We start from the raw sequence: 144,179 nt of genomic DNA on the forward strand, positions 1-144,179 counted from the left end.
CTGCATGGCTGGATGGAAAGAATCCATCCTGAGGAGCTGTGTGGAGGGGAGAGGGAGTGAGATTGATTGATGCTGGGTGGCAGGTATTTTATGTCCTGTGTTGCTATTTATGTCTCTACACCTACACTCCAGAGACACACACAAATGCTGGCTGACACAGAATTTCAAAAGCATTTTCATGGAAGCATTTGTGCAGTTAAACTGTCCCCTCTCTAGTTCACATGCCAAGGCTGGATGAGCTGTGCAGCTGACAGGACCCTGGCCACCTCTCCCCTCCACCCACTGTTGCTACCTGAGGAGGCAGAGATGAAAGCAGCTCTGTCTTCTAAAGGCCCGTCCTCCTGGGCACAGTATGTGTGAGGGGCAGGAACGAGGACAGGGCATGGGGCACAGGGCTGGCTATTTACTTGAGGACAATTGTTTGTCCTTCTTAGCCTTTGCTTCAGTGACAGAATCAAGTGTGAGCCGTCAACATAAGAAGCATGGAACAAGTCCATTCTAAAGCCATCACGTGGGGCTGAGCAAACCAGACCCCTGTGCTGCCTCAGGAGGGGTGGGGGGTAGATGCTCACTCCAGTTTGAGGTGTTGAAGCTTGCGCAGTGACAGCAGCCAGCACAGTACATCAGAGCCAGAGTGGGAGAGCAGGACACTGTGGTGTGGGAAAGTGGGGGGGGGGGGGCTGCAGGGGCCCAACTGGAGCCTGAGCAGGGAAGGGAGGGTGCCCTGTGGGCAACTGCCTGGCATAGGGTGTTGGAGCCCAGCACCAGGTGACAGAAGCATCTGCAGGGGCAGGAGGTGCTGACAATGGGAGGTTGTTTACACACAAGGGATTGATCCAGTACATAAACACATGCAGAATAACAGGAGCCAGAGTTTCATGCTCTGATAAATGAGGCACAAGCATGGGAATGCGAAAGCTATACACTGTGATGCTGGATTAGAAGTGGAGAAGTATGATAAATGGACTCATACTGACAATATGTGCAGATAGATGTAAAAATGCATGTTCAATAAGTATGTATGTACACACACACACACACACACACACACACACACACACACACACATTCTTTCTTCTGAGATAGCCTAGGAGCATCTGCACCCTGCAGTCAGGAAGCACACTTAGCCCCGAGTCCTCATTTCTAAATGCCACTGTCCACTAAATGGAATCAAGGCTTGGAGAGAAGGCTGGTCCTGGAACAGAGGTGTGGAAAGTATGAAGTGAGCCTGAAACATCCATGCCAGAATATGAGAACACTCACAGGAAGTGAAGAAATCATGTCAAAGGAACTTAGAAACCAGCTTGAAGATGCTCCAGTGGCCAAATCAGGGAAAATTTGAGAATCAAAGTAAGTACTGATAATAATAAATACAGTCTATTGAATAAAATTGAAAATGAATGACGAGGAATGAAATAGTAGTATTTACATGGTTTTGAAGTACCTGTCCCAGAAAATCTTACTGACTACAAAGGGGGAAAGATGTTTCAGGCTCACTTCATAGGGGCATGGATGTTTCAGGCTCACTTCATACTTTCCAACTTGACCATGAGAAAGCCTAGCAGACATTGCCTGAACTACATGGTCAAAGTCAATGCTGTCAGGAACCAGGAAACCCAAACTGCATGCCAGTGCACAGGGAGAACCAGTGTGGGACTGCTGTTCCCGCAGGTGCATCACCGAGGAAGAGCCACACTCACACAGCCCAAACTGAGGGGCATCCACAGAACACGGCCTGTGGTCGAAGGCTACCAAATGGTGGATAGTCTGTCCCAGCCTGGAGGAAAGAGAGACTCGTTGACAAGTGCCCGGAATTGAATTCCTTTGCTGTGTGTATGATGGAAACAACTGGCAGGATGTGATGAGGATCTGAGTACTAGATAACGACAAGATATTCACGTTACTCTCTTGATTTCAATGGCTTCCCTGTGTTTATATAAACAAATGCCCGTGTTTGTAGCCATGTCCATTCATGTGTTCAGGGATGATTGGGCACCATGTCACAACTTACTCGCAAATAGCTAAAAACCCACAGTTGTATTTGTCAATTGGAATGTTTTACAGGCTACAAGAAAGAAGAGGAAAAGGAAGGGGAGGGGAATTTTAAGGAGTTATAGGAGTCTGAGGCAGGGAAGGGAGGTGGGGACCATGAAGTGTGAATCAGAAGGGGTGGTCAGGGGCTGAGCAGTTCTTTTCCTGGCAAGTCTCAGCATCAGACCTCTCTCCTCCTGAAGTTCAGGGATCTATCTGCTTCTGTGAGTTCCTCTCACCCCACACTCTGCTACCAACATTGCAGCACAGTGGTCCTCTGTTAGCCAGAGCAGGGAGGTGAGCCTGGAGGCTACAGTTCCAGACTCCAAGACCCAGAGGCAATAGAGACAGGTGAAGAGTAAGAGGCTGGGCAGACATTCAATGGGCAGGAATCCCTGTGCATGTAAAGCCTGGGCAGAGTGGGGGATTCTTAAATGTTCCTTGAAGGCCCCTCAGAGCCCAGAGTTGAGACTCAATAACTCTGACAGGAAATCCGCCTTTACATCTATTTTCATTTTCATTTCCAGAATTGGCAGGCACTCAGAATTGATGGGCTTCCACATCAACTTTAGGAAAGAGTACTGGAGTGAGAGGTGAAGTCAAAGGCTCTGCCCCACATCTCCTGTCCTCAATCTCCACATCTGTTAAATGGGAAACCACCTGTCCTACTTCACAGACCTGGGGAAAGGGAGGTCAGATGAAAACACACAGGTGTTTTCCCTTGCAGAGAAAACCCACCGATTTCTTTTGCCATCTTTAGTAGGCCAGTGGGGAGGTCACCTCGCGTCACTTCTATCCAGCTCAAGTACTTCCCTGAAGGGTGTACAGAAAAGATCCGGCCCTAAGTGAACCAAGACAGGTTGAATGACAAACTCTAGATCTCGGGTACTGAATGGCAAGCCCTAAGTCATTTTATCTGAGCAACACTTCCTCTATCCAGGCTGGAAAGAGGCCTCTGGATGCTGGCTCTGCTCATGGCCCCACAGGTGTTGCTCACCCACCACCCCTAACCTTTTTCACTAGCAGTCACCTATCTGTGCTTCTTCACTCCCTCACCTCCTTGTTCACCCAGCTCAGATTTCAAGGCTCATTATTCTAACTCTGGTTCCTCCCTCCCTCTGTGTGTCCTCCCAGCAGGGCCCCCACCCAGGCAGCTGTCCCCTCCACTGCACCAAGGCTGCTGAGCACAGTAGGAGCATTGAGCTCAATGCATAATTATGTCTATACACCTCTAACAAGGCTGCTGGCCCCCAGCCATCCCCACTAGCCACGGTGTTAGCTTTCCCTCCCTGCCTTCTCTAAAAGACCATTCTATTTTTTCTCATCTCCCAAAACACTTACACTCTCCCACCAATGACTTTCTCATTCTTCATTGACAAAATAGAAGCAACAAAGCAAAGGTTTCCCATCATTGCCCCAGTTCCATTTGAACCCACATCTTTCACCCCTTTCCCTCTGTTACTGTGGTTAAACTGTCTCTACTCCAAGAGAAAGGTCAACCCTCCAACTGTGCTTTGCACCACAGGCCCTCTTACCTTCTCAAGGTCTTTGCTCCTAAATTTACCTTTTCCTGTGTCTGCAATTTTGTTCTTCCTCTCTACTGGACCATTGAATCATACACATGTTTTCGTATCTCCTGTCCTTAAAAAAAAAACAACTCACTTCTCTGATTCACTTGTAAATGTTGACATGGGAGCTCAGGGAACTCATGTCACTCTCTGCCACCCAAACAAGGAAGTAAAAGCCCCCTCCATTCATGGGGAAACACATAGAGGTATGTCTTACTGTTGTCCAAGTTGTTGGCCTTAATGATCTTCTCTGAGTAGTCAGAAATACTGGAGCATTCAATCTAGAAAGGCACAGAACAAAGGAGCAACACATAAAAAATAAGACAGCACCAAGTTAAGGGACAGAGAAGCTGAGACTACAGGGGTGCAATAATGTGCCCACAGCTGCCACTGCTAATCTGTGGCAGATTAAAATCTACAGTGCAGCCCTCCTACCTTGTGGGGTGCCTTTGCTGCCAGGCTGGAGCCCACCCTCTACTTCACCATGGAGGCCTGTGTCTAATTTGGGAGATTTTGGAAGAGCTGGCAGACCTCATTCTCTGGACCAGGGAAGCGTTGGATGAGTTGGCACAGCCACTATCCCCCCGAGAGAGGATGTAGGACCGACCAGAGGTGCTGTGAGCCTCCTTCAACATTATCTTCCTACCACACCCTAAGGTATTTGAGGGAGTAGTTGGTAGTTGACCATCAGCTGAGAGAAGACCATTGTGGGAGCACAGGAGAGGGTCAATGGTGCTGGAAACAGAGGGGAAGCTGCCCAAGAGCTATTCTCACCTCTTTAGCTGGCTCTCCACAGAGACCAGACTGTGCTAAATCCAGGGCACCTCACCTTCACACTCAGGCCCCACCACAAACTGCTCCAGTGCCTTGAGCATTTGCATAGGGCCACTGAGGGTTGCTGGCAGCCTCCTCAAAGCCTGAGGTAAGATGAGGGTACCTACAGGGTCAAAAGAGGGAAACTCTGGTAGAGGAGGCAGACTCTAGCCAAGGCTCAGATCCCAGAGGACCAGCCTTTCCTGGGCTACCAGGCTCCTGCAAGACTGCTTCTCTCCTCTTCTTTCCCTTGCCATGTTTTCATCCTGAGCTTAACCTTGGAGAATGGGACCTGGAACCAGAATGCCTGGATTTATATGTGGCTTCTGCCGCTTTCTAACTACATCTTGGTTTCCTCATTAAGTCACAAGTCCTGCTCATATGGTCAATGTGAGGATGAAACACACATGGGACACATGAGGTTGCACTCAGATTCTTTCCATCTTTTCTTACCTCTACATTTACCTTTTCCCTTCTTTGTTCTTTACTCTCTCTTCATTTCCCCCATTTTCATTTGTTTTCTAGTTTCTTTTCTTTCTCCTTTTTATTAGTCCCTCTCCCAGTCCTTTCGCTTTTCTCTGAGTCTTTTCATCCTTCTGTCTCTCTCTCCATTTCTTTCATGTCTGTCTCCCAATTTCACTGTCTCCAACTGCTGTCTCTGTCAATTTCCTCTCTCCCTTCCTATCTCTCTCCCTCTCACCTTTCTCTTTCCTGCCATCCCAGCTCCCCTACTAGAGAAGAGCTGTGGGTGGAAAGGGGAGCCTGGAACAGGAGAAACTGAACTGTGAAATGAGCCAGACTGAAAGGAGCCTGGCTAACTGTGGTGGAGCTGGTTATATTGATAAAAGAGCTGTTAAAGCAGAAGAGTGGGAGGCAGCCAGGTTGGGACCCATCATCATAGCTGGAAGGCACCTTAGTCGGAGCCCCTGCCAACTTGGAAGCCCCAGTGACTTGAAAGGTGGTGACAGGTGGCCCAGCCTCTCCCTGGGCAGCTCTCTGCTCCCATGTGCCTAGCAGAGACTGGGGCTGAATTGGCGCCTCACTGTTAGCACTGCGAGGAAGGCGCTCTGGGTCAGCATGCAGTCTCACCGCTCTGCGGCTGGTGTGAGCTCCTTGGAAGTGCAGTCTGCATTGGTCAGGAGGCCTCCACCCTGGTGAGCAGGGCCTTGTCAAGGGAAGCCAGAAGGTGGAAAGGGCAGCACCTATGATGATGACAGAACTTGACCTTGGGCATCAGATTGGCCCCATACCCTAACCACATGCCTCAGCTGAGTGCATTACAGCTTTTCTGGTTAAGGTTTCCAGAATACCCTCTACAGCTAAGGCCCAAGTGCTTTCCGGGTGAGGCATGAAGAAGGAATTTGGTCCCTGCTAAAGGGGGGTGGCCAAGGGGATTTGGAGGGTCCTAGTCAACCCAGGAGCCTGGGGTTCTTGGGATAGGTTCTCATGACCCAGCGAAATGACAGAGAATTAGGCCCCACTGAAACCTGCCCAGGAGCCTCTGCAAAGGGGCTGCCTGTACATATTCTATGAGTTTTTTATTGTAATTTGAGTTTTGATCAATATTAATTCCAAATTTCCACTTGTAGAGCCGCTGCATTTTTTCAATGGCAGCCAGCAGCACAGATCTCTCTTTTTCACAGAGGAATGCTGGGAGGTTCCCAGATGGTCAGCCTCCACCTCTGGCCAGAGAGGCTTCAGCAGCCAGAATTTAAATCTACCAAGTTGCCCTTTAAAGGACAAAGCAGAGGGTCTTCTTGTTGTTATCTCCTAGGGCCATATCCCGACTATCCTAATAAACACTGAGCATCTGTCCTATGCTGGTTCTGTTCTTGGCTCCTTACATATCTGTTAAACTTTTCATGCCTCATAATGACCTCATGGGCAAGACACTATTTTCATGTCCATTTCATACATTGGGGAAACTGAGGTACAGAGCCTTGAATTGCCCACGATCACACATCTCATGAGCCTTCCACAGAGATTCAGGCCAGAACTCACACGTGTAATCATGCTGCACTGCTTTTCAAGCATTGTGAGGCACTGATGACACCGGAATGGTTTCTGAAAAGTCAAAAATCTTTTGCAAATGTTAGCAATCACCAGGACAAGAGGCCAGGAGTGATGCCAGGGAGCCATGGAGACTGTCCTGAGGGGCACACTTGATTTTTTTCTTTGAGTGTGTGACCTCAGCAGAGGGGTGGATCAGGGTTTGTACTACTAGGAAGGGCCGGAGAAGGTAAGGGGCAGGGCCAGCTCTGCTGAAGCCACCGAGAGGGACTGGGGGGGAAGAGGTGGGGAGATGGGTGGCTCACCCCAAATACCTTCTTGGCCCCTGCTTTGGCAGCAAATATGGACAGGATCCCAGTACCGCTCCCGACATCCAGCACCACTTTGTCCTTGAACATGTGCTTGTTGTGGTACATGAAGTTCCAGTAAGTGAGCGTCCACACCTCGACCTTCAGCATTTCCTGTATGGAAGGAAAGAAAAGTCAGTGTCAATGCATTCAAGTTACTTGGGAGTACGCCAGGGTCACGGGCCCCAGGACTGTCCAGCCAAATTCTTCAAGGATCTTCATGATGTCATTAGGCAAGCCACAGAAGAGTACTGTGGGGCAGCTAGACCAATATTCCTTTTTCTACCGTTATTTAAGTGTTTTGTGGTAAGAAAGAAACTAGATTACTCATTACAGCTGCCTCCAGCCCAAGGAGAACATGATTAACCTGTGCATGGCGATGGAGCAGGGGTCTTCGTCTATTCAAGGTACCAGCAAACACTCTAAGTCATCACTAATAGTCCTGGAATCTTTTGGTATAATTTTAGTATAGTTTTTAGTATAACTTGCATACAATAAAAAGCACAGGTTTTAAAAGTATAACTAAGTGTAAGAGTTTTTAGAAATGCACACCATAAGTAAGATACAGAACTTTTCCATCACCCCAGAAAAGTCTTTCATGCCTTTTTGCAATTAATCCTCACTCCCACTCCAGACAATCAATGATCTAATTTCTATCACCAAAGCTTCCTTCTGCCTGATTTAGAACTTCATATAAATTGAATCATACAATATGTACACTTTTGTATGTTTCTTCTGCTCAAAGATTTTGATATTCATTTATTTTCTTGCATGTATACAAGGTTTATTTCTTTTTTCTTGTTACCGTGGTTCTCATTCTTATTCTTGTTCCTGTTCTTGTTGTTGGCTGGTATTCCATTGTATGACCATATCCATTCACTTGTTGATGGGTATTTGGATTGTTATGAATAAAGCATTATTGAGGATGCATGTCTCTATTTCCTTTGAGTAAATACATAGAAGTGAGGTTTTGGGTCTTAGGGTAGGCATTTAATTATATTTAAAATTGCCTAGCATTTTTTTAAAATAGTTGTGCCATTTCATGATCCCACCAGCAATATATGAGAATTCAAGTTGCTTTACATGCTGACCAATTAGACTTATTGGTTTTTTGTTTTTAATGTTAGTTATTATAGTGCAGTGATTTTCAACCTTTTTCATCTCATGGAACACATAATTACTAATACATAATTCTGTGGAACACCAAAAGTACATTTTTTGTTGATCTTACAAAAAAAATAGGTATAACTTTGATTCATTAACACTGGACAGATATTGTTGTGTTGGCTCTTGAAATTTTTTTGTTTGACAATCTAAGGGAACAGAGTTCAGTTATTGAATATTTTAAAAATTCTTGTAGCAGCACACCAGTTGAAAATTGCTGTTATGGTGGATATAAACTAATATCTCATTGAGGTATTAATTGCATTTCCATGATGGCTATTAATATAGATAATTTTTCATGTGTTTATGGGCTATTCATATATACCTTCTTTTGTGAATTGTCTTTTTTTTTTTCTTGAGCTATTTGCTTTTCCTTATTGAATTATAGAAGTTTATATATTCTGGAAATGAATCCTTTGTCAGATGTACATATTGTGAATGTCTTCTCCAAATCCGTGATTTGCCTTTTCAGTTTCTTAATGTTGTCATTTGAAAAGCAGTTTTTAATTTTGATAAAGACCATTTTTTTTTTTTTTAGTTTTTTCTTTCATGATTAGAATTTTTTGTGCCCTTCCTATTCTTTGTCTACCCCAAGGTTACAAAGATATTCTCTTTTGCTTTCTTCCAGAAGTTTTATAGTTAAGGCTTTTACTTTTAGGCTATAATTCATGTCAAATTAATTTTATATGTAGTGTAATTATGGGATGTGAGTTCATTTGCTTCATACAAGTAGATGGCTCGAGCATCAGGCTTCATTTTCCCCAAAGGATTACATAGGGAGATCCTTTGGAACAATCCTTTCTTTGTTTCAATTGTGTTACCACCTTTGTAAAAATCAATGACTGTATATGTGTGTCTTCTCTGATTTGTTCCATTATACCAGTTTAACACTCACTTGATCACCACAGATTTATATTAACTTTGAAATAAAGTAATGTCAGTTCTCCAACTTAGGTATTCATTGACATGATTATTTTGGCTTTTCTAGAACTTCAGCATTTTCATATACATTTTAGAAGCAGTTGGTTGGAACTGCACTGACTCCTATAGAGCAATTTGGGAAAGATTGATATCTTAGGAATATTAAGTCTTTCAATCCAAGAACACAAATACAACTCTTCATTTATTTTGGTCTTGTTTAATTTCTCTTGGCAATATTTTATAGATTTCAGTATAGAGGGCTTGTATTTTTAAAGTAAACTTATTCTTAACTATTTTTGGCATTATATATGACATATTTTAATTTTTACTTTCCAATTTTTAGTATATATATTGGCCTTGTATTTTGCAGCTTTGCTCCTTCACATATTAATTCTAGTAGAATATTTTGGTAGATTCATTAGTTTTTCTATGTAAAAACATCTTGTCATTTGCAAATAAAGACAATTTCACTTCTTTCATCCTATCTTTCTTTCATCCTATCTGTATGCCTTTTATCTCTTTCTACTTCTTTTTTAATTTTTTTTACCCAAATCTGTCTTTATTAAAGTGAACAAATCATCAGAGTGCTACCCAAACTCAGTGAGCAATGCTGAATATGCTCCCCTTGCCCACCTTCAACCAGGCCAATGCTGGCTCCTATCTGGCCCAGCAACCCACAGTCAGAAGCTCAGCTCTGCGATGTCACGCAGCACAGACGCTGCACATTTCAGTGCTTTTAGTGAACTGGTGTCTTCAGCAAACTTTTTCTGAGCAGCAAGGAACAAGAATTGTTTTCAGAAATCTTAGAATTGGATATAAACATTGGCAATAGATACAATCAATAAATATCATACAATTTTCCAAATGAACAAGACGCCCCAATACGAGTTCTTTTCCTGAAGACACTCCTACACTCTGACCAGAGAGCCTGTCTCAATCCTCCAACCACACAAGGTCTCAAATGCCCGCATGTGGGGGTCGGGCCATGTACAGAGGGGGGTGTGGTGAGAGGGCAGAAAGCAAAGTAAATCACTTTTAATGGATACTGAAGAACTTCAAATAAAAGGAATCCTGTCACATGCACTTCCCTCATTGGCAGCCTCAGGGACAGTGGTGACCACAGTGGCCATGCGCTGGACCCGGTGTGTGGGTCCATTCCATCTTGTCCTTTATTTCTTGTTCTTTCCCCTTGCTATGTTGGGAAAGGGACACACGCACTTTATGTGTCCATTGCTATATTGCACTGGCAAGGATGGCCATTCAATAATATGCTAGGCATCCTTCTTTTGTTCAGTGATATACAAATGTCATCATTAAGTATAATTTCAGCTGTGGCCTCTCCATAAATGTATTTTACCAGACTGAAACATTATCTTCTACACTTGAAGATATGAACTTGGCCAAAAGGCCAAGAAGTATGACAAGTTATCTTCTATTTCTAATTTTTTGAGAGTTTTTTTTTTTATCATAAATTGGGGTTTAATGAATTTTATCATATACTTTTTCTACATTTATTAATATGATTACCACTTCTCTTCTTTATTGTGTTAATGTGGTGAACTCGAAAAATTGGTTTCAAATGTTCCATCAACTCTTTGTCATGATGAATTACCTTCTTAAATATTGCTGGGCTTTATTTACTAATATTTTGTTGCAGATTTTTGGATCTGTATTTATGAGAGATATAGAATCATAAATTTCTCTTATCTTCTCTGATTAGTATGCTGAGCTAATCACACAAGTTAGGAAGTGTTATCTGTTTATACATTTTCTGAAAAAGTTTGGGTGAAATCGATGTTTTCCTTTTTTAAATGTCTGTATAATTCACAGATTCGGCAGGTGGTTGCCTTTTCCTTGTGTCTTCACATGGCAGAGAGAAGAGTGAGACAGCAAGCCTTCAAGTCTCTTTTAAGAAAGGCACTTATCCCATTCATGAGGGCTGACCCTCATGCCCTAGTTACCTCCCAGAGGCCACACCTCCTAATATTACCACATTGGGGGTTAGGATTTTGACATATGAAACCTGAGGGGACATGCTCAGTTCATTGCATTGTTTTCATTATCATTCCATTTGGAACATTTTCTAACTTCTTGTTATTTCTTCCTGACCATGTTCTCAGTGCTGTTTAACTTCCAAATATTTGGAGATTTTCTAGATAATTTATTGTTTCTGGTTTCTAATTTAATTCTATTATGGAAAAACTAGGGGCCCAGTGCATGAATTCATGCACCTTGAAAGAAACTGTGGGCCACAAGGTTGTAGTGGCACCTTGTGCCTCTGCCTGGCCCCTCCTACTGCAGCCTCTGTGCCTCTGCCTGGCCCCTCCTACTGCAGCCTCTGGTCCCCTGTCTGCCTGCAGTCCTGCTCCCACTGCCGCTGCTCCCATGTGCTGATTGTGCTGACCCCTCTCACACCCGCTGACAGTGTGGACCAATTGGGGCCAACACCAGCAGTGGGTGCCGGTGCTATCAGCAGGTGCAAATGGCAAATGCTGCCCCAATCACCCCTCAGGAGTAACGGAAGGGGGGAAGCTGGGGGGGGGGGGGGGGGAGAGAAGCCCTCAGGGATGATCAGGGCCAGCAGCCACCACTTGCACCTGCTGACAGCGCCAGGTGATCAGGGCCGGCACAGGGCACCAGCAGCAGGTGCAAGCAGTGGCTCCAGTGCCAGCAGCAGGTGCGAGCAGGGCTGGTGCTGGTAGCAAGTGTGAGTGCCGGGCTGGGCCTGGTGTGTGGAAGCAAAGAATTTTCAGGAACCACCAAAGCCTCACCCTGATGATAGCAACCTGTGCCCTACATTGGTCTGGCACCCCCACTCACCTGCTGCACCATCCTGCCATGGCTGATGCCCACCATGTTCCACACGTGCTCCCTGGTAGTCAGTGCACGTCATAGCAACCAATTGTTCAGTTGTTTGATTGTTCCGCTGCTTGGACTATTTACATATTAGGGTTTTATAGAGAGATACACTGTGCATAATTTCAACCTTTTGAAATTCATTGAGATTTGTTTACAGCCCAGCATATGATCTATCTTACTGAATATTTCAATCTGCACTCTAAAAATATGCGCATTCTATAGATTGGTGGTGCAATGATCTAGAAATGCCAATTAGGTTAGGTTATTTGACCATGTCAAAAGATTGTTCAAATTTTCTCCAGCCTTACTGATTTTTTGTACATTTGTTCTATCAATTACCAATAAATTAGCATTAAAACAAATCTTTATTTATGGTTGGGGACTTGTATTTTTCTCCATCTAGTTCTGTAGATTTTACTTCTTGTTTTTAAGCTCTATGCACACATGTTCAGTGGCTTTGTAACATGTCACCTTGGCCACCTGAACTACATTTCACAGAATTCTCTTTCCATTATCTTTCCAGTTAGGTGGGGGTACAAGAGAGACTCCTGTGAGACTTAAAAGGCAAAAAGGAAGCAGGAACCATTTTATAGTACACATATGTCATTGGCAGAAGCACAATTGTTCTGCCTTCAAAATCAGCTTCTCTGACTCCTGGGCCAGGTGTGTAATTCCGTGGTGAAACACCCCAGGCTCTATAGGTCACCAAGGTCAAAGGCAACGGAAGAATACTTGTTTCATCCTGTTGAAGGGTTCAATCTTGTGCTTATGGGTTCTAGCTGCTCCTGATCTTCCCTTATTTTATATCTAAATTTCTATTCTAGCTACCTGTTCTGAAGACTTCAATCTCCAACATCAGACATGGATATATATATATATTCCTACTGGATGTGCTTCCATTGTTGAACCCTGACTGATATAGAGTTTGGTGCCAATGATAGCTCCAAAGGAACAGAACCTGAAGTTGTATTCTCTGAATCAGTTCTGAGTTTTAAAGGCACTAATAGCTCTACTGCCATTGGTAAAGGGGGCACTGGTAGTCACTAGCATAAAATGGCAAAGAAGTTACTCAAATTTAACATGAGTTACCTGTAATAAAGTATCTATAGAAGACAAAACTGAGTGGCCAAGCATTTGCTACCTTAGCACATTTTGGTCAAAACACTGAATAATGTAATGGGGTGGGTTAGTTGGATGATTACTACTAACTTTGCTAGAAAATTTGGAGAAAACAAATCATGAGCACAGGGATTTAAAACTTCCAGTTCAGGGTCTGAATATAGCACCTAAAAGAGTCTATAAGTTCTCAGGGCAGGGGAAGAAGGGTGGCATTTCCTGTAGGTGCAGGGCTAAGATTTCTGCAAACCAAATCTGAAGTCTAATCCTGAAAATGCCTGAATTACAACACATATTGAATTTTCATCCCTGCAGGACCTTTTTGTTAAAGTTGAGGCACCTTTGGGAAGAAATAGGATCTTGAATATTGGAATTGGAACATATGGTTAAATTCTAAAGAAGCTGGACCTAAATGTCAAAGTTTTCTTTGCCAGTAGAAGCATCTTTTACCCCTGCCTGAGGGAGTTTTCTTTTTCTGAAGAAATACATTGGCCTCCCTTGAGGTACCTGCTAGCAAGGTACTGCTGATTTCTAGGACCTACCCTCACCAACCTTATTGGCTGCTATCCCTACAACTAGATTAAACTCCAAGCAGTCCCAAAAAGTATAGAGTGACTCATTGGGAGGTATGATACACATGAAAAGAAATACATGATATTTTTTATTTATATAGACTGAAAACTAGGTAATATATATGGAAATATATTTTATTTTTTGTTAATCTTCAACCAAGGATATTTTTTCTATTGATTTTTAGAGAGAGTGGAAGCCCAGGAGGAAGGAGAGAGAGAGAGAAACAGTGATGTGAGAGAGACACATCAATTGGTTACTTCCTGCACGTGCCCAACTGGGATAGGGAATCAAACCTGCAAAGCAGGTTTGTGGCCCTTGACCTGGTATTGAACATGTGACCCTTCTGTGCATGGGCCAAGACTCTAACTACTGAACAAAAGTGGTCAGGGTTAGAAATGTATATTAAGAGTGTGTGATCAACATGAAAGGAAAATAAAAGTGGATGGGCCAAGTTTATTGATATAGGACCACTAACCAGAGATTCTGGGTTCACCATTTTAGCTTCAGAGGTTTGAAATGCTTCTAACTATTGGTTTGGTTGGTTGACTGAAACATGGACCCAACGTTAGCCTACACTAAATGAAAATGAAATGTCAGAACTTTCTCAGTATGCCAAAGAGGGAGGTACCCAAAGGATCAGGGAGATCAGAACATTTGTGTGCAGTTATCATGTGGGACCTACTCACCAAGACCAGATAGCACACCTTCCACCACAGCTGTGTGAAATGAACTTGTGAGAGGAGGCCAGCATCCTTGAAGAGCTCTGTAGAGGCTCTTCTCTATAAGTCAGAAATTGCAGGAGGAATTTCTACCACTAAACTGAGATCCCTGAATACTATGGGAATAACATCAAACTGAGATCCTGACATAGTGGGGGCTAAAATGCAGCAGCATTTAATCACCAAAGATGAGGTGGGCACGGTTACTATGAAGGACATGAGAGCCAAAGATTTTCAGAATAGTATGAATTGCAAAGATCTTTGATGTTTACTACTTGATTGCAGTATTTCAGAAAAGAAATAAAAAGGAATCATACTAAATTCTTGCTTAATATGTTTAAGCAGAAAAGTTATACTAGTCGATCTGGTGAGCAGAAGTCTGGTTTGAATCACCAGAGTCAGTCCTCAGTGATTCCTAACTTGATTATAGAACCCCCTGAATGAAGGAAAAGCCATGTCCTCTGAAGGAAAATCCTGTTGTATTGCCAAGAACTGAGGCTGTTAATCATTTTCCAGAAGGCTTGCAGCCATTTATTAGGATGATAACATTGGAGAAAAAAAGACAGATTTTTGAGGATTACTGGACACTGGCTCTGAACTGACACTAGTTCCATGAGGCCCATCAGTCCAGGAGATGAATTCCTGGAGACCCACATCCCCATTCAGTATGTCTATTTGGCCAATGCAGAAGACAGAGATGGATCTTAGAGAATGACTAGGGATTATCATAAACATAATCAGGTGGTAATTTCAGTTGTTTCAGATGTGGCCTCATCGCTTGAGCAAGCTGTTTTTTATCACTCTTTGAAATTTATCCATCTATACTTTTTCCAATATTTTTTCTTCCCTATTATTTTTCTTCTCTGGAACTCATATGTTTTACCATTTGATTCTGTCCCACAAATCACTGAGCTTGTTGTCAATTTTTTTTTTTCTCTTTATGCATGATTTCTACCGGTCTCTCCTTAAGTTCATAGATCTTTTCTTCCTATGTATCCCATTTGCTATTATTCTCATACAATAAATATCTAGTTTAGATCTTGTACTTTTGTTGTAGAATTTAATCTATTATATACATCTTTTCTTGGAGATATTTTAAAAATAATATTTATTATAGTAATTTTAAATTGTTTTTCTGACCATTCTAAGGCGTTGGCTGTTTATATGTCTGTTCCTATTGACTAATTTTCCTCTTGATTATGGATCAAATTCTCCTGTTTCTTTACATCTTACAATAACTATTTTATACTGTAGGTAATGTGTAAGGACACTACCAGCTGTTAGTTTTTATTGTTGTTACTTTTTATTTTGTAAAAAGTACTGTCTTTTCTTTTGTTAGGCAACTAGAGTGATGGGCTTCTCAGTTCAATCCAATCAGGAATTGAGCAAGTTTGGGATGGGTTTGTAGCTTTAATCCTTCTGTTAGGAAATTTAATCACAGAGACTAAAAAATCTTGTACTATTTGCTTTTCAGCCAAGCCACTAACTACTTCCTGTGCTGCCGAAGAGCTCATATATTTGATCATACTAAAATCTGAGCATGGAAGGGTTTACTTATGTTGAGTTTACTTTTGGCTTTAACTTATTTGAAAGTGAGCTCAAACCCTTCCCTCCCAAAGATGTCTGGGATCAAACATTCTAAGACTTCTAGACATCAAAACTGCAAGACTTCACTGTGCAAGACTACAGACTGCAGATGGTTTCCCCAGAACCAGGCACAAGGCATGGTGCATAACCCATGCTCTATAAATACAATAGCATATAGTGGAGCCAGAATTCCTACATTCAAATCACAGCTCTAATACTTTTGAGTTCTCTGATACAGAACATCATGCAGACTCTGTATCTCAATTTCCCCATCTGAAATATGGGGTTATAAGAGCGCCTACTTCATAAGGTTGCTGTGATAGTTAAATAAATGTAATAAGCTTTACATAAGTGTTAGCTCTGGCCTTTTGTGATGACAAGCCTCTTCATCCATGCAAAGAAATTGTTAGAGGTGAGCAGAGAATGGAAAAAAAATAAAAGCAAATATTTCAGAAATCTCTCACTCACAGTTATGGTTAAAAGTCCTCACAGCTTTTCCTGATGGAATTAGATACCTCTAATTACAATAATACCTCTGCAGATCCTACTGTTGCTGAAGCAAAGCTGCCCAAGTGCCTCCTCCCCTTTAATTCATTGCCTTTTGTCTCTTCTTTGGTCCCTTCTTCCCTTCCTTAGGCTTCAGGCCACAGGAGTTAGGTCCAAAGATGCAAGTTTTTAGAGAAGGAAAGTTGTGACTTAGCAAATCTTCCTCCACTTAGCCTGTCCAAAGTAAAGGCTCTCCCTCCTCCACCCCTGCTTTAATCATCCCTGGGAGAGAATGACCCAAAGAGGTCTCAGACATTTAAGATCAGGCTACTCTGGTGAGAACAATTCCCAGCTCCAGCTCTGGATGACTTTGTCTCCCAGCTTTCTTGCCTGTTAAACATGTGAGAGCACATTGACTAATTGCTGAGAAATGAGGTCTTGAAGAATGTTTCAAAAGAAACTGCCATCAGCAGAGGATTGGATAAAAAAACTATGGTACATCTACACAATGGAATACTATGCTGCCATAAAAAGAAGGAATTCTCATCATTTGCAGCAACCTAGATAGAACTAGAGAACATTATGCTGAGTGAAATAAGCCAGCCAATGAAAGAGAAATACCACATGACCTCACTCATTTATGGATGATAAAGAACATTATAAACTGATGAACCAAAAGACGGATATAAAGACAGTAAAGCAACAAGCAGACTGTCAAATTACAGCTGGGAGGGTAGGGATATCTGGGGGAGATAAGAGATCAACTGAAGGACTTGTATACATGCATATAAGTACAACCAATGGACACAAAACTCTGGGAGGGAGGGTATGTATGGGACGGGGGTGGGGGGCAATGTTAAAATATGTGCACAGATAATAATTTAATAAAAACATTAAAAAAAAAAGAAGAAGAAGAAAGAAAGAAACTGCAGCAAGCTTGTCAAAAGAACTGAGCTGGCCAGGAGTGGGACGGGCGCCCAGGGTGCAACACAGTCCACTGGCAGGCAGCTGAGGCACCACGCCCAGCACCTATCAAAGATGCTGAGAATTCAGAGCGGGGCTGCGGGAGGTCACAGAGTGGGCCCTCTCCACTCTGAGCAGAGGCCTCAATTGGCAGACACCTGTCTCTTCTGTTCCTGATTAAGATTCCATTCTTCTCAAAGAGGCTCTGTGATGGAAGGCCACAGGGTCCTCTCCCTCATCCCACCTCTGAAGGTTGAGTATGGAGTCCTCTCTGGATGGAGTCATGAGATGGAAGAACAGAAGTGTCCAGACCACCTCCTGCTGTGTTCTCTAGACCCCAACAGTGTCCTTCCCCAAACCCAGCACTTCTTCTCTGTATTTGCCAACTCATCAAACCCAAGCACCATGTTTCCTAAACACTCAATGATCACTATTAATCAGCAAGCTGGTGTTGCTGCTGCATGCCCTGTGAGCATCTTGTTAATGATGGGAGAAGACTGCCAAACGGCCAGCTCGGCTTCGGATGGTGAGATATGGGTCTTGCCCAGACTGAGGAGGCAAAGGCATTGCTGTGAGCTGTCTGCTGCAGAACTGAGATCTCTGGCATTTGATAACAAAAATGAGCAGGCCCTCTCTCCACGAAGAACAATGTAAAGAGTCCATCCACTCATTTCCTACCAGAGGCCAAAAACAGGGTGAAGAGAAAGCTTCAACTAGGAAGGAAGGCCAACTAGCCACCCCTGCATTACCGACCTTTGTGTTTCCCTGAGGCCAGGATCCAGAGATGGCCAGCAGCAGCAGGAGAAACTTAAGTTAGATGATCAGAAGTACTTTCTCATGTGAAGGATTGCTAACTATTCTAGGGTAGGTTACTAAGAAAAGACATGTTACTATGACCTGTAGATCCCTTACTCCAACTTAATTAGCTCAGTCAACACTATGTTTATATATGTTCATGTTCAATTTTGATTTTTCTATCTATACATAAAATTGAGGAGGCATACTATAATGTTTATTTGATGACCCTTGATGTCCCCTCTCAATGGAGATCGTACCCTGCTGGATGGTTGGCCATGGTGCTAGCCAGGCATCATCCGAGTGATGAGGATAGCAGGCACATCAATAAACCTTTGCCAATCAGATGATGTGCCCAAACACTGGGTTAGAGGCTGGGAAATCAAGACCTGAAGAATTATAGAGATTACAGTAGCCCAGGAGAGCACATCCTAGGTGTCAAATGTTGCCCAGCAAGAACTTAGCAATTCAGAGGGAGGTGTCCAAGAAGTCAGTCAGAGGAGGCTCCGTGAGGGAGTGCAGCCTAAAGATGAGTGGGGAGTTGAATGCACATCATGGAGGGTTGGTTTCTGTCAGGAGGGGTTTTGGAAAGCCCCAAGGGGAGCACATCAGGGCCCCTGGGACTGCAGTTCTGCCCTGATATAGGTTCTCAGAGCCATGAGCCTGTTAGAATTAATCACATGGAGGGCACATCCTTTAACTAGCCGCAGGACCTTGGGGAGCAGAGCTCTTGAAGGAGTTCTTTCTGCCTCTCAGAGCCTCTCACAGGCCCCTGACAGGGCTCTACGTGTGCACCATCCCAACCCCGGGTCCCACGGAAGGAGGATCACAATAGGCACAACAACTCACCCATCTGCCCTAACAGGGCATTCGATCCAGCAAAACCAGCAAGCTTGACTGCCCAGGCCACCCTGGGCCAGGCCTGCACCACAGGCCAGAGCTTTTATGTGGAGAGGGGTTCTCAGGGGGCCAAACCTTGAGCCAGCGTCTGGTAGTAACAGAGGGACCCCACATCCATTCTCTACCGCCACATGGAATTGCAAAGGAGCCAGCAGGAACAGCATCAACATTTCCAGGAAGAGTGAACGGTTTTAGGAACTATATGGCTACAGTTTTTTGAATTTTGAAGCCCCAAAATTTGAAGGTTTCATTTCTAGCTCTGCTATTCATTAGCCCATAACCTTGTGTGCAAAGGAGCTGGCAAGGATGAACGAAGGTCGATCTGATGTTTAAGGTCTTATATCCTCATCTATAAAATGGAGACAGATAATAATACCAACCTCATAGGATTGACCTGAGGAATAAATGAGCCAATAATAACACACCCAAAACAACAGCCAGATTCTTGTAAGCACTCAAGAAAAGTGCTGATTATTATTACTAAACATGCCTGGCAATGGCAGTGCAGCCTTTTCGATACAGGAAGGGTTTACAGAAGCATCCAATTGGAAGGTGGGCTTTGAGACATATTTTGAAAAGGCATTTGCATAACAAGCAAACCTTTTTCCCTTTTTCAGTATTTCTTGAGGAGATAATAGAAATATTTTCTTTGTAGGGTTCTTAGGAAGAGTAAATGAAATGATACATATACTGTGCTTAGAGCAGTAAGCATGCAGTTTAAATAGAGTCGTTTATTTGGGGTGGCTTGAGAGAGTTAAAAAGTGATGCAGGCAGGGCTGGGGGTACAGGTCTCAGGAAGCCTCTTGTCAGGAAGCTCTGTTCTATGCTGCAGCTCCCGGAAGTCTTCCCTGCTGTGGATTAAGACAAACATTTACACAAAGAAATTTCCTGAGAACCAATCAGGGTACCAGACCTGGGCCAGGTTTCCAAGGACACTTGCTGCATTTCTTCCCTGGAGGCACTCATTGGTCCAGAACAAACCTAAGGGTTCATGTCCATCCTGCCTGAAGGCTGACCCTATGACCTCCAGAAGGCTTTTGGCTATAGGACCCTAGCTTCAAAGCATCTGAGCTCCCGGAGAGAGGACTAAGGATGTTCAGTCCACCTGGATCCCCTGAACTGAGGTCAGGTGTTGGGCTGTAAAACAGAGACCCTGAGCTCTCCTTGCTCACCAGCTAAGTAACACAGACACACGCTTTCACCTACTCACCTGCGCCAGGCCTGGCCCTGACCCCCTCCCAGAGGGACTCTGGATGGAGAGAGAGTCAGGGGCCTCGGACCACTGGGAGAACTCATTTCATGACAGTGGAGAGTTGAGCACATGCTGCCTCAGAGGACAGTGATGAAACAACAGGGCTAAGCTTGCCCCATTTGGCCACCAGCTCAGGATGGTTTACCTCGTGGATCCCAAAGTGGGCATAGGAGTCGAAGTAATAATCTCTTGAGGTCATCTCCTCTGGGTTCAGCAGCTTGGACATCTTGCCCCGTCCTGGACAGCTGAGTTGAGTGGACACATGATGGACACATTGCACAGGCTTGGATGGGACCATAGGCTGAGGGGGCTGAGAGGGGGTACTGCTCACCTGAGGGTGAAAAAAGGGAGCCTGGTGTGAACAGTGGCAGCAAGGCCCTGCCCTCTGAGATTTTGCCCCTTCTCCCTTCCTGGTCCCTGAGGCCTGCTCCAGTCATCCAAATGGCCACTCCTGAGGGGTGGGTGGTGCCTTCAAGCTTTCTGGTGGTCATGTTGATGGCTGAGGTGCCATGCAACTCAGGAGCCAAACAGATCTGGGTTGAACCCAGGTCCATCTCTTGCTAGTCAAGTGACTTGAGCCCATCTAGGCCTCAGTTTCCATCTCTGTTAAATTAGGACAATAACTTTCTTTAGAGGCAAATAGTGAACATTCAATAAAGGGAAAGATGTCCAGCATGGTCACTGGAGAAGAGACTCCAGGGCCAGTCTCCTGAAACATGAATCCTGCTCTCCGTACTAGCTGTATTACCTTGAGCAAAGTGACTAACCTCGTGGTGCCTCTGTTTCCCCTTATCTAGAATGGGGATAGAATGGTTATCATCACCTAGAGTTGTCCTGAGGATTGGACAAGTTGGTGCTTATAAAGAGCTTAGAAAAGGTCGGAGCACTGAGTGTTTATTAAATTAAAATGAGTCCCATCTGCCTCCTTAGGAAGTCACCGCCATGGGCCCCCACAATGCAAGTCTCTGGGGTTCTGGGCCTCACACCTGCTGTCTCCCACTCTGGTTTCTAATTCATGGTTGCTCTGGACTTCAGCAATTTGCCTGAACTGTGAAGACCCGCACCTCGGTGACCTGTCCGGATACCACCAGCCCTGCTCTTTCTGGGTTCCCAGACCTGACACTGGCCCAGCTGCACACCCACTGCTGCCCAGCACTGACCGCCCGCCACTCCCACAGGCCAAGGGGAGGAGGGAGAGGGAGATAGAAACTTGGAGAACTTCCGGGCCCAGAAGTTTTAGCCTCTCTGCACAGTCTGACAGGAAGAGCCTCCTCTCCCTGGAGTGGAGGAAACACAGGAGTGGACAGCACAGCAAAGGCCTCAGAGCAGAAGCGTCTTTAAAAACAGAGGGAGTCATGTGCAGTGTGGCTGGATGTCTGAGGCTGAGAATCAGGGCTCCTGGATCCTACCCGGACTCTCATAAAATGAAAGAAGACATTGAGAGGCAGACACCATAGAGCAAGAATGCAAACCGTGGGACCACACCGCATGGCATTCAAACCCTGCCCTGCTATTTGGCTGACAAATGACCTTGGGAAGTCATTTTGTCATCATTGTGCCTCAGTTTCCTCCTCCATAAGCAGAGGTCAAAATAAAAACTACCTGATGGAGTTGTCCAGAAATTTGAATGAGTTACTATAACTAAAGATATTAAAACACTGCCTGGCATATAATAAATTATTATTATTATCCTATCTAATAAAAGAGAAACATGCAAATTGACCGTACCTTTCTACACTACCAGCCAATAGGAGTGAATATGCAAATTAACCCAACCAAGATGGTGAGGCCCATAGCGGCCAGGTGGCCTGAGGGGTGGGGGGTGGGCTGGATTGGAGACATAAACCAGCAGGGAGGCTGGCACCCTGTAGTACCAAGTCCCGCCACGGCAGTGCTGGGGCTGTTGTGGGCCTGATCTGAAACACAAACTAACAGGGAGGCTGGCACCCGCAGTACCAGGTACCCTGCAGTACCAAGCCCCGCCATGGAGGTGCTGGGGCTGCGGGGGACCAGATCAGAGACACAAACCAGCAGGGAGGCCAGTACCCAGCAGCCCCAAGCCCCGCCATGGCTGTGCTGAGGCTGCAGGGGGCCAGACTGGAGAGAAAAACCAGCAGGGAGGTCACACCCAGCAGTACCAAGCCCTGCCATGGTGGTGTTGGGGCAGCAGGGAGTCAGATCTGAGACACAAACCAGCAGGAAGGCTGGCACCCAGCAGTCCCACGCCCCACCAGCCATGGTTGGTGCTGGGGCTGTGGGGGACCAATCAGAGACACAAACCAGCAGGGAGGCTGGCACCCTGCAGTACCAAACACTGCCATGGCTATGCTAGGGCTGAGGGGGCCTGATCTGAGACACAAACCCGCAGGCCTTTCGCCCAGCAACATTAAAGCCCATGGCCGAGGCTTTGGAGCTGCTGGGGGGCGGGAGGGGGATTGAGGGGGGAGGCAGCAGAGACACAAACTTCCAAGAAACCTGTGTAAAGGGAGATAAACTATCACAATTTTATCTCCCTTTCCACAAGATGAGAAAACTGCCCCTGGATTATTTAGCGATGTGGCCCACACTTTCTATAAGCACAGGGTATGTTATGACCACTCCCAGGAAGGTCTGGTCAGAATACCGTTTCCAGGGAATAATGCTACTGTGGCAAATCATCTAAGAGAGGAAACAAGCTTTTGTTGGATTTATTCTGAAGGTCAGAGAACATGCTACTCCAACATATGCTGTCTTGTTATATTGATGCTCTTGAGCTGCAGATGCTTGAAAAATAGCAAATGCATGCAGAGGCTTTCATTGAAGTCTCCTGATCTGCCTAAAACTGGACCCCTCAAAAGGAGCATAGATATTATAGGTCCCCTTGACAGGAGAAGTGTCATCAGGCAAAGAAGACTGACTCCTGTCACAGGACAGGAGAGTGGAAGTTGACATCACACCCAAACTTTGTTACAAACTATTACTCCCCCCCACCCCCACCCCATTCATCTTTCCTAAAAATCATTTACTCTCCACTGAGAGGCCTACATCCCCCATCCCCTTTTCCTAGGAAGAAGGTATTTAAATCTGCATTCTAAGCCACCTTGGGGAGTTACTCATTTTTCCCTGGGATCTCCCACATATACAAGAGGCACACATGCTAATGAATTTTTGTTTTTCTCTTGGTGATCTGTCTTTCATTACAAGAACTCAGAAAGGTAGAGGAAAACAAACTTTCCTCCTCCATAATTCTATCTCAGGAAATCAATTCCCCAGCTGAACAATGAGGTTGGCTCAAGTACCAAGCAATTTTGGCTAACAAGAGGGAAGCTTCTAGGGAGAAATCAATGATATTGGCATCAAAGTGGGACAGAGGGCACATGCATGGTTGTTGGTGGGAGTTTAAAGTGGTTCAACATTTTTGAGGATGATTCAATAGAAATGTTCAAGGTACATCCAAGAGTCTTCTAGGAATCACATCTGCTGAGATAAAGCACAAGCACATAAGCCTTGGTCAGAACCCAGGATGTTACTGTGGACTCCCCTTCCACAATAGGAAACCTGGGAACATCCTGCATTTTTAGGACAAGGTGGTATCTATACTAATAAAAGGGTAATATGCTAATTAGACTGAACATCTTCCAGATGACCTTCCTGATGTTCTTCTTGACATCCGTCTGGACAAAGCCATGCTGGCGGGGCCAAGACAGAGGAAGTGAGAGATGATCAGGCAGGCAGGGGGATCAGACCAGCAGGGGAGAACAGTTAGGGTGAACAGGCAGGCAGGGAAGAGCAGTTAGGGGGATCAGGCTGGCAGACAGGTGAATGGTTAGGAGCCAGAGGTCCTGAGGAGACCCAGATTGGAGAGAGTGCAGGCTGAGTTGAGGAGTCCCTCTTCCTGTGCTAATTTTATGCACTGGGCCTCTAATTATTAATATTCGGGTTACATAAACATGTCCCTGTTCTGTGCCTCATTTTTCTCATCTGTGAGCTGGGTCACCTCAGACTTCCTACCTCCTTTCCTGCAAAGGAAACAGGGAGGAACTACGACAGAGCAAGATAAAGAAAAAGCTAATGGCTTCTTCCCTTTACCATGCTGTGGGCACAACCCCAAGACTGCCAGAAGCTGGAGGGGAGTCAGCAGGGGAATGTGATGATCCCATTTTCCTGGTGTATCTAGGCAACAACCTCTGGGAAATAAGCAGGCTTCCCAGTTTAGCAACATTGGATTTCAGGTCGTCGAGATCCTAGGCTCGCTGGCACAGGCAATCGGGCTGCCTCATTAGAATGCAGCAGGTGTGCCCATCCTCAGCTTGGGATGCTGGTCACGGTCTCAGGGAGGCTAAAAATAGACTGTGTCAATTGCGCTCTCTCGTGCTGCCTGCAGAGTCACCACTAAAGCTGAAAAAATGCTTTGTGCATGAAGCTGACCCCAATCTTGACTCTATTTAAATATATTAAGAGAGAAAAAGTCCTAGTTAGTCCACCAGTATGTGTGGTCAAGGTCACAGGGGCCTGCCTCTTGCACCCGATAACTGCCATTCAACTCATCCCAAGCTCTCCTTTTCCGTGGGGTCCCTGAGACCCCCAGCAGCCAATTTACAAAGCGTCAACCACGTGCACTCATTACATTCATGAGGGAAAGAAATGAGTAAATATAGAGGGTCATTTAGCTCAATCACTACAGGTCAGGGAAACAAAATAGTAACTGGGCCCTGTCTCTGGTGTCACAGGCTGTCAGCCTCCTGCAGAGGGGACTTGCACTCTGCTCATGAGCTCAAAGCTGTGCCATCCCAGGAGGCTGGGAGTGGGGTGGGAAAGAGCAGTGGCCCAGGATCCCTGGGCATTCAGCTACGTGGGTGGCGCTTTTCACTCCACAAATACCCAGTGAGCACCTATTGCAGCGAGGTGCCCTGTGGGTCCTGGGGGAGAAGAAGATGTACAGGAAAGTGCCCTCAAAGCACTCTGCTTTCTAGCTGGAGAATAACACCTTTGAGGCTCCACTGGATGATGGAATAACGTTTGTTTTACAAGAGAAGGTCAAGTAACTTGTTCTGGGGGCTCAAAGAAGAGAGAATTCATTTCCATTTAAAGAGTCAGAAAAGCCTGGGATGGCAGCAGTGGGGCGGGTGGGGTACTTTCTGAATGGATTTGGTAGGTGGAGTGATGGGGAGGATTCCAGGAAGAGGGAATGGCTTGAGCAAAGAGGTAAAGGAGCAGGAAAGCAGTGAGTTTTGGGGAGCAATTGGGCGGAGATTGTGGGAGATTTGGCTGAAGGGAAATCATGGCCAGGCTGTGAGGTAATTAAACAAACAGGACAGTGGGGAGCTGTTGGCCATTCTTAAGCAGAGAGTTGTATGTTCGAGCTCTACTTTAGGAAGATGAATGTGGTGAGCGTCCCACATGGGCAAGGAGGAGTAGAAGCTCTGGCAATGGGGAGGCAAGGCATGAACTTATGAGACTATTTGCAAAGTTCAGTAAAAAAATAATGGTATCTGAAGCACTGTGTGTAAGTAGAAGCTGCTGCCAGAGAAGAGAAGCTCTGGGAGCTGGCCACTGATGACATATCAGGAACCAGAGAAGCCTCCAACATTTCAAGCCTGGGGACCAGGAAAACGGTGGTGCTCCAACAGAAACAAGCCAGCCAGCAGGAAGGGCAGGGTGGCCAGGGAAATGATGAATTTCAATTTCGAATCATGAAATGTTTAATGCTATTGAGGCATGTAAGAGAAGATGTCTAGCAAGCAGACAATAGTGCAGTCCCAGTCAATAAGTATTACAAACCAAATTTAAAGGCAAGTGGTAAACTGAGAGTACATTTCTGCCATTCCTGACAGCTGAGGTTAATATATTTTATATGGACAGAGCTCTTACAAACCAATGAGAGAGAGAGAACATCCCAATTTAACGCTGGACAAAGGAGCTTATAGCGAAATCACATGAGAATAAGCACAAATGGCAAATTGACAACTGGCAAAAATATTTAACCTGTTTAGAAATCAGGTAACTTTAAATTAAAGCAGAAAAGTTATAATTCTTAAATACCAAATAAGCTCAGCTCCCGTCCCTCCACCCCCAAACTACTAAAAATCCTTTAATGGCTGCAGGCTGCAGAAAATAAGTACTTTCATACAATTCTAGTGAGAACTTTTGGAAGGGTAGTTTGATAAAATTCAGTAAAAGTGACAAAAAGCAGAAATATGTTAGCCCTATAATTCCATTTTTTAAGTATATCCTAAGGAAAGAATCATGGATAATCATAAGTGTGTAGCTACAAGAATTTTGTGCAAGGAGTATTTAATGGCAAAAAATAGGAGTCGACTTAGAGGTTCCACAAAGCACAAGTGACTACATGAACATTGACACAGTGCAGGCTACACAGCCTTTTAAATTTTGTGGAAGCGTGTTTAATAACACAGGGATTAATCACGATAAGCTGTGGGTTGAGAAGAACATGTGGGAGAAGAATAGAGCAATTGCATTCTGAAAATTAAAACCTATTATTCATGCTTATGTCTGATGAAGAGGGACTCATGGACTGTCCTGGGGTGTTGGATTGTCAACAGCTTATTCTCCCTTTCTTGTGTTTGTTTATACTTCCCAAAATTTATGCTATTAACACCTACTGCTTTTGTAAATACCAAACGGTAATATTGGAAAAGAAAAGGAAATTCGATCCCAGAGTCTGGAGGGAAGCTGAGGCTGGCACTCTGATATTGGAAACCATCTGCACTAGATGGCTGAGAGGTTCACGTGGGGGAGATCCCCCCAAAAAAGGAGGTATAGAGGTTTGAGGAAGGTCCAGGGAGAGAAGCTGAAACATTATCCTTTGAGTAGCTTGGCAGCATCAAGGGACCCAGTTTGCTCCAGTTCTGTGACTGTCCCTCCTCTGAGGACATGCAACCCACAGTGCACTCCAGTGACCAGGCACAGGCACCCAACAAAGACAACTGCCATCCAGCGTTGCACATCCATATGGATGCTATGCTCCGGAAGTTGTGCAGTCATTGCTAAAGCTGAAAAAGGTTCTGTGCATGAAGCTGACCCTAATCTTGACTTTAACCTATATAATAAAAGGGTAATATGTAAATTGACCCTAAAGGCAACATGACCAAGAATGACTGGTTGCTATGACATGCACTGACCACCAGGAGGCAGACACTCAACGCAAGAGCTGCCCCCTAGTGGTCAGTGTGTTCCCACAGGGGGAGCTCCGCTCAGCCACAAGCAAGGGCTGACAGCTGCAACCACAGTCATGGCAGAGGGAGCCTCTCCTGCCTCCTCAGCAGCACTAAGGATGTCTGACTGCCAGCTTAGGCACGATCCCCCAGAGAGCAGGCCTAAGCCAGCAAGTGGACATCCCCCGAGGGGTCCCAGACTGGGACTGTGAGAGGGCATAGGCTGGGCTGAGGGACCCCTGAGTACACAAATTTTTGTGCACCAGGCCTCTAATTTAAATATATTAAGAAGAGGAAAAGTTCCAGCTGGTTCAGGCAGCAGGTATAATTCAAGGTTACCCTTTATCTGATATTCACCTCTGATTCCAAGTTCCACTTTTCCATAGGGTTCCCTGACACTCTTTTCCCAGCAGCCAATTTATAAAGTGTTGACCATGTGCATATTCATGAGGGGAGGGGGGAGGAATAGATATGGAGGGTCATTCAGCTCAGTAACTACAGGTCATGGCAACAAAATGGTAACTGTGACCCCATCCCTGTGTCACAGGCTGTCAGCTTCCTGCAGAGGGGACTTGCACTCTGCCCATGAGCTCAAAGGTATGCCTGTCCCAGGAGACTGGGAGAGGGTGGGAAAGAGCAGTGGCCCAAGATCCATGGACATTCAGCTACGTGGGTGGTGCTTTTCATTCCACAAATACCTAGTGAGCACCTGTTGTGGTGAGGCCCTGTGTGGGTCCTGTGGGAGAAACAGATGTACAAGACCTCTAGGGCCTCATGTAGGCATACAGGAATCCGTATGAATCCAGACATGTCTCAGGAAGCCATGTAAGATGATTTAGTCACAGTGGAAAACCATTGTGAGGGGCTCTGAAAGCTTAGTCTTGGCCCATCTGCCTGGCCTCCTGTGGCCCTGGAAAGACTCAAGACTCATGTAAGGGCTGGGTCTTAAATAATGATGGTGGGCGCATCTGTAAAGTCATAAGTCCTGACTCCTATATAAGCTGCAGTGGGCAACAGAGGCTCTGGGTGAAGGCAGCCTTCAAACATCAACCAATCTCATATATGTTGGCTGAGAAGTCAGCAAAATATTTGGAATCACACAGGGGAGGAATTCAGACATGCATCACTCCCTTTCTTCCTTTCTTCCTCCCCACGTGTACTGACCAGATATGATCTAAACTGTGGTCCGTGTAGTTGATAATTACATAGAGTTAGCTCTTCAAGCATTGCCTTTAGATATGGATCTCAGCTTCACCCGAAAAAGGGATAGTCCAAGGGCAGAAAGGCAGTAGCAAGACAAGCAAGGGCTCTGCTGGGCATTGGGACCTCTCCTATTGCCTATCAATATACTAAAGGCCTGGTGCACAAAATTCGTGCATGGGAGTGGGGGTCCCTCAAGCCAGCCTGTACCCTCTCCAATCCAGGACTGCAGATGCCTAACTGCTCCCCTGCCTGCTTGCCTTGTCACCCCTAACACCCTCTGCCTGCCGGTCTGATGCCCCTAACTGTTCCCCTGCCAGCCTGATCACCCCAACCACTTCTGCCTGCTGGCCTGATCATCCCCACCTGCCAATCTGATCACTCCCAACTACCCTCCCCTGCCGGCCTGATGGCTCCCAACTTGCCTCCCCTGCAAGCCATCTTGTGGTGACCATCTTGTGATGACATGGGGGAAGTCATCTTGTGATGATGTGGAGGCAGCCATCTTGTGACAATGTAGGGGTAGCCATCTTATGCTGACTTAAGGGCCACCTAGGCTATTATTAGCATAGATGCTTTCCTGTCTGCTTTGACCAAAGACAGTTCTAGTTCCATCCTCATATCTACTCTCCTGCTCTTCTGTCCTAGCATCTGGACTAAACGATGGGACCCAGAAAAGCAATACTGAAGTCAGCCTGCCCAGAAGGAAATGCTTTGCTAGAGCAGATGGCCCTAGCTCCCTGCTGCTCATTGTGGGTCGGAAGTCTGCAAGTCTGGGTGTGGAGAGAAGGGTCTAGATGCTGTTGGTCCTGCAAGGTGGTGTGGTCTGTATGCAAATACCCTCTAGGGTCCCTGGCTTGTTCACTTGTCAACAGATATCCTCACATGTCTCACTAACATTGGCTTTTAAAGACACAGACACTCCAGAGTCCCCTCAGGCAAGGCCGGACATGGATGCATGTCACAGAGTGTCAGCTACTGTCACCCACTGAGACGTTTCTGTTTTACAGTGTCCCTGACTGTAACTCTGGCTTCTTGGCAGAGCCCATCTCCATATGCCTTTTTATTACCATAAGTCTCAAGCTCCAATAAGGCTGTGCTCCTGGGATCCTCTTCCCTCAGGTTCTGTCACTCATCATTCTCAGTCCCCATCCTCCCACTGGGGAACACTGCCAGGAGGCCTGCCAGGACCTTGGCTCAGAGAGAGGTCTAGGGTAATGGTTCACAAAGTGTAAACCCCAGACCACCAGCATCAGCATCACTAGGGAATTTGTAAGAAATGCAAATTTGCCCTGGCTGTTGTAGCTCAGTTGGTTGAGCATTGTCCCATACACCAAGAACTCACCAGTTCAATTCTCAGTCAGGGCACATTCATTGATGTCTGTCTGTCTGTCTGTCTGTCTCTCTCTCTTTCTCTCTCTCTCTCTCTCTCTCTCTCTCTCTCTCTCTCTCTCTCCCTCTCCCTCTCCCTCTCCCTCTCCCTCTCCCTCTCCCTCTCCCTCTCCCTCTCCCTCTCCCTCTCCCTCTCCTTTTTTCTCTCCCTCTCCCTTTTTCTCTCCTTAAAAATCAATAAAAATGTATTTTTTAAGAGCAATGTAAATTTTCAGGCCTTACAGCAGCCACTCACATCACCATCTCTGGTGTATTCCAGAGCAATGTATTCCAGAAAGCTCTCCATGTGATTCTGGTGCAGCACAAAGATTGAGAAACTCCGGGCTAGAGCTGCATTTTTCTATATTGTATTCCACAGAGTGGGTACTCAGTGGTGGATTCTATGGTGAAGTGAGTTTGGGCAAATAGCTAAATAGATATATTTTCATTTTTTTAAGCTTTATTGAGGCATAATTGACATATAATATTGTGTAAGCTTAAGTTGTACAAGGTAAAAATTTGACATATGTATATATTGCAAAATATAAAGAGATTTCTTAATTGTAATCCTTTTAAGCCTTTAATTTGCTAAAACAAATTGTGAAGCTTCAAGAGGGAATTAGGGTATATAGTTTTACCAAATTTATGGCTATGACACCCTTTTCTCCTGAGAGATCTATAAAAATCTCTAGAAATTAATGTTCTGAGGAAACCAGCTGGGGATTTAGGACAGTGATTTAGGACAGTGTTTCTCTATGACAATCTGTGTCAATCTCCCTAAAGTGAGTCTCAGGCCCCACACCAGACCAACAAAATCAGAACCTGTGTGGGTAACACCCCTCAGGCTGCATGTTGAAGCAGCTCCCCTAGGGTTGCCTGTGAAACCCTGGTCCAGACAGAGCTGGGGACAGCTATGTGCCTTCTCAGTTCCTCTCTGACCCCTGCTGCAGCCCTCAGAGGCCAGCCTGGCACTCTGCAGCCCTCAGAGGCCTCAGTGCTATTGTGAATCAAAGACAATGTCCCAGCAGGGCCAAGGACACCTGGAGGGAGAGTCAGGGCCTTGGACACTTGGAAGAGTGGAAGCCATCCGTTCCAGAAAGCACCTTAATTCTCACAACTAATGAGCTGGAATTAGGTTTAGTCTCTGCCACTCTGCCACCTTCAGGCTGGGTGACCTTGGGCCAGTCCCAAATATGCTGTCACTGCCAGGGCTACCATGCAGCTCAACACAAAGGGCATTGTGCCCTGTGCTTCCCCTCAGCCCCGCCTGTCTCTTTGTGGCACAATAGCAGTGCCTGCCTCAAATAAAAATGGCATTGCACCCTTCCAGCCCTCCCTCTGGCTCCTGGATAGGGAATTGTTAGGAAGGAATCTACAGGATTTGATGGGCCTGACCTATTTTTTTAAATAAACTGGGGCTATTTTCCAGCTATACATCAATTTTCTCCCAATACTCTACATATTACATTCTCTTATATCCTCAGATATTTTGGCTGCAAGAGATGTCAGATTAATTGCATACTTGGCCCATGGCTCTTCCTCCTTAATAGGCTTAAAAAGCAGACTTCCTCTCTTTTCCTCCCACTTCCCTCCCAAGTCAACAAGAGCCTCTTTCTCTCCTTTGACTTGAAGGAGGTCACAGAGCACTTGGTTTCCTCTCCACCTTCTTTTACAGCAGGTGTGCAGAAAGATCTGGCCAATCCTCACACACCTGCACTTTTGGAGCTTGGCAAGCTGTCGTCCCGGATTTGAGTTAAATCACTCCTGTGGGACCTGAGCTGGGTTCGTGACTCTCCACTCAGGTTGGGTCATTGATAGAGTTGAGGGTGCCGGGCAGATAGAGCACCTGTGGATTCTGGTCTGGGTTCCTTCTTCCCCTTTTCAGGTCACTATGCAAAAGCCAATTAACTTTTACCATCCTCAGTTTTCTCTTCTGTCAAATGACAACGGTTTGTGCCCTGCCTCTTTCACAGGCCTACTGTGATGACTGAAGGACTTGGAGTGTGTAACTACATGGAGAAAAATTTTAAAGTGTGGTACAGGAGTACGAGACTTCCATTTCTGCAAATGTGAATCTAGGCCCTGATGCTATTTTTGGACATTTTCTGGGCCCTTCACTGGCACTAGACACAGTGATCTTGGCTGCTCTTAGCATTCCATTCTGTTCACTGTTTGATTCTGGTCCTCACCCTCCATCCACATCATCCACTCTCTAGGCCCAATTACACCCCCCTTCCTCAGAGCTTTCTAAGTGTTATGCAATTGATATCTCAGTAATGTGGCCATCATGGAAAGTCAGTCGTTTTTCTCTGACACCTGGTCTCTCTTGCTCCTCTGGCCTCTACAATTGGTTATAATTTGTGTTGCTTTGTTGGCAAACACTTTCATTCTAATTGACTCACAAGTGTAGGTGTTACTTCTACAATGAAGAAATAAATTCTTTAGACTAATAACTAGACCTTAGGCATCATTGTTTTCCCCTCAAACTTGGCCCAGAGCTGGGGCTTAAAAAGATATGTTGATTAGTCTCCTTACACTTCAGCTGAATCAAAGTTGCCCATCATAAATACACTATGAAAGTGAAGGCCATTCACTCAGAGACCTTTCAATCCCTTGAGAAGGTGAGGAGGTGGCAGTCAGAAAGACAAAACTAAGAAGAATCACCAGCAGAATCCTAATAATATTCAACACTGTGGAGCATTCAATGGCACTCCAAATGTTTTTACCAAGAAGTAAAATTTCTGGAAGTTCTACCAGAAGAAAATATCTTGCAAATAAATATACACTGAGTGGCCAGATTATTATGATCTCTGAACACATAATAATCTGGCCACTCAATATATATATTGGAGGCCCGGTGCATGAATTTGTGCATGGGTATGGTCCGGCCATCCTGGCCAGGAGAAGAGGACATGGGCAGTTGGCCAGCCTGCCTCCTGGTCAAACTTCTGGTCAAGGGGACAATTTGCATATTAGCCTTTTATTATATAGGATATACACTGAGTGGCCAGATTATTATGTGTTCAGAGATCATAATAATCTGGCCACTCAGTGTATTTATTAAGTATCCATAATTCCATACATATAAATTTCTGTTGACTTCAAGTACAGATTCAAGGTATTTGTTAAACATTTTCCAACGATTTCTTCACATCCAAGTAAAGTGAGGCCAGAATTGCAGCTCATGATTCCATGGCTCCGAGAAGCTGACTGACTGACTTAACCCATGCAGCAAAGCTGGTTAGGACCCAAGAGCTGACCCCTCACTCAGTCTCTGACCCTTTCATCTGTCCAGTAAGCCAATGGCTTGAGAAAAATATGCTATAAAGTCATGTTACAAGTCAGAAAGAATATCACAAATTATTGGCCAAGACCAGAGTCACACCAACTTAGTCTAGATTATCTTCTGGTTTCCATTAATCTAGATTATCTTCTGGTTTCCATTAACTCCTTAAGACACTTGCCTTGTAGTTCTAGCAAGTCTATTCAGTCCGATAAATATATTTCCACCCCAGATTCTTAGCAGAAGTGACTGACTCTTTTAATCAAAGATTCTGATATAAGTATTCACTGCAAATACTGATACTCCAGCTAGAAAGAAATGTCAGCCATCTGGGAATATTCAAGTCTACTCCAAAAGTGACCTCACATTAACCAATGGCATATTCCAGGTAACTGGTTTGTTAAAAGCTCTCCCAGGCAATTCAGATGACCTATTTAAAAGCCAAAGAATACATACAAAATAACTGCTTTTGAGACATTAGACATCGGGCAATGAAAACCTGTGTCCCTGAGAGATGACAAACAAACAAGGTGAACCATAGGATGACCTGGTTTATTGCCTGGTATGAGTATCTGAGCAATGGTGTAGAGAGCAGGAATGTAGACAGAGCTAGGAAAATATCTTGGTGGAGGAGACAGAGCTGGGAATAAGGACAGCAAGGTAACCTGAGTTGCAAGACAGAGTACAGAAGACTCTACAGACAGAGGGCTTTGTAGAGAGTGGCCTTCAAGCCTCCATCTGAGACTAACCAGATCATGCATGTGAAGAAACTACCTGAAGCCAAGAAGGTTATTCCTGAAAAGATACAGGACCTTAACAGGTTCGTGTGCCCCCAAGCCAGAGTGGGAAAACCTTATAGTTCATGAATACTCAGAAGAGGTGTTTTGTTTTGTTTTTCACTTCACTTGTGGAAATTAACCCAGATTAAATATTTCTCTGATTCCACTAAACAAAGTTTAAAAGTAAGACCTAGAAGAGTTAAAACTCACCAAATTGTTTAACTGTATCCCAGAACAAAGCTTAGAAATACAAAATATCTACCACCAGCAAGGTTTGGATTCCAAAAGACATGGGGAAAGAAAGTTAAATAGAACAATGAGCTGTGCAACAATCTCAAATGGCTTAGTACACATGTAATTGTAGTACCGAAAGGAAGGGGAAACAGAAAAATATCTAAAGAAATATTAGAATGATGGCTGAAATTTTCAAATTGATAAAAAGCATAAACTTACAGATCAAAAAAGTTCAACAAACTCTGAGGAAAAGAAATGAGGGGGAGAAAAACTATACCAAGCCATATCACAATCAAATTGCTTTAAATCTCTGATAAACAGAAAATCTTAAAAGAATTCAGAGAAGGGATAAATACAAGCTTACATGCAGAGGAAGTAATCCTATCTAATAAAGAGGGACTATTATAATTGACTCTCACACCATCACAAAGATGGTGGCACCCACAGGCAGTAAGGAGGGAATATGCTAATTGACTACCCCACACTCACAGATGGTGGTTCCCACAGCCACAAGATGGTGGTGCCCAATCCCTTCAGCCCTTCCAGGACAGCAGGTATGCAGCAAGGTTGGGCCTGCTCCCAGGTGGGACCGGCCAGGCAGGCCCAGTGGCTCCACGTGCCTACTTCCAGAGTCCCCCACTCCCCTTAGCCCTCCAGCTGCCCAGGCACAGGCAAGACTTGGATGGCAGCTACCCAGCCACCCAGGGCCACCCAAAGCTCAGGTAACCAGGGGCAGCCAAGGCTTACGTTGCTGGCAGTGACAGCAGCAGAGGTGTGATGAGGTGTCATCTTTCCTTGATCCCGAGTCGCCTTCCACCCCTGAGGGTTCCCGGACTGTGAGAGGAGGCAGACCAGGCTGAAAGACACCCCCCCGCCCCCTCTAGTGCATGAATTTTCATGCACCGAGCCTCTAGTATAAAAATGAAGCCAACTTCTTATAAGAAATAACACAGGTCAGAAGACAAGGCAGCAACACCTTTAAAGTACTAAAAGGAAAAAAAGAAAACTGTCAACTTAGAATTCTATATACAGCATAAATATCTTCAAAATATAAGGCAAAGGAAAGTTTTTTGAGATAACAAAGCTGAGTTTTCCTTATCCACAGGCCCACGGTATAAGAGATGTTAAAGGTCATTCTTGGGGCAGAAGAAAAAGATACCAGATGGAAATATGGGTCTATGCCAAGAATGAACTTCTAAATCAAAGACTGGGGCAAGGTTGCTAAATACAACACATTAAGCATTTGTTTGTCAAATTAATACCTTAGTGTGAACTCATTTTTTAGTACTCCTTTCATTTTAATAATTAAATGTTAATAATAATGGAAAAGAGGGAGAAGATAAGAACCAGAGGCTATATTCCCATGGAATACCTATGAGTCCTGGAGCCTGAGAAAGGTCCTATCTGGAAGCCCAGGAAGGCCATGTGCTAAAGAGGGGAATAGGAAGGCCAGAGTCCAGCTGCCATCCCCTCAGTGATCTGGGGTTCTAAACCTTTACTCCTGGCTCCTGCATTTTCTACATGACTGTGAGGCCCTGCAACATCTCCCACCTCCTCCTGCTATTCAGTCTCTGGCCTTCATTCTGTTCCTTGTACACCCCCAAATTGTTCCCAACTAGGGACTATGCACAGCTGTTTCTCCATTATTTTAATGGTTCATTCTTTTACTTCATTCAGTACTTTATTCAAATATCACCTTTGCAGAGTGGCCTTGCAATATTACTCTATCTGCAAATACTACCACCTGTACCTCTTTCTATTCCCTTACCTGCTTTAATTTTCTTTAGAACTCTTATCGGATCCTGACACTAATACATTTATTTCTGTGTGTCTGTCTTCCCCCTAAAATGAAAGCTCTATAAGTGTAGGCAGTATCAGGCTCTACTGTAATGCCAGCTTCTAGAACCTACCTGACACTGAGTGGGAGTTTAATAAAAATCTGTGGAAGGCATGAATAAATGATCACATGAATAAATGAATGACTTCCTTAACATGGTGCCTGGGGCAACCATGCAAAGAATGGGACTAGGAAGCACGGGAAGTCAGTCCTGGAGTTCCACACCAGGCAGCTCCGTCCCAGGGTATTTCTCCATCTATCCACACTTGTTAGTCCCTCTCTGTGATAGCTCTAAGATGCTGCCCACCACCACTCACGAGTGGCCTGCTCCACCCTTCCAATCTCTCCAGGGAGGCTGATCACTCCAGAGCCCGTGCAGCCAAAGTGTAAGCTGAGGCTACCAGATTCCTTACAGATAAGGTTCAAATTCATTTGCAAGGCTTACCATGGTCCTCTCCCCACCATGATCTGGCTCCTGCTCCTCCTCAGGTTCCCTCTTCAAAGGCTGCTCCAGTCCTGTTGCCCTTCTCTGGGTCCTCTCATTGCTCTGTGCCTGTGCCTCCTGGTACTGGTACCTGCTGTTCTGCCTAGAATCACCAGCTCCTTTCTCTCTCCTGCCACCTACCTGCCCAAGCCCACATGAGAATAACTCTAGTAAGTCTTGAGCGAGGCTCAGATGTCATTCCCTACAGCAAGTCCACTTTGATCACTTTCTTGCACCAAGCCATCCAAGGCTTGCCTGGTGAAGAAATCAGTCATAGAACATGTAATCTGCCCATTACAGAAAAATAGATCTCAACAGGATTACAGGACCTCAGTGCTATGCCAGGCCCTTCTCTAAGGGCAGCCTTTTGAAATTGCTAATCAGAGGGCCCCAAGTCTCTTACTAGGTGTCATGGGATTTTCCTTTCCATGATGAGTGTCACAGATCCTTTCACCTGAGTGTCATGAAATTCCCCTTCCTATACATCCACCAGGCAATTCTCAGAAGAGTGCTTACATTTCATCTCAGTATAAAAGAAAGCCTGTGTGTGCTAAGAAATGGAGGGAATTGAAGCATGCAACCTTCAGAAGGCCTTTGCCTCTCATCTTCCTGCATTGCAGTTCTTGATAAATGCTGAAGTTTTATTTTAAATAATGAATCTGTCTTCTTCCCCAACTTGCATCTGTAGGTGCTTCCCTGGCACCCTCCTATTGTCTTCACAATACCCTTATAACTGCTGGTGTACTCTCCACTTCCTAACAAAGCATAAGTTCCTCAAAAACAAGGATTTATGTGGTCACATTCCCAAGGTTTATCCTAATATGTGCCATGGGGGTGACACATTGTACATTCTCAATAAATGCTTACTGAAGGAACAACTACAATAGATGGATGCATGGACAAACAGTTCTTCTGAGGAGACTGATACTCAAAGAGTTTAAACAACTTCCTCACAAGTCCCTGATGTCAACAAATGACAGAACTCAGGGTTTCCATGCTGCCAGAGTCCGCCATAGGAAGGATTGCCAAGCACTTGGAATGTCTCTTCTGAATCCAGTTTTCCTTCCATTCCCCAAGCATCTTCCCAGATGATAGGGGCCCATGTGTCATCTCATGTTTCTTAAGGCCTAATTTTGATATGCAAACAAGATCTACTTTTCTGAATGCATCCCGGTCAGGTGAGCATCTAGCAATCCTAGTCAGCATCACAACCACAAACCAAACAACAGTATCATTTGTTGACCAGACCCTATGCTAAGGACATTTTTATGATTATTTCAATTGCTTTCATACCAATCTTCTAAAGAAAAAATACAAGATTCCCATTTTATATATAAGGAAAATGAGCCTCAGAGAAAAAGTAAGTAACTGGTTCAAGGTCATAATGTTAAAAATTGAAAGAACATGGAATCAAGCCTATGGGAAGCTGACTACTATCTTTTAACACAGATTCATGTTGCTCCAAGGTCAAGATCCTAAGGTGCAGGTAGTCAATAATGATAGACTTTGCCCCAAATTGTAACCAATCAAAGTCTCCAAAGTGAAGCATTCTAGACTATCTCTTAAGTACCTCACCATTTTCACAATTAGGTACAAATATTTGTCTCTCTCCTGAATCACCCTCCACAAACTGGCAAGAACCTTCCTTTATTTAGGCTTGTAAAAAAAATATTTTGAAGAGGAAAGTTTCTAATTGGGCAGTTTGCAAAGGCTCAGGACTATACAGAATCTCAGCCTCAGAATGAGGACCATGTGATGAGGAAAGACCCACACTTGGATCCCAGAGCTCTTATTTCTGGTCCCAGCTTTGCTACGACCTTACTGTGTATCCTTGAGTCACCTAGGCCTTCTTTGGTCTTTGATTCTCATCTCAGTAAGAGAATGGACTAGATTCAATACCATGGATCAAACAGGCATATCTAAAGGGACTGAGCTGGTGACATGAATTGGTAGAATGAATGACATTAGGTGATCACAGCCACCAGGGGAAGCAGGGGGAGTGTGGCAGGTAGAGAACAGACATCTGCTCTAAGCAGTGGCCAGTGTCTTGTGCTGTTATCTTCTGACTAGAAGATTATTTGTAGAATACCAGCACACTAAGAGGGCCTTCAGACATCATTTGCTCTATACCCCACCTTGAGAGTAGGAGTTCCCCTAATCTAACTTACACTGGTGATCTCCAAAGAAAGGGCTGATGGATTTGGAAAGGCTCCAAGAGTCTGGCTAAACAACTCCTCTCCTAACCACAACTAAAAGCCTGAAATGCCGATTACATCCCAACGCCAACCTGGTCACGGACTTCAGACCCAGATAGAACTCTGACATTGAGCCAACCCAGGCACCAAGCTTGGAGGAAAGTGAACTGTAGGTTTCTATAGGAGACAGGACAATATTTCAGGGAGCAGAAAAGACAGGCTGACTTTAGCAGAAACTGGAAATAAACACAGAAACCTGACTCATGGGACCATAGGACTGAGAGCCTTGCCTTGGTCCTAAAGTCAACTCTCTGATGTTGACAAAGTAACTCTCCACACAGCTTCCCTGCCCCCTTCCTGCATCCAGCACCTCCTTATTATTCAGGATTTAGAGCCTGGAAACAGATTCCTAGATGTGCTAAGTCGCATCAATAGAGAAATACTTGACTTAATTAATTATTCATTATCCAAAATTGGACAAAATGAAGTACTGCAAAATAATATACTGTAAGGAATGGATCTGCTGAGACAACAAATGGAACTAAAGTTGTTACTATTAAACATTTTCCCAAGACTACTAACTTTTTCTTTGTCCTTTCTCATGAAGGATAATGCAGCATGGCAAGTGCAGAGCAACTGAGAACCTCAAACTCCTTGATTCTTGCTTTTGCCATGCTCTCAGGGTCAAATATGGCCTCAGAAAAGACTTGCCCCATAGTAAGTAAGTTAGCCATCTTTACTCAGATACTAGCTCTTGTTCCCAGAACCTTAAAGTGACCAATACTCTGCATTTCCGTGACACTGATGGGGAAAGTGACAAATGGAAGAGGCAAGTTTACATGGAAAAAGAAGATAACATACTTTATCACAGAATACAATCATATTCACTAAATCCTGCAATGGGAAGGGTAGAATTAATACCTGAAAACCCAAAAGAAACCTCAATTAGTCACATGGTCCTGTCCCCTGACTTCAGGTAAGCTGCTATTAACCAGGCCCAAAGAGCCTATGGGACTTACTGGAGGACCCCAGCCAGCTACTCAACTTAAATATAAAACCCCTGCTAAAGCCAATATAAAAGGAAAGTTAAACAGGAGTTAGCTGTTCAATAGCACACACCATATTTGATTTAAGAGTCAGAGATCTGCAAAGAGGCTTCAAGAACACCTAAGACCAAGCCCATTGAGTTATTAGAAATAGACAAAGAAATAGGGCATGGAAGCCCACATTAGAATTTCTGAGAGGATTGAGTGATGCTGGGGATTGAATAATGTCCCATAAGGAACTACCGGGACATCTCTTTGTGGATTCAGACACTTCTCCCGGTTTACTCTCTATCAAAAATCTTTGTCCTTCTTTCTCATGAAGGATAATGCAGCATGGCAAGTGCAGAGCAACTTAGAACCTCAAACTCCTTGATTCTTGCTTTTGCAATGCTCTCAGGGTCAAATATGGCCTCAGAAAAGACTTGTCCATCGTAAGCAAGTGGCAGAGCCTGGACTATCACACAGGTCTCCTGAATCCCATAAACACGATTCTAAATGTATTTAATACTGAAGCATCTCTACTAAGGCTAGATGAGGTTGAGAATGGTGATGCTGATGTTAACTCACAATGACAACCAGCTGCAGACAATCACCTTGCATTTCTTCTCTGAGCAAGCAATTGCTACCCACAACTCATTCATTCATTCATTCAATCAATCAGCAACGAGTCCTCCTGGAGCCCAGGCATTGTGCTGCAGCAGAGAATGGACTGACAGTGAGCAAGAGCAGCTGGGAAGCCAGCTTCTGTGGCCCAGACAAGAGATGATGAGGGTCTAACCTCAGGCTGTGGGGATAAGGAGAAGGCAAGGAAAGCAAATGATGTGATGAAAGTAGAATTCATATAATTTTTATATAAATTACCTGGGATTGGAGTAGGAAAGGTGAGAGTAAAGGTGGCTTCTAGTATGATTTCTTATTTCTGTCTAGAGTTAAGGAGAGAATGGCAGTGCCCATCATGTAGGCAAGCATACAAGGAGAGGAACAGATGAGCAAGTTTGGGTGCTGAGGAATTTGAAGTGCCTGCAGAACACTGAGGAAGAGAAATCAAGCCAGAAGTGCAAGTCTGAATGTCAGAAGTTGTGAAGAGGATAAGATCATCCAGGAAAAGTAAGCTGGAGGCAGCTTCATTCAGAGGTGGTCAAGGAAGAAGGATCTTCTCAAGGAAGAAGGGGGAAAACAGTCATCAGAGATGTGGGAGAAACAGGAGAAAGTAGGACTTATGATCCAAAAGAGGAAAGGGTTTCAAAAAACAACAACAACAAAAACAAACAAACAAACTAAAAAAACACACCAATTCCCAGCAGTGACCAATGGCTTTGGCTGCTCAGGTAAGATGATAATCCACCACAATGAGTAATAAGGGGGTCTCCCAAGCTGGTGGCAAGAGCATGTCAGAAGAGGGTCATTGAAAAGATGGCCATATAATCACCCTTCTTCCAGCCTTCCTCTCCTCCCCCTACACACCCAATGTGGAGCGAGGCTGCTGCACCTGGCATAGTACCCAATGGAATACAGCATCCTGGCTTAGTCCTGTATCCTGGGAGATATGTCAGGTCCCAGCACTTGAGAAAGAATGGTCCAGCATGCTCATTGGGGAAGACAAAGAAGGTAGCTTTAAGAGATTTGAAACTCAAATCTTCTCTTTCTTTTTTTTTTTTAATTCCTGCCTATGTTTGGAACAGACTGGACCCGTAGCACCCAAGTAAGGTTATGCATCAATGCTTGGTCAAACAGGCATTGAAGGAGTGGCTGCAGGGAACTGGATTCTCTCCAGCACACAACATCCAGGCCCCCAGAGCCCAGAGCCATGAAACTGGGGCTGCCTCCCCTGGTAGCTGAATAGGAAGCTCTTCAAAGTCTTTCCTGCCTGAGAAAGAAAGAGCCATGACTCTTAGTAGCACAGAAGCCCATGTCTGGGAAAGTGTGAGTGAAAGGAGGAGACTGAGCCAGCAGGGGGAGAGAGAAAAAAAAAGGGGGGGGGGGAGGGGGAAGAGGTAGGGACAGTGGCTTCTGAGGAAGAGTCTTTCCCAGATAAATACTTGCCTGACACCTCCCTACCCTACATCCTTTGTTCAAGTCCGGCCCTAGAAGAGGTCAGTTCCCCACAAAGCCAAAGTCCAGACTGGTGCCGCCTTCCTGCTTACCCCAAACATCATTCTCTATGCCATTCGCCACCAAGCGGGAAACACCTCTCATCTACCACAGCTCAGACTCAGCGCATGTGGGCATGTCTGGATAGGAGGTCATGTGGAGGATGGTGATGAGCTCCTTTCCAACTCCACTGACATCTCATTGAGAGGAAACATACAGAGTTGCTCTGGGAGGCACCTGAGACAGTGAGAGGTTGACAACAAAATGTAAGACGGGCACATACCTCTCACTTGTTCAATGGTCCTCATGCCCATTGGCTCCAGTTATTTCAGGGCACCACAGTCACCTGGGATAGATTAGGATCACACCATCCATTTTCACATGGTAACTGACAGTCATAGAGGGCAGCTGGCAACAGAGTCAGAGTCCTGGGTTCTGTCTCTTGGTTCTGTACGCTTTCTACACTGAGGAACGGGAGTAATAATCAAGGAAATTTGAAGCAGTTCCTCCTTGGGGCTCACGATAGAGGCCAACTGTCTTCACCAGATTGTGTGGGGTCCCCTCCAGAGGTGGAAGAATGAACCCATTAGCTCGGAGACTCTGGTTGCCAACGCTGAAGCGGAACTAGAAGAAGGAAGGGAGGTGGGCACAGGCATGGCAGAGCTCTGGTCACACCTCCAAGAAAAGCCACCAGCCCTGGCCTGCAGACAAAGTTCTAGCGCCCTGCAGCACTGCAGCACTTGGTTTGGTTTTCTTCATATCCTGAAATATGGAGCATTTTATTTTTAACCTTATAAACAGGAGAGTGGATGGCAGTGCTGAACCAAGACAACTGTGAATAAAGGAGGCCTGGGCAAAGCTGGGGACAGAGCGCTCGGCCCACAACAGGAGCCCGAAGTACCTGTGGTTTGGAGCCAGAGCTTCAAGGCTGCTCAAGCCGCCTGTCTGAGGGCACCGCCCACCATGTCTCCTGCTCAGATCAGTCCATGATGATGCGTCAGCCCAGTGGGGAAAAATATGTCAGCTGATCCAAACCTCAAAACTCCCCTGCCTCAAGCGAGGGTTCTCATAGGAGATTCCACAGTCTCTCCGCCACCTCGTGCTACTGCCAAAGTGCAGGGATCTCTGCTGCCCCAGGCAAAGCCCTGCCTCCTAGCCCTAAGACTTATGTTGTGTCTGCTCAAGGGGGCATTAAACTTCTACTGTTATTTATCCAAAAGTCTCCTCTTACCCATGTGCACAGACTATAACTATTCTCTTTGCAGTTTTGGTTTTGTTCCTTAGTAATGAGCCTTTAACTGGAACAGCCTAACTACTTGCTTTGGGTTAGGGGGATGATGATTATGACCACAGGGACTTCCTCTTACACTGGATCCTATGTGACTGACACAGTCTGAAGCAGTGGATTAGGAAGGAAGCAATAAATAGACATTCATTTAAACACTAGCATTCGTAGGACATTTTCATACAGGAAAGATTCATTTTTTAAAAATATATTTTATTGATTTTTTTTTACAGAGAGGAAGAGAGAGGGATAGAGAGTTAGAAACGTTGATGAGAGAGAATCATCGAACAGCTGTCTCTTGCACACCCCCCACTGGAGACGTACCCGCAGCCAAGGTACATGCCCTTGACCAGAATCGAACCCGGGACCTTTCAGTCTGCAGGCCGACGCTCTATCCACTGAGCCAAACCAGTTTTGGCATCATACAGGAAAGATACATTTAGTGTCACTCATTGAACAAGTAGTTTTAAACCTCTAGTAAGTACCCAGCCCTGTAGTCGGTTCTGGGAGTCAACATGAAGCAAACAGAGTCCCCGCTCTCACAAAGTTCCTGGTAGACTTACAGACACGGAAATCAGCAAATAAAGTGCAGCGTGATACGTGCTGTGGGAGAGGATGCACAGGTACTATAGGATCATGTAGGAGGAAGAACTAAGCCAGACTGGGATAAGGGGATGGTATCAGAGAAGGCTTCCTGGAAGAGATGACTGGCTTAGTTCTTCCTCCTACGTATTCCTATAGTGCCTGTGCATCCTCTGCCACAGCACGTATCACGCTGCACTTTATTTGCTGATTTCCTTGTCTGTAAGTCTACCGGGAACTTTGTGAGAGCAGGGACCTGAAGGAAAGGTGGGAATGGAAGTGCCACATGGTGAAGAGAGGTTAGCAGTTGAGCATAGCTGGAGTAAAAGGGAAGGACTTACACAAAATGAGGGTGGAGAAGTTTAGAGGGTATAATTGGGCAGAGCCTTATACACCATGCATGATAGGGAGGGCAATAAAGGAAAAGGCACTGAAGGATTTTAAGGAAAGGCTTAGCATAACCATATTTCTACCTTAGATGCACCTTCAAGTTTCCATGGGAATCAACCAAAACAAGGAAAGGGAGGATGTGTGGAGAGCATCCTGGAGGGTGCTGCAGAGATCCAAGCAAGGGATGAGAGGATGTGAACTAGGACAACAAAGGTCATACCATAGCCCTAGCTGGTTTATCTCAGTGGTTAGAGAGTCAGCCTGCAGACCGAGGGGTTGTGGAGTTTGATTCCCAGTCAAGAGCATGTACCTCACTTGCAGGTTCCCCAGTCCCAATAAGGGCATGTATGGGAGGCAACCAAGATATGTATCTCTCTCTCCTCCACCTCCTCCCTCCCTTCCATTCACTCTAGAAATCAATGGGAAAAAATACCCTTGGGTGAGGATTTAAAAAAAAAAAAAAAAAAAAGTCAGACCGCAAAGAAAAAGGATAAATTCAGAACAAAGAAACAAACCCTTGAGACAGAATCATCAGGCCTCATGGTGGAGAAAGGCGAGAAAGGGCTTGTGAGTTTGGAGACTTGATACTAAGCAAGGTGGGATGGCAAGAGAGAGGCAGATTAAGAGAAAGGATGACATTGCAGAGGAGTTTGAGGTACGTGAGACATCTGAATGGCCATGTCCTGAAGGTAGTCAGACATATGGGTCCAGGCTCAGAAGAGAGGTCTAGGGATTAGAAAGAGATTCCAACAAAAGGAAGTTGGCATAATATACATGTCTGATATACAGGCTTACTTCCTTTTATTCATTCAATAAATATTCATCAGCAGTTGAACTAATGCACATTCATAGAGAACATTCCTTAATTGGGATCCTACTGTAGCTATACCTGTGATTGCTTGTGTGGGATTCTCTGAGGGGGTCGTTAGAAAACTGCTGTCATAACTGCTCATCAGGGAGAATCGAAGGCCTTGAGTGTAACTGCCTCTGGGAACTGCAGTCTTTCATTTCCTGGCAGGCCCAGCCTCGAGAGCTTACCACTTCGCTTTACTTCAGCTAACGGGAGAGTATCTTTCACAACAGGGCTACAAGTGGGACCCTAATTGATGAATTTGTAAATAGCTCTTCTCTTTATAGTGGCATTAGCCCAATTTGGTCTTAGCTGTTTCACCCGCTGGTCAGGCCTCACACACAGTGAATGTATTTAAAGTCAAGTGGACAGGGTGTTTAGCTGGGTAATTAAACATCTATTTGCCACTTGAGTCTGGGCAATAACTCTGTCCTCTCTCTCCCTCTCCCTCAGTGGGAACATGGGAAATGGTCACCAATCAATCCAGTAACCAACTAATAGGATCTGTGCCCTTTCTAGCAGCAAGGCTTGTGAGCGGCACAGAGAAGTCTGAGGTCTGAGGTCCAGCTACTCCCCACCCCCATTTCCCTCACATTGGTAGGGACTCAATGAGGTTTCTGTTTCATCCTCCAGATCTCAGAGCTGAATGAGAGCTGAGAGACAGATAGGCCAGCTCACAGAAAACCCGATTCTTCCTGTACCTGGGGCACTTCAATAGTGGCCCCTGGGCAGGAGGTGATAAAGAGCCATCTTCAGTCTTTGTGGCACTGGTTGGCTGACCTGAGAGTGACAGAATCAATGATTCATTGATTCAATGACCTGCATCAAGATGTCTCCCTTGGCTGTTCAGCTCCATCCTCTGCCACTTAACTCAATAATGTCACAGGCAAAAGCCCTTTATTCATCTACTCCTGGTTAGAAACAACACTTGTCAAGCCCAGATTACAAATAGCTAATCTTTCTTGAGCATTTACTGTGTGCCAGATGTGTGCTTTACGTGAAATAGCTCATTTAATCCTGGCAGTCACTCAAGGGGATAAAGTGCTGTTACCATATTGGAGATGAGAAAACCAAGGCACGGATGACTGCAGGAACTGTGCATGCTAGCAAGCAGCAGGAAGAGACTTGAATCCAGGCATGCTCATTCCAGAGGCTGCATCCTTAACCTCCTCACAAAACTACCTTAGACTGAGAAATCAGTGGCCCACATAGTTTAATTGTTTGGAAGGTGCCAAGAAAGTCCTTATGCTTCCTGACCTCCAGAAAAGCCCTTCAAATAAGCTAGTCATGTGCTCACAATTCTACCACTAAAATAATTCCTCTGGCAGCAACAAAGCAAATCCCCTGGAGGCTGAGGAGATGGAGTACACAGGGTCTTTTGCAGACTGACAGCTCCAATCAGCCATGAGCCCTTTCCCATGTATGGAAGCTAATCAGTTCCTTCCCAAATCTCCCACAGAGTGGGAGCTAGTGAGGGGGAAAGGTGAGGTCCAGCTTGAGGTTGGGGATGTGAAAAAAAAAGTAGGAAAGAAGCCCAAATAAACAGCAGAACACATTCCAACCCTGAGAGCACCCTCCCCCACTACTTATTAGTGCTACAATATTGGTCAAGTTAAACAACCACCAAAAATTTCCATTTATTCAACTGCAAAACGGGAATATCAAGAATTGCTTTGTAATCTTGTGGTGCAAATTAAATCAGGCAGTTCTTAGAGAGCACTGCACACTGTGCCCCACACATAATGGGGACAATAAAATGGCAGCTCTTATGTAATTACTGCTCAAGGAAAGAAGGTCTCAAAAAGGGAAGCCAGGGGGCACGGAGGGCAGCTGAGGGAGCAGTAGGAAAGGGATTTAAAGGAGAGTGACTGCTTTCACTGGATTTGCAACTATTCCAAAGCCTATTATGTATTTATTCAGCCTTTCAGCAATTGTCTACTCAGACCTACTACATGTGTTGGATGACGTTGGGGATTGAATCAAGTTCCTCATAAAGATGCATTGAAATCCTAACCCCTGTTACCCATAGATATGACCTCATTTGGAAACAAGTTTTTTACAGATGTAATTAAGTGAAGATGAGGCCATATTGGATAGAGTAGCCTCTATTTCAATAAGACTGGTGAAGAGGTACAGACACACACAGGGGAGAAGGTTCTATGAAGACAGAGGTAGGGATTGGAGTGATGTGTGTACAGGCCAAAGAATGCTGAGCATAGCTGAAAACCACAAGAAGCTAGGAAAAGGGCAAGCAACAAATTTTCTCTAAGAACCTCCAAAAGGAACCAACCCTGCTGATATCTCAGAGTTCTAGCTTCCAGAACTTTTCTCACATTCCCAACCTCAAACTGGACCTTCCCACACCAGCTCGACTTGCTAGAAAACTTGGGAAGGAACCAATGAGCTTTCATGTATGAAAAAGGGCTCGTGGCTGGTTGGAACTGTCAGTCTGCCACAGGCCCTGTGTGCTCCATCTCCTCAGCCTCTCAGGGGATTTGCTTTGTTGCTGCCAGAGGAATTATTTTAGTGGTAGAATTGTGAGCACATGACTAGCTTATTTCAGACTTCTAGCTTCCAGAACTGTGAGAGAATACATTTCTGTTGTTTTAAGCCACCCAGTTTGTGGTACTTTGTTATAGAAGTCCTAGATAAAGAATACAGGTGATAAAACTATAGAGATACCATAATTTTTTTAAAGTTCCTATATATTTTTTTAAAGTTCCTATCCCATAGCAGCTGCTATTCATTTCATCCCAAGAAAGAAGCTGGATGAGAGTTCAGGTTTATTGCAGATACCCTTGGGTCTAGTTTCCAATGAGGTGTACTTTGTGACACAAAAGTTTTCCCAAGCATGAGGACAGCTTAGATGAATAGATGGTGTGAAATGATGATCCCAGCCACAAATTATAACAGGTCCTGCCACCCTCAGGGCATAGCATTGAGGACAGTGAAAGTAGGAATGGCAAAGTAATAGTGGAGGCATGAAAAGAAGACTGGGAAAGGAAAGGTGGGGATGAAGTCCTATTCTTTGTTTCTTCCAAATCCACAATTCCTTATCTCCCCATTCTTTCTCTTCATGTTTTAAGTTTCTACTCTGGCCCCTCTAATGCCTACACAATCTAGTAGACTGGGAGAAAAAAAAAATGAATCTTGGTGGCTAGAAAATCAGAGTTTAAGTGCCAGCTCCACCACTTACTAGCTATGGGATCTTGGGCAAGTATCACTAACTTTCTACATTTTTTGTTTCTTTATCTGTACAATTGGGATACTGTGTAACTCAGAGTGTTATGTATCAATGCCTGGTGTACATTATGTAACGTGTCTGTGTGTAACTATGATGGCATGCATTAACATTATGATATATGTCAAAGCATTTTAAGTGTCGTATGAAAAGCAGAGCACTCTCATTATGCAGTGTTTCTCTGTTTTTGGATATTACATATCTGGATATGTTAGAAAATTAGCACACAAAAAACGAAACAATAAATCTGATGCTACATTTAAAGGAGGTAGGCATGGTATTGACTAGGACTAAACAAGGCCTCAAGACTGAAGAGCTTTGTGATATTGGGAAAGTTTTTCCATCTCTTAGTTTAAAAATGATTTGACTTTTCATCCAGTTCTAAGATTCTATGACTTTATTAAAATGTGCACGTCAAGCTGTTTGCTCTTATAAAACTAAATTTAAAAAAAAAAAGATCTTTACTCATGGGTCACTCAATACAAATCTGGGAAAGCTGTGATGCTTGAGGGAATTCTAATAACAAGTGAAGTAAGAAGGCCAATTGATGTGTGAAATATCCCATAGGCTGGATAACACAGGAGTGACAAATATCAAATAGGCCTCTCCCAGCTATTCCGATTAGAGGGCTATCACCAAATTCCAGAAAAAGGGGTTGGCCTCACCTGGTACAAAAACTTGTAAAAAAAAAAAAAAAAAAAAAAAGTGACAGTCTTAAGACAGCCCAAAATGCAAAGAAAACTGGTCAGTTTTTGTCTCATTTTAGAATAAGATGAACAGAGTTGACTCTGATTGCAATAGAAGAGACATCTCAGACGTAAGGAAGAACTTCTTGACAAGGAGTTTGGGGAAATAGTCTTTTCTGAAGTTTTTTTATCAAGTGGCCAACTGGGTGAATTAAGTAAGTGTGCAACAGAAGCATGGGTGGGTGACCTTTTGGAGGTCCCTTCCTGCCAGTGCTCTCTCTGCTCTCCCACTGAATCCATTTACAACACAATGTCTGCTTTTTACACATTATCATTCTGCTACCAGTTACCTTGGCAATTCACATATTGTCATGTTGCCCACTTTTTTTCTGTTGGCACAGTAGACTCAAGGTGCAAGTGCTGTTTTTACATATTTTTGCATGTTCCACAACTGGTATTCATGCGATAATCACTTCACAGCACAGTTAGCAATGAGGAGGAAATGAAAACCACCCCTGGATTGGAGATGGGAGTACTGTGTTTCAGCAAAAACCCAATTTAGGACTCTAAGAAAAGCCAAATTTCCCAGGGAAAAAGAAATGTGGGTATCTTCTTAATTCTCCTGAGCACATTTATGGATTGAAATAGGTGTTTGCTGAGGGAAGAAAAAATTGATCTGGATCATTCAGTGGAGAAACAAGAAAGTGGGAAAGTTCATCCAGTTTTCACTCTTTTGGCAAAATTTCCAAAAGCTTGCAGAATAATAATCATGAACAGTTAATGAGCACTCACCATCTTCTAAACCTTTTGCATGAATTAACTCATTTAATTATCACAACAACCTTATGAAGTCCCAAGAGTTTCAGTCATGTTAAACATAACACATTTAAGTTCAGAGCTGGATTAAACCAAGCAGCTGGAGCTGGAGGATACATGGTTAGTTAGCTCCCTCTTCACCCTGCCCCCTTCAAGAAAGAGACATGGATGCAGACCATCCTCAGAGAAGCAGGGCTACCTCCTGTGGCCCTCTTCCTCCTCACTCCCTGACCCTTTGGCTGAAAGGAACTCCCTGAGGAGAGCCATCCATTAGCTAAAACCACCACCATCTGCCATGTCAGAGGCCAGCTCAGATTTTTCCACAACTCACACTGCAGCACTTATTGGGATCCTTAATCCCTCTGTCCTAAAGTGGGATTTTCCACAACCCATAACTACTCTCTCTCCCTGAGTCAGTAAGGCAATAGAACACTCAAATGAAAATCTCCAAAATGACTCCTCTGCTAAAAACTGTTCTATCACTCTTTATGGCTATCTTTTGAGGTGCTAAAACCCCAATCAAAGAGTCATCACCATCAACAATGCATCAGACTTTCTCCAGGACAGCTGCTTGCAAGGGTCCATTATCCCCCATGGTGTATAATTGGGCATTGTGACTAGTAATTCATTTATCTGCCATTCAGAAGAACACCACACAGTAAGAGTTGGTAATGCTGAGTATTGAACAGAAAAATGAACAATCAAAATGTGCCCATGCTTGCAGCACCTTGATCCCCAGGATATTTACTCACTTTGAGTTTTAAAGATCAACAGGAATGTAAGAATAGCAGAGGTGGGAGCTAGGAAGCCCAGTTTCCAGAAAGGTATGAGTGACAAAAATCCAGGAGAGTCATGAACTTGTTCATAATTCCATGAATCAATTCAGAAGACATTTATCAACATTTATTATTTACTGTGTGTCAGGCACAGTGTTCAGAACAAGGTTAATTTTTAAAAGCTCATTATCTAACTGGAGAAACGGACATAAGTAGCCAATGATCTTTAATAGGAAAAGTGAGAGGCAGGGTTCAAGAACAATGAGAAGGAGCACTCACTCTCTGTGGGGGTAGAGGATTAGTGGCAGATCTGGGAAGGCTGCCCAGGGGAAGTGGCCTTTGAGTTGGGTCTTGAAGGTTGAGGGAGACTTTTGTTTTCCCCCCAAAGAGAAGTGGTGGAGAGCAACCCAGGCAGAAGGACCAGTATGCACAAAAATATTCAGGCATGATGATGATGCAAGTGGCCTATATAGAGAATTGTATGGGGCAGGTATTAAAGGACCTATGTTAAGAAAACTGGGCTCTATCCTGTATCCTATATGCAATGGGGCTGCCACATAGTGAACTTTAAAAGAGATGTCTAATCATGAGCACATGTTCGGGAAGGCCAGTGAGTGTCAGAATGCGGCTGGATTAGGAAAGAGGAGCAACAGTTGAGAGGCTACTGCCTTAGTTGGGGCAGAGGCGAGGATGACCTCCACAAGCACTGAGAGTGGGCTGGACAAAAGAACCAGATAGGAGGTTTTGCAGACATTTCAGAAGGTTTCTGGTGATGTGTGGGGAACAAGGGAAAAGAAGAGGCTGATGAGAGTGGGCACCGATATGTGATGATGCCCTCAGCTGAGGAGGAGGAAGCATATTTGAGGGAGCCAGAGAAAGCAGAAATGCAACTAACATGTGCCAGGGGCCCCACATTTCCTTATGCCCACAAAGGGAATCAGCTCAGGTTAAAGGAACAGAGGCCAAAGTGGTTAAAGAGTGTACTCAGGGCCACCCAGTGCCAACTATGCCTTCCAAACCTGGGCTCTTGAAGTCCCCACTGCTGAAGTTCCGGACTTTGTTAAGAGAGGTTTGGCTCACAATATAAGTAGTCTTATTCTTCACTTTCTCCTTGCCTAATAATTAGAATGTCTTTCCCTATCTTTACCTTGTGAAGGAATACCTTGGGCCTGGCTGGTGTTGTTCAGTGGTTGGAGCATTGCCCATGCACTGATTCCCAGTCAATGCCTTAGTTGGGGTAGAGGTGAGGATGGCTTGTAGTTTTAATCCCCTGCTCTGGTGGAGGCACATTCCAGAGGCAACCAATTGATGTGTCTCTTTCAGGTCAATGTATTTCTCATGTCGATTTCTCTCTCTCCCTCCCTCCCTCCTTTCTACTCTCTCTAAAAATAAGTGGAAAAAATATCCTCAAGTGAGGATTAACCACCACAACAAAAATTCTTTTAAAAAGAACTCCTCCCATCATCTTTGTCTACCTCCAATATTTCATCTCTGCCTTCCAAAGTAATCCTCACTTCCTCACTCCCATTCACACATGGCATCTTTTTGGAGTAAGAATGTAGGGCAAAGGGCAAAGAATCAGAAGTGGGGTCAAACTGTATTCCAAGACTGGTTTGGCCTGCCAGGTGACTTTCAGAAATCACTGGACCTCTCAGCCTCAGCTTCCTCAACTGTAGAGTGGGGACAAAAAATACTAACCTTTGCTTATCTCACAGGATTATTGTGAGGATGAAGGGAGATAAGGTGCTTGCAAACAACACCACCAAAGGGCAGGAAAAGGTGATACAGAATTATCTGAAGATCTTGCACCACTATCCACACTGAAGATCTGGAGAGCAGGGGCCTGGTGGTCTCCATCTTTAGTGCTGGGGTACCTAATTGTTCCTAATACGAGTCCATGTTCACAAAGACATGTCCAGTTAAGAACAAGAACCACTACCACCATCAGAGCAGCACAGACACAGAAACACCACAGAGGCATCCTTGCCTCTCTCTCGCACCAGACATGCAGGCAAACCTACAATTCCCCATTTTAGAAGTATTGCTCTAGTCCTGGCTTATTCCACAAACAGCCATTTCCTGGGGTGGGGGTGGGGGAGACAAATAAACACAAGTGATTGTCACATTCCCTGGATGGCTTCATTGGGCATGTTTGAACATCAAGTAGGTCTGAATTCCTCTCCTCCTCAACAACTGAACCCCAGACTCATTCCCCTTTAAGCAGCCCCCTTCGGTCTGTCCCACCCACTGCCACTCTGTGCAACGTTTTTGTTTTTTGGTTTCTCCTCCCCACCCTCCCTCCCAACAGGAGCTCAGAGCCTCTACTGCTATTTTCATTGATGCTTTGAGCAGAGCTGGCATGTGCAACTGCTGAGAAGGGGGAGCGCAGAACCTCGGAGGAAGCAGTAAAAATAGCCTGGCTCGTGTTGCTATGCCTGCGAAGGACGCCTTTAACCCTGGCTGAGGTGGGGAGCTCAGCAGAGGCTCCTGCACACTGAGGAACTCAGCATGGGTCTGCCAACAGCCGGTGCGGGAGCTACAGACTCTAAAGAACTTTTTTTAGGAACTGAGAGGGACAAGGTGGGGGTGGGGGGCGCCAGGGGGTTGTTTCTTGCTTTCAGCTCTCCAGCCACCTGGCAGCACGGACTACTACGTGCTGCTAGTCCAACACTTCTCAGACCCGCAGCCTTGACTCCGAGCTATTTTTAGAAACCTTTTCCGCGGGTGGGTGATTCGAGAGAGGAGAGCGAGGCTAAGAGCCTTGCACTACACATCATTCTCAATGTCTGCTCTCTGGTGGGGAGGGGTGGGGGAGAGCAAGCGTCCTGGGGATCGCACTCTTGGCTTTGCCCTAACTCAAGGAGAGGGCGTTAGCTACTGAATACCCCACTGTTTTCAAGCCCCAGAGCGTGTTTGTTTCTAAATCGACAGTTGCCAGATGCATGCTGTTTCTAGTCTCTTAGAAAATGGAATTGTTAAAAGCGTTTCTGCCCTCGCTGTGGGGGCAGGGGTTAGCTGCACTTCAGACCTCTGGGGAAGGGTCTCTGCACCTTTTTTTGCATCCCAGAAAGATAGAGGGACAATCCCCGCGCCACACCTTCATCCCTGCCCCACGCTGCATATGGGTAACCATATGTAAACTGTATGGCAGCCCCACCAGACAGCCGGCTATTAATAGAGCCTGGAGAGTTCACTCCCTGCCTTTCTCTTGCCATCGAGTAAGGAATGATCACACACTTACCCCACTCAGCCCCCACCTCCGCTCACCGCTCTCCAGGAAGGTAAGGGGACTGCCCACGCTGATCCCCTTCGTGACTACAAGTGCCCAGAATTTACGGACTAATCCAGTTGTAAGGATAGCAAGGGTCAGTGCGAGGCCAGAGAACACAGCGGCCAGTATTGGGACGCAAAACCCAGTAGGGCTCAGGGCCAACTCAAGAGTAGAGAAAGGGCAGCTATCGGGCATCCAAAGGCGGGGGCATGAGCGCAATTTGAGGAGCTAGAGCGACATTCAAAAGCTGCTGCGGGATGAATGGCTGCAGACCCATTTGACGCTGCAGCCCGGGGGGCGCGCAACCACCACCGCCAACACCACCACTACCACTAACTTCCACTACCGCAGCCGCTGTCACCGTGGTGCGGGCTCCGCTGCGGCAGGAGCGGGCGCTGTCGCTGGTACTGAAGGTGGTCGCGCCCGCGCTCCCTCCCTGGGTTTAGGGCCCCAGAGAAGGCTCTAAGATAGTATGAGGATTTCAGCCATGGCCCCAAACTGGGCCGGGTGGTCTGTTGGGGGTGCCCAAGTCCCACTGCCAGCCCAGCTTTTGTCCCCTACGGCTGGGAGGTCCCCGCGGTGCTGCGGGGACCGGTAGCTCAGGGACTGGAGCTTGAAGGGTAAAGCTGAGGCAGCGCTGTAGATGGTCAAGGCACTGCAGGGAGCAGACCTGGCCCCAGGATTATCCGTCCCAGCTCTGCACAAAGCCGAAACTCGGAAGCCCTAACGGAGCAGGGGAGAAGGCAGGGGAGCGCAGCTGTCCAGGAATTGGGACTTGGGAAAAAGAGAAGCAAGCAGCGGGTGTTTAGGAGAGAAAAATGGGGTGAGCGCATTTTCAAAAGGAGGGGGACCTGAGACATGCACTGGCTCTCCCCCCACCCCAACACACGCGCGCGCGCGCGCACACACACACACACACACACACACACACACACATGGCTGACGGATGGAACTGGAGAAAGTTTGGCTCTAAGTGTTGAGCGGCCGCGGCAGCAGCAGCAGCGACAGCAGCAGCGGTTGGGTGGGCAGCCAGCAGGGGTCGGGGGGCGCCCGGCCGCTAGCCTCCTTACCTCGGCGGCGTTCTCGGCAGGGCAGCGTTCTCCACCATTTTCCTCCTTAGGAGCAGGCAGCGGGAGGAGTGTTTCATGCCCATAAGAGCCAGCAAGGGTTTGGTGATACACAGATAGTAGAGAAAGAGAGAGCTAGTGTAGCTTTAAATGAGAGAGAGAGAGAGAAAGCGAGAGAATGGGGAGGAATAAAAATTAAAATAAAATAAAGCCCAACCCAACCCCTCTGCCAGAGCGTCAGCAGATACAATCAAGCACAGTGGAGTGGAGTCTTTCCTTAGTCTCCACTTTGTTTTATTTCCTCCCTTCTCATCTGCTTGGGATTCCTTCGCACAGTTTCAAGTTCTTCTTGCGCACCCGACCCCCTCCCCTCCCCTCTCCGCCCGCGCTGCGGCTGGGGAGGAGGGAGGCAGCCCCAAAGGCTCCGCGGTGGCGGTGGCGGCGGCGGAGCTCTCCCGGCTGCTCGCAAAGTCCGCCAGCCCGAGGCAGCCACCAACTCCTCTCAACTTCTGTGGATCCGACGGGCGAAGCAACACGTTTCCTGCACGTCTTTCCTAGGGGCTGAGCCGGGTGAGTGGGGGCGGGGAAGGAGGTTCGGTGGAGCAGGCTAGGCGCGGACTGAGAGCCCCCAACGCCCCCAGCCCGCCCCCTCCGCCGGCTGCGAGGGTCTCTGGACCGCCTCCGCTCCGTGGCGGCGCTGCGGACAGCTTGCACGGGGGCAAGGGCTGCGCGGATGCTGCAGGGCCACGCGGGGAGCTCGGAGAAAGCAGGCGCCGAAGCAGGACTCTTTCAGGTTCTTAGACCAGCTTGTGCGTCCTCCCACAGAGGACAAGCTCTGGGCAAGATTGGGCCACGGTTACCTTGCCCCACCCCAACTCTCCCAATCCTCTGCCAATCCCTGGATCCCTCCTTGGGGAAGGGTTTACGGAGCAAACGGGGAAGGTGTCTGGAGGAAGGAGGGTCCTTAACTCTTTCAACTCTAAGACTAAGTATGGTGTCATGGTCTCCCCTTTTCTCCCAGTCTCCCTCCCTAGGGCGCTTGGGGCTCCAAGCTTCCCTCAGGGTGAGAGGGTGGGGCGAAGGTTCAGCCAGAGGTGGCTGGGGAAGGAGGGTGGAAGAAAGTCAAATGGAAGAGCCTGATGTCCTGCTCCCCCTAACCTAATTCTCCCTGACTTCCACTCCACCCCCACAAACCCATCTCTCTTCTCTCTCTTCACCCCTCCCCCCTTGTCACCAGATTTTGAAGTCCTTTTTATGGAGAGAGGGAGGGTGTCATATACCCATTAGGATTCTCTTGATCCTTTTTAAAGGGAGTTTGGGCGGCAGCAGGGGGTGTGAATTTTTATACAATGCATTCCTGTCTTTACTTTGAGAGCTTTTCCCCCTCCCTTCTTACTGGCCATTTGTGGACTGGTGGGAATCACAATAAGGCGCGGGGAAGAACCCTACTCTCTCTCCCATTACAGCAGGCCACTCAAGCTGGCTCTTTCAAAGACCGCTGCACTTTCAAGCTTTCAGCCCACAAGTCATGAACAGGGACCTCAAAGATGCTCCCTGAGCATCCTGATTCTCCTCTCTTCATCCCTGTACTTACATGGGAAGATCAGTCCTCCGTGCATGTCCTATCTGTTTTTGAACATCACCTTTGGCAGCCAGGAAATGTGAACTTGATTGTCCTCAACTAACCCCAGAATCCATTGAAATGGGCCAGAATCTAAGGATGCCTTCATCACCTGGTTCTAAGGAAAAGAGAGAACACATTGCAATAAGTGAAGGAGGGAGAGGAAGGGATGGATAATAAGAGAAGTGAAAAGAGAATGGGAAAAGAAGCCGGAATGTGTGTGTGTGTGTGTGTGTGTGTAGAAAGGAATAAATAAATTAGAAGAAAGAAAGAAAAAAAAAAGAACTTAATCTCCTTAACCTTTTTCTGTCTCACACCACAGACCTGTATTAGTGTTGGGAGTGTGAGTGAGCAGAGGATTTGGCAACACCTGGTCATTCTCCTTCCCTTTCACATCCCGCCAACTTGCAGAAAGTGGTAGGAGGATAAATAAGGTGAAACCTAATGACTTTAAATCTAAAGAATGAACTCCATTTTTTTTAGGCATCTTTCTCAGAGACAGCTGATCCCCTACCAGGAGAGTCTCAGTACTTGCCCAATCAAGGAAAACCAGAAAGCCGAAACCGGTTTGGCTCAATGGATAGAGCGTCGGCTTGGGGACTGAAAGGTCCCGGGTTCGATTCCGGTCAAGGGCATGTACCTTGGTTGGCATGAATCAGGGGGTGTGCAAGAGGCAGCTGGTCGATGTTTCTCTCTCATCGGCATTTCTAGCTCTCTATCTCTCTCCCTTCCTCTCTGTACAAAATCAATAAAATATATTAAAAAAAAAAAAAAGGAAAGGAAAAGGAAAACCAGAAAGGAAAGTATCCTCACAGCTCTTTAGCCCAAACCTCTCATTTTATAAATAAGGTCATTTGTTCCTGATCCTTCAGCCAGCTATGGGGATTTCTGAGAGCAGCTCTCCAGCCTTCTGACTTCAGTCCTTTCCTCTGACCCCACCCCACACTGCCTCTGCCTGCCATTCTGTGACTAACTGGGAAGGAAGGGAGCTGAGACAAGCTCCCACCAAAATAGGCTGCTGCCTGTGCATGATTATGTTGCTATGAGAACCCCAGTGGGTGTGTTTCCTCTGTTCTCTGTTGAAATCTTTTGCTTTGCTTGGCTTCTCCCCAAGCAAAGACACTGCTCCCCTTGGAGTGGGGAATGGAGAGGCTGGGATGGAGAGCAGTATTCTCATGGCAAGAATTTTCTATTCCAACCCATTCAACCCAGAGTGAGCCAGTGAAGTGGTTCCATCATGGCTGGAGGACAAGGGAGCTGTCTTTTTTGTTGTTAATCCTCTCCCGAAGATATTTTTTTTTTTTTTGAGAGAGAGAGAGAGAGAATAGAAGGAATGAGGGAGGGAGGGAAGGAATAAGGGAATATGGGAGCCAGGTAAAGGTAAAGGAGAGGGAGAGAAACACCCACCAATGTGATAGAAACACATCCATTGACTATCTCCTGCACACACCCCAACCGTACCATGCTAGGAATCCAACCTGCAACCCAGGCACAGACCCCTGACCAGGAATCAAACCCTTTAGTGCATGAACCAAGGCCTACCACTGAACCGTGCCATCCAGGGCCAAGTGAACTGTCTTGGAAGAGGATCTTCCAGTCCTCTGTTGAGACATTTTAGAGCAGAGAGGAGTTGTCTCTGCTATGCTTCCATTTAATTACAAATTCACAAGCAAAATAATTGTTACTTTATGACACATTTTGGGGTGGTGTGTTGTTACACAGCAAAAGGTTACCTAAAAACCCATCTTTCTAGGGTTTTAAAAATTGTGTGATGCATGAGACATGCTTAACACATAGTAGGTATTTTGTTGTATTTTCTTACCATCTCCACCATTCATAAGAATTCAGTCTTCTTTGTCTCTCTTGCATAAGTATATTAGGTTAATTAATTTAGTCATTCTTCGAAGAAAGGCAAGCCTAGCTCATCAGTAGGCACTGGGTTTGGCAAGAGGCAACAAAAGATATGGATCTGATCATTGAGAAGTGCTTAATTTAGTCACCTTGAATGTCTTGAAATGTACAGGACTTTTGTAGAACTTTGAAAGGGATTTTCATGGGGAGCAAGAAGAAATATGAGATGGCAAGGTATAGAGAATTCAACAGGACATGAGTTAAATGGGCAGTCTGGGACAATAAGTTCTACTAAGTAAAGAGTTCTCAAAGAATATTTTGCTGTGTCACTTTTCTTACACTAAATCAACACAATAAAACATATTGTATAGTACCTGTGAAGTGCTAGAACAATGCTTGGCTTATGGTAATAGAACAGATATTGTGTTAACATTTGCTAGGCCCTGTCCTAGGTTCTGACAAACTTCTAGAGCACTTATTACACCGTAGAGACTCTTCTAGTTTTACTGTGCTCTCAAGCAGTCTTTCAACAATCATTGCAGGGACAAACTGGAGGAAGGAGACTTAGAATGTCAGGTCAAGCTCCAAGGACCAAAACCAGTGCAAGAAGGAAGGCAACAAGAATGATTCAAGAGGGTCGAGAGGAAGAGACGGCAACTGCTCAGGAAGTCATCGAGATGAGCATCAAGAGGAAGCGGGCCATATCAGCTCCTCAATCCATGGAGGTTACCAAGATGGCAGCAGCATCAGTATCTTTGAATCTGAGCCAGGATGCACTGGAGAAAATGGCCAGTCAAGTCAGAGTCTTTATGGAGGCTGCTCAAGTTCAAGCCATGGAGTAAGGATGCGATATCAAGAGCGTGTTGTTACAACTAGTGGATACACTCAAAGGCGTGCAAGGGAACAAATATGGGTTGAAAGCTCTTGATGAGAAGCTTGATTCAGTTCTAGATGAGCTTAAGACAATCCATAAGGATACAGCTGAAATGAAGGCGAAGATGCATCAACTGAATCTCTCTTTATTTCCAGGATTCTGTCTAAGAATCCACCCAACGGGCAAATTGATGTAGCATCATGTCTGCATCCACAGCCTGTCATCTGAGAAACACATCAAGTTCAAGAGGAATCAAGCACAGGAACCTCACAACAAGAAAATACTTCAAGATCTACATTTCTTGGACTGTTTTCCTAAGCACATATAATCAAATTGTGACTTGCTTGCTTGGTGATTGGCTTTTAGGTGTGAGTCAAGCAACCTAATAATGAAAGAATCCTAAGAGCACTTATGTATTTTAACCACTTCCAGACTTGGATATAAGAGGAAGTGAGCAAATTAATCAATCATTAATGAATCATGTGACTATCTTTACTGAGTACATAGCTTAGAAAAAAAGAGAGAAAAAAAAGTCATTGCAGTAGGTACTGTTCTTATCACTGCATAGCAGATGAGGACACAGAAATCAGAGAATTGCCAAGTGGTAGAGTCCAGGTTCGAATCTAAGATGCCTTATTCCAAAGTATGACTTTCAAGAGGTTAACCAGTTTCTGGAAGCAAAGCAATGGTTCTCAACCTTGACTACATAGCCAAATCATCTGAACAGCTTTCAAAACACCAGTGCTTTAGTTCCACATCCAAGGAGTATGATTTAATGGGTCCTCGACACCAGGAATTTTTTTAGGTCCCAGAGTGATCTTAATGGGCATTTATGGTTATGACAATCAGATAAATATATTTTGAGAAGATAAAAATACCAACAGAGAAAGAAGATCCTTAAGTTATAGAAAGGGTCCCCAAAACTATAAGCATACCCAATTATAAAAAGGTCCATCTCAAATACAAAGGTTTTTGAAAGCCACAAATACCTTGAGTAAAGTTGTGCTGATGGTTGAGCCAGCATGCAAAGGTTGGAATGAGACTCTTGGGGAGGGCTGTAATTGGAAAAGTTATCCAAATTTATGAGATGCCACAGAAAAAGTGAGATTCCTGTCACTAGAAGGGTCAGTTAGACAATTTGGCATAGCTATTGCTACAAACCCTAGAAAGTTGAGCAAAGCCTCTAAGGGGTCCACCTGTCCCATGCTGTGACTGCATAATTGTCCATCTTTGAGCCCTCCAGAAGGTGAAGACTAGGTATAGTAGGAGCCAACCAATACTTCCTTGGAGCCCCACATCCGTGCAAAAGCCTTCACAGTCTTTTTTTTTTTTTTTTTTTTTTTTTTTTTTAATAAATCTTTATTGCTCAGATTATTATAGGTGTTCCTCTCCCCCACCTATATCTCCCCTCCACCTAATTCCCCACCCCGCTCCATGTCCTTACCCCTCACCATGTCTTCATCTATAAGTATAAGACATTTGTCCAATCTTTTCCCACACCCCTCAGACCCCCTTCCTCTTGAGAATTGTCAGTTCACTCCCTTGCTATGTCCCTGATTCCATTATATTCACCAGTCCATTCTGTTCTTAAAACTTTTTATTCACTTAATTTCTAGATTCACTTGTTGATAGGTATGTATTTGATGTCTTTTGTTGTTCATAATTTTTATCTTTACCTTCTTCTCCTCCTCCTCCTCCTTCTTCTTCTTCTTCTTCTTCTTCTTCTTCTTCTTCTTCTTCTTCTTCTTCTTCTTCTTCTTCTTCTTCTTCAAGAATATCCTTCAGCATTTCATGTAATCCTGGTTTGGTGGTGATGAACTCCTTTAGCTTTTTCTTGTCTGTGAAGCTCTTTATCTGACCATCAATTCTGAATGATAGCTTTGCTGGGTAGAGTAATCTTGGTTGTAGGTTCTTGCTATTCATCACTTTGAATATTTCTTGCCACTCTCTTCTGGCCTGCATAGTTTCTGTTGAGAAATCAGCTGACAATTGTATGGGTGCTCCCTTGTAGGTAACTAACCATTTTTCTCTTGCTGCTTTTAATATTCTTTCTTTGTCTTTTGCTTTTGGCATTTTAATAATTATGTGTCTTGGTGTGGTCCTCTTTGGATTCTTCTTCTTTGGGGTTCTGTGTGCTTCCTGAACTTGTAAGTCTATTTCTTTCACCAGGTGGGGAAAGTTTTCTGTCATTATTTCTTCTAATAGGTTTTCAGTATTTTAATTTCTCTCTTCTTCTGGCACCCCAAAAATTCTGATGTTGGTACGCTTGGCTTGAAGTTGTCCCAGAGGCTCCTTACATTATCTTCAGATTTTTGGATTCTTTTTTCTTTTTGTTTTTCTGGTTGAGTGTTTTTGTTTCCTCATATTTCAGATCTTTGGTTTTATTCTTGGTGTATGTTCAGTTGAGTTTCTGTATAATCTTTCAGTGTATGCTTAATTTCTGACTGGTCTTTTTCCTTTTTTTTTTTTTTTTCTTTCCCCCATTCTCATTAAGGTCCTTAAAGCTCTCATCAAGTTTTTAGAAGATACTTGATAACCTTATAAATGTGGTTTTGAACTCTATGTTGTCCTGTAGTTTGCTTTCCTCCATTTCTTTCATTTGTGACATGTTTCTGTGCCTCTGCATTTTGGCTGCTTCCCTGTGTTGATGGAGCAGCTTTGTGTGGTAGGTAACCTATAAGGGCCAGTAGCTTAGCCTCCCCAATCACTTGAGGTGAATGGTCTTGGTACACCCCTTTGTGGGCTGAGTGCAAAATCTTGGTGTAGTTAAGTCTTGATTGCTATTGGTACACTGGGAGGAATTGTCCTCCAGGCCAATTGGCTGAGGGATCCCGCTGTGTTTATAAAGGAAGAACTGCTGTTCTGGAGACACACTTATGGTGCAGAACTTGTTTCAGTGGGGCTTTGGTGCTCACTGAGTATACCTCTTGAATGTGTCACAGATGTGAGGAGTTGAAATCTGTGTCTCACACTGTCCACTAGGTACAATGGCTTGTGGATCTCCAATGGGGTGCAGGTCAGCTACTGTCTGAGGTCACCCTTCAGGAGCTACAGTCCTCTTCTCCCTGCTTGGGATTTGTAGATTATAGAGCTGTCTGAACTGGTATACAAATTTGCTAGGTTAAGCGGTGATTGTGAAAGCCATTCATATGCAAAAGCCGCTGTTTGGAGCTCGGGTGAGTTTGTAGGTTGTGTGGGGCAGGGTCTCAGGACATCACTAGACTAGGGCGTGGCTAACAGTAATGGCTAGCAGCCAGCTGTCCTGGGCCTCTGACTGTGTCCCCACATCTCATGCCCCAGCGCAGCAAATAATTACTCCTCATGAAACTCTGCAAGCAAGCCACCCTAACTTTCTGACCCGATGGCAGACAGTCCAGTGTCTCCCCGTAGGAGTTTGGGTCTCATGCGTCTCCCCTTAGGGTTGAAGAAAGCAATGCCCACTGCCAGCCAGGATCCCTGCCAGCCTAAATCATGTGCACCCCTGTACCTCAGCTTTTCAGCATTTGTGCACTGAATGCTCATTTTTTTTTCCATCTAGTTGTAGAACTTCCACTCAGCCAGCTCTCACGTGTCTCTGGGTGATAGACGTTTTGTCTTTTAATTGTAGTTTTGAAATGGTTGTGCATGGCCCCAGTTTAGGTGTTTACTTAAGTCACCATCTTGGGTCTTCCCAAGCCTCCACAGTCTTAATGTTTTCTAACCAAAGACTTAGTTATTTCTTAAACCATGTTCTAAAGAACAACTTGCAAGAGTACCACCAATGTCTGCAAAGTAATTTTTGTTTTGTTTTGTTTTTCTTGGCCATTAAAACCATAATGTTATTTCTTCCTTGCTCTGATAATGTTGAATCAACTCACTTTGGTGAGTTGTGCTGGATATGATATTGTTTGAGTATTTTTTTTTCTAGCACGTCCGGAGGCATTTTGTTAATAATTCTGTATTAACAGCTTTATCGTTGGTGTTTTATGCCCCTAAAAAGCTGAATATTAGACTATTTTTACCTACCTTTCTCTCACAGATTCTGAGAAGAACCCAAAAGACATTTAAACATTTTCTCAATGACTTGTGATGGAACCCCAAACTTTTTTGGAGAAGGGGGAATAATAACAGCCCTAAAGACACTAAAATATTTGTTAAAAGCTGTCACAACAGAAATTAGTTTTTACCTCTTGGTTGCATTCTTTATCATTTCCTCCTTTTCAAATCTTTCATTAAAGGATTGCTTTTTTTTTTTTTTAGAAAATCTCACCTGAACCCCTCAAAGTCAGCTAAAAAATCAATTCTGTCTGTCTGGTGCAATAATTCAATACACATTTTCTTCAATTAGCAACTACTATGAAACAAGCACTGTGCTGGGTGTTCTAGAGTAAAAACTGAAAAGACATAATATGGATTAATTCTTATAGGTTAAATGTAGCTATAATCAATGGCTTATAGTCAGGTAGGCTCTATGAAAAGTACGTATTGGTGTGGATAGGGAGACTCTGGGGGCTGTAGTTCCTGGACAAGAAGTAAAGTAGCCTCCAATCAAGTAAGGCTGGGGACATAGTCTTTATCAAGATATTAAAGTTCTTGTGCACTTCCAAAACTTTCATAAATAAATAGTTTTGCAGCCTTGCCCCCTGATTATGCACTGAGGTCACAAGGGGCATAACACATTGTGATCTGCCCTAGTTCGGGACTGGCTTCTGGTGATTCAGGGTTGGCCCAGCCTGAAAATGCACAATGAGCTGAGATGGTTAAACAAAGCTGCTCTTGGTTCCATCTGCTTCCTTTCTGGACCATTTAACTATCCTGATCTCTTCTCTTCCCAGAGGCTTTGTTATTTTAATTTAAGCTTTGTTAGATTTTCTCAAATTTAAAACTGTACCCCTCTAGGGTAACATTAACATTTTGCTGTGTATCCTCCATTTTTTTGCTCATACAAATGTGTGCATATACCTATGAGCATGTGCTCTTAGCATATGTTGTGTAAAAGTGGAATCATACTGTATACATTATCCAGCTGAATTTCTTTTCAAATCATTACATGTAAATCCAAGTTATTATTTTTCAGAAGCTATTTGATGTCTCACTGTGTGAATAAACCAGATTTTTTAAAATCAGGACTCTACTGATGGACTTTCATATCATGCCTAGTTTCCTCTCATTCTAATCAATATTGCAATAAATGTTCTTCCACATACACACTGAGTGGCCAGATTATTATGATCTCTGAGAGCATAATATTCTGGCCACTCAGTGTATATCCTATATAATAAAAGGCTAATATGCAAATTGTCCCCTTGACCAGGAGTTTAACCAGCAGGCAGGCCAGCCAACCGCCCATGTCCCCTCCCCCTGGCCAGGCTGACCAGATCCCACTCATACACAAAATCATGCACTGGGCCTCTAATATATATATATATTGAGTGGCCAGATTATTATGTGTTCAGAAATCATAATAAACTGGCCACTCAGTGTATATTGTCATATCCATACCAAAATTTGATTTCTCAGACTGTAGCTTGAACCCTTGGCACAAATCCAACCTTTTTTCTTCTCTCTTGTAATGTCAAGTGCAAAAATACCTACTAAGAAAAAATAAAAACAACATTTAAGCCCTGGATCAGGCACCTGAGGAGTCAGGTCAATGATATAAGAGATACAATCCTTTTTCTAAAGTTGTTTTCTTCAAGTGCTTTTACAATGGCTGGGACAGGGTTCATGAGAGAAGCTGAAACATGGGATAGTTCCCTGGAGTGATACCAGATTGCTTCCAAGCGCTGGGCAGCATGGCATGAATTTGATGTTACCAAGAGGTTCTTGGTCTAAAAAACAATAAGGATAAAAATTGGCATCAATCACCTGTCATGCAGGTGTAATGACCACAAAAAAGACTCAGACCTGTGGGGTCACCCTCAGTGCCTTTTCTCTGAGAAGGCTGTGCTTCTGTGATGATGGAATGCCACTGCTGTTTGCACATAGTGCCTAATAAAAACACCACCACCTGGAAAACCACTCTCCCCCGCTCTGCAGACAGTCTTGTTGGCTCCCTTTTAAATCAATATCTGCTGTATTCAAACTTTCCCACTTAACACAAGGTAACCTTCTCATTTAACACCTCCCATTTGAGTCTATCAGAGGGTGCTTCAAAGTGTGAGAGAAGCCCAAGGGGGAAAGAGGTGAGGGAAGGAGCCATAGGCAGAGACTGGGAGAAGGAGTAGGGGCTTTATAACCTACAAACAGACCAGTAAGTTCACTGTTTTGCTGTTTAAAATGGCTTAATGGGCCTCTCTCTTTAGCAGAGGGACTGTTAGAATCAAATGAGCCAATGAAGATGACACATCTAGCACAGTTTGGGAGAAACAGTGTTTTAATAAAACTGAGTTTTCTTCCCAACATCTCTTCATAGAAGACCATGTCTATCCGCATAAGATAGACATGTAGTGTGGTGTGGGGAAAGAGCATCACTGCAGGGGTCAGCGGGCTTGTGCCCCAGTCCCAACCCTGCCATTAAACAGCAGGGTGGCCTTGAGAAAGTTACTCTACCTCTCTGGGCCCATTACCTCTTTATTAAAATAATGGGTTTGCATAAGACAAGCCCTACATGCCCACCCTCTCTGCTTTGTCATTTTATGCATGGCGTGAATTCACCCAATCACAACAAAAGCTGGTCACATGCATCTCACACCGAAATTCAACACCAATGGCCAAAATGAAGGCAGGAGAGTAGAATGTCCCTCCCACTCGTAGGAGTGATGGAATGGAAAGTTTCAGGTCAGAGATTCACAAAGGAGGCCTGCACGTAGAGTTGATTATAACATCTACACCTGCACTGGGCTGTGGTTAAGACTTTCCAGAGGAATTCTCTTTTTTAAAGAGTGCTGTTTGACTTCTGCAGTCTCAAAGGCAATACCCCAGCAGCCATTACAAATAGTCACTATTAGATTCCCCTATTGCTTATCAGGGATAGAGCTGCAATGGAGGGACCACTGGATTTCTGGATCACACAGACTACTGTGCTATAGTCAACATAACCCCATCTGTTCTCAAGGATCCGTGTCAAAGCATGAATAGTGTAGATCAGCAGGTTATCCAAAAATCATTTCTCTTTGACTCAGTTTATGTATCTAGATACTCATAAGTAGAATTTCTACCTGTCTAATGATTCTTGGTTTCAAACATATTCAAATTAATGTACTGTCATCCTGCAGACACAATGGTAGCTATGGATGATGGTCTGGGTAGCTAGAGTAGCCAGCCAGAGCCCCTTTTTACCAAGGGCAGTCCACTCTTTGGCTTATTCACCTCAGGGAAGCAGAAGTCCACTATCATCACAGCACACCTCTCACACTCAGGGATTATTCAAGTTATTCCACAGAAAAAAAACTATGTGAATGTTAGGTGACATTTTAAAACCACACAGCAAGAGAAGAGTGGCTGGCTTTGATTTCTTGGACCATCCAGGTATCCATTTAATTAAAATGCAGCTGTGGTTTCCAGAGGAAAGGGTTTTCCTCTCCTGGGATGGAAATGCTGCTGGCAAAGTGTCTCCTGTGGGTACAGTTGTTCTCTCCTAGAGTCTCAGAGGGACAGCAAGCATGGTGACCTCAAATGGTGACTACAGGCTATGTGCCTTTTTCAGGTCAGGCAATATGCTAACTGCATTATACACATTGCCCCACTGAATCCTCACACCAACCCCAAGGGTTAGCTGCATTGCTCTCCTCGTCATATAGGTGATGAAAGGGCGGCTCAGGGAGATTAAAAAATTCAAGTCGCACCCTAGTAAGGGGTTGAGGCCCAGGCCTCCCCACTCCACCAGTGGAAGGAGCACAGACCTCAGAAGGCACTGACCTGATTTAAAATCCACAGCCTGATATTTTAACTCTGTGACTTAAGACTTAATTTCTCTGAGTTCAAAATTTCTTATCTGTGGAATGAGTTTGGTCTGGTAAAAGTATTGTTCATGGTTGCTATAAAGTGCTTACCCCAGAACCAGGCTCATCATAGGCCTCAATAAATGGGCACAATAGCATGCGGCATAAGGCTGGATGTGACCCACTTAGCTCAGCAAAACTGCATCAGCTGTTACTTTAGACTGTCAGGCACAACTACATGTGTAGGAGTGCATCCCCTTCCAGAGGCTGAAGTAACTGTCAGCCTGGCAATGGCTCTAGACAGGCTAGCCATCTAAATGGCACCTGTCACCCTGTATTATGCTGCAGCTCTTTCTGTCACATCTGTTTAGTAACTGTTCCAAGTAGTGTCACTCTGGGTTGCATACTATATATGCAGGTATGGAAGACATTGACATTTTTTTTAACTTCTGGAAAACTCAGTTTATGCTGTGGCCAAAGCTGCCACATAACATCAGGACCTACACATGCTGGGCAAGTGTAGGATTACATACAGGTAGGAGGGAAAGATGCCGCAATTTGGCAGTAGATGGTGGAGGAAGAGGGGGACAGTGATATCAGAACAACTTTGCATGTATGCCCTGAGTTTCCCAGCCTCAGAGTTGGCTTTTCTTTTTCAAGCAGATTTTCATCTGTGTCTTTTCCGCTCAACCCGTAAACCAGGCACTGGAAGGTTCAAGGCATGGCTTCCAACAGGGAGGCTCTGAACAAATCTTGTCCTCTTCCTTGTGCATCACTTTATCTCAAGTTAGTTAAAACCATTTTATTGGGTTTCTCTCCTCTTTCTACCAATTAGAGAATGGGATCCCTGAAACTGTTCTTGCTTCTTACCTCCCAGACTGAGTTTGGAGCAAACTCTCCAGTCCTGTAGAACCACAGCTGAAGTTTGGGGGGGTAAAAAGGGAAACTGCACTGAAACCGGTTTGGCTTAGTGGATGGAGCATTGGCCTGTGGACTGAAAGGGCCCAGGTTTGATTCTGGTCAAGGGCATGTACCCTGGTTTCGGGCACATCCCCAGTAGGGGTTGTGCAAGAGGCAGCTGATCAATGTTTCTCTCTCATCAATGTTTGTAACTATCCCTCTCCCTTCCTCTCTGTAAAAAAATCAATAAAATATATTAAAAAAAAAAAAAGAAGAAGAAGAAGGAGTAGAAGAAGAAGAAGAAGAAGAAGAAGAAGAAGAAGAAGAAGAAGAAGAAGAGAGACTGCATCAGTGAACTACTGGACTTTCTCTAAGCAGGGCCAAGGGCTCCACTCGGGCCACTCTAGCCTGTGTCATGCTAAATAACAATTGCCCAAAGTTTCTCTTTTCAGCCCTTCTTATGACAGACAATCCTTTATAGCCTCTTCTTCTATAAAAGCCCCCCAGGCTGTCTAGGAGACCTTGTAGGACCACATTCTATGCACTCACGTTGAGTCTTCTTTTTCATCTTTGGCTCCCCTCAGTCAATGTCCAATAACCTTGAGGTTGCTTTCAGGAACTTACATTGTCCATGCTGACAATGTCCCTCATGAGGATGCTGATGGTTATGCCAGGGACACCCAGCAACTGCCAGATATTTAACAAATAAGCCCACTCCTAGTGCTCTGAGTTTCATCAAGCCTCTTGGAGAAACCCTCCTTTCCATTTCTGATCCTAATCCTTCCAGTCCTCTGTAAGGGCACAAAGCCCAGTGTCAGTGTAGGATGTAGATAACCCACCATCCCCTCTGGTATTGTCTCCTTTCCTGTCTTCCACTCAGAAACTAAGACCAAGTCCTCCCTTCCTCATCCAAAGACAAAAGTGCCCCAGGCAGGTCAATTCATGTAAATGAAGCCTTGGGGAGTTGAGGAGACCTGACACCACCAAGTCTCAATGTCTATACATAGAAGCATTGGGGGGACAGCCTCTGGTGGCAGGGTGTGGGCAGCCCGTCTTTCCCTTTGGAGTCTGAAACATTTGCTCATGCCTTATAAAGGGAATTTTTGCCAATATGGCTGGGTCATGTTCTGTCTTATTTAGAAAGACAGGTAGTGTAGCATTTACAGGATGTCCACATTAGGGTGAACCCACTCTCAACTCTATCTTCCTTTTTCAATGAGTTCCAAAATCTCTCTGCCTTGGCTTCTCCTGCAAACCACCACCACCACTGGCTATCAACTTTCTTGCAGAAATAGTTCTTGCAGTTTATCTGCTATCAGCTGTCAGCAGCCTTCCCAGAGGTACTCGCATCTTGAAAGGATACTTTGGAAGCCTACTTCACCTCCAAATTACAAAAGAATGAATCTCTAATGGTGGAAGGTCAAGCATCAGTGGCAAGCTGGTGGGAGCAAGATTTGGAGGTGGGAAGTTCACCCTGCACTCTTTAAAATCATGTTACACTGGTATTTCATTCTGCTTACTGCTAAGTTGTGCCCTACCTACAGGTTGCAGAGAAAGCATGGAGTTCTAAGGGCAGGAAACACTGAACTGGAATCAGGAGATGCAAATCCTAGCTCCAGCTCTGTCATGAGTTGCTAAAGACCAGGGTGAGGGAAAGAGGAGAGTGAGTGTCAAGACAGAGACTCCTGAGAAATGGGGGTGACTCTGGTCAGCCCTTGTCCTACAGTCCTTCGTGTTTCATTTCCTCTGTAATGTGAAGAGAATGAACAAGCTGAATTCATGGGTTACTTTCAACTCTTTCTTTCTATTATTGTGAACCCTGTGGTTGGCATTCAGAGCTATTACCTCCAACTCTAGGAACAAACTAGGAAGAGGAGCAAAATGTATTGGGGAAGCTTGTGCTCTGAGAGCTTAGGTACCCAACCCTACCTATCTTTAAGAATACCCAACTTACATATCTTCAAAATTGTTTTACTATTAAAAAAAAAAAAAAGCTTTAAATACTACCTCTTCCTCCTCCTCTTGAGAAGCTCAAATGTTCGTGATCTGCTAGTAGAAATCTGTTTTAAAATATTGCATTCAGGCCAGATTTGCAGAAAAGTCTCTCTAGCTGGGAACTTATAAAGAAATATCCTGGCCAGAGTTCTTCCATTATTCTTGCACATGGAATGAACATGCTGCTGAAATGCATCTATGGACTAGTACTTCCCAGTAACAATTTGCAAGGCAGCCATAGACAACTGTTGTTCCTCTATCACTTTCCCCTTTATACTTCCTACCCTCTCTCTGCCATAGTTTTCCCTAATTCTTCTCAGATGCTTTTAAATGGGTATATAGTGCCTGAAGCATGACTGAGAAAATCTAAGGGTTGAACTTGACTCTAATGTGTACCATATAAAAACTCTGTACAGCAGGTTCAAGAACCAAGAGGCCTTTTTATTCCTGGCTACAAAGGGCATCAGGCCATGTGCATTCAATGCTTTTTGGAGGGTGGGGAAAATTATCAGACTATTCTTTCCCCAAGATCAGAGGATCTACAGGGGAGCAACTTCACCTTCCTTGGCCAAGAGCAAGTAAAATTCAGGAAAGCCTTCCCAAGACTGTTACAGTGGCTGCCTCTTGTGGGTATTTTTTTAAGTGAAGAGAACACTAATAAGAGGAAATAGAATCAGGGGATAGGACACATAGCTTAAAGGGTCCCCTACTTGCCTGGCCAGTGTGGCTCAATGGTTGAGTATAGATCCATGAACCAGGAGGTCATGGTTTACTTCCAAGTCAGGGCACATGCCCGGTTGTAGGCTCAATCCTCACTAGAGGGTGGGCAGGAGGCAGCTGATCAATGATTGTCTCTTACACCTGATGTTTATATCCCTCCCTCCCTCTCCCTTGCTCTCTGAAATAAATTTAATTATGTATTTTTAAAAGAGTCCTTTACTAGATTGCACAGTCTATGAAATTACAATAAAAGGCCTAAAAAATATTAGCCAAGGTGCTGGGGGTTTTCTGAAGACAGTCATTCTGCTTGGGTGATTTCTAGCCTCTCTCTGATTTAGAGAGCTGGGGGAACCATGTGATGAAGGTCCATCTAGGTGAAGGGAAGATCAAGAAGTGCTCTGCTCCACACAGTGCTAGGCCCAACCTCCACAGGAGAAGCTACCAGGAGGACACAAACTTGGGCTGGGAATATTAGTCCCTCATGCTTTTCTCAAACATGATTATGCAAAGAATAGAAATTGAGGGAGGTGGGGGGAATTTCTTCAATAATATATGGATTTTTAGGAAAGCTTCCAAATCCTACCCTGACAAAAGATCCATACCACTTCCCAGCCAGAACCTGTTGTACCCCAGCTCAGACTCTGACCCCTACCAGGAGGTTTCCTAAAGCAGCACTTTGTGGATTTCCCAGACTTTTGGTACCTATAGCCTCCTATAACATTTTTGTTTCCTTCCTTCCCAAGCTGTCGGGCCTCTTCCTAACCAGTCTTTCCCCTGTCCCAAAGTGCCAGGCCACTGGGCAGAATTCCCAAAGGCCAGGCCATGTTTCCCTCTGCTCAGCTGGGCATATGACTGATGTTCTGATCCATCTAGGCCTGCCATTGTACTGCTTCTAATCAGAAGACAAGAGGTGTGATTACTGTAATCCAGAGCATCAGTCTCAGGAGTCAGACAATTTTCCCAGCCTCATCCTTTCTGAGCACTCATGGGATGGATTTGAGAATTAAGAGATTGCAAACATTTGCTAGGGTGGTAGAAACCCCAGCCAGATAGCCAAAACTCTTTAGGCTTCAGAGACAAAGGTGTTGGAGGAGGGGTGAGAGATTATCAACATGCCATGCCCATTGCACATTTTAATACAGCAAACCCACAGGGAAGCACAAGATGAAAAGATCTTCTCTATGGGTAACGCTTTTTTTTTTTTTTTTTTTTTTTTTTTTTTTTAAGTGAAGCGGTGAATAGTAAACTCTTGGAATCAAGAATGTCCAAAATGACTTTTTCACCTTCACACTTGAGTGACAGTTTAACTGGGCATACAATTTCAGGATCAATATCTTCCCCAATACCACAGTATTGTGAATACAGTTCCACTGCCTTTTTGTATCTATTATTGCTGTGAGAGATCTGTTATCACTCTCTTCTTTTTTAGATCATCTTTTTTCTTTTTCCCTTTCTCTAGAAATTTTTTTCTTTCCTTTTCTTTCTCTTAAGCAGTTTTATTTTATTATTGTGATGTATCTAGTTGTAGGTCTTTTTCATCCTATTTCTCACTTGGTTATCTTATTTAATCTTGGGATTTTTGTCTTATGCTGTTTCTTGTCTATCTTCTTGCAAATTTTCTGGTGTTCTTTTTTTTAAATTTTCTTCTCTTAATTTCATCCATTCTATCTTCTGAAACTTAGTGTAGACAGATGCTGGAATATCTGAATATGTTCTCCAGTCCCAACTTTTCTTTCCATATTTCCATTGCATGATCTTTTAGATCATATACTTAAAAGATTTCTTCAGTTTCATCTTCTAGTTCATGAATTTATTCTTCAATCATGTCCACTGTAGGTCCAATCCTTTTGTTGGTTTTAATATTTAGGCAGGGGGAGGGGGCAGGAAAGAACATTTATAAAAATATATATCTTTTATTAATTTTTTACAGAGATAAAGGGAGAGGGATAGAGAGCCGGAAATATTGATGAGAGAGAAACATCAATCAGCTGCCTCCTGCACACTCCTATTGGGTATGTGCTCGCAACCAAGGTACATGCCCTTGACTGGAATCGAACCTGGGACCCGTAAGTCCACAGGCTGATGCTCTATCCACTAAGCCAAACCGGTTAGGGCAGGAGAGAACATTTTAAGTTTCTAAGATCTCTGGCAGATTTTTTACAAATCTGAAACCTGTACTTATTGCAAAAGCTCCAGAAAAATCCTGTTTTTTTACACTATTAAAATTTCCTTGGGTGTGAACTTTTGCTTACTGTAATCAGTACCTCTTTTCACAGTATTGGTTTTCCACACATTTTTGGTGAATTCTGGGTACATACTTATTTTTGTACCATAAAGTCCATATTAATCTGGTCAACAGAGGGAAAGAGTGGATGTACTGTGGGGCAGGTTTTACTTTGGCCTATCCAATGTAAGTGAGGGAAGGTGCCTGTTGTTGGTAAAGTGCTACATTAGGGAGTATAAAATGAACATCTATATTCTGAGTTCTCATGGCACTGTTCTGTCTCTCTAACCAAGCATCCAACCAATATCTGTTGCCTACTGCCTGCCCTAAGGAGGTGGAGGGATTCACCTGACTTATCTTTTTAGTAACCCCAAATGCTTACCCTGTCATGTACTCCAGGCTTTCTTCTGCCCCATGTCTGCCACTTCCAGGTCTGAAACTTTTTTAGCAATCTTTCTATAGGGACATCTGAAACTTGTGGGCTTTTTTTTTTTTTTTTTCATCAATTTGATCTTGACTATTTTCTATACTTTAGGGTTTCTCCAGTTTCTGATGTACTAAAAACAAAAACAACCTTTTTTGTTTGCTAGCATCACTTATTCTTTCATTTCTGGGAATTTTGATTGGAAGGGTGAGAATGCCAATTTTTCTTAATCCCTCAACTTGAACAAAAAGACATGATAGGCTTCTCAATAAAGAGTTGTTGGTTGAGTGAAGGGTTTCTAATGTCTTGCTGTACATTTTATTTAAAAATGTTTACATTTTTAAAATAATTGTTAATTCATTGGAATAGTAACTGATCTCAATATGTCCCACACCTTGCCATTTTAAGTGGATGCAGAACTTGGGGTCAGATGGTAAGATCTTTGGCCCCAATTGTATGGCCTTCCTTGCCTTCCTCTAATTTCCAAGGATTGGTAAATTGAAAAAGATCCTAATGTTTTTAATTAATAACAGATATCCACACAGGCCAATGCCCAATGATTTCTCCTGATTTTATAATGCAACTTTGTAACCCTTCTGAAGTATTAGGAAATTTGGACTCAAGAGAAGGGGATAGTTCTTTGATTACACAGAAGGATAAGAAACCAGTGTTTTCCTACTCTGTCTTTGAAGTACTCATAAAAGTTTAGTGACACTCTTTTATTTTATGTCATCAGAGTACAAGTTTCTGTCCTGTAATTCACACTCATAATCTAGGAAGGAATTGCAGCCATCAAACACATTATGGCTTCCTACAGAATATAAAAGGGTCCAGCCAAGATTCTGTAGAACAAATCCCTGCCTGGGCTGGCAGGGTAGATGATGGGACATCACTCATAACCTCAAGAAGAGTTATGTAAATAGATCTTGAAGATGCTGATACGCCTGAAAAATTTATCAATAATGTGACCACTTCCCCCTCAATTCATCAAGTCTGGGTACTGTCCTCAAGGTCCTGCTAACTTTCATCTTTATGAAACCTTTCCTGGGGCCTTCTAGCCATTGGGAATGTTGTTCCATAAACTCTTAAAGCATTATAGATGGTGTGACTCACTTTGACACCACACCTTATAGAGTTTTGTCTTACTTTAGACAAGTTACATCCAACAACTATGATTATGCAAAATACAATTTAAGGGAAGGAAAATACTCTCAAAAAAGGAAAATAGGCATCAGTTGTCCATACAATACTCCAACCACCAAGCTGGTTTATTACCCATAAGTTAAGCTTGCTCATTAAAAACAATTTTCTTGTCCCTCCAGTTGCCCTTCAATTTGTTATGATTATAGCCTAGTAGGCTCCAATGCAATAAGAAAAGCTAGAACTTGGCATAATGAGAAATGATTTGGAAGAAAGAAGCACCAACCACTAGAAAAGGTTGGGGGATATTCAAGGAAAGGTCAAGTTAGGGCCAAACCATTCAAATGACTGTGCTCTGTGAATTCTGTTTCCTAAGACAGAGGAGAATATCCTTTCAAAGATCTCCATCAAAAGTGTTCACATAAAATATTTTAGAACTTAACAGGCCATAAGAATATCCACTGAAGGGAAATCTAGGCAGATGGGGCATCCCATGTTCAAACCAAGATGAATAAAAAAACTCAAGCCACCTCCTACTTTTTTGTTGCACAGGTGCTTAGCTATGTTCAGACATCTCAATTCTCAATTTTAAGCTCAGAGAGGTCTTATTATTTTGTCTTGTTTTCCCCATTAGAGTTATCCCAGTACTGAGCACAGACAAGTTGAATGAATGAATGAATGAATGAACACATCTTATTTCTTTTTAAAAATATATATATATATTATTTTATTGATTTTGTACAGAGAGGAAGGGAGAGAGAGAGAGAGCTAAAAACATCGATGAGAGAGAGTCATCGATCAGCTGCCTCTTGCACACCCCCTACTGGGGATATGCCCGCAACCAAGGTACATGCCCTTGACCGGAATCGAACCCGGGTCCCTTCAGTCCCCAAGCCGACGCTCTTGAACACATCTTACTTCTGATGCCTTTCTCTAACTTTTGTTTGTATGTTGCACGTTCTGGAGAAAGATTAGAAAGCAGATTTTTTAACAGCTAGAAAGCCTTGTAAATAGGTACTGCAGTCCCACAGTTCTCATTAACACACATTGTTTAGCCTCGTCATCATTTCCATAAGAAAATTAGTTTTCACCTATAGTCAACCAAACTCCAGGCTAACCCTACAAAAGTAAGTTCCTGAGATGGGAGGGTGAGGGGAAAGTGACACAGGATGCTGCTTCTCTTAAAAGCGCTGCCTGATTTCTTAAAGACCAGGGCCTGGTGAGCCCAATTCTTGAGGGGCCCTCCTCCCTCCACCACTCATAAAATGGACAAACTTGAAGCCCAGTGCCTTTTTAGCTCACAATCCTGGTTGCATGCTTAAAAGCTCATGTTCAGAATGGACAACCAGCTGCAGACCACTTGAGAGACAGAAAGGAGAAAGCTCCAGGGGAGGTGTCCTGTCCTGACTATTTTGATCAGTCCAGCCAGGAAGGACTGTGCCTGAGAAGGCTTTTGTGCAGGAACTGAACTCAACCAGTGAACCCCATTTCATGGCTTCCTTACATAGAATTCACAAAACTCTTGCCCCAAGATAGATAGGAGAGGAAGAGAGAGGACACAGGTACTGAGGAGACAGGGATGAGACTTGTTTACATTCATCAAGCCTTATGGACTTTATATATAAATGCAAACCAACTCTCAGGCACTTCTCTGGTTCATTGTTCATATACCTGCCAATAGCACAACCTAATTCAAGCAGAGAATCAGACTTGAAAGAAATGGTCTACCTGAGACCAGCCAGCTTAGTCCCCCATCACCCAACAGGCTCAGCTTTCTGTCACTCTACATAGATGACAGAAAGATCTTTGAAGACAGGAACAGCTGCAACCTCCCTCATTCCCAAACACCCTGAATCCTAGGAAGGAGTGCTGATATGTGTTTAACCTAAACCACCCCTGCTTACAACTGAAACCCTCTTCAAATTGTTTGGCTCCCAATAGGGTAGAAAATGTTGCAGCCTCTGCATTGGAAACTCAGTGTTGGGTGGGATTATAAAGGAATTTTTTATTAAAGTCAGTCTTAGGACCAGTCACCCAAGTGAGTTCTTCCCTCTATAAAGATGCCTCGATTATTAGACAAATTACATGACTTCTAAATCTCTGCTGAGCATCCAGCCCAACCCCATTTCTTCACAAATTATCAGAAATTCAACTTTAAAAGCTCTCACATGGAAAATGATGTCTCAAAAGAGAACTTGAGGCCCCTTACTATATTGCCACATGTGTGGAAGAGAGTGAGCATAACAAACAAGAGTGTTCTGGGGTTCCAGGCTCCAGGAAGGTGAGCAGAGTGGCAGCCAGTGTCTTGCCCACCCTGGGAATCAGCAGTCCAGAGCCCAGCTGCTGGTCTTCCTAGTGTGGTCAGGGAAAAGAATCCCTGCATAGACTCCTGCAGGACAACAAATAGTGGTGGGGTGTGCAGATTGCTTACAGTTTATCTCCCATTCTGTTAGAGATCAAAAGCAATGAATACCCTATTCTGTCTGACAATGCAGGAGATGGCAGTATTCTGCAGGTCAGAGTGCTGGCAATCCAGCTCACCCCTAGTTGTCAAGCAGAAGAAACCCCCAGGGATTTCTTTAAAAACAGAAGGTTCACCTTTGAGCGCATGGAAAATTCAGAGACACTCTGACTGCCTGAAAACTGACTTTAAAGCACAAGCTAAAACCAATTTGGTGGTTAAGCTCAGTCCTTGCCTGACAGTCCCCTGAGACAACTGTCCAAAATTCTCCCAGACAACCAGAATAAAAAACCATGCATTTCCTCCAGGACTTTGCTCTGTACCTCCCCTCACAAATTCCCTATATCCCAGACCCCCAGTGCTACCTCTCATTGACTACCACTGTCCCAGGACCCTTTAGGACCAATAGGATTGATTTATACAAAGTAAGATGAGGACCCAGTCTTCTTGCATTGAATTTTCCTTCTGTCAGGGAAGACAGGGAATTATGCATATGTGCAAGCTAATTCCAGAGGGCACCACTCTGCCAGGGACTCTACCCTCAGGGAGCTTTTGATCTTATAGGCTGACAGCCCTACTTCCCAGAGGAACAGAAAAATAGATAAAAGTATAAACAAATAAATAATGAGAGGAAGAATTTGATTATCACCTGGATAGAATTCCATGTTTAAATCTGTTCATTCAGCAAATGTTTATCAACAGCCTGGCATGCCTGAGGTCCTGGGCTAGTTCCCAGGGATAAAGACAACACATGAACCCTACCTTTGAGAAGATGCCTTGAACAGGGAAGAGCATTTGAGAGAGGAGGTAACTACAACACTGCAAGAGGAAGTGAAGGCCTTGATGGGAGTGCGAAAAGACTGCTCCAAAAACATTTAGAAGCAGCAATTGGTCAAAGAATACTCAGGAGAAACTTTCAACAGATTCTTCCTAAGAATTCTCAGAAGTTATGAGGAGTTAGTCAAACAGAGGAGAAAGGCACTGGGGTAGACACAGGGATGGGCACAGGAGTGAACTCAGGCCTGCAGGAGGTGTGAACAGAGTGGAGATAAGGAACTGCGGCATCTTCTGGAGAGGGTGGCAGCTCAGGTGTGCTGGAGCAGAGGGCATGCATCAGGTGAAAGCTGACATGCAAGAGGCAGTGGGGGCTGAGCTGGGAGAGGAGACAGTGGGTCCCATTTGCTACGCACCTGTAATGAGTAAGGTGCTTTGCTCGGGATAAAAAGACAAATACAAAAACAAAGACATGTATACATACTTCATTTTATCTTCACAACTCCCTGTAGAAGAAGTAGGCATATTACCCTCATTCCATACACAAGAACACAGGCTCACAGAGGTTGAGAATTTACTCTAAGTTGCACAGCAAAAATGCTGTCAGGATTTGAACACAGGTCTATCCACGTCCCACTCGTTATGCTCATAAGGGCCATGGGATGTGAAAAGCTTTGAACACCTTGTGTTAAGGAACTTGAACTTTATTTGAAGTCATCAGGGAAGTCCTCAAGAATTTTAGGCAGGAGGATAGCCTGAGCAGATTTCCATTTGGGGAAGTTCATCCTGGTGGGTATATGGAGAATGGGTAGGAAGGGTCCACAGACAAGGCCAAGAAAGCAGGCAGGAGGCTGCTGCATAAGTTCCAGCATAAGATCATGGGACCTGGTGGACAGTTGTGGCAGAGGAAATGAAGAGAAGAATGACTAACTCCACAGATAGAAAAAAGGTAGAATCAGCAGAACCCAATGACAGATAGGGTCAGGATATAAAAGAGAATGAACTACCAAAGATAAGTAGGAGGAGCAGAGGAAGCACCCAGTTGGACTGAGTCAGAGTTGGGTCTCATGTAATTGCTATTTTAGCCAGTTGAGTGGTTAGAGACAGTATTTACCAAGATAGGGAATCAAGAATAAAGAGCAGATTGGGAGGTGAGGGAAGGAATTCAGTTTTGGGTGTAGGCAAGAGGAAGTGCCTGGTTGAGAGGTGGCTATGCAGATCTGGTCCCCAGAAAAGACCCCTGGCTGGGCTTCCGTTCCAGGGGCAGCATTTGTACCTTGAAGAGAATCAGCTCTCCCAAGAAGAGCATGATATTTGAGCATTTCAGAAAGAAGACTTGGGATGCTGGAAAACCCCAATCATTGAGTAGGATGAACAGAGGAAGAGTATCTCAGGGAGGAACCTGAAAAAGCCCAGTTAGAGAGACAAAGGGAAACCAGGAGACAGCACTGTCAGGGAAGTTGAGGCATCTCAGGGGATAAGAGTCAAGGACATCCCACTGAGGACCTTTCCGAGTATGGGAGGCCTGAGAACTAGTCCATTTTGGCTTTATGATCCTGATGTCAGCAGTGATTTCAGCCAAAGAGGATGCACAGAATGTTCATGGAAGGGCAGTCTGTGAAAGCCAAATTGTGGGGGGTTGAGACATAAATGGAAAGAGATCCCAGAGATAATAAATGAAGATAATGCTTTTAAGAACATTGTCTGTAAAGAGAGTGTTTCATAGGGACCCTGATTTCATAGGGACCCAAGGCCATGATTTCATAGGGACTCAAGTTTGCTGCAACTTTTATTGAAAGAGCCAGGAGCATGTCTCAATGCTAATGGTAAAAAATTAAATTAATTAATTAATTAATTAATTAATTAATTAATTGCTGGTGCTGAGGCAAAGATTTAGGTAATGAGGAAAGGACCATACATAGAATAAGCTCCCTCAGGAATGGGGAGTGACTGTGGGGGAAGTATTAGTTTTCCTCAAAAGGAAGAGCCCTTACTTTGTTATGGAAGGGGCGCTTCCAGGAAGAGTAGTCAGGAGAAAACAGCGAATGAGAAAGATTACCCTCACATACTGCACTTTACTTTCACCTTGAAGTAGAAGGTGAGGTTGCAGGGAGATGGGGTTGCAGACAGCCCAGTTGATGGGAAAGAGTGCTTAGGAGACAGGTGAGGGTTTGCCATCGTTATTGTGGGAGCAGGACATGAGGCTGGTCAGGGACCAGAGATGGACTGTGGGGCAGCACCAGGGACAAGGCACAAGTTGGAAATCCCGTGCTGGCTTAAAACCATGAGGTTGTGTGAACTTCAGCAACTCCCAAAACACCCCAAGCAGAAGCAGAGAATGTGTCCAGCCAGACTGAATCAAGATTGACTCTTCTGATGGCCAAATGGGCAGACAATGGGCAACTGTAGGACAAGTTGACAGGACCAGTCATAGAGAAGCAAGTGACAACAAGAGGGCACTCATTGGGAGTCTTGGGAGGAGTCTTATAAGGACAAGGTGTTGGGATGGAAGAGCATACCAGCTATAAGAGGAGTGGTACTAGGTAGTGAAGAGGAAAAGGGTCATTTGGAGTGATAGGGGTTCTTAATTATGACAGCATCATCTCCACCAGCCCATACACAACCATCACGTTCAGCAAGGTGTCATCATTAGAGCCTCTCTGGGAACCTAGTGCCTTCTCTCCTAGAACTTCTCTTTCACACCTCCCTATGTACTGCATCACAGACTCTGACCATAAAAGCCTGCTTGGCAATAGCTTGGACTCTAGAGCTGCATCTTTAAGAGAGGTGAGACACACACATGAGGGAGACGCTCCCAGCCTCTATCAGAGGTCACCCTCCAGCATCATGAGTCCTCCCCTCCCATCCTGGGGCTTCCTGTTCCTAGATCTGCCTGGATTTTGGCTTTTGACCTTTGCCTCTAAACTGACTCACACATATTTGGTCTCTGACTCTGAGCCTCCATTTATCCTGTGTAGATTTTGGCACTGCCGGTTGCATGACCCTTGACTGGATCCTAGTCTTCCCCAGTTCTTTCCCAAAGCCCTGCTTCTGGGATACAGTGTGCCTGCCAGACTTGTTACTTATCCCTGTTTAGAACTGGTATTTTAGACCCTGCATGGCAGCCTCACTAACTGACGCAGGTGAAGATGAGACAAACAGCTGGGGTGTGGGCCTTGCCCTTCATGTCTCCATTTTATAATCACAGTCAGGCAGGTATTTCCCAATGGGCCTGTACATTCATGCCGCTTATAGTGAATGAGCTGCTTCTAATCCACAGTCCCCTTGAGCCAGCCCAATAATTACAGCTCTCAAAATTCGAGCACTCCGTGTCAAACCCTGTGCTAGGAGATAAATGTTCACTTAAACTTCCCAAAGAACTTTGAAGTGGACTTTATCCTCACCTTAAAGAAAGGGAGGCTCAGGGAAGTTAAGTAACTTGTCCAAGATGTCACACAGCTTGCAAGTGGCAGAACCAGGATTCAAAGTTAGGCCTTTCTTCTACCAGAACACTTTGACCTTCTTCTAGATTTCCTTGAAGGGCTAATGGAAAATTCATTCATATATTTATTTATAAACATTTCAGCACTTATTAAACTTGGAATGCTACTTCAAAATTTAGAAATGTTAAATTCAGCATTAAAAGGGAAACAATTTAGATGAGCTGAAGGTGTCATCTACAGTGGAACCCATAATGATGGCAATACGCAGGTCATCTCTTATGGCCAGAAAAAGCTCCTTTCTAGCCATCATTTCTTGTTTTCAATTACAGAACCAATAAAAGGAAGAGAGAAAGGAGTAATGAGGCAGTACCTCACAAGCTTACCACTCTCTGCAACCTAATAGGGGAGATCTGACCAAGAAATAATACTAAGGGCATTGGATTGTCTTCCATGCACACTGTAGAAGCCTTTGGAATCTTTTCAGAGGACCTTCCCCCCTCCACCACCTCTACCCTTGTCATCCCCCAGCCCCCCAGTCCTTGCTGGCTTAAAAGTTCAGATAGGCCAAGTCTTAAGGAGATGTGCTGTTTCCTCATTCAATACTTTCCTTGCCCTACACACACACACCTTACTACCAACACAAACAGACCCCTTCCACATAGGAAAAGAGGCTGTCATTTATTATCCTGTTATCCCAGCTATAGCTGAATGGGTCAGCGATGGCCATTGGACTTAAGTACAGCCCACTAATTGACCAGCCAGAGGCCCACGAGGTGGTCTAGCATGAAAGTGGTTAACCTGGGCCATGGTGACACTGGTCTAATCAAATTCTCCTGTGAAGTATGAATGTGAGATTAAAGGAAGCTGGCAGTGTGACCAGAAGCTAAAAGACACAGAGAGAAGCTACAAGTAACAAGAAGCCATGAGTAAGCAGAAACCACACGTTGGCAGAGAGCAGCAGAATCAGTAGAGGCAGCGACAAAGGAGCGGAGAGCCAAGTGGTGTGACTGAGGAGTCTCGTCCTGCTGCAGAGCAGAGATGGCCAACCCCATGGAGCTGCTGCAGAAGCAGAATCCTGTTCTAAGCACCTAGAAACCAATATGCATTGAGTGTTCATGAAACCCGGAGGCTTCGTGGCCTCCCAATTTCCAGAAATATCCTTACAATAAGTCATAATTACTAAAGGCAACCCAAGATGGTCTTTGGGCTCTTAAAACCTCTAGGGGTTCACAGATAGAGGATAGAAGAGTGCAGGGGGCATAGGTGAGTCACCATTTTCAGACTCTTTTTGATACTTTTCACTCCATTATATCCTTCTCATTCCTTCCAAAAGCACAGCAGAAAGTGGGAGCCCAGGTGGGGCCCTGAGTTGAGGATTTGGCTCTCTATCCAATCTCTAATAGTGCAAACATTTACATGCTCCCCAGTACCTTCATCACTACCACTTGCTTCTCCATGAAGAAACAATCATTCCTTCACTTCCCAAACCCAACTCAGCTTAGTTCTAGTCTCCCAGAGCTTAAGACATGAGTCACCATCCCTTCATTTTCAAACCCTGGACTTCACCAAATATGGCCCCAGTGGAAAGCCACTACACAAATGCAGAGGCCTTCCCTTTATATATGTTTCAATGGCAGGTTTGAACTCATGTCTTTAAAAAACTCCTGTTTATTTTAAAAAGCAGACCCTGTGTCCCAAAGCTGTGGCAAGTCGGAATCTAGGGTCCCTTGAGTATGGAAAAGGTGATCTCAACTGAAGGAGCTTATCCCAAATCACCAGGTTGATGTTCCACTGAAAGAGGGCTTTGGTTCTCCTCTCCTTTTAAGCCAGCCTTGGGCACCGCTGTCCACCAGAGGCAGTAATCCACAGCCGTGCATAGTTCCTGCAGGCTGAGATAGCATTCTAGATGGGTGCTCACCTCACACCTGCCCCATAGCTTCACCTAGAAGACACACGGGCACATCCATTCCAGCAATGGTTTCCCAGCCATAACGTGGAGGTGATGCACACACAACCTCCCACTTACTGAGGAAAACAAAATGGCAAAGAGCCCAGTGAAAGGGGGCAGTGAAAGGGGGCAGATTGAGTCAGGCCTCCCCTGAGCTGCTCCTAAACACAGACCATCTCCCATGAACTCCCTTTCCTTCCACTGTGGCTTAATGTTGTTCTTAGCCTCTGAGCAAAAGGCACTTGCAGTGTTTTGCAGAAATAGTATAACTGGTGCAGTCACCGTGAGATCCCAGATACCCAGAAGACTGGGGGATTTGAAATCCTCTAATCAGCCGCTTCCTGGGGCTACTGAGGTCTCTGGGATGTTTGCCTTTCCACAGAGACTGCAGCATCTCATTCTCTAGCTTCTCTTAAAAGGAGCCATCCCATATGCGTTATCTTTCTAGCTAACTAAAATTTGATACCAGAGGTTTTACTATTTCTTTAAAAGGTTGAAATTTTGATAGATTCAAAAAAAATTCTTTTTACAAATCTATTACCTATGACCCACTCCTCTGCCTTCAAAAACTAAGCACTTTGAAAATAAAGTGACCTTTTTCATGATGACTCAGTTGGGGTCGTTAGTTTGAACACCCATTGCTGTGTTGCGGTAAAACCTCCAGAGTACAGGGACTGTGTCTTAGTGTCCTGTGCCCCTGGGCAACTAGGGCAGCATGTGTCAGGAGGGACGCCGTGCGCATGTGCGGGCTGCACTGGCGAAAAGCCACAGGTTGCAGAGGAGAAGCAGGCAGAGCTTGCAGCACGAGATGGTGCAAAGCTCTCCTCAGCACCTGAATCCTCTCTTGCTATCAGGTTAACTTTTAACATTTTTTATTAACATATAGTTCACATATCATAGAATTTACCCTTTTAAGGTGTTTTTTATTATATTCACAGAGTTGTGCAACCATCACCACTATCTAACGCTAAACATTTTCATCATCTCTTTAAAAGAAATCCCATACCCATTAATTATCACTCCCCATCCACCTCCCACCCTTAGCCCCTGGCAACCACTAATCTGCCTTCTGTCTCTCTGGGCTTGCCTATTCTGAATATTTTTAGAAATGGAATCGAACACTGTGATCCTTGTTATCGGGGCCACAGAGTGTTTCATTTAACCCAAAGTCTTCAAGGTCCATCTGAGTATCAGGGCGCATTGCTACTCTTCCTGCTCCTGCTTCTGCATCCTTTCACCTCCTCCACTGCATTTTAATCTTCTGTGAGCATAACAAAATGTATTAGAAATGTGTGCAAAAGGGAGTAGATGGAGCTTGTGTAAAACCAAGTTCTTGTAAAGTGTGGGGAATTTGGGGACTTTTATCTCAGGTGCTCAGAAGTGTTGCCTGCTTGCTTCCAATTTCTTGGCTGTTTTCTCAATGGCCAAGGTTCCTGAATGCAAATAGGTTTCAGATAAGAAAAGCCTCAATGTAAGAATTGTTCACTTCATTTCCATTTTGCTGTGTAGTTTTACAAATGCTTGTGTAACTATTCTCTATTTTGAGCCCCTCAGTGTACAGAAGAATTGGTAAATATAAGAAAGAGAAGAGCAGCCCCTGACATTAAAAACCGTAATGCTCAAAACCGGGCCTCAACTGTCACATAGCATAAAAGGGAAACGGTTCAGATGAGCTGAGGTGTCAGGTAAACAGATACAGTGGAACTCATGATGATGGCAATCTACAGGTCATCTCCCGTGGCCAGAAAGAGCTCCTTTCCAGCCATCATTTCTTATTCTGGCTTGGGCACTAGGTCATGGCATTCTGTTGGACATAAGCTCACAGAACACCACCATCAGACACAGTCGCTCTGTGGCCACAAGAGAGACACACACACACAAAAAAACAACAAGCCCATTTCATAATCAGTTAAAAATAAGACCACTGTGCCAATCACAAAAACATCAAGCATCTCCCCATCCTAGCTAATGCAAGTGATGGTTACTTCTTTACTAACCACACCTTGAGCCCAATTCCATTCTTCCCACCTTCTAAATCAGAATGACTAAGTTGCACAATCATAGACTTACACCTGCTTACTGAAATTACTGAACACAGAGGAAATCCTTGCCTTCCTAAACCCTCCCAAAAGTCACCACACATGAGCTCAAATCCCCTAAGTTCTTTCTAACACTGCCGTTACTGGTATGTGTTCTCCCTTCTTGCAATAAATTCGCAAACCCAACTTTGTTCCACTATGAATATGTTACTTTTGGTTTTTACCTGGAGGATATTGGCAGAAATGAAGGTTCCACTGAGAGTCAGCAGAAACTCTCTCTTCCTTGAACCAAGAGACCTCACCTCCAATAAGAAACCTTTTGAATCATTACCTGTTTAGGACACCTGGTAGCCCATTGCTAGGAGGTAAGCTCAGGATGAATTTTTCAATATTCCTTTTAACCCTTTGGCTTTGCGCTTACTTTGTTTTCCTAGAAATGATGTGCTAATGGACTTCATGTTATCTGTTTAGACATGGATGTCTCCCTAGTAATTGTTGTCTAGCCTTCTGGTAACTGGTCTTGTGTCTATCTAATGTCTTAAGCATGGTCTTCAGGTGGAAAAGTTGACAGGAACAGCACACACACAGGCCCAAGAAGTCCATCCTTGACCTGGTCTCTGGGGAGAAGGAATTCAAAATTCAGATCAGCATCCTTTGGGACAAAATTTCACCCATGTCACCATTTCACAACCTCATAACTACTTCTTCCCCAGCCTGGTGTTTGTTTTGTCCCAGGGAACTGCTTTCTTTAAAGTTCTGTCCAATTGGTGACAATCAGCCTTTGACTTTGGACAGTGCTCCAGAGACACAACATCCCCTTATACACTATTCTTTTTCTCCTGGGGTCTTCTTAATCTAAAACCACACTCTGTGGGCCAAACATCTGCTGCTATCGTGTTAACTCGTCTCTTTATTTCTCTAACACAATTTAAGAGATAAATTTGGAATTGCAATGGCCACTTGGGGGAATTTTGACATGAACTAGATTGCTAAATTTCAGAAGTATTGTACAGAGTAAAGAAATCCTCACAAAAAGCTTGTCTTAACTAAAAGAGAGATCATTTCATTTAATGTAAAAAATACATTACATGGAAACAAAAGATCCTCCCATACTCGGGGGATTAGTAAGTGCTGTCTTTCTATCATACAGCTTGATAAAGCTGTCAATAACCCAAACTATTGTCTAAAACAGTATCTTTCCAGTATATATGTCAAAATCTGTTTTTCTATAACTAACCTTTTTTTTTTAACCTCACTCTGCAGAAGGAACATTAACCTTATAGTGATAATTTCATACCTATTGGAAGCCAGCTCCCTCTATTTTTGCTTTTATCCATCTATTTCCCCATCTCTTAGAAAATTGTAAAGGCAACTGATCAAAAACATCATTCAATTGTTGGGTGTATATTCTAGGAATATCTAGAATCCAGATAAACTCTCAAAAATGCCTCAATAGGAAGTTATTCAATTGTGTTTCTGTTTGTGAACACAAAAAGGTGTTTTGGGGTTTTTTTTAATCCATTTCTGAGATAATAATAAAAGGCTTTAGTTCCAAGAGAGAGCGTCTTGGGGTTGATACAGAATCTCTAAATTTTATTTTACCAAAATCAAAGAATGTCAGTACAATATTTTGCTTTGCTCAAGGCCATGGTTAAAGTTCTCATGATTCAAGTTTCTAAGTTTTCTATATTGGCTTTATAATATAGGTTATGCTGTTTTCATAAAATGTTTAAAAATAAAAATTATATATACATGAGAGGCCCAGTGTATGGATTTGTGCACTGGTGGGAACCCTCTGCCTGGCCTGCAGGGATCTGGCTGAAACCAGCTCTCTGACACCCTCCCAGGGGTCCTGGATTGCGAAAGGGCGCAGGTAAGGCTGAAGGACCCCACCAGTGCACCTACCGGGTCTCTAGTGTGCATATAAGATCTTTGGTTAATCTCTTCTGGCCCTTCCCCTTTTCCCCTTCCGTCTGAGTTTCATGTTTCCATGCCTGTGGTTTCTACTCTGGCATTGAGCATCTTCCCCCTGGTCAGTACACATCATAGCTACCGGCTGGTCACTTAGGCTTTCATATATATGCTACATGCCCCTTGCATGAAGATTCATAGAATAGGTCTTCCTTCCCCTGGCTGCCGGCACTGGTTTTCCTCTGGCACCTAGTACCCAGGCCTTTGCTCTGGCTGCCACCTTCCATCTTTTTTCTGGCCAGAATCTTCACTCAGGCCAGAGCCTTCGGTCTTCTCTGCTCTGGCCAGACCACCACTCCTGCTCCTGTAGTTCCCTCCACCACCACCCAGCCCTCCCCTTCATAGCAGGCGTCCCACCCTGCCCGGCCACTCTGCATCTGCATGTGCAAATTAACCCACCATCTTTGTTGGGTTAATTTTCATACTCAGTCCTGAAGGGCTGGTGGACATCACAGAGGTACAGTCAATTTGCATATTTCTATTTTTTTTTAGTGTGTGTGTGTGTGTGTGTGTGTGTGTGTGTGTGTTTGTGTGTGTGTGTGTTTGGTTGGGGATATGCCCAGGGCCTCAAGATTCCACTTCATGGGCATGTCATCTGCTGCTTGTTATTGAGAGGTCTCTTCTCTCACTATGAGCTCCCTTACCTTGCTCCTCTTTTGACTCCCTACAGTCTTCTACCATTTAAAAACAAAACTCTTGTGTTTTCCTTCAGTCTTAGCTAGTAGCCATAATTTAACTGATACTTGACAAAATAACCTTTCTTTTAATATTTAAGAAGGTAGATTTCCTTCTACAGGTCCCTCTGGTTCTTGAGTTTCCCTGACATGATTCCAAATTTGAGTCTAAAAATTGAACCTTGGCCTCACTTCAACAAGATGTTTTTGCTGACATTATTACAACCATATGAGCAAAACCCAGCCCACTGGGAATGGGAACTAATATTGGAGCTCCTCTAGCTACAAGTGTTAGTATGCTTATACTCTGCAGAAACTATTCAACTCTATTCATAGAATTTGCCCACCTCGAGATGTAACACATTGGCTCACTCCTCTTGTGCTCAAGTGCCCCATTAGGAGATTAGTTCTTATGTGAACATCAGGCTTCTACCCACCTGCCAGCATACTGCCTTACACTATGTATTACTACCCCTCCACTGGATCAAGTTTCCCTGAAAAGTATACTCAGAAACCTCCAAGAGATACAAGCTTAGAGCACTCCGTACATTCTTGGGAAGCCCCACATGGTTCCTACAGTAGGCATTAATGCACTGAGAAAGGTAATCCAGACTTGTCTCTGACCCTAACAGATATCACACATGGTAGCTATTTCTGCTTTAGAAATCCAGAAGAGCAGTTTACCCTTTATTAGCCAGAGTTAGTTAAACATGAATAATCACATAGGCCCAAATTTCTCCTTAGGTAATCAAGGAAATTTTTATATTAGAGCAAACACATTTTGCTATTCCTATGTCAATACTACAGGATGAGTGGGGAATGTGTGACTAGGCAAAGAGAAAGCCCCTTGGATTCTAGGACATGTTTTCATTGTCTGAGTTTTATAATCTAGGCCCCTTGGCTTTGGGACCTGTTACAATCATTCTTTCATTTTTAATGATTGCCTGTGTTGCAATTGGTTGATATATTCTCCCCAAGGTCTTTGATGCTACTGCGCAATTATTATGTCACAGGGGCCAACAATTCATCTCACAACAACAAAAGAACCTGATGAGCACTGACCCTTAGTCCAACTACAACTACATTCTCTGAACACCCTCCTGATCCTGATCAGCAAAATTTAGCAAGGGTTCGGCAACATCTGAGTGTCAAAAGATTAATGTCCTGCAACTTGACTCTATTTCCCTTGGCCAAAAAGAAGAGTCTTTGACTGGACGACATTGACATATTAATGTATCTATTTTTTCAACAAAGGCAACAGAGGCTCATAGATGTTAAGTAAATTGTCCAAGCTCACACTGCTAACCAACAGCAACGTCAGAACCAGAACTCAGGTTGCAAGACCTGGCTGCGGATCAGAACAAAAGTGCATCCTATCGAGTTGTCTCTCTCAGCACTAATGAGAGAGAAGAGAAACTTGGGGATCTTCAGAACTGCCAGGCTAGAGCCTCCTGCAGCCTTCTGCAGGCCCACAAAGCCACAGAATGTCAAGGCTCAAAGGAGCATTAGACACTATGCAGTCTCAACTTTCAGTTGACAGATGGAGACTCAAACCCAGAGAAGAAAAGGGACTTGTTCAAGATCATATAGCAAATTAGTGGCAATATCCAGACTTGAACTGTGATGGCCAGTGCTCGGTGCACTGCAGCCTCCTTCCCTCTCCAGTGGCAGTTGTAGTCATCCCTCCTGGTTATTAGCATGTTACTGTGTTCTGCTTTGGGACCCTTCCTTGTAGGAAACAACATCTGCAGACTGGGTGGTCAGCTTCTCCCTTTCAGTCACGCTAAACTTCTCTCTTGTATTTTATTAGAAGCTTCCTCAAGATTTTTCAAGTGTATAAAGCTATCTCAGCCACAGAGGTGAATTATGAAACAATTCAACTTGCCTGTGAGCTTAGTTCTTCACACTAAATAGAGATGAGAAAGCAGCAACTACCTCATTATCAGGAGGGCAAGCCAAGATTACTATTTCTTTTGAACAGGCTCAAATCATCCTTAAATTCACCCATACAATTATCTCTTAAGTTCAGTCTCAAAACTGAAGTTCCAGATTTCAGAGTCTATTTATAGTCAGATAATCATGCTATTTCCCTGCTCAAAAACTTTGATTTTTCCCTATGCCTTCAAAATAAAGTCACAAATCCATAGCTTTTTATCCAAAGCTACCAGTGCCCTGGTTTAAATCTAGCTCTAGTGCTCAGGTGCACTCTCTCCTCTTCAGGTGCTCAGGCACCTCCAGCTGATCAGACACTGGAGAAATAGCTGCTTCTCTTCTTGACCCCAAACATATTACTTCTCTCTTCACAAATCACTTTCAACGCAAATGCACATACTGGGATATATGTGTTTTCTTCCCTTATGGGCAAGCTCTCTATTTTCTTATCCCCAACTATCAGAATGCCCAGTGTGTGACAGGTCTTATTACATACTAGAGGCCTGGTGCACAAAATTTGTGCACGGGGGAATGGGGTGTCCCTCAGCCCAGCCTGCACCTTTTCCAATCTGGGACCCTTTGAGGGATGTCTGACTGCCCATTTAGGCCCGATCCAGGTGGGCAGTCAGACATCCCTCTCACAGTCCAGGACTGCTGACTACCAACTGCTTGCTTGCCAGCCTTCTTGATTGCCCCTAACAACTTCTGCCTGCCAGCCTGATCACCCCCTAACCACTCCCCTGCCAGCCTGTTTGCCCCTAATTGCCCTCCCTTGCAGGCCTGGTCACCCCTAACTGCCCTCCCCTGCAGGCTTGGTCCCCCCAACTGCTCTCCCCTGGAGGCCTGGGTCCCTCCCAACTGCCCTTCCCTAAAGGCCTGCTTGCCCCCAACTTCTCTCCTCTGCAGCTTGGTCACCCCTAACTGCTCTCCCCTGCAGGCTTGATCACCCCCAACTGCCCTCCCTTGCAGGTCTTGTCCCTCCCAACTGTCCTCCTCTGCTGGCCTGATGGCCCACAACTGCCCTCCCTTGTAGGCCTGGTCCCTCCCAACTGCCCTCCCCTACTGGCCATCTTGTGGTGGCCATCTTGTCTCCACATGGGGGCAGGATATTTGTCCACATGGGGGCAGCCATCTTGTGTTGTGGAGTGATGGTCAATCTGCATATTACTCTTTTATTAGATAGGATAGAGACCTGTTGCACCAGTGGGGGCCAGCTGGTTTACCCTGAAGGATATCCCAGATCAGGGTGAGGGTTCCCTTGGGACATGGGGCCACCTGGGTAAGGGGCCTGTGTTGGTTTGCAGGCTGTCCACGCCCCCCTGCAACCCATCAGAGGCCCTGGTATCTGGGGTTTATTTATCTTCTACAATTGAAACTTTGTAGCCTGGAGCAGAGCCAAGCCTTCTGCTTGCTCCTTGGCATGAAGGCAGCCATTTATTTTTTCTAGGTTTTATGTATCTTCTATAATTGAAACTTTATAATTATAGCCTTAAGCCGTGCCTGGGTTGGCCAGGGTGTGCAGACAGCTTGGCTTCCTCCATTGCCAGGGGCAACCCTAGCCTTCTGCTCTTTCCAGCTCCTTGGCTGCCACCATTTCTATTTGGATTTATGTATTTTCTATCATTGAAACTTTGGAGCCTTGAGTGGAGGCCTGGGCCAGGGCAGGCTGAAAGCTTGGCTTCCTCCATTGTCAAGGAAACCCAAGCCTCCCTCCTGCTCTCTGTGGCAGTAGCCATCTTGGTTGTATTTATTTGCATATTTGCTCCTGATTGGCTGGTGGATGTAGCTTATAGGTTTGTGGGTGTAGAGGAGTGATGGTTAATTTGCATATTACTCTTTTATTAGATATAATTGAATAAATAAATGAGAACTTGCTTGGAAAAATTACATTTATTCTCCCTCTCCATTTCTGGGTAGAATTGACTACCACTAAAAAGAAAACAGAGAACATCTTGAGATTTTTCTCAACAGGATATAAACATAATATAAATATAAACATATCAACTGAGATGGCAAGTTGAAGAAAGTGTGACACTGCTTTATTTTTAGGATTGTTTTTCTTAAAGAAGTACACTAAAGAATAAGAAACACATTACAAAGTTGAGGAAATGCTATTGACTATCTTAATGGTTTGTGTGTAGTTTTTAACCAGGGTTCATGGCTGGGGAAACAAAAGAACCTCTTTGCCTGTATAATTTTATTCCCTTCCTTTATTGCTTTAAATAGGCAAGATGTGGTTTGCATTCCTTTCACCACTAATGTTTGCTTTGTGCTCCTGAACAAAAATAACTTGCCCTCAAAGGTTGCTCTCAAAGGTTGTTAGTATTGCATGCAAAGGTTGTTGAAAATCCCTTTGCCCTTATGCATGCCACTCACTGTAACGAAGGTCTTGAATGTTGCTAATGGAGGTTGCCTCATCCCCACATATTCTGTGATAAAGCAATAATAGGATATGGGTCTATTTATGTTAAACACCAAGTAAGAGTGGAACCCTTTAGCCTTACTATGAGAATCCTAAAGCTGGATTATCTGTGCATACAATTGCTCTAGACAAGAATGTGCACCAGCATCCCGCGAGTGTAAGATCATCCATCACTGTCACCACTGAAAGGTAAGGATAACTCTTTACAATTTGCATATTTTTTCCTGATTGTTCTCCCTCTTAATCATTAATAGCATCCTGCAAAATAGGTTCCTCCAAATGTCTTCTCCTAGAGCACTCAACTTGGCCAAGATTAAAATTTAAATCAATCCAATGCCTTTTCTTCTATGCTGCAGTAAACCCCCATTGGAGTTTTATGAAAGTCCAACTTTCTGGTATTATTGAAGCAGCTATAACCTTCCTTGATATTCTAACCTAGCTAATACAATCTTCACCCCAGAGGAAATCTCCAATAATCCACAGCAGATAGATAGGTACACGTGTGCACCCACCAACAATAACCTTATATATGAAGCCAGAAACTATCTAGAAATTCTCAGGGTAACATTGTTTCAGTCATGAAGTCTCATTTTTAAGTTATGATTTGGGGTTTGTCTCTATCCTCCCAGATGTCCCTGATTTTACCATAACTAAATCCTGAATCCTAGGCCCTTTCCTCTGCTAACTTTGCTCTTTCACTCACCACCCTCCAGTATATACTGATCCCTAAACTTGTGCAGTGATTCATGCTTTCCACGTCTTTTCCACTTGCACTAGCCAGGCCTAACAAATACACTACTGTGACTTGACTGGCTTCTACCAGTTCAGCCAAAAAGTAGCAGTACTTTTTGATGTTGGTTACAGTTAGGATTTTAATTTTTTTGCATACCCTTTTCTTGGCTTCTCTCTGACCCTGCCAGCAGCTCTACAAAGGCATTCATATTGTAGCACATAGTGGAACTCCTGATGAGAATAAATGCAAGGCCTCAACTCTCTTTGTCTGAAACTCAGACTGCACATGACAGGACTTCCTGCTCCAAGACAGGAAGGAGGTGATCTCAGAGAAAAGTGGTTTTGCCCAATGAGGTCAGAGCAGGGCTGTTGGAAGCTTCCGTTAATTCCGTTGGGGCAGGCAAGTGGCAATTGGCAGTTAGTTCTGAGGCTGAGCTGAGGACACTGGGATGGATGGATTCTTAAAATGGCCCTTATATCATGAGCTTAGTTTGTGCCCAAGGAAATGAAATAGCAGAGAGAAGAGATATTTGCAAATAATGCCAAAACCTTTTGTTAGTGTTTGGCTTTCACTTCCTTCTCAAAAACTTTAGCCCAAGAGCTAAACAGTCCAACTTTTCACCTTTTCTCCATTTCTTCCTTGCAGAGGTCCTTGCTGGTTATGCAATCACTTTAAAGTGGGAAAGATAATGGGTTATAAAAGTTGCCCTAGCCAATCTACAGAAAGTTTTGTTGGAATTAGCTTATGGATATCTAAATCTTAGCGAGGTTTATTGGGTCAGAGACCTAGCTTATTGGCTCAAGAACTGACAGAAAAGGTGTTTTCTAAATGCTTGTTGGCTGGATAAGTAAACAGCTAAATGACATTTTATCTGAGCAAAAAAAAAAAAAAAAAAGCCTTTTCTAGAATAAAAGTTGAGATGCCCAGCATCCTCTAGGCCACACATGCTGGAAAAAATGCCAGTCTGTCAGCCCCAGGAAAAAGTGGGCAGAAGGAAAAAGTCCTAAAGAAGTCTAATGCAGGAGATTTCCCCCTCCCTTTCCTGCACCCACTTCCACTGCAATGCAAAAATCCCAGCGAGGCCAGTCATCCAAAGAGCAAAGCAGGAGATAAAAGAATCAAAGAAACATTCTTTGCTGTGCCGTTTAGAAGGCTCCTGGAAAGCTGAATTCTCCTACACCATTGCTCCATGACCATGGTGGTGACAAGCTTGGACTCTGAAATCAGTAAGCTTCAAATCTGAGTCCTGGGATCTCTTACTATATATGAGACTTTGGGTAAATTACTTAACCTCTCTACACCTCAATTTCCTCAATTTGTGAAATAGGGATAATACTGGGTAAAGCACCAAACATAATGTCAGGAATATAGATAGTGTTTAGTAATTGTTTTATTATTATTGCTACTACTACTACTGCACTCCATTCTGTTATTTCCTTCTTTCTCTTCCTCACCATAACTTCTAATTGAATCATTGCCTGAAAACAAAGGCTAGAGTGATCAGAAAAACCTAGGTAGTTGTAGACAACCAGTAAGTTATTGACATGACTCAGAGTAACCACTGCAGCTCCACCAACTGCTTGGTCTTTTGAAAAGCACCATGAGAGGCTGGCAATGTCCCCAAGCCACGTAGATTCCTGAAAACAACAGAGACGTGTGTGTACTCATAAAGAAACTCCTGGCCCTTTAAAAGAAAGCAAGTATGTTTTGTCTCCAGGATGTCTCAAATGGCACCTGGATCACCAGCAGCATGCTGGAAAGCCGTAATGCCACCTGGAGAGCTGCATGGCACACTGAGTCTAGCTGGGCCTGTGAAGTGGGATAAGCCACTGTCCTCACGAGAGTCTTAGTCCCCTTGTGTGCAAAACAAAGGAGTTGCACTAGCCGTTCACTAAAGCACCTTCAAATGTTAAGCCTTAGGCTTTAAATGGTTCTATGAGAATCAGAGAGGATCATAGAAAAGTAAAATACACAAAGCTTAACCTCCTAGAGGGACAATAAAAATGTGTTCATTTGAAGTTAACTATAAAGTGGTATAGTTCACTGTAAGTGTAATGGCATTGGGAGGTCAGAGGGCTTGGCCACTTCAAACTCTTTCTCAACAAATGTGCCATCTATTGTAGAACAGCCTGAGGGGAGGCCAATAGATTTCATCCTACCCCAGCTCTGAAGATGCCTTGTAGTGAAAAAAAGAAATGGAGCCCCTAACTCTCCACCCCTTCTCTGGCCACTCCCAAGCTGGAGGGAGAGGAGAAGGGAGACCCTGAGGTCTTCTGTCTCTGTCACAGACACCAACCAAGTCCCTCCCTCCTCTCCTCAGTGTGGCCTTTCATCTTCACCCCCAGCCCAGTCTACCATCAGATCATGGCTGTATTTCACCTATGAAAGATGAATTTTGTCACAAACTTTTGCATATTGTTTGCATACACTTACATGTAGTGTTTGAGGCCCTAATTCTAATTATGCAAGAGAAAACACAAGGACACATTTGCAGTTAAATGTGCTTTCAGGAAAGCACACATGATTTGATATGTAATGAGTGCTGTGAAAGGCACGTGACCTGTGTCAGGTAGAAAAAGCTTTTCCCCGCATGGGAAAAGGAGGGGAGGCAGGATAGGGCACGGGGCTCATCTATTCCATAAAGAGGAAGCCATGAAGCCATGAAGGACAGCTGAGAGCCCAAGTCCAGAGCTGTGAATGTTTGGTAACTCTACCCAGAAGTTCTTAATATTGCTGGTCAAACCAGACTCTGACTTCCAAAATAACGGGCTCCAGCACAGTTTAGGGAATAAAATACCCATTACCCCAGCTTACTCTCTGCGTATATTGGAGGGACATACCTTTCTCCTGGCTAAATAGATGATATAACTACATGAAAGCAGTAGGATAATTTTATTAGAAGATCACTATATATTTTAAACAAGAAAAGTGAGGCACAGAGCCCCAAGCCCCAGTAAGTTGAGGAATGTGTTATAAAAATGCTGCTGATTGGTATTTCTAGTTTCTTAGGATATATTTCTAGAAGTGAAGTCACTGGGTCAAATGGGAGTTCCATTTTTAGTTTTTGAGGAAACTCCATACTGTTTTCCACAGTTGCTGCACCAGTCTGCATTCCCACCAGCAGTGCCCAAGGGATCCTTTTTCATCACATCTTCGCCAACACTTGTAGTTTGTTGATTTGTTGGTGATAGCCATTCTGACAGGTGTAAGATGTACCACATTATCGTTTGCTCATTTGTGTAATATAGTTAATAACATAAACTGATGAATAAAAACAGATCCAGAGAAGAGAGGCATCAATTAGATTGTCAAACCTCAGAGGGAAGGTAGGGGAGGGTGGGGGAAAGGGGATGAGATCAACCAAAGGACTTGTTTGCAATGGACACAGACACTAGGAGGGTTAGGGCATGAGCAGGGGGGGAGGAGTGGAAGGGTTAATGGGAAAATAAAGACACATATATAATACCTTAATTGATAAATAAAATAAATAAATAAAATTAAATGCTGCTGAATATGGAGGGGGGAAAAAGGCCACTGGAATGGTCTAACCAAAGAGTAACAGTGCTTAAATCTAGGTGGTAGAATTGCAGGTGATTCTTAATTTCATCTTTCCTGTATTCATTTTTTGTGTTAATCTTTCCTGTAACAGTGTTCTAGTTCTCCAGTTCTACTGTGTGTTATTTTGAAATTATTTTTTAGAACAAAGATAAACTCAAGGTCAAGGTGGCTATAAAGAGTCAAAGGGTGTGTGCTTAGCAAAATCAAGACATTCTCCCAGAACAGGAGATGAAAATTCAGAGCTTTAGGCTGAGTCTGGCACCCCCTGAGGGACTGGGCCAGGGGTTCGCTCAGAGCCAGGTCAGCCTGTCCTTGCTCTCCCACAGCTCCAGGACCATGGCAGGACCCCAGCCTGCCCTCACAGAGTGCACTCAAATACTGGTAGAGCCAAGACCAAATAGCATCTCGTATTTATGAGAAACCTCCTCTGCAAAATAAAAGCTTAGAGAGGACTCCTTTGTTCTCTAAAACTGGAGGTGGCATAATCCCATCTGACTCTGTTTCTCTGTCCTTAGTGTTTCCAGGGCAGATGTGGTCAGAAAGGCCAGTTCCCTCACCTCTAGGAGCTGAGCCACACCAAGAAAATACAAGTCTGTTCTACGTTTTAAAGCCTTTAAGAGAGCACACAGTTTCTGTCCTGTTATTCACCTACTTAACCCTGGTAAAGGGTTTCAATTCTTTCTGTCTGATAATATCCTTTTATATATATTTATTCCCTCCTCACTCAATACTTACTCAACAGGGGAGGGAAGAGATTGTGGCCACTTATCAGTGTTTCAGCCTTTTACATCTGACTTCCACTGCTATCTCTCCAATAGGCCAAGCCATCTTAACTCTATAACCCTTCTCTAGAGGAGTCACCTTCACCACCACTCACATTTTTTGAGTTTTTATTCCTACTCCTTTGGATAGATTCAGAAGATCATCCTAGCCATTTCATGAGGGGAAAAAAGAAGAAGAAAAAAAAAAGAAAAAAAAAAACTGTAAATGGGGGAACAATTGGATTACACAATGATTCATTCATGATGTTGAATTTATCTCTGTATGTCATGGTTTTCCCTCTGGTAGAGAAGTTTTTCATGTGGCTCCAGAGGTTCTAGGATTTCCCTGAAGTTCTACAGCATTATCATGGATGGATGTGTGGCTGTTAATTATTTTTTTTCTTGGGATGGAGATCCATAGCTCTCATTAGATTCTCAGAGAGGCTCATAATCGAGAAGAAAATGTCAAGAACACTTCATGTAAAGGCTCTGTCCCCTGAGTTAGACAGTAATTAATCATCCCAGCAGAAATTGTAGCTTGGTCAGAGATGATGGTGAAGCTAGAGGCAGGGCGGTCAAGGGGAGGTTTCCAACTCCTCTCTCCTGGCCTCATAGAGGAGATAACCAGTCTCCTCTGAGAGGGTGGTAGCGGCTGGGCAGCCCTCGCACACTTTGACATGGCCTTTGGGAAATGTGGTTCAAAGGGCAGAGGAAAGCAACATTTCCTGAGCATCTAGTTCATAGCCAGGGGCTAGGCTACACAGATCATGTGTCTTTTTTTGCTTCATCCTCACACATTGTGAGTTGAAAATTATTATCCTCATTTTACAGATGAGGGAACAGGCTCAGAAAAGTTGTGAACTTCCCTTACGTCATATAGCTAGCAAGAGACGAATGAACTTAAAACTTTATGGTTTAAGGTTTGTAGTCTTTTCTCTATACTCTGCAGCCCTGTCACATCTCCTGTGTGCTGGTGCAGTGGGAAGGAGGGCACAGACCTGACCCCAACCCCTTGGAGATTCTGGTTCTCATATCTGCAAAAGGGAGATTCGTTCAAGCTGCCCTTCTTATCTGACTGTTTGTCGGAGAGTGATTAAGGGGGTCAGGAGGACCTAGCCAAATTTAGTTTAGCAGGCTCAGCTCCACCATCCCTCCCCAGACCCTCTACTACCAGAAGGGGGAAGGGGGGAGAACTGGAGGTTAAGGCCATTGGCCAGATATGCCCTTAGTAAGTACAAAGCCCAGAGAGCAGGTGACGTCCTGACCTCTCTATGTAAATTGGAGTGATGGCTTGACATGGTTGGGAGAAAGGCCCTGGCTACAAAGTGGAATTGTGAATTGCAGCATCAAAGGTCCAACCAAACAGCCCTCACCAGGCGTGTATAAAAGCCTCCTCCCCGCTATGTGAATGGCAATTTTTGTTCAGGGTGGCAGGGCAAAGGGAAGGATGGGGAGGACAGAAGCCGAAGGGTAGTACCCCTTCTCTCAACCAGCTCACCCACTCCTTCTGTCATATCTGGGAGTCCTTGCGTTCTATGTTATCTCCCTACCCCCAGGCTCGGAGGCACCTTCTGCCACCTCCATCCTCCATTTCCACCCTGCCAGCCTCAAAGAATGAGGTGGTTAATCCTAATGTTCTGGTGAAGGTCTGGGAGCCATTCATTCCCTTGAAACTTAGTTTCCCACTTGAGAAAGGTCAAACATGCTCCTCTCCTTCCCTCAAATGCTAAGCCATGAATGACTTCCTCTGTGACAGAGTTCTCTTCCTTCCCAGCTCCCTTCAAACCCCCACCTCTCCTGCTCTAAAGTGCTTTCACACAATGCGGGCTTTCATTAAGATCAGTGATTCATTTCCCGTCAAACTTTTAATATTCCCTCTCTGAAATGAGTAATTCTGACTTTGAAGGGAGCGTGCAGTGGCAGCCATGCCTCTCTCTGGTGCCTGCTGCCTCCCACTATCCCCATCAACGCCTTAAAAGACAAGTGGGAGAAGCTTCAATTAGTGAGCCCAACGCTGAATCAGGAGCCCAAGTTGGTGGAGAGGGCTTGATGCAGGCATGTGGGCCCAGCAAACTCTGACGGCCCTCAGCTAGAGGCAGTGTGGCATGAGGTAGGGACTGCATCTGAGGACTCTGACCATCCTTTCCAGCTCCTACTTTTGTAGTCTATTAAGAGCCTTTGGTGGGCATATGTGGGGACTCTAGTAACTCAGGGCTTTCTCACACACAAACAGAGAGCTGTGTATGGCTATATCTCCAGATTTGGTGGACACTATTAGGAAGAGATTCAGACAGAATCTGCGTACTGGCAATTGACGACGGTATGGCCTTGGCCCTAGGACCCAGCTCTCTCACTGTGCCTCTAGAACTCTTTTTTTTAAACCTCTGTTCCCTCTGAAGATAGCAGCCACAGACCATTCCTTACACACTGGTCCCCATGCTTTGTACCCTGTGACACCGCCATGCTGGCTACAGATGTCTGTTCCTGGAATTAGTGCCTGAGCCAATAGTGGCCACCTTGAAATCAAATAGCATCCCATGAGGTGGCCTTGCTGGGAATCCAGCCCCAAGCGCCCAATAGTGCCCTTCTTCTTAAGGAATTAAAAGAAATTTAGAGATTCTGATGGGAGAGCAAAGAAACTGCAAGACGCACTGAAGAGACATTGAGCTAGACGAGATGAAAGAGAGGGCAAGTGCTAGAAGCAGAGACCAAGCTCATAGTTCGAGTTGGTGTTTGGCACCTGGGGCCCTTTTAGGCTCTATTCCTGTCCAGTACTCTGTGAAGCTAAGAGCTAGATAGTTGCCTCCTTGTATATCCATCCTTACACTAAGCCCATTCACCTGAGCTGGCCTGAGTCTGTCACTGCTTCTTGATACCTGGAAGAGCCTTCCATATATTTTCTGAGAAACACATGAGCCAACACACGTCGAGCATTCAAGACAATGCTCCTCTTGAGGTTAGGATCACATTTCATGGATGGAGTGGGGCAGCTGTGAGAACCCAGACTCAGGTATTGGGCCTGAGAAATGGACTTATGTGAACAACAGTACAAGGGCACCCGGTCATAGCAGGACCCAAATTGTAGGGGACTTGATATGAGCTGTGTGTGTGGAACAAGCAGAGTGGCTGAGCCCCAGCAGCCCCTGAAGCTCAGGTCGCCGCTCATGGACCAGTCCTGACTGTGGGAGTGTGAGCTCAGAGAAGGGAGTTCATCTTCTACTATTTCCCTTGATTCTGTGCTCTCCAGTTCTTAACTCAGACACATCACCACCCAACCCCCACTTCAAGGTTACATTGCCTTGTAGAGTGCAGCCTCTGGAATTTCCAGTAGAAGGAAAGGTCTTTGAGGTCAGAAACCATGTCCTCCCTCTTCATGGCCTCGGCAGCAGTGGCCTCTAAACTACTCAAGCTTTGCAAGGGCTGACCCAGGAGTCTGTATTTCCAACAAATCCTCTCACCTGCTGATTCTAATACTCACCAGCATGGCAAACTGCCACCCTCCAGGACCTGGCACCAGGCTCGCCACCCAGTGGAAGCTAAGCAGGCAACTCAGGAAGAGAAATCCTGGAGATGATCTTTGGTCATTAAAATATGGCCCCATCCAGGAGTTTTTACTTCTCTCCCCATGAGGCTCGAAACTCTGAAACTTTGAACAGACAGGTATGTGGTTTTTTCTTTGTTTGTTTGTTTGTTTGTTTGTTTCTTCGAAATACCCACTAAACTGCTGTTCTGCTTATTGATAAATTGGGCTTGCTGAGCAATCCTCTGATTAACACCCGCCGCCACCCCCACCCCCCGCCCACGCTTTCCTCCAGAAATGCTTGCTTCTCAGATCTTTAGGTATTTCTACAGCTTTCTGTAGGGAAGCCAGCACTTTGCCGAAGTGATCAGGGCTGTGGCTTTCACTCTCCTCTGCCCTTCACAATCCCCAACACAAAGTTCTCAGCCTGGGACGACCGGGACACCGTGGGAGGGGACACTGTAGTAGGAGTGTTTGAGAAACAATCTGCTTCCAGACCGTGGTGCTGCCCTTCATGTGGCAGCCCTCCTGTGGGCTGGTAGAAGTATCAGAGTCCTGGGAGCCACCAGAAGAGGCCACCTTGACCCAACCTCTCATCCTGGACAGGGGAAACCCCAACCCAGGGCAGCTTCGGAAGAGACCACTCAGGATATTATCTCTTGGATCAAGCCAGTGGGGGAAATGCAAGAAAAGCATGGCTAGGAATAATTTTCAAGCTCCATTTCAGATTCCTCTAAAATTTCCTTTGTTCTTGCTTATTGCCAGTACGTTCTCTCTCCATGGTGCTTGAAGGCAACCAACAGCAAGGCTCCCCATGTTCTCAAGTCAGCTGTCCAAAAGCCAAGCAGGCCTAGCATTTTCTCCATTAAAAACATAGCAGGTCACTGGAAAGATGTTTCCATCTTAGCTGTCATTAGTAATTTTGACTTGGGGTTCTGCAGTATGTGGAGAAGCCACATGCATCTTCTCTACTCCCTAACTGCCAGAAAGAAAAATAGCCACAAGCTTCTTCTTAAATGCCCTGAAGCACAATAGAGCCAGGAGACAATTAAGGAAATCAGCAACATCAAGGCAACCAGCTAAGGCAGTTCCCATGGAAAATGCTCCAGCCAGAGGTTTCTTTGAAGTGAGACAAGGTGAGGGTGGAAGCGCGGAGTTCTTAAGTAATCCTGAGTTTCTCTTCTCCCATAGAGGGCTGTGTATAAAGTGTGGCTTAACTGAGTGAAAAAATCCACATGGTTCTCTTAATTAACCAATCTTGTTGGAAGTATAACTTTTAGAGCACAAAAGCGTAGCTAAGCACAATTAAAATCATTGTAAGCCACACAACTTGAGAAAATAGGCAGCCTCCTGGTTGTTGACTGGGCAAAAACAAACTTATAAACCAACAATACATATGCCAACAATAGTAAACCCTTGTTCACTCCAAGCACACCGAGGATCTTTTTGCAGGTGGACCTGGGTCAGACACTCGAGAACAGTGAGGTGTGGTAGAAAGAGCACTGGACTGGGAATCAAAAGACCTGGGTTCTTGTCTGGTTCTGCCACTAATGCCTGTGAGACTCTGGGCAGGTTCCTTCCCCTCTCTGGGACTACACGTGCTCATCGGTATTCTAAATGACAACTACCATACTACCGTACCATATACAGGTAATAAATTTCCTTTATTTTCATTTAACAATAAATGTGTACCGTATTCTTCTTCATGGAAAAATAAGACATCCCCTGAAAATAAGACGTAGCGCATCTTTGGGAGCAAAAATTAATATAAGACACTGTCTTATTTTCGGGGAAACATGGTAGTAACCTCATGTTTCTATTTACTTGAAATTAGTTTAATCTCAAAAGCAAGAGTGCCATTAGAGTGTAGATTGCAACAAGAAGCATCCAGGTCGATGGGAAAACAATAAAGGCACAGATATGGGACACAACAGGACAAGAGCGATCCCAGGCTATAATATCAGCATACTATTGTATGCTGGAGCTATAGGTATCTTATTGGTTTACAACATTGCTAAACATCTCACAATTGAAGTAGTAAAATGGTGGCTGAAAGAACTGAGAGATCATGCTGATAGTGACATTGCTATCATACAGGCAATAGAGTGATTTGCGTCATTTGAGGGCAGTTCCTACAGGTGAAGCAAGGGCTTTTGCAGAAAAGAATGGTTTGTCATTCATTGAGGTATCAGCTCTAGACTCTACAAATGCAGTAGCGGCTTTTCAAACCGTTCTGACAGGGATATACCACATTGTTTCCTAGAAGCAAATGTCAGACACCTGAGAGAATGACATATTTCCAAGCAACAATGTGGCTCCTATTAATGTTCCACCCACCACAAAAAAGATAAGGCAAAGGTGCAGTGCTGTCGGACATATAAGGCGTTTCTGTTCTCCCATAGAGGGCTGTTGCAGTCCATTTCCCAGGTCCGAGATTTAAATTTCTAATTCTTGTGATCACTTTTGTGTTTTGTTTTTAAAAATATATTTTTATTGATTTCAGAGAGGAAGGGAGAGGTAGAGGGAGGGGGAGACAGAAACATCAATGTTGAGAGAGAATCATTGATCAGCTGCCTCCTATTCACCCCACACTGGGGATTAAGGCGCAATCTGGGTATGTGCCCTGACTGGGAATCAAACTGAGATCTCTGGTTCATATGTTTATGTTCACCACTGAGCCAAGCCACTGGTTACTTTTGTGTTTTATTACTTCCTCATACTTTAGGAATTTTCCGTGTTTTAAGTCTTTAGATTTTAGCTTTATAAAATCATCCACTTGTCCTGCATGACTGCAGCTTTTTTCATGCTGTAGCTTCACCAGCCTTAGTTTGATAAACTGAATGTTTGGATTCCTCAATTATTGTTTCCTTTTCATCATGCAAACCTGTCACTGTGTAAGACATGAGAACTTGATCACTTGAAGCTCACACTTGTTGAACATTTTGCCATAGAACCCCTTATAATTCACAATCTTTTCTCAGTGCAGTATCTATTTCAACAAATCTAAGAATTGCCCAAAAAAGAGCAGGATTTTGAGAGCTTGAAAATTTTCCATGGTTCTGGAATCACTTTCTAAAATGACTTAGTAGGGTTGTATAGTTCTGTAATTTTTGTAAACATCAAAGTTTATTTGAGAGAGCATTTTTTTTTCGGAACAATAATTAATAAACACAAAGACTGCTCAACACCTGACTGGTTGGACTCAGTGGATAGAGCATCTGCTTGTGGACTAAAGGGTCCCGGGCTCAATTCCAGTCAAGGGCATGTACCTTGGTTGCAAACACATCCCCAGTAGGGGGTGTGCAGAAGGCAGCTGATCAATGTTTCTTTTTCATTGATGTTTCTAACTCTCTATTCCTCTTCCTTCCTCTCTGTAAAGAATCAATAAAATACATATTTTTTAAAAAGACTGCTCAAAAAATGTTCTCTGTAAACCAAAAGGAAAATGCATATCAAAATACGGTGGTGGTCTGGCCAAGCAGGTGTGGTGTGCGACGCAGATTGCACCAGCCACTGTCTACATGGAACACACTTTTTACTTGAAAAAACAATTTATAGCCTATGACTATGAAAACACTGGTATCTGGCAGATATTTTTTCAAAAATGAGTGAGCCAGTCACTTCAACGAAAACAATTAATAGTACTTTTTGGCCAAGCACAAAATTTGAGCTTCAAGACGAAATTTGAATTTTGGAAAATTTGCATCTACCTTTGTGACATTGATAGTTTCCCAGCACTTATTTTTTTTTAATAAGATCAATTGTAACAAATATAACTTCTTTTAGTTGCATAATGAAATGTGTGAACATTGAAAAGACCTGCATAAACATTTTCCAAATAAATGTATAATGTTATAAAAATGTCACATGGGTAAAAGATCCATTCAAAGTTTAAGATATATTAATGTATTTAAATGTCACAGAATAGGAAAAGTTGATTTAAAAAGTTAGTTGTGCCGAAACCGGTTTGGCTCAGTGGATAGAGCGTCAGCCTGTGGACTGAAGGGGTCCCAGGTTCGATTCCTGTCAAGGGCATGTACCTTGGTTGCGGGCACGTCCCCAGTAGGAGGTGTGCAAGAGGCAGCTGATCAATGACTCTCTCTCATCGATGTTTCTAACTCTAACTTTCTATCTCTCTCCCTTCCACTCTGTAAAAAATCAATGAAAAAAAAATTTTTTTTTAAATTATGTGTTTTCAGATTCCACATGACAACTAACTTTAAGAAATCACTTTTTTGTTGTTTTGTTGTAGTATCACAGAAGACTATGCACAATTATTTTTTAAAGCTATTAAAATATTTGTCCCTTTTCTAACTAAATATCTGTGTAAAACTGCAATTCATCATATACTTCAACCAAAACACCATATTGCAACAGACTGAATGTAAAAGCAGAAATAAAAATTGAGCTGTCTTCTATTAAGACATTAAAAAGATTTGTAGAAATATAACCCAGTGGTTCTCAGTTAGGGGGATGTTGTCCTCCTCATCCACCGCAAGGCGATGTTAGGGAACGTTTTGGTTCTCATAACTGGTAGGAGGGAGTGCTCCCAGCATCCTGTGGGTAGAACTCAGAGATGCTGCAAACACCCTGCAGCGCACAGGACAGCCCACAACAAAGAATTACCTGGTCCAAAATTTCAGTCGTGACAATGATGGGAAACCCTGGTATCAAATAATGCCACTCTCACTAAGATGTTTTTGTCTCAAAAATATTGGTATTATCATGTAATGGGCTTGTTATTGTTACTTTAAGTGTCTGAATATTATTTTTATTTCATAGTTTTAATTTATAATTTAGTAACTATCAATAGATGTAACCCACATAAATAATGGCTCTTTGTTGTCCGCAATGATTTCTAAGATTATAAAGGGCTTCTGAGAACAAAAAGTTAAAAAACTCCTGATAGATATAATAGGATATATAGATTGCAAAACCAAATTTGTTGAGCAGCCCTCCACATTAGCCACACTAAAGATAAGAAAAGGTCATGGCAGGTATGCCTAAGGACATGCAGTTTCTTCTCAAGAAAAGAAGGTATCTGAAGGGAGCAGAGTAAAGAGATCAGTGTATGGTATCAACAATGCCAGTTTAAGCTTCTTACGTGTCATGGTATCTGATCACTGCTAGGAATGCAATGGTGACTGAAATGCAGGCATTATTCCCCAAAAGCTTGCTGTCTAAAAGGGAAGAAAGACATAACTGAAATTTTAATTGAAACATGGGTAGAGAGAAAAATATGTGCATGGGGTATATGAGGTCAATGGGGATGAGCCTTAGGTTAGGGTGGTGGAATTCGGGAGGAGGTCAAGATAGGGAGGGCTTCCTGGAGGAAGTGACTGCTGAGTTGTCTTGAAGAATGAGTAGAAATTTGGTTACTGAGAGTGGAGGGACACTGCAGAGAAGGTGGTGTTCCAGGTAGTGGGAACCGCATAAGCAAAGGCTCAGTTATGATATTCCATAATAGATTAGGAGAAGATGTGAAAGGGATAGAGAAAAGGAAAAATATACTAGATAAAAGTATCAAAAAATAAATTTAATGCCCCCAGTAAAATTAAGATGTTTTAAAATTAAAAAACAACAGATCTGATAACATTAAGTTATCTGTATTTTTAGAAGGCTGGTTCCTAATTTAGGTACACTATACAAAGTACCTGTTTGGAAAATAAAAACAAGATTTTGCACTCTCTTCCTGAAAGCAGCCAGAACCTCTGAAAATGGTTCCCTATTAACTTGACCCAGAAAACCCCACAAAATCATGCAGATCAAGAGGTTCAAATCTTCATGTTCACTTTAAGAACACCCGTGAAACTGCCCAGCCCATCAGGGATATGTAAATCTAAAGAGCCACCAGGTATCTGAAGGATGTCACTTTACAGCAGCAATATATGCCATTCCTTCATTATAATGGTGGGGGCGGTAGGTGATCCCAGGCCAAACAGGGGGGCCTGGCCCAGGGTCAGCGGCCCAAAAGACTGCTGAGTCTTTGCTGCCCATGCTTAACAATGCAGAGAGCGATGCTGAACTTAAGAGTTTAGGTGTAGACTGGTTTCTGAGCTCCTCCAGGTGAACAAAGCTTCCAAGATGCGGCTCAGAACTTACAGCTCGTGGGCAGATTACCCGCATGGGCTCTCCCTGCCACACTGAGAGGATCCTTCCTGAGACAGAGCAGGTGGTTCTTAAACCAGAAGAGGAAGTGCACAGAAGAAAAGGGTGCCCTAGAAGAAACTGAGGAAACAAAATGTATGGCCTGCGAGTAAATTCAACATAAAATCTATGCTAATAAAAAATAAAAATGCTAATTGACCATACCTTCGCTATGCCCATAGCCAATCAGGAGTGATATGCAAATTAACCCAGCTAAGATGGCGGGTAAATTTGTATATGCAGGCGGCAGAGGCCCTATGTGGCTGATGGAGTTGGGGACATGGGCAGGCAGCATCAGGTGGGTCCAAGCTGCCCTGCAATCGAGGGGCAAACAGCCATGGTCCAAGCCACCCTGTGATCATGGGGCAAACAGGCCACGCTGAGCTGACCCACTATTGTTGGGAGAACAGAACAGACCAGGCCAAGCTGACCTGTGATCATGGGGTGAACAGGCCAAGAAGAACTGACCCCTATGGGTTGTGATAGTAAGCCTCATTTGTAATCAAGCCTGTAAGTCTCTCTATCTGAATATTTCTGTAATACCTATCACTTTAGCATACCAGAGATGGAGTTCATTTGTAAAAAATAACAATAAATGTCACCTGATCATTTGATCTTCTAGTAATATTTTATAGCAAGATGTATTATTCTAGTTATTTAACTATTACAAAACTGATGCATACAGAAATAAATTACATTGAACAATAAAGAATGACTCAAATATCAAAGCATAATAAGTAGGGCCTCCCTTGTCCTGTGCCTCAGATATCATAGCATAGTACACATGGAACTCACCATGGGTTGTGATAGTAAGCCTCATTTGTAATCAAGAGAACAAGCCAGGCCAACCTGACCTGGGATCACGGGGTGAAAAGGCCAGGCAGAACCTGGCCAAGCTTCCCTGCAATCCCAGGCGAAGAAGCCGTTCAGCTGACCAACCTGCGCTATGGACCTGTTCCCATCTAGCCTGTAGCCATGGGAAGTCCCCTCTCCCCAGAGTTAGGAGCACCAGCCCAGGTTTACCCAGCAGCCTGGTCCTGACTGCAGGGGTGAGTTCCTGCAGGCTGAGATTTGATCCTTATGCATTAGCAGTAGGAGACCAGTGCCTTTGTTATTGCTGTGTCTGGGTTTTAATTGGACAAATGTCCGCCAGTCAGTTTAGCAAAATCTTTTTGGAGGAGAATTCTGTCTGGGTTTCCTCAAATTCCCTCAGCCCCTACTCACCCCTCTGTAAAGGTGCATAACAAGTGAGGCCCTTTAATAAAAATCAGCTGCTTCATGAGTATGGCATCCCTTCCTCTTTTTAAAGGAAGGTGAGTTCCATGTGTACTATGCTATGATATCTGAGGCACAGGACAAGGGACGCCCTACTTACTATGCTTTGATATTTGAGTTATTCTTTATTGTTCAATGTAATTTATTTCTGTAGTTTTGTAATAGTTAAATAACTAGAATAATACATCTTGCTATAAAATATTACTAGAAGATCAAATGATCAGGTGACATTTATTGTTATTTTTTACAAATGAACTCAATCTCTGGTATGCTAAAGTGATAGGTATTACAGAAATATTCAGATAGAGAGACTTACAGGCTTGATTACAAATGAGGCTTACTATCACAACCCAAATTTATTGCTTGAAAAAAAGCAGGGAGCCAACTAGAAATTGGACCAAATATAAGCCCTTGAAGGGAAAATGTAAATTGGATAAGCTTTGTTATTACAAGAGCAAGAAGAAAAAATTCAAATGCAAGAATGAAAACCACATTGTATTCACTCTAAGTAGCTGTTAAAGAAAAAAGAATGATATACTATGAAAATACTACAGGATTGTAAAGACATTTGTTCAAAGAGGATTTTCTAGAGTAGGTGATATTTCAGTTAATTTTTTAAAATATATTTTATTGATTTTTTACAGAGAGGAAGAGAGAGGGATAGAGAGTTAGAAACATCGATGAGAGAGAATCATCGATCAGCTGCCTCTTGCACACCCCCTACTGGGGATGTGCTCGCAACCAAGGTACATATCCTTGACTGGAATCGAACCTGGGACCTTTCAGTCTGCTATAAACTGAGCCAAACCGGCTTGGCTCAGTTAATTTTTTTTAATGTGAAGAGGTTAGCTAGATAAGAAAAAGGTGTAGGGGTCCCGAATTGCAGAGGGTGAAGGCAGAGCTGGGGGAACTCCTCCCCCCTCCTCCCCCTCCCCCCCGTGTGCACAAATTTTGTGCACCTGGCCTCTTGTTCTATCTAATAAAGAGTGAATATGCTAATTGGCCCTCACACAGATGTAAAGATGGTGGTGCTCACAGCCAATAAGGAGGGAATAGCCTAATTGACTGCCCTACCCTGAAAGATGGCAGCACCCACAGCCACAAAATGGTGGTGCCCAGTCCCTTCATCCCCACTGGGGCAGCAGGCATGCACCTGCCTCTGGAGTCCCCAAGTCCCCCCAGCCACCCAGGGCTGGCCCAAGGTGCAGGAAAGCCTTGGATGGAGGCTGCCCAGGCAGCCAGGGCTGCCTGAGGCTCAGGTAACCAGAGGTGTGATGGGGCATCACCTTCCCCCGATTGCACGGTCTCCTCCTGCCCCTGAGGGCTCCCTGACTGTGAGAGGTGGCAGGCCAGGCTGAGGGACCCCCTTCCCCCTCCAGTGCATAAATTTTCATGCACCGGGCCTCTAGTAAATAATAATAAAGTAAAATAAAATAAAAAGAACAACACTTTGCTCCTTTATCCTGATGCAACGTGAAATGCAGCAGCTCCTTTTCCCTTTTGGCTCTCCTCTGTCTGTACACTATTTCTATCACTGGCTCACAAGGGCTTCCCAAATGTTCGTGTGGGTCAACAGATACTGCTAGGAAAGGATGAGAAAAGTCCACTCCCTCATGGTTCATTAGCATGAACACCCCAGCCCAGGAATTCACTCCACATTTTTCATAAAGGACTTCTATGGTTAGTTCATGCAAAGACTTGTGATACTGTTTTTCACCCACCAAAGAAGTTGGTCAGGGTGGTGGAATGTTTATGTCAGAGCAGTATATCAACACCATTCTGGAAAATGGGGTGGCCCTGCTGAGAGAAGAGAAAGGAATGTTGTTAACAGTGATCATGGCCTGACTGTTCCGCTTACAACTTTCATCAAAGGTTGGATTGATCCAAAGAACACACTGGCATTTGCCCAGGGTCCCAGGGGAGAGCCTGCCCTTTCCAACAGCAGCCTGTTTGACACACACCTGGTACTCTGCCTCCAATAGAAAACAGATTGATACCATTGGCATTAAAGAGGGCTAGCCGAGACCCAGGCCTCGGGCCTTGACTCCCAGAACCCCTCAGAGGGTCTGTGCAAGCTGGTGTCAGGGTGGCCCATGGAAGACAATCTGGGATGGGCATTTTTATAAAACAGTGAGCAATCTTTACCCAGGTTGGGCATGGCAGTCAGGAGAGGGAGCTGAGACAATAAAGGATGGCCTGCCCTGGGTTCATCTGAGTGTGGAGGTGATTCTAAAAGCAGGAGAAAGAACCATCAAACAGAGGCTGGAAGCCCAGAAGCAGGCTGAGAGTCTCTAAGCAGATTGGGGCAAATGGCAAAGGTATGAGGATACTGGCAGTGAGCAGTGAGCGAGAGAGTGAGCAGGTCAGTTCTTAAAAGCTACGTGGCTCAGGGGCAGGCAATCTAACTAAAAGAATCTCACTCTTAGAAAACTAGAGTTGACATCCCACTTGCCAGTAGTCCAGTGTTGGAGAGTTATTCCTGGACATTGTGAATGCCTACAGGCCCCGCCTAGGAGACCAGTAGAGCATGGCCAGTGTGCTCTGTGTCCCCAGAAGGGCCTTGGCCTTTCCTCCCTCCTGGTCCAGGGTGCAGCCCGGAGTGAAGGTTTATCAATCAAGTTTCTCAATCCCAGTGGAATCATATCCCCCCACCCCCACCCCATTAGTGTTACTCCACATTGCAAACCAGTAGGTTCCTGCTTCACCAACAGGTGTGCAACTTGCACACATCTTCGAGGTCATGCACGCACGCATATTGCAGACATGGCTAAAGGGAGACAGGAGGCTGGAGGGCATTTCATTTAGAGAAGGTGCCAATGTCAGGCGTTAGGCCAGAGAACTGATATGCATCTATGCATTGCCCATGGACACAGACAATAATGGTGTGGGGCAGGAGCCAGGTAGAGGGAGGCAAAGAGGGAGAAAAGGGGGAACAACTCAACAATAAAGCTTTGTTTTAAAGGAATAGTGTGCACCAGTGGCCACCAAGCATGTCAAACTCATGGCCAGTCTGCCGCATGCCTTATGTGAGTTTGACATTCTTGGTCCACCTTTCCTCCTCCATGCCTGCTAAAACCGTCAAGCAAGCAAGCTGACCTGATTCGCACTGCCCTGATAGCCCTCAAGTAACCCTGAGAAGTGTTTCTTCATACAGGCTATCAGAATTCAGTAGCAGAAACCTCATAGCTTCAATAATGATAACAATTATTATGAAAACAATAGCTAAGAATGCCCAGCGCTGTTCTAAGCTCTTCACAAATATTACAATAATTCCTTTAAATGCCATAGTTGATAGGACACTTTATTAACAAAGTAAAACAACAAAGTGAATTTATCTGCGTTTGTTAACTAATAATACTCTGTTTCCCCGAAAATAAGACAGTATCTTATATTAATTTTTGCTCCCAAAGATGCGCTACGTCTTATTTTCAGGGGATGTCTTATTTTTCCATGAAGAAGAATACGGTACACATTTATTGTTAAGTGAAAATAAAGGAAATTTATTACCTGTATACGGTACGGTAGTACAGTAGTTGTCAACACAAACCAGACTAACTGAATCCTACAGTATCAAGAATTTACTCATTTATTCAATGACAATCATGTCATCATCTTCTGGAACATCATCGTAACAATCCAATTCCTGAATTTCCTGGTGAATTTCTTGTGACTCCATTTCTTTCAGAATCAGTGGACCAAATCTCTCATGTTTAGCCTAGGGAGGGCCTTATTTTCGGGGGATGCCTTATATTTCACTCAGAAGGAAACCTGTAAGTAGGTCTTATTTTTGGAGGATGTCTTATTTTCAGGGAAACACTGGTAGAAAGGTTAAGGCATCTGCTCAGTACCACTCCTCCTCTGAGCAGGCCCCACCCTGACCAATCAGGAGGCTGCCAGGCTGCTCCCTCCCTGGACCTCTTCTCAGGGCACCAGGAGAGCAGCATGTCCCTCTTCTGACTCTTGTTTTGTTTCAGCGGTGATGGCAATGAGACAATGTGCTTGAAGCTCTGGATGTATCATTTATGCTTTTGATCTGATTAAAAGCAGAAGTGGGAGGTCCGCCAATCTGCAGGCTCTGTCAACTCCTAATGTTACATAACCCAGTTATGCTTCACTCACAATTCCCTCCTCACAATAATCCTCCATTTCTGTGGCACACAGATCTCCCTTCACCAAGGTGCTTTGAGGACCATGTGTTTCATTCACCTACATGCTTTTCCTTCCAGCGCTGCAGCTTGCGGTGGCCCCCGTGGGGTCACCACGTGGAGCCCCTGCCAGCAGCTGCAGCTTACCTTTTGTCCACAGTTGGTCCCCTTCGCTCTTGCCCTCGGAGGGATCCAAACCTGCCACTGGGCTGCCTGGGTATTCTCTTTGTTTTGCTCTCTTGTCCTATGAGTTGTAGGCAGCCTACAGTTTCTCTTATGTGTAGGAGGCTTGCTCCAGTAATGAAAACTGCGCTCATGGCATAACCTTGATGCTTTTTCCTTTCCTCTCACATCAATTTGACCTATAAATTTCCCCTCTGGCCAAGCCTTCCCTCAGATCACAAAGAAATGTCTAGAGTAGGGGTGTCGAACTCAATCAGAGAAGGGGCCAAAATCTAAAATCCAGCCTAAATCGCAGGCCGAATGGTTTACTGAACAGTCATAAACTGTCATTGTGATGGAAACGCAGCGGAGTGCAGTGATGACAGCACGGTGCGGGCCACATTGCAAGGCCTGGCGGGACGGATTTGGCCCGCGGGCCTTGTGTTTGACACATGTGGTCTAGAGGGAACTGAGAGCATGAGTAGGAAATCAGGTTTTACAGAAAGAAAAAGAAAAGAAAAAAAAACTAAAAGTGGGTGACTTCGGAGGAAAGCTTCTTGCCTCCCTAGGATTTTGCCCTAGTTAGGCTCGCTCCAGAGTGACCAGAGACAGTGGTCCCAAAACAGTTATCTGGACCAGATATTTCCCCTTGTCCTCCAGCCCCTCAGAGGTCCACAGGCCAAAATAGTGCAAAAAGCAAGACGACAGAGCCAGAACAAAAAAAATACTGGGACAGTGATTACCTGATTTAAAAACATGAGGTTCAGGAAGGCATTTCATACAGGACAGGAGTGTCCACCAGCATCCAGCACTTTCCTTGCTCCAGAATGGCTGAACAGGCTCCATAGCACATCTGATAAGAAAGGAAATTAACCCAAATCCTTGTCTTGCTTCCAGGTTGAGAATGACTAGGATAGATTAATTCATTACTGGTCACTTCCATAGATATATGAAAGTGCACGAAAACTTTTAGACCACCCTGTACATATTATATTGAAAATATAATGAGAGATGTGTTAAAATGAATGGGATTGACTTGGTTTCAAAGACATGATGTTTAAACTTAAATCAGAACAAATAAATTCACTCTTAAGAAGATTTGGGGGTGTGCAATGTGGCAAAGGGAGCTAATGCCAGCCTCTGTGTTAGGAACAAGCCTGGGAGATGAGGAAAAAGGGTCACTGTGGAGGGAACAGTGATGGGAGAGGTGGCACGGACTGGGTTACAGGCCAGGGACGTGGGTCTGGATTTTATTATGAATCTGAAGGACAGCCCTTGGAAAGCTTTTACCAGAAGGGTTATGTGGTCAGTTTACATTTAGATAGGTAATTCCACATGGTCAAGGGACAAAAAGCAGAACTCCAGGCAAGAAATAATGGTGGCTTTGACCAGGGTGGAAGTAGTGGAGAAAGAGATGGGGCGGGGAAGGAAAGGAGAGGGAGAGAGAAAACCATACTAATTTGGGAAATATTTTAGTGATAGTCTCAACAAGACTTCACGGGAGACTGGATGTGAGTCAGGAGGAGAGAAAGGAGTCAAGGATGAGCACTGGAGTTTTGGCTTAAGCAACAGGCGAGACCATCTGGAGAAGAGAGAAAGCAGGTCTGGGAGTTGACATCAAGAATTCTGATCTGGACGTGTTGAATGTGAGAAATAATAGTTTATAAAAAGTAAGTTATTCCAGGGCCTGTAACATGTCCCTGGAATTGTGGGTTTTCCCTGGGGTTTTAAGCTCTACTGTGAGGACTATCTGCAGAGCCCACGGGGTTATATGTCATCCTCAAGGTCAGCAAAAATGGCTTTGTCTTGGTCCACTCATTCATTCATTTGTTCCAGAAGGAAGGTCTGCATTTCCCTCAATCTGTATAATAAACCAACATCTAGAGATCTTTAGAGAGGAATTGGCCATTTTTCTATTTGAATATTATTGTACTTAGTATAAATAGGCATTAAAAATTACAAAGAAGGCCAGAGCAGGACTTCTTCACCCCTCCGTAAAAGATGCATCCTAGGGACAAACCCAGCCTGAATAGGCTCATACCTGCTCTGGGTCCTGCCTTGGGATCCCTTGCAGCCTACATGGGAATTTCCTCACACAGACACCCTGTCCCCAGGAAACCAGGCAGCCAACACCAAGAGCAACCAAGCTGTTCATGTGGGAGGGAAGGTGGGGACTGGTTGGGGATCCCAAGACATAGCTGCCTCCAGCTCCCCATCTCTCTACCTTCCTGCACAGCATTCTGGAAGATGGGCTCTGAAAAGTCATTTTCCACTATGTCTTTGGTTTTTTATTATACTCTCAAGTTTAATTTTGTATTTATGCTTTCTCTGTTTAACAGAAAAAAATAATAGCCACTGTATAATGAGTTCTTCAGTTATTTTATCAAGTCTTCAGACTTTCCAAGTTCGAAAACATTTTGTTTCAATATTATTTCCATTGCTCTGCATTCTTTTGTGTTTTTTTCCCCATATCTAACCTTTTTAAGCTAGATTTTTAGTTTTCCAATTCATTTCCACACTTTAATTTTTAGTTAAGTAGTAAATGCTATGAATTTTCCTCTTTGAATAACATTAGCTCTAATCTACAGATTTTGATGTAAGTGGTTTTCTTAATCCCCACCTGAGGATATGTTTTTATTGATTTTAGAGAGAGAAAGAAAAGAAGATATAGAAACATTGATATGAAAGAGACATCAATCAGTTGCCTCCCATACATGCCCCAACAGGGGTCAAACGTGCAACCTAGGTATGTGCCCTGACAGGGAATTGAACTGGCAACCTTTTGGTGTACTGGAAGACATTCCTACCAATTGACCTACCCCAGCCAGGGCTATAGTATTTTTATTTTTGTATCTTCTAAATAATTGTAAGATTTTGGTTTTTGTGATTTCAAAGATTCTTTTTAAAGTTTTGTCATGTTCTATATTTACTGAAGTGTGATAACAGAAAGTGATCTTTATAAGAAAATTAATCTAATTTCTCAAACAATTTTTGAGGTCTTCTACATAGTTCAAAGGGTGAGAACTGATTCATGGTCATCTAATCTTTTTTTATTATTACTATTTCAGAGAGGAAGGGAGAGAGAGATAGAAACATCAATGATGAGAGAGAATCATTGTTTGGCTGCCTGCTGCATGCCCTTTATTGGGGATCAAGCCCACAACACGGGCATGTGCCCTTGACCAGAATCAATCCTGGGTCCCTTCAGTCCAAAGGCCAATGCTCTGTCCACTGAGCCAAACTGGCTAGGGCCACGGTCGTCTAATGTTGAACATTTGTTAACTATTTTCAAGTGCATTATGCAGTTATTTGACACCCACAGGAGTTTTAAACTCTCCAAGTGAAACCATCTGCTGAGCCAGCAGAACCTTAAGTGTGGATCTTGAGGGACAGCCGATGATGGCTTTTTCTCTTTTTCACGCATTCATTCCACAGACATGTGTGAAGAACTGAGCACCCTTCGCCTGGCCTGGGGACACATAGGTGACGAGGTCCAATGCTCATGGGTGGACATGTGATTGCCACATAGGCAGTGAGAGCAAAGTCTTCCCAGGGAGAGTGGGCAGCAAATCCGTAGGATGGAGTGGTGAGTTTCTCGAGGGCCACTGAAGAAGTTCAAGTGGAGGGAAGAGGGGCCCTGGGCAGGGTTGGGGGTTGACCTTCATTGTTTTTATTCTCACCAGGCAAGTACTGCCCTGCTTACCGGGTATAGGTTTGGTTTGGGCAGAAGCCTGCTGCGTGAATTCCACAGCTGAGGTGGCCCACTGGCCCCGGTGGCCGCTGGGTGCTCTGTGGAGGAACTTTGTCCTACAGTGAATCAGTACTGCGGGTGAACTCCAGGGACACTGCAGAGTCTCATGGAAGAAGTACCTGAGGAGTAAGTAGATCAGGTCTCACTCTCTGGATAGCAGTGACAGATGGGGAGTGTGACGTGATACCTCATGTGTTTCTTGATGTCAGGCAGAACTTTTCAGCAGGCAAGAGAACTATCTCCTATACAGAGAGATGAGGAACACATCATTAGCGGTTGGACACTAGTTCTAGTAAAATGTAAATGCTTCATCCTGTTTCACCCTGCGATGAAAAATGACTACAGCCCAGAATTGCCCAAGGCCCTGGATATGCTCAACCCATGATTTGGTCCACTGAACTTTCATAACAAACCAGCTGGCAGAAGAACCTCAATGCTCAGATCAAGAAGAGCAGATGTCTCATACTTTTTAGGAAATTCAAATTCAGAAAGAAGAAACCAAATTCATCAGAATGATAGTGGGGAAGGGCATGTAACAAGAATAGAACCACAGTTGTTTAATAATTATTCACATTACTAACTATAGGTAAGAAGTTTTCTTGCAGACCCTAGTATAAGGTTCTCCCGCAGTGGGGAAGCCCAGAGCCGATGAAAGCATCTGCAAGGTGGATGGTGACAAAGCCCCTGAACCCCTGCCCAGACTCTCAATTTTTAAAATATAACCAAAGAGTCTGAAATATAAGGTTCTCCCTCCTCCCAACTGGTGGGCGGAGTTATGACATTACTGGCACCTGTCACAGAGACATCCCCAAGACATTGATCCACCAATCAGCGCATGCCAAAGTGTCCTGGAGTCCACCCCTTCTTGTTCTGCCCTGGGTCCAACCTTCTCCTGATCCTCCCCTTAAAAAGACCCCCAGACCAGCCCACGTGCTGCTTGGCCTCCATGTCCAGGAGGCAGCCCGGCTGAGACCTCTGTCCCCTCCCCACTCCTTCAATTCTGATTTCTCTACCTCGGTAATGAATCCCGCTCATTACTGGGGAATGAACTTTACTTTAAATGTCTTGGTGGTCAGTTTCCTGTGCCTCAAACCTTACACCTAGGAAACTGGAAGATGTGTTGCAAGAAGAAACACAGGATTCTTAAAAGATAAGATGCCTCAAACCCCGGATGGGTCCATTGCTCAGAAAAGAAATATTATACATTTTAAAAGCAGACCAAGGACAGGATGTGCTTTGCCTTGGTTGCTATGCCTGGACCCTGATCCCACTCTGGGAATTTGCTTCAGGAATGCTGGCCATTTTCTGAGCCCTGGGACAGGCTGAGCTTTTCTTAACATCATAGGAGATTTGCTGCCTTTTTATTGGACTTTGAGCTCCTGAAGGCTGTACTGTAAAACTGCAGAAGCTCCCCTCCCCTTTTCCTTGTTACACTCTCAGCTGCAAGCTGCCTCCTCCCTCACCCATATATAGTCAGCCAGCAGGCCAGGGGGTCAGAGCAGAATTTCCAGGGTAACCAGCCACTCTCCCCTTACTGCCAGTATTACTGGAATAAGTGCTCATATGTGATTCAACCCTGTTTCTGCTTAATTTGGCTCAAGGAGTGACAGGCGACCTCAGACCCCTTTAGTGTCCAATATAATTCCATGAGTCCCTAAAAAGAATACGGTATTTATGAATAGTTCAGCAATGAAGGACATTTGAAATAGAAAAAAAAAAAAATGCTCCTCCATTAGTGTTTCTATGGCCTACAGTGACACAAAGGTGGGTTACTTGTTGGCTTTAAAAACTCATGTTAGATGTTAGATCCTGACATATCCCCCAAACGCTTCTTCCTGTAACTGTAACCTGGCTTTTGAGATGCAGGGAGGACATCACAACCAGAAGATTGCTGCCCGGTGACCTGGCCCATATCTTTACCCTTCTTTGCTTGGCTCTCTCTATTATAAAAATACTGATACACACCCTAAATGTGAATGTCTCTTCACTAATTAAATTTGATATTGGCTAATAAGCTAATACGAGTTTTAAGTGAAAATATATCACCTGTCTATTGCATTGGGTGTTCATCACCCAAAGTCTGATCACTCTCCATCATGTTGATCTGACTCCCTTTACCCTCTTTAACATCTCCCCACGCCCTTTCCCCTCTGGTAACCACCAAACTGTTGTCTGTGTCACTGAGATGTTTGTTTTGTTCACTTGTTGCTTTCTGTTTTATATCCCACATATCTATTTCTTTATGAATTAAGTACTTCTGTACTAATATATTTATTATCAAGTGAACACAAAATATGTTTTAGAGGATGCCATGAAAATAAAAAAAAATTCCTAATATATTTGAAGGCAGTTATTAATTATGCAAAGCTTCTTGCTCTCATTAAAATATTATCCATAACTATATTTTTAGTGAGAACAATGTGGTAGAATTTTGTATCATTTTTAACTTTAGTGTGATTCTTTGAAATACCTCAATTCAAATACCTCAAATATTAAACTTTTGTTACATCAACAGAAAAGTTCAGTTTGTTTCCCTGCTTGCTCTTAATGATCATTAGAGCTGGGAGGTAACTCACAAGGGTACAATAGGCATAGCACACAAAGTGCATTGTTAACAAGAGGAAGTCCATACTTTTTTTTTTTTTTTAGCACCACATAATTAATTTTATACAAGAAAAATAAAGTGATGATTTAAGCCAGGAAGTCCATACTTTTAAAGTTTAGAGAATTCAGTGATTTTAAGTCAACTTTTTATCTGGTGCAATTAGATCGTCTATTGTTTTTGTCTCCTGGTGATAGTGATGGAGAGATTGTGCCTGACACAGGAGAAGGGTCAATTCTGCTGTTTTTCTTGTCCTTGCAAAATTACTATTATGTTTAATCCATGAATTTCTTTGCAGGAATCTTGAAGTCACTCATCCATTTTATGAAGGTTAATTTGGTTCAAACTAGATAATACATTTTAATGAGGCACGGGTGCATTGCAAAAACACTGCAGTCTGCTAACACTCAGAAATCAGTAAGGAGGACACTGCCAGCATCTTCCAATACTGAACCTTCCCCTTCCCTCATACCATATAGGGATGGTGAGTGCCTGACATAGGGCACCGACCACTATTCAGATAGGTTGTTTTGTTTTGTTTTGTTTTTTTAAAGATAACTATCATAGGAGCCTAATATCTTTATCTGATACCTCAGTGGTTTGTGTGATATGTAGAGACCAACCTGTCTGTTTTCCAGATGCAGAAAGATGGGGTGCAGAGAAACGATGATTTGCTCCAGGTCACACAATTAAGCATTACAGACAGGACAAGAGCCCGCTGGAGCAAATGCCCAGTGTTCTGCACACAACTGTGATGCCTAACAGTCTGCCACAGCCACCCTCTCCATTTCTGGCACTGTTTGAGACCCCTAATTCCCACCAAAAACCATGAATGCTCCAAAATTAAGGCAACAATTTCACTTAGAGCAAATGGGTAGAGTTTGTCTAGCAGCTAAGGTGATATATTGTAGAAGGCACAATTTGGGGGTACTATCAGATTGTTAGGTCCATGAGTCACTCGTCTTTGTTTCTCATGAGAATCACTGTCAGATGGTAACCACCGTTGTAATCAGAAGTTATAATGTATTGAATTAGTGCCTATTGAATAGCCTAAGTTGTAGTTGCAGCTGTTGAGAATGAACAATAGTGGTGAGCTAACAATGGAGTTTTATGCTAATGAGTCTATCTGGAGAGAAACTGGGCTATAAGCTGGCAAGGTTAAATATAAGGTTTTAGAGAAATAAGGAAGTTATTAGAATACATGTTTTTGTGTGTGTTTTTTTAATCAACCACAGAATAATAGCCAATACAACCCCATTGTGTCAGTGTCAGCTCTCAGTTTTCTATGATGCGCTACAGCAACTGAGAAGCCTCTTCCATTGAGACCCGCAGCACCCAGGAGAGGAAGGAAGGAACAGAGGCCATGCAGAAAAATGTTTGCCAGACATTGATTTTAAAGATAAGAAAACTCTAAAAAGTTTGAGGCTCCATCTAGGATTGCCTATTTCTTAATGTCCAAATGAAGGCATAAAAACAAACAGGTAAGAAACCAATAAATTTTTAAATTTGATTTTTCAATTTTCTTAGTGGTTAGATACTCATCTGCTTTACAAAGTGATCCCCACAATATTTTTTTTTATTAAATATATTTTATTGATTTTTTTTGCCAACCTCCCTCCCTCCCACAAATACCCTCCCTCCCCAGAGATTTATGTCCATTGGTTGTACTTATATGCATGTATACAAGTCCTTCGGTTGATCTTTTATCTCCCCCAGATCTCCCTCCCCTCCCCACTGTAATTTGACAGTCTGCTTGTTGCTTTACTGTCTCTATATCTATCTTTTGGTTCATCAGTTTATAATGTTCTTTATTATCCATAAATGAGTGAGGTCATGTGGTATTTCTCTTTCATTGATTGGCTTATTTCACTCAGCATGATGTTCTCCAATTCCATCCAGGTTGCTGCAAATGATGAGAATTCCTTCTTTTTTATGGCAGCATAGTATTCCATTGTGTAGATGTACCATGTTTTTTGATCCAATCATCTGCTGACAGGCACCTAGGCTGTTTCCAAATTCTGGCTATGGTAGACTGTGCTGCTATGAACATAAGAGTGCATATATCCTGTCTGATTGGTGTTTCTAGTTTCTTGGGATATATTCCTAGGAATGGGATTACTGGGTCAAATGGGAGTTCCATTTTCAGTTTTTTTAGGAAACTCCACACTGTTCTCCACAGTGGATGCACCAGTCTGCATTCCCACCAGCAGTGCACGAGGGTTCCTTTTTCTCCGCAACCTCGCCAACACTTGTCGTTTGTTGATTTGTTGATGTTGGCCATTCTGACAGGTGTGAGATGGTACCGCATTGTTGTTTTGATTTGCATCTCTCGGATAATTAGTGACTTTGAGCATGTTTTCATGTGCCTTTTGGCCTTCTTTCTGTCTTCTTTTGAAAATATTCTATTTAAGTCCATTGCCCATTTCTTAATTGGATCATTCATCTTCCTTTTATTTAGTTGTATAATCTGTCTGTAGATGTTGGAGATTAAGCATTTATCAGTGGTATCATTTGCAAATATGTTCTCCCACACTGTGGGCTTTCTTGTTGTTTTGCTGATGGTTTCTTTTGCTGTAAAAAAGCTTTTTATTTTGATGTAGTCCCATTTGTTTATTTTCTCTTTAGCTTCCATTGCCCTAGGGGCAGTATCAGTGAAGAAATTCTTTTGGCATACCTCTGAGATTTTGCTGCCTGTGGATACTTCTAGTATTTTTATGGTTTCCCGTCTGATGTTTAAGTCCTGTATCAATTTGAGTTTATTTTTGTGAATGGTGTAAGTTAGTGATCTAGTTTCATTCTTTTGCATGTGTCTGTCCAATTTTCCCAACACCATTTATTGAAGAAACTGTCTTCACTCCATTGTATATTTGTGCCTCCTTTTTCAAATATTAATTGAGCATAGTGATTTGGGTTGATATCTGGGTTCTCGATTCAATTCCATTGATCTATATGTCTGTTCTTGTGCCAGTACCAGGCTGTTTTGAGAACAGTGGCTTTGTAATACAGTTTGAAGTCTGGTATTGAGATCCCTCCTACTTTACTCTTCTTTCTCAGGATTGTTGTGCCTATTCGGGGTCTTTTATTGTTCCAAATGAACTTTTGGAGAGTTCTTTCTAGGTCAGTGAAATATGCCGTTGGTATTTTAATGGGGAGTGCATTGAACCTATAGATTGCTTTAGGAAGTATGGACATTTTGATGATGTTGATTCTACCAATCCATCAACATGGTATTTTCTTCCATCTGTTTACATCTTCCTTTATCTCTTTTTTCAGTGTCGTGTAGTTTTGCGCATATAGGTCCTTTACTTCCTTAGTTAAATTTATTCCTAGGTATCTTAATTTTTTTGGTGCAATGGTAAATGGAATTGCTTTTTTAGTCTCTGTTTCTGTAGTTTCACTGTTGGTGTATAGAAATGCCATGGATTTCTTGGTGTTAATTTTGTATGCTGCTACATTGCCAAATTCATTTATTAAGTCAGCTAGTTTTTTTAATGGAGTCTTTTGGGTTTTTTATGTACAATATCATGTCATCTGCAAATAAGGATAACTTTACTTCTTCTTTTCCAATTTGGATGCCATTCATTTCCTCCTCTTGTAATTGCAATGGCTTGTACTTCCAGTACTATGTCAAACAGGAGTGGCGAGAGTGGGCAACCCTGTCTTGTTCCTGTTCTTAGAGGGAATGGTTTTAGTTTTTGCCCATTGAGTATGATGTTGGCTGTGGGTTTATCATATATAGCTTTTATTATGTTGAGGTATGATCCTTGTACTCCACTTTGTTGAGAGTTTTTATCAGGAAAGGGTTTTGAATTTTATCAAACGCTTTTTCTGCATCAATTAATATGACTATGATTTTATCTTTCAATTTGTTTATGTGATGTATCACGTTTATTGATTTTCAGATATTGTACCATCCTTGCATTCCTGGAATAAATCCTACTTGGTCATGGTGTATGATCTTTGTGATGTTCTGCTGGAGCTAATTTGCTAGAATTTTGTTGAGGATTTTGGTATCTATGTTCATGAGGGATATTGGCCTGTAATTCTTTTTCGTTGAGTTGTCTTTATCTGGTTTTGGTATTAGGGTGATGCTGGCTTTATAAAAGGGGTTTGGAAGTGTTCCTTCCTCTTGGATTTTTTGGAATAGTCTGAGGAGGATAGGTTTTAGTTCTTCCTTGAATGTTTGGTAAAACCGTCCTGTGAAGCTATCTGGCCCTGGGCTTTTGTTTGCTGGAAGCTTTTTGATGACTGTTTCAATTTCTTCCCAAGTCACTGGTCTATTGAGATTTTTAGATTCTTCCTGATTGAGTTTTGGAAGTTTGTATTTGTCTAGGAATATGTCCAAGTCCTCCAGGTTGTTTGGTTTGTTGGAATAGAGTTGTTCGTAGTATTTTGTAACAATCCTTTGTATTTCGGTGGGGTCTGTTGTTATTTCACCTCTTTCATTTCTGATTTTGTTTATTTGGGTCCTCTCTCTTTGTTTCTTGGTTAGCCTGGTTAGAGGTTTATCTATCTTGTTTATTCTTTCAAAGAACCAGCTCTTGGTTTTGTTGATCTTATGTATTGTTTCATTGGTCTCTATGTCGTTTATCTCCTCTCTGATTTTTGTTATTTCCTTCCTTCTGCTTACACTGGGCTTTTCTTGTTGCTCCTTTTCTAACTCTTTAAGTTGTAGAGTTAGATCATCTGTTACCCTTTTTTCTAGTTTTTATGCAATAGGCTTGTAAGGATATGAACTTCCCTCTCAAAACTGCTTTTGCTGTGTCCCATAGATTTTGGATTGTTGTGTTTTCATTGTCGTTTGTTTCCAGGATGTTTTTAATTTTTTTCTTGATTTCTCTGGTAACCCAGTCCTTGTTTAATAGCATGCTGTTTAGTTTCCATGTGTTTGATTTCTTTGGATTATTTTTATTGTAGTTAATTTCCAGTTTTATGCCATTATAATCTGAGAATATGCTTGATATGATTTCTATTTTCTTGAATTTGAAGAGACTTTGCCTATGTCCCAAAATGTGGTCTATCTTTGAGAATGTCTCATGTGCACTTGAGAAGAATGTATTATATATTCTGTGGCTTTGGATGGAATGTTCTGAAGATGTCAATTAATTCCATCTGGTCTAGTGAGTCATTTAGGATTGATATTTCTTTGCTGATTTTTTGTTTAGATTATTTGTTGAAGGGTGACAGTGGGGTATTAAAATCTCCTACTATGATTGTATTGCTATTAATCTCTCCCTTAATGTCCTCCAGCAGTTTTTTGTTTTGTTTTTTATTTTTTTATTTGGGTGCTCCTGTATTGGTTGCATATATATTTACCAGGGTTATTTCTTCTTGTTGGATTGTTCCCTTTAGTATTATGAAGTGGCCTTCATTATCTCTTGTTATGTCCTTCACTCTGAGATCTAATTTGTCAGATATAAGTCTTGCTACCCCAGCTTTTTTTTTTTCATTTCCATTTGCCTGGAAACCTTTTTTCCATCCCTTCACCCTCAGTCTATGTGCATCTTTTTTTTCTGAGCTGGGTTTCTGGTAGACAGCAGATGTATGGGTCTTGTTTTATTATCCAATCTGTTACCCTATGTCTTTTGATTGGAGCATTTAATCCATTTACATTTAAGGTTATTAATAATAGGTACTCATTTGACGCCATTTTTATTCTATACCTGTGTTCCTTCTTCACTTCCTATTTCTTTATTTTTACAGTAGACCCTTTAGCATTTCTTGCATTGCTGGTTTGGTGGAGGTAAATTCCTTCAGGTTTTTTTTTTTTTTTTTTTTTTTTTTGTCTGTGAAGCTCCTGATTTCACCTTCAATTTTGATTGATAGCTTTGCTGGGTACAGTTTTCTTGGATTCAGACCCTTCCTTTGCATGGCTTTGTATATTTCATCCCATTCCCTTCTGGCCTGATAAGTTTCTGTTGATAAATCAGTTGCTAGTCTGATGGGGGTTCCTTTGTATGTAACTTTCTGTCTCTCTCTGGCTGCTTTTAAGATTCTTACTTTGTCATTGTTGTTTGCCAATTTAATTATTATGTGCCTTGGCTTCTGTCTTCTGAGATTCATTTTGCTTGGGATTCTGCGAGCATCTTGGATTTGTGTGGGTTTTTTATTCTCTATCTCAGGAAAGTTTTCTGTCATTATTTCTTGAAATACTTTTTCCATGTCTACCTCAGTTTCCTTTCCTTCTGGAACCCCTATTATTCGAATATTATTTTGTTTTGTATTGTCCCAAAGCTTCCATAGGCTCTCCTCCTGCTTTTTAATCTTTTTTTTCTAGACCCTGCTCTAATTGGGTATTTTTTTCCATCTTGTCTTCTAGCTCACTGATGCAGTCCTCTGCTTCATCTAGTCTACTCTTGATGCTTTCTATTGAGTTCGTCATGCTAGCAATTTCATTTTTCATTTCTTCTTGGTTCTTCTTCAATTCCTCTTGGTTCTTCTTCAATTCCTCATGGTTCTTCCTCATTTCTTCTTGGTTATTGTCAAATTTCTCTTCCATTCTTTTTAGCCCTCCTATGATCATTATTCTGAATTCTTGCTCTGGTAGGCTGCTTGCCTCTGACTCGTTTACTTCCTTTTCTGGTGATGCCTGCTTTTCTTTCATGTGCAGGCTATTTCTTTGTCTCCCCATGGTCTCTCTTTTCAGGATGTCTGGTTATGTGGTGTTCCTTCTCCTTTCCATGGGTGATTGAAGAACTCCCTTGAATCCATGTGTTTGTGCCAATTGGGGTGTCACAGCTACTGGATGGACTCCTCTGCTGTGGGTTTTCCTGGCCTCAGAGAAGATCCTCCTTTCCTGGTGAGATAGCGCAGCCTTGCCTCCGAGCCCATAGATCCAGGGGAGGTCGCCGTCGCCACAGTGTTGGCCGCTTGGTCAGGAAATCCTGTCCAGCGGACCCTCCCTTACCTTCCTTGAGAGTTCAGCTGCCCCTTAGTTGCCAATCAACATTCCCTGAGCAACTCAGACGCTGCTTTTATCTGTTCTGGGACCAGGGTCAGAACAAGTCTGTCTGTTCGGTCGCCATCTTGTCTCCCTTCGTGATCTCCACAATATTTTAAGTAAACAACTGGCACCATACATAGTTATTACAACATTACTGAGCATATTCTCTATGCTGTACTTCACATCCTCATGACTATTTTATAACTTCCAAATTGTACTTCTTAATTCCTTCACCTTTTTTACCCAGCTCCTCACCCTTTTCCCTCTGGCAACCATAAGTCTGTTTTCTGTGTTTATAAGTCTGTTTCTGTTTATTTTTGTTCTTTAGATTCCACATATAAGTGAAACCATGTGATATTTGTCTTTGTCTGACTTATTTCACTTAGCATAAACCTTCTATATCCGTCCATCTTGACACAAATGGTAAGATTTCATTCATTCTTATGGCTGAGTAATAGTCCATTGTATATGTGTACCACAATTTATGTGTTTGTGTTTGTGTGTTTTTTTAATAATTTTTTATTTTTCAATTACAGTTGACGTACAATACTGTATTAGTTTCAGATGTACAACCCAGTAATTAGACATTTATATAATATATGAATTGAGCACCCAGATAAATATGATACCATACATAGTTATTACAATATTATTAACTATTTTCCCTATGCAACATTTTACATTTTCATAACTATTTTGTAACTACCGATTTTTCTTTTTAATCCTTTTCCCATTTTCCTCATCCTCTCAACCTCCCCCTTTCCATCTGGGAACCATCAAAATGTTCTCTGTATTTATGAGTCTGTTTTGGTCTGCCTGTCCATTTACTTTCTTTTTTAGATTCCACATATAAGTGAAATCATATGGTATTTTTCTTTACCTGTTTCTTATTTAAGTTAGCACAACACCCTCTAGAGTCCATCCATGTTGTTGCAGATAGCAAGATTTATTCTTTTAATGGCTGAATTATATTCCATTGAATATATGCATGACTTTTCTTTACTCATTCATCTACTGATGGTCACATAGGTTGTTTCCATATCTTGACTATCCTATATAATAAAACCTTAATCTGCTAAGTGTCTGGTTGTTCAACCAAAGAGTAATATGCTAATGATATGCTAAGGCCACTCAACGGCTCGGGATCTCTTGGGGGATGTTGGAGAGCCAGTTTCAGTCCATCCTGCAGGCCTACTGCTGCATGAATTCTTGTACCAGGCCTCTAGTTGTAAATAATGCTACAAACAAACAAACAAACAAAAAACACCTAGAAACAACTAAATGTATATCAGAAGGGAAATTACAAAATGAATTATGCAATACCCAAACTAATAGTATGTAAGTGTACGCAGCTATTGAAGAGGAATTAGTTAAATTTATATGTAATAACCTAGAAACTTTCTTGTTGTATGGATAAGTGAAGAGGGGAGAAAAAGGAAGTTGTAGAAAATATATATGGTATCGGCCTGTTTTGTTTTGATAACATTTCTACACATGTATGTTTGTAGAAGCAAAGGAAGCATGATAAAATTCAACATTGGGTACCTCAAAGAGGTGGGCTTAGGAGAAGAGAATGACTTTCTAACTTATCATTTGAATTAAAAGAAAAAGGAAGAACCTTGTCTTTGTGTACTTTGTACACACAGTAGGAGTTGATTTAAGTTTGCTGAACTGAATCAAATTGAAACAACTGAACCCTTCCTTCTGCTGGGAGTTCACACCTGCAAGGCAGCCTCTCAGAGCAGAATCTGGAGTCTTTGCTTCCAAAGATAAAAACGACAGCTTTCTTATCCACTTGTCCATTGATGAGCACTTGGGTTACTCATTATAAATGATATGGTACATTCATACCATATGGAATACTAATCTCCATTAAAAAAAAAAAATCTTACCTTTTTCAATGGCCTTGATGGACCCAGAGAGTATTATGCTAAGTTAAATAAGTCAGACAGAGAAAGACAATACCATATTTCACTTATGTGTGGAATCTAAAGAACAAAATAAACAAAACAGAAACTGACTCAGATACAGACAGCAGATTGATGGTTAACAGAAGGGAGGGCAATGGAGGGGCTGGGTGAGAAGGGTGAAGGGATTAAGTACAAATGGGTAGTTACAGAATAAAGAATATAGTCAATGACATGATAATTATGTATGGGCCAGGTGGATATTTGAAATATGGGGTGGGGAGTGATCTGTAAAGCACATGATTGTCTAGCCGCTGTACTGTACATCTGAAATTAATACAGAATAATATTGAGGGGGGGGGAAAAAAAGCAAGGGGAGGGCACCAGTGGAGAGAAAGAGCAGCTTGCCTGCTAAATCCATCTCTCCTGTCACCCAAGCCTCAACGCTGCTGGGAGATGCTGCAATTGATCAGCTGGAAATAACTTCACCTTGATGTTTAACTGACTCTGGCTTTTGCATTTCCAGGCAGTATAATCATATTAACAGCCTCATAACCCAATTATGCTCACATACTCCAACAAAACTTCTCCAGGCACAAGGGGCCAGACGAGCCTGATTGGCTGCATGACTGCCTACTCTTAGAAAATCATTGGCAGCACGAAATGTCTAATCTATTAATAGAGATCCCTCGACTCTGACAATAGCAGTGCATAAAAAGAGACAGCGGCTTCCTGGGTTCTGATGGATGAAACCGCAATTTTGTCACAGTAGCTCAGGCCCTGGCTTACCTACAGCTGCTGGTATTGTGAAGGTGGACAGCTTTTGCCTTTCAAAAGCATAAAGTTGAAAGTAACACAACATTCTGGGGGGAACTATACTGAGGTGTTTTGAAAGCAAGTGAGTATCAAAGACAAATGTGGTGCAGATTGTGTGGGGGGGGAAAAAAAAGCCAAGTGTTTGACCAGGACTCAGAGATGAACTCAGTGAGTAATTGGATCCTACCCATCTTCACCATATTTCATCATGAGTATATTTTTGTATTCTTTGTTCTGCTGCATGGGACTAATTCCCTGGTCCTCTACCAGAAGCACACTCATTGTATTACTGTAGAATTCATTGTATATCTATAGCAAAGGGTAAGGTGAGCATTCTTATTTTTTATTTTTCAACATTGTCTTAGAATTGATGAACCTTTATTATTTTACTAGAGGCCTGGTGCACAAAATACATGCACTGGGCGGGATAAGGCCTGCACCCTCTCATAGTCCAAGAGCCCTTGGGCAATGTCCAACTGCCATGGAGGTGCGAGAGGCTCCTCTGCACTCACCAGCTGTGAGCCTGTCTTCAGGCTGAGTGGTGCTCTCCCTGTGGGAGTGCACTACCAGGGGGCAGCTCCTGAGTTGACCATATGCTTTCTGGTGGTCAGTGAGTATCATGATCTATTGACATATTCACCTTTTAATATATAGGATAGTAATTTTAGAATCAGTTTGTTAAACTAGTCCCACAATTTTATTTCTTTAAATAAATCTTTATTGTTCAGATTATTACAGTTGTTCCTCTTTTTTTCCCCTATAGCTTGCCTCTACCCAGTTCCCACCCCACCCTCTGCCCTTACCTCCTCCCACTGTCCTCATCCATAGATGTATGATTTTGGTCCAGTCTCTTCCCGCTCCCCCACACCCTTTAACCCCTGAGAATTGTAAGTCCACTCCCTTTCTATGCCTCCGATCTATTATATTCACCAGTTTATTCTGTTCATCAGATTTTTTATTCACTTAATTTTTAGATTCACTTGTTGGTAGATATGTTTGTTTTCATAATTTTTATCTTTACCCTTTTCTTCTTCCTCTTCTTAAAGAATACCTTTCAGCATTTCATATAATACTAGTTCAGTGGTGATGAACTCCTTTAGCTTTTTCTTATCTGTGAAGCTCTTTATCTGCCCTTCAATTCTGAGTGATAGCTTTGCTGGGTAGAGTAATCTTGGTTGTAGGTTCTTGCTATTCATCACTTTGAATATTTCTTGCCACTCCCTTTTGGCCTGCATAGTTTCTGTTGAGAAATCAACTGACAGTCATATGGGTACTCCCTTGTAGGTAATTAATAGTTTTTCTCTTGCTGCTTTTAATATTTTCTCTGTCTTTTGCCCTTGGCATTTTAATTATGGTGTGTCTTGGTGTGGTTCTCTTTGGATTCCTTTTGTTTGGTGTTCTATGTGCTTCCTGGACTTGTAAGTCTATTCCTTTCACCAGGTAGGGTAAGTTTTCTGTCATTAAAAAATAGGTTTTCAATATCTTGCTCTCTCTCTTCTTCTGGCACCCCATAATCCGGATGTTGGTATGCTTGAAGTTGCCCAGAGGCTCCTTACACTGATTTCATATTTTTTATTCTTTTTGCTTTTTGCTTTTTCAGTTGTTTTTTTTTATTATTCTTCTTCTTCTTCTTTGTATTTTAAATATTTGACTTGATTCTTGTGATACTCTAGTCTGCTATTGGATCTCTGTATATTATTCTTTATTTCAGTCAGAGTATGCTTAATTCCTACTTGGCCCTTTTTCATATCCTCGAGAGTCTCACTAAATTTATTGGTGGTTTCTAAAAGATTCTTGGAAAACCTTATAACCATGGTTTTTAAACTCTATATCCAGTAGTTTACTTTCCTCAATTTCTGTCATTTGTGACCTGCTTCTTTGTCTCCACATTTTGGCTGCTTCTTTGTCTCCACATTTGGCTGTTGATAGAGTGGCTTTGTGTGCTAGGTGTCCTATAGGGCCCAATGGCTCAGTCTTTCCAATTACCTGAGGTGAACACTCTTGGTGCACCCCTTTGTAAGCTGTGTGCACAGTCTTGTTGTAGTTAAGCCTTGAATGTTGCTGGTATCCCTGAGAGGAATTGACCTCTAGGCCAATTGGCTACGAGGATCAGCTTTATCTACAATGGAAAAACTGCTGTGCTGGAAACACCCTTATGGGGCAAGACTTGCTTCAATGGGACTTTGGTGCTCACTGAATCTATTCTCTGAGTGTGTCTCTTATGGATCTGAGGAGTTATAATCTGGATGGTCCCACTCTGACCACTGGGTACACTGGCTCTTGGATCTTCAAGGAGCTGTAAATTTAGCCTCTGCCTGAGGCCACCCAGCAGGAGCTACAGAGAGATCTGCAGATTCCTCTTCTTTGTTTGAGATTTGGAGGTGCCCAGATGAGGCCCAGCTGTGAAGCAATACAAGCTGCTGTTGGGCCTTAGGCCTTCTTTGAAAGTTCTGGGGGGTCTCTGACCAACCTAAAGTTTGTTAGGTAATTTTAGATGGCAAAAGCCTCTGTGCACAGCTTGGGTGGTGTGGGGTCTCAGGGAATCAACAGAGTGGAGCAAACATCTATGACTGATCCTCAGCCCTGCTCTAAGAGGCCCCTGGGTCTCAGTTTCCTTCTGTAATCACTGTAAGCACCTCTGAGAGAAAGCCACCCTCGAATTCCACCCCATGCCAGACAGTCCAGTTTCTTCCCGTATGAGTCTGGGTTCCCAGAGTCTTGCCTGGAACTGAAGTTTAGAGCAGTCTGGAGCTTGTGTCTCCCTCTCGATTAAAAAAGACAACCACATACTCAATTGCCAGCCCTTTCTGCAAGTGCACACCTCTGCACTTTACTTCCTCACCTTCTCCAAGTCTCAATGTGCTTTTCTCTTTCCTTCTAGTTGTAGAATTTCCACTCAGCCAGCCTTTCTGTGGTTCTGGATGATGTCCATTTTATCTTTTAGGTACAAATCAAACCCGGGACCCTTCAGTCCATGGGCCCAGGCTCTATCCACTGAGCTAAACTGGCTAGTGCTAATGAAAGGTTTTTTGTTTTTTTTTCCTTTTTCTTTTTTTGCTAATTCTCACCCAAGGATTTTTTCCCCCCTCTCATTGATTTTTAAAGAGAGTGGAAGGGAGGAGGAAAGACAGAGAGAGAGAGAAACATTGATGTAAGAGAGACACATTGATTGGTTGCCTCAGCCAGGGATTGAGTCTGTAACTGAAATATATGCCCTTGGATCAAACCCATGACTCTTTAGACTATGGGCCCATGCTTAATCCACTAGGCCTAACATTCTAGGGCCTCCCTCACCCTTTCTATTGCTACTGTCTAGTCCTTTCATCTCCTAAACAGTCTCCCTCCAGCCTTTCCTGCCTATTGCTTCATTGGAATTAGGTACAGAAGCCATCTCTTCTGTATTCTGACCTTGTTTCTATCTTTCCCCTGGTCTGAACCATATGCTACTTTGAAGGGCTATTTTAAAGTCCTTCCATTCTGCACCATGATGTTAAGGTCCTTGAGAGCAGGTCTTACTCTTTGGCTGGCCAATATATAGGATGATAGAATCACTATCCAAAACACACACACACACACACACACACACACACACACACACACACACACACACCAGGCTATGGTGGTGATGGAGCAACTTCTGCTTTCTTCAAAACAAAATGAAACTAAAGGAAAGCTAGGAACCCCATCTAGTAATGAATGAATGATCCTGTCACCTCTGCCTCTACCGTCATCTCAGCCAACTTAGGCCTCTGTTAAAAGCCCCTCCAACCTGTGTCTTCCACTTCAACCAGTACCTTCTCTGACATCATGAGGATGTCACATCTCCTCATGATGCCTGCTAGGGACACTCAGCCCGCAGGCTGCAAAGGAAGCTTCCCCATTTTTAAACTTGGCACCCGGTTCCAAACTCCTCTATTCTTATGGGAAATCGCTGCTCCTTTAATGTTCACACTACCTACCAAGAGCATTCTTTCCCTCTCCTTGTCACTGCCAGCAGCAACCTGCTTCTCGCTATCATTTCTCCTGGTTGCATTCCAAGCATATCCATATGTTCAAGCCCCCTCCTCTGCCTCCACCCCAGCTAGCTCCACCAAGTATCATCCCATGTCTTACTTGCTCTAGAGAGGTAAGCTTCTTGAAAGAACAGACTACAAATTTATCTTTTTGCTCACCTCCATTCACTCCACTACCCTTGGCTCAGACTCTCCATGGAAATGGTTCTTGCTAATATCACTGGTGACCTTGACTTTAATTATTTAATTAATGTTTTTCAGCCCTGATTTTGCTCGACTGCAGCCTTCAGTACTATGTACCTTCTCTTCTTGAAGCTTGATCTTTCCTTCATTTCTGGGACATCATTTCCCCAAGTGGTTTTTAATTCTCTCCAGCCTGCTTCCTCTGCCAAACTTGGCACTGAGCCCTCTAATACTTCAATCCTGACCTCCCAAGCTCCTCCCCACAGTAAATGACATCACCTGCTGCCCAGACTTGGAAGTCTCTGCCTTCTGGAGGCCTTTCAGAGTCTTTGCTCTGCCTTATGCTCCACATTCAAATGACCACTATCTTCACTGAGGTTGGTGCCTTTCTCCATGCCCTGTCACTGCTTTGATAAGGCTCCATTCTTTTCAAGCTGAGCCATTGTTGAGATTTCCCAACTGGTCTTGCTGCCTCCTTGCTTTCTCCCACCGCCTTCTCTGAATTGTAGGCAAATGGATAGTTCTAGAATAAAAATCTTAGTCCTTTGTTTAGGGCTACCCATTGACTTCAAATTCAAATCTAAATCTTTAGAACACAAGACCCTACGGGATCTGGACATTCTTTATCGCTAAGGCCTCAAGTCTTTCTAACTCATCTCATTCCTCAAGAGTCAGATAGCCCACCTCTAGGGTGCCACTCCTGAAGCCCTCCTGTTCTTGTCCAGGAGCTCTTCCCTCAGCTCCAAGAGGCCACCTGGGATCACCGCTTTCTAGCTTTCTGATGCTGTGTTGGATTGTCTCCCCAACTAAACTCATTTTTTTTTTTTGCTTTTGTGTTTTTCAGTGCCTGTCACAGTTGCTCTGGAAATGTTAGATGTTTGGATGGGTAGATGTTTTATGCTCTGGGGGTAAAATCCTGCCTCAGATGTATTATATTATGGTTAGTTCTTGGCGCTGAACTGGAAAGGCTTAAATAATGTCAACCAGTACAATGAAGTAACTTGAAACTGTCACTTGACAAATTTAAAAATGGTTAGGAGCAGGGTAAGGGAAAGGAAATTAATGGTTTTTGAGTAGCTACTTACAGCTTCTTAGTGAACATTTTTTTTAAATCCTCATCCCAGGATATTTATTCCATTGATCTTTAAAATCTTTAAAGACAAAGTGGAAGGGTGGGAGAGGGAGAGGAGAGAGAGAGAGAGAGAGAGAGAGAGAGAGAGAGAGAGAGAGAGAGAGAGAGAGAGAGAGAGAGAGATTTTGTGAAAGGGACACATTGATTGGTTGCTTCATGCACAGGCCCCAACCAGGGCCTGGGATCAAACCTGCAACCAAGGTATATGCCCTTGATTGGCAATCAAACCAGAGACCCTACAGTTTGTGGGCTGATGCTCTAACTATTAAGCCTTAGTGGACATTTTCAAAACTATTATTTAGTCTTCATAAGACTACTCTGAAATCAATATTATCTTCATTTTATAGATCCAGAATTAAAGCATGGAAAAATTAACTTGGTTGAGGCTAAGTGGCAAAGCCCAAGTTTAACAAAGTTCTCTGTCTGATTCCAAAACTTATGTTCTCTCCACTGTTTTTCACCCAAGAACTACCCCTGTAACAGTGAAGGTTGGAATGCAGGGGGAGGAGGCAGAGAGCCCAGCAACAAAACTACAGTGATGGTGCTGGTGAGAGATGCCAAAAACCTGGATCAGGACAGTGACAGCGGGAATGCTGAGATGGACATGGATTTTATAGGCTCCTACAAGGGAGCATTACACAACTTGAGATTCAGCTGAGATATGGAAGGTGAGCATGATTTCTGGAACAGCTGAATGGATAAAGGTGTCATCACAAAGTGTTTTGTTTCCAATGACCTTTGAGGAATGGGACAGGGAACCCTATTTCTGCTTTCTGTGAGGAGGACTTTATGTCCAAGTGAAAGGAGACCCCTGCCGAACTGGAATGTAGCAGACACCAGCTCACTCATTACCCCTTTGCAGGGATGGTGAACAGTAGGGTACAGCATCAATAAGGGGTACTGAAAGACTTCAACAGGCATACCCTTCCCTGCAAGTCTATGGTTCTGATTCACTCACACAGGTGATGAATGGTTAACAAAAACAACGCTTAGTCTTTTATCTTTTTCTCAACCTGCTCAAAGGTAACAAGGGTTAATGCAGCTTGAGAGGATGGATTTAAACACAAAGTACCAGATCTCAGGTAAATATGGCCATGATTTCCTTCCCCTGTACCACCACTATTTGTCTGGCACTAACAAAATGCTTTAGATTGTCTGGCTTTTGCATGGTAGGAAACATAAACTTCCTTATTACCTTCCTTTAAATTCAATAGTACTGTGTGTAATCAAATACACTCATTTGGTTAAAATGGAATATTTTGGGAATAGCTTCTAAGGTTTTGTCCTCCTTTGTTGTGATGGTCTGATGTCTGGGATCACAGACAGTGTAACCTGGCCCAGGTCCTCTCCTCAGTTTGGGCCTGGGTAACAGCAGGTCAGACAGCAGGGACCTGCTCCTCCCGCTTTCCGGGTTTACTGCTGAGATAAGCCCATGCAATTGCAGGAGCCATCTCCCCTGGGGCAGTGGGACATTTGTCCAATGACCTATATGGGGCAGCAGCTTTTGCCCATCATAATGGTTGCTAAAAGAGAGAATGATTATGGCCCAAACCCCAGAATCACAGCCCAGCAGCCTGACACATGCGAGGCATGTGGGAAATACAGACTTACCAAAGAAAAGCTGGTGTTGTAAATGAGCGTGGGAATTATCGAGGACACCCGGGCCCGAAGAGCTAAGAGAGTGCTGGCGCTGCACCCTGGCTCCAGGTGGGCACCCACCACTCCCAATGCCCATCCCAGATCCTGTCTCCCCACAGAACACGGCTCCACAGCCCCAAGAACCAGAAGAAAAGCACAGAGGAGAGAAGCCACGGGACCTTGAGTGGCACCCACCCCAGCAAGTGACTACCTGTTGGCTCTGTTCCCCTGCAGAGGCAGAGACAGCTGCCCACCCCCGCAGCTGCAGCCTGGCCTGGGTCCCTTTGGTTATGGTACTTTGTTCTCCGGAAGTTAATAGCTCTGCTTTTCCATAAGTCACCTGACAACTTTCTCTTTCAAACTGTTATAAAATAATTTTAAAATACTGTAATTAAGTACTGTGCCTTCAAAGTGCTTCTTTCCCAGAGATGGCAGGTAAGGGGATGGGGCCTCGGACATATCCTTTCTGTCCCCAGAGGCACGGGTCAGGCTGCTGTACCTGAATGTCTTCCCAAGTGGAGGATACAGTAGCCCTGGGCAACATGAGCGGGAGCCATCACATCTGTTATGTCCAGCCCAGACCGGTCAGTGTGGAAAATTGCCTAGAGCCTGGCCTCATAGTGGCCTGCACCTGCTTTCTGAGGACTGAGAGACTAAAAAACAGATTTGAGTTCAGGGGTCCTACCCAGGCAGGCAGGGAGAGCTGAGGTCAGGGGAATAGGAGTTGCCCACGCAGTGAAGCCCAAACCGCGGCAGACAGCTCCTAAGGTGCCCCCCTGAGAGAGCCTGGCCCCACAGCATGCAGGGGTGGCTTTCTGGCCTTCTGCAACCACACATAAAGATGACACAAGAACTGCCAAAACTGGACCTCTAGCCTGTGGGACCTGGTGCAGAAAATAAATGCCTGCCCCCGGAGGCTGACAGTCTCCTGAAATGGACCCGTGCCTTTCTCCATTTTTTTTTTTTTTTGAACAATTATGTTTTTAAGCTAAATTTAAGACATAGAGGAGGAGGAGTGGGAGGGCTCTCTATTGGTAAGATAATGAGAATGTCTCACATTTTTCTTGTCCTTTGCAAAGCACATCCTCATAATAGAAGGCCTGATATTCAATATGGTTTTTGACCAATATAACTTCAGCTTTTTTTTTAAAGCATGTGCATGGTAGACGCTCTTATCCCCACTTCCCCCACCCTGAAATGTGTGCCAGTGTCCCTGAGGCAGCGCCACCTAAATGTCCTACTCTGTCCCAGCCATCCTGTGAAGGAGGTGAATCATTGAGAGACGCTCTTGCTTCCATCTACAGAAACTGACAGGCCAGCAGGAAAGCAGGAATGGCATTTGCTGGGAGGAGATGGGGCAGCTCCCAGGATGAACTTGAAGGCACGGAAGAAGGGAACCAACTTCATGTTTCAAGAAGAATCTGAACTGGACACCCTGCTGACCACCTGCACGGTCATTGTCATTGGGACTGCACCCCTCTGGGATGACTCCCAGCTGCGGCTGCATCTCTGCTTTCTGCTCCCGATGCAGGGACCAGGCGGGAGCATCTCACCCTCTGGCTGACAGGGTCAGTCACAGTACATGGCTTTTCCAGCTTCCCAAGGGAGTGGCAGGACCTTCCCTCCCTTAGAGGTTCGCACAGTAAAGGATTCCCAAAAATAGCAGGCAGTTTTTTTGTTTTGTTTTGTTTTGTTTTGTGATTGTTGTGTTGTTTTTTTTTATTGGGGGTGGGGGGGAATTTGCAGCAAACATTGTATTAAATAAATAAATAAATAAATAAATAAATAAATAAAATATCCACACAGTAGGGCAATTATCATCCCTATTTTATAATGGGGAAACTGAGGCTCACAGCCTCCTTACATTAAGTGCCTCGCTCAGTGTCACACAGATAGTAAGAAATCTTAAGCCTCTGAAGAGTCACCAAACCAGAACATGCTGTTTGGAGAGAGAGCTTTGAGTTTGTAGTCTTGCTCTGAAGTGTGATGACAGTGCCCTGTGGGTTGAAAATATTTCAGATGAACGGGGCACTTCCATGCTGTCCAATAGTTTAGTATGCCTCAGGCCTGGGCTCTAAGCCTTATTCTCTTCTTACCCATCCCTGTGATCTTTCTCTGTCTTCTCTGGCCCCCGTGCTGAAGTACCCAAAGCACGATGAGCTCAAAGAACACGCGTTCTTTCTGGTTCGAGAGTAGAATGTGAAACAGATCAGTGGGCGAGTCTGGAGAGGTGGCAGGGCTTTGTGATGTGTTCAGGCTTTATCCTGCGGTTGATGGGAGTCTTGGAAGGTTTTTTTAGCCAGGGAGAGACCTGATGAAATTTTATGAAGTAGGAGAACAGATAGAAGAAAATTAAGAGGTTAATTGGTAAAGAGGTTAATTAGTAGGCCAGTAGACAGGTGGTTGGAGTAGAGATGGAAAGAAGAGGAACTCAAGAAATATTAAGCAGATGGAATTTAAGAGTTGTGGTGATTGGTTAAAGAAGATGTGTGGACAGTGGGCAATGGGAAAAGTCTAACTGCTTGGGCAGCTGGGTGACAGGTGGTGTCATCCTCCAAGAGAAAGCGTTGGTGGGTGAGCAGGTAAACCAGCCCTGAGTCACTAGGTGTTAAGGACTCAGGCAGGAGGTTTGGAAGCTGAAAGGTCAATTACAGCCTCTTGGTTAGTCAGTGGGGATCAGGCCCCTTCCACCTTTCTGGTCCTGGGTCTGAAGACCTGGGCACTGTAAGGCAAGTTGAGCAGCAAAGTGATCACAATGCAGGGAGCAGAAAGTCATCAGCAGACTTGTGACCTCCTGCAGGCTCTGCAGCATGCTCGTTCTGTACTGCAAGCCATCACTTGTTCTCCCTGGGTCTCTGTGTCCTGGCCAAGGTTCTGAAGGTGAATATTTGAGAAAGTGAAGTGCTATGTAAATGTTTACTGCTAATAGCAAACCATCCACAAAATGTCTACGTATCGCCAGGGCAACCCAACAGCTTTAAAAATCTTAAGTGGTTCTTGTTCTGATTCATCACACTCTATGCATTTAACTTCCAGAACAAATTTAGCCCTCAAAATATCCTGGTACATTTTCTACCCACCCCTTAACATTTAAATCCTCCATCTTCCATGCCACTTCAGCATTACCGCATCACCTGTTTCCCCAGCACACCCTCATCCTTTTTCTCTTCAAGCGAAGAGCCTCACCCACCTGCCCTCCACAAGAGACAAAAGCCGCTAGAGACACTGCCTCGCTGGGCCTGCTGCAGACACCTCCCCAAAGAGAAACCAGCAGGGCATCTAAACAAAAATGACGATAAGCAAGGGAGGGGAGGGCATGTTAGGATCCAATGAAGAGAGGGGCAAGGTACTTAGGTCCACACTGAGAGTTCACACACACACCACCACCAGCACCACCACCACCATCGTGGGCTTGAAGGCTCAGAAGAGGGGGAGGACCCAAGCAGGATGTCAATTTCAGTATTCATTTGAGCCATTCTTGTCACTAGCTGAAACGCTGGCATTCCAGCCCATCCAATGGCTCATTTGAACCAGAAGTTCATCATGAAAGGACTAGAACCAAGTTCTGTCACAAGCATTTGCCTTAAACATACTCAGTTAATGCCACTGTTTTCTTGTTTTGTTTTTGTTTTTTTATTTTTGTTTTTTATTCTTTTTTATTAAATTATTATCTGTGTACATATTTTAACATTGCCCCCCCTCCCATTCATACCCTCCCTCCCCAGAGTTTTGTGTCCATTGGTTGTACTTATATGCATGTATACAAGTCCTTCGGTTGATCTCTTATCTCTCCCAGATCTCCCTACTCTCCCCGCTGTAATTTTACAGTCTGCTTATTGCTTTACTGTCTTTATATCTGACTTTTGGTTTGTCAGTTTATAATGTTCTTTAATATCCATAAATAAGTGAGGCCATGTGGTATTTCTCTTTCATTGATTGGCTTATTTCACTCAGCATGATGTTCTCTAGTTCTATCCAGGTTGCTGCAAATGATGAGAATTCCTTCTATTTTATGGCAGCATAGTATTCCATTGTGTAGATGTACCATGTTTTTTGATCCAATCATCTGCTGACGGGCACCTAGGCTGTTTCCAGATTCCAGCTATTGTAGATTGTGCTGCTATGAACATAGGGGTGCATATACCCTTTCTGATTGGTATTTCTAGTTTCTTGGGATATAATCCTAGGAGTGGGATTACTGGGTCAAATGGGAGTTCCATTTTCAGTTTTTTTAGGAAACTCCACACTGTTCTCCACAGTGGTTGCACCAGTCTGCATTCCCACCAGCTGTGCACGATGGTTCCTTTTTCTCCACAACCTCGCCAACACTTGTCATTTGTTGATTTGTTGATGTTGGCCATTCTGACAGGTGTGAGATGGTACCGCATTGTTGTTTTGATTTGCATCTCTCGGATAATTAGTGACTTTGAGCATGTTTTCATGTGCCTTTTGGCCTTCCTTCTGTTTTCTTTTGAAAATATTCTATTTAGGTCCATTGCCCATTTTTTAATTGGATCATTCATCTTCCCTTCATTTAGTTGTATAAGCTGTTTGTAGATGTTGGAGATTAAACCTTTATCAGTGGTAACATTTGCAAATATGTTCTCCCACACAGTGGGCTTTCTTGTTGTTTTGCTGATGGTTTCTTTTGCTGTAAAAAAGCTTTTTATTTTGATGTAGTCCCATTTGTTTATTTTCTCTTTAGCTTCCATTGCCCTAGGGGTAGTATCAGTGACGAAGTTCTTTTGGCATACGTCTGAGATTTTGCTGTCTGTGGATGCTTCTAGTATTTTTATGGTTTCCCGTCTAATGTTTAAGCCCTGTATCCATTTTGAGTTTATTTTTGTGTATGGTGTAAGTGGTGATCTAGTTTCATTCTTTTGCATGTGTCTGTCCAATTTTCCCAACACCATTTATTGAAGAGACTGTCTTGACTCCATTGTATATTCGTGCCTCCTTTGTCAAATATTAATTGAGCATAGTGATTTGGGTTGATATCTGGGTTCTCAATTCTATTCCATTGATCTATATGTCTGTTCTTGTGCCAGTACCAGGCTGTTTTGAGAACAGTGGCTTTGTAATATAGTTTGAAGTCTGGTATTGAGATCCCTCCTACTTTACCCTTCTTTCTCAGGATTGCTGTGGCTATTCAGGGTCTTTTATTGTTCCAAATGAACTTTTGGAGAGTTCTTTCTAGGTCAGTGAAATATGCCGTTGGTATTTTAATGGGGAGTGCATTGAACCTATAGATTGCTTTAGGAAGTATGGACATTTTGATGATGTTGATTCTACCAATCCATGAACATGGTATTTTCTTCCATCTGTTTACATCTTCCTCTATCTCTTTTTTCAGTGTCGTGTAGTTTTGCGCATATAGGTCCTTTACTTCCTTAGTTAAGTTTATTCCTAGGTATCTTAATTTTTTTGGTGCGATGGTAAATGGAATTGCTTTTTTAGTCTCTGTTTCTGTAAGTTCACTGTTGGTGTATAGAAATGCCATAGATTTCTTGGTGTTAATTTTGTATCCTGCTACATTGCCAAATTCATTTATTAAGTCAGCTAGTTTTTTTAATGGAGTCTTTTGGTTTTTTTATATACAATATCATGTCGTCTGTAAATAAGGATAACTTTACTTCTTCTTTTCCAATTTGGATGCCATTCATTTCCTCCTCTTGTCTAATTGCAATGGCTAGTACTTCCAGTACTATGTCAAAGAGGAGTGGCGATAGTGGGCATCCCTGTCTTGTTCCTGTTCTTAGAGGGAATGATTTTAGTTTTTGCCCATTGAGTATGATGTTGACTGTGGGTTTATCATATATAGCTTTTATTATGTTGAAGTATGATCCTTGTACTCCCACCTTGTTGAGAGTTTTTATCAAGAAAGGGTGTTGGATTTTATCAAATTCTTTTTCTGCATCAATTGATATGACTATATGATTTTTATCTTTCAATTTGTTTATGTGATGTATCACGTTTATTGATTTGCGGATATTGTACCAACCTTGCATTCCTGGAATAAATCCTACTTGGTCATGGTGTATGATCTTTGTGATGCTCTGCTAGAGCCGATTTGCTAGAATTTTGTTGAGGATTTTGACATCTATGTTCATGAGGGATATTGGCCTGTAATTCTCTTTCATTGAGTTGTCTTTATCTGGTTTTGGTATTAGGGTGATGCTGACTTCAGAGAAGGAGTTTGGAAGTGTTCTTTCCTCTTGAATTTTTTGGAAAAGTCTGAGGAGGATAGGTTTTAGTTCTTCCTTGAATGTTTGGTAAAACTCTCCTGTGAAGCCATCTGGCCCTGGGCTTTTGTTTGCTGGAAGCTTTTTGATGACTGTTTCAATTTCTTCCCAAGTCACTGCTCTATTGAGATTTTTAGATTCTTCCTGATTGAGTTTTGGAAGGTTGTATTTTTCTAGGAATATGTCTATTTCCTCCAGGTTGTTCAGTTTGTTGGAATAGAATTGTTCGTAGTATTTTGTAACAATCCTTTGTATTTTGGCGGGGTCTGTTGTTATTTCACCTCTTTCGTTTCTGATTTTGTTTATTTGGGTCCTCTCTCTTTGTTTCTTGGTTAGCCTGGGTAGAGGTTCATCTATCTTGTTTTTCTTTCAAAGAACCAGCTCTTGGTTTAGTTGATCTTATGTATTGTTTCTTTAGTCTCTATGTCATTTATCTCTGCTCTGATTTTTGTTATTTCCTTCCTTCTGCTTACACTGGGCTTTTCTTGTTGCTCCTTTTCTAACTCTTTGAGTTGTAGAGTTAGATCATCTGTTACCATTTTTTCTAGTTTTTTGCAATAGGCTTGTAGGGATATGAACTTCCCTCTCAAAACTGCTTTTGCTGTGTCCCATAGATTTTGGATAGTTGTGTTTTCATTGTCATTTGTTTCCAGGATGTTTTTAATTTCTTTCTTGATTTCTCTGGTAACCCAGTCCTTGTTTAATAGCATGCTGTTTAGTCTCCATGTGTTTGATTTCTTTGGATTTTTTTCATTGTAGTTAATTTCCAGTTTTATGCCACTATGATCTGAGAAGATGCTTGATATGATTTCTATCTTCTTGAATTTGAAGAGACTTTGCCTATGTCCCAAAATGTGGTCTATCTTTGAGAATGTCCCATGTGCACTTGAGAAGAATGTATATTCTGTGGCTTTGTGGTGGAATGTTCTAAAGATATCGATTCATTCCATCTGGTCTAGCGAGTCATTTAGGATTGATATTTCTTTGCTGATTTTTTGTTTAGATGATTTGTCAAAGGGTGATAGTGGGGTATTAAAGTCTCCTACTGTGATTGTATTGCTATTAATCTCTCCCTTAATGTCCTCCAGCAGTTTTTTTATATATTGGGGTGCTCCCGTATTGGGTGCATATATATTTACCAGGGTTATTTCTTCTTGTTGGATTGCTCCCTTTAGTATTATGAAATGGCCTTCATTATCTCTTGTTATGTCCTTCACTCTGAGATCTAATTTGTCAGATATAAGTCTTGCTACCCCAGCTTTTTTTTTCATTTCCATTCGCCTGGAAAACCTTTTTCCATCCCTTCACCCTCAGTCTGTGTGCATCTTTTTTTCTGAGGTAGGTTTCTTGTAGACAACAGATATATGGGTCTTGTTTTCTTATCCAATCCGTTACCCTATGTCTTTTGATTGGAGCATTTAGTCCATCTACATTTAAAGTTATTATTGATAGATACTTATTAGATGCCATTTTTATTCTATACCCCTGTGTTCCTTCTTTGCTTTCTATTTCTTTAATTTTACAGTAGACCCTTTAGCATTTATTGCATTGCTGGTTTGGTGGAGATAAATTCCCTTAGTCTATTTTTGGCTGTGAAGCTCCTGATTTCACCTTCACTTTTGATTGATAGCCTTGCTGGGTACAGTATTCTTGGATTCAGACCCTTCCTTTGCATGACTTTGTATATTTCATCCCATTCCCTTCTGGCCTGATAAGTTTCTGTGGAGAAATCAGTTGCTAGTCTGATAGGGGTTCCTATATATGTAACTTTCTGTTTCTCTCTGGCTGCTTTTAAAATTCTTTTTTTGTCATTGGTGTTTGCCAGCTTAATTATAATGTGCCTAGGGGTCGGTTTTCTGGGGTTCATTCTGCTTGGAACTCTGCGAGCATCTTGGATTTGTGTGGGTTTTTTCTTCTTTATCTCAGGAAAGTTTTCTGTCATTATTTCTTGAAATACGTTTTCCATGTCTTCCTCAATTCCCTTTCCTTCTGGAACCCCTATTATTCTAATATTGTTTTGTTTTGTATTGTCCCAAAGTTCCCTTAGACTTTCCTCCTGTTTTTTAATTTTTTTTTTTTCCAGAAGCTGTTCTAATTGGGTATTTTTTTCCATCTTGTCTTCTAGCTCGCTGATGCGGCCCTCTGCTTCTTCTAATCTACTCTTGATGCTTTCTATTGAGTTCTTTACAGTAGTGATGTCATTTTTCATTTCTTCTTGGTTCTTCTTCATTTCCTCTTGGTTCTTACTCATATTGTCAAATTTGTCTTCCATTCTTTTTAGCCATCTTATGATCATTACTCTGAATTCTTGCTCTGGTAGGTTGCTTGCTTCTATCTCGTTTACTTCCTTTTCTGGTGAAGCCTGCTTTTCTTTCAGATGCGGGCTGTTTTTTGGTCTTCCCATGATCTAGGATATCTGGTTGTGTTGTTCTCTCTCTCCTGCTTTGATTTAAAGGCACAAAATACAATACAACCAGGTACAACACACAAGGCACTGAATAGAAATGTGTTTGCAATATTAATAACCACCAATAAAGGTGACTAGAACCCAGCTAACAAAAACATACAATCAAACAAAAAGCATAGGCAAATCAATCTTATTAAAAAAAAGCATAGAACTTCAGTATAGTTAAC

The 144,179-nt window shown here is 43.6% G+C and overlaps 1 protein-coding gene and 2 pseudogenes across 1 annotated transcript in view; 2 read left to right on the plus strand and 1 right to left on the minus strand.

The window, feature by feature from the left end:
• PRMT8 (protein arginine methyltransferase 8) overlaps window positions 1–6,991 on the minus strand; it is an 80,443-nt gene extending 73,452 nt beyond the window's left edge. Inside the window, exons 1-3 of the mRNA XM_036458023.2 lie at window positions 6,929–6,991; window positions 6,737–6,883; window positions 3,817–3,880 (exon numbers count right to left, since the gene is read on the minus strand). Coding sequence (XP_036313916.2) covers window positions 3,817–3,880; window positions 6,737–6,883; window positions 6,929–6,991 — 274 coding nt within the window. The remainder of the gene's footprint in view (window positions 1–3,816; window positions 3,881–6,736; window positions 6,884–6,928) is intronic.
• Window positions 6,992–58,837: 51,846 nt separating this feature from the next.
• Window positions 58,838–103,037, plus strand: LOC118729556 (annotated as a pseudogene).
• Window positions 103,038–106,306: 3,269 nt separating this feature from the next.
• Window positions 106,307–106,821, plus strand: LOC118729557 (annotated as a pseudogene).
• Window positions 106,822–144,179: the final 37,358 nt, after the last annotated feature.

This window comes from Pipistrellus kuhlii, unplaced genomic scaffold (assembly GCF_014108245.1).
Source record: "Pipistrellus kuhlii isolate mPipKuh1 unplaced genomic scaffold, mPipKuh1.p scaffold_m20_p_3, whole genome shotgun sequence".
In the NCBI taxonomy this organism is placed as follows: Eukaryota; Metazoa; Chordata; class Mammalia; order Chiroptera; family Vespertilionidae; genus Pipistrellus; species Pipistrellus kuhlii.